The sequence below is a fragment of the Theropithecus gelada genome, chromosome 20, assembly GCF_003255815.1.
Source record: "Theropithecus gelada isolate Dixy chromosome 20, Tgel_1.0, whole genome shotgun sequence".
NCBI lineage: Eukaryota > Metazoa > Chordata > Mammalia > Primates > Cercopithecidae > Theropithecus > Theropithecus gelada.
This window is the reverse complement of record NC_037688.1, coordinates 19,276,546-19,420,724: the sequence shown is the minus strand read 5'-3', so window position 1 is coordinate 19,420,724 and position 144,179 is coordinate 19,276,546.

Below are 144,179 nucleotides of genomic sequence, written 5' to 3'. Positions count from 1 at the left end.
CAGTACATCTATCTCATAGGTTCATTTGAACACAAAATGAAACAATACACCTAAGTTCCATGGTCTCGTGTCTCCTGCATATATACGTCATACATGAGCATTCCATTTTCTGTAATTTTGAAAGGACTAGAACAGTCCTTTTTTTTTTTTTTTTTTTTTTTTACAGTGTTCCTGTGGAGATCAAACGTGAAAGATAGATAGTCCTATCTTATTCTCAGATATTTGAATTACTGTCTCCTTGAGAAGTGGACTGACCAGGTTGGCAAGGACTCTGCCAAAAGCAAAGCCTGCTTCCCAGAGCTATAGGTGATGATAAACTCTTGGGAATGTGAGGAATTGAGTCAGATGGAAAATGAGTGAGTTATAGAAGGGAGCACAGTTAAGAAGCAGGCATAAAAGCCTTTGGATAAATCCAAAGATGGGAGGATAAATAAATGAGAGTGGGAAACTGTGGACAAAGGCCTTTGTTAAAAGCAGACTTTTAAGATACAAGTAATCTCGTCATGACTTCTATGATACAAATGAACTGACTGTGTTGAAAATGCTAGAGAGGAAAATACTTACTGAAAAGAAATATATTTACTGAAAAGAAATATAATTAAAGAAAGTAGTGAATAGTTAAATAAAGTTATATAGTAACTAGTTTGAAAATCATAACTCTCTGTGGCAGTCAAATGCCACATATGGAAGCCATAATTTCCCAAACACCCATAGTTCAAAGGCTCAGGCATATTTTATGGCTGACAGTCTCAACTGAAGCACATTCTCCAGAATTTCTAGAATCTACTGGTAAATACATTACCTATGTAGCAGCCTCTATGCATTCTTCAGAGCCGAGTAGAAAAGAAAGAGGAAAGAAATCATTGGCAAATTTCCAAATACAGCATTTGGGGCTTCTCTATCCGCTGCTATCTTTCCCCCCTTTTAATTGCCCTGAATCGTTCTTCGTAAGTCATATAGTTGGTTTTTTTCTATTTGAGAGACCATTTCCAGTCAGATTTGTAGTACATCCTTTTCTATAGAATATTATTTTATCACAGACATATTATCATAAAAGATATACACGAAATGTTACTTCTCGCTTTCCCTTCCATCTCCCCACTTTTTAAAATTTTTTTAAAGATATATATGGGATGCATGGATGAAGCCAATCTCAGGAAGGCTCTTAAGAAGACAACTTCTTCGTGTAGTAGAGAATAATAGTCCATATTAATTTACCAAACACTATATTCCTAATAAAATATCTTATCACCTCTCTTTGTGTAAAACATTTAGAAGGATTCTAAAACATTATAAGGAGATTCCATAATGTATTTACCGGAAGCAATAGAACTACGTAACCTATTCATAGTTTAGTCAGTGAGTTCTTAAGCCATATACCACAAGCTCTTTAGTTCAAGTGAAACCTTAGATTTTGATATCTAGAACATTGCATCCAGTACATTCCGTGGGTCCTAGTTTCCCAATGAATAAATAAATATTTATTCCACTGAAATAAAGTAAATATTTATCCCACTCAATAAATAAATAATCACATGAATTAAATATATAGATTTTGGAATCACAATTGGGTTATAATTCAAGTACTATTTCCAGCAGATTTTGTGACCTTGAACAGATTAATTAACCTCCTTTAAGCCTTAGAGTCTTCATCTGTGTATGTCAAGAAAATAGTTTTTAGATATTATATATAGAAAAAGAAAGAAAATATTCGTCATTTCCTCCTTTCTTTTTCCACGATCTAGGTACAAGAATAGTTCTCTATTTATGGCTTGTGGGAGGAATGGGACAAGAAGGAAAGCAGGAAGCTCTTCAAGTCAGCTGTCTTTGGTTTTCCAAAGCTTAGCCTATCGGGGAGATTATGCTTTTGGCTCTGAGACTAAAAAAGAAGATAGTTATTTTTAGTAGAAAAAAATGAATTTAATAAGGAGTTTAATAAGAATTTGAAGAATTTACCAAATTTTTAGACTAACAACCTAACTCCTACCCTCCTACCCCAGGGTGAGGGATAAGGATGTGAATGGGTAGCTAGAGATGAAAAGATCATAGAGGAAAAAAAATTAAAGTCTCCAGAGAGATTAATGGGTATGAATTTACCATGTGTGTAGGGACAACTAGGAAAATCTCAGCAGTGTTTTATCAGGAATTGGAACTAAATCTAATTCCACAGATGGTTCAGCTATTCCCAAACAATCATAGCAAACTGTTCTTTAGAATGGTGACGTTTGACCTCAGGAACCAGCATCTCTTCCATCATCTCCAATACAGCAAGAACAGTTCTACCTTGGGATTTTGGAAGAGAGGTTTGCCTATGTGAACTTGGTCGTCCATAGACTGACTAAGGTCCCGGTGCACTAATACATCCCAAATATGTCTTTGGCTGTTGGTCACAGGGGGAGGAGGAAGAAAAATCTTCATCTGTGAGTGAGTTAGTGCTATAGGAGTAGCGTCGCTTCAGTCCAGTTTAAGAGCCACACTGAGTTGGTGCAGTGGTTGAATATCACTTCTTTGTGACCAGCAGTCTCAATATGCACATGAGAATAGGAATATCAGCTTAATTAAAATTACTATTAGGATTAAATTATATTGAGAGATAGAAAAAATACCTATAGAGATGAGCCAACATTTAGAAGTCATGGCTGGATAAGTGCCTGACACAGAGTATCTGTTTAATGCATGCCATTTCCTTTATTTAATACATTATCACCCTATTGCTTATTACCATCACTATCGTCATCTCCATCATCATCATCCTCAGCATCACAGATAATAACACTGAGGCTTTCAAAGGAGGAAAATACCTTTCCAATAGCACACAGCATGTCAGAATGCATTTAATAAAGTGCTAAGTGGTGAGAATAAAAAGCCCTATACTGATGTATCAGGATACCTAGGCTTAGTTGTGCTGTGGTTGATTGCTTGAGAAGCTACAAAGTCTAGCCTAACATTTGTGTATCCTCCCACATTGAAAAATAAGACACACCTCCTGAATACAATCAGTTGTGCTTTATATTTGTTGTTTATTCTTATGATTATCAGAACTGATTATATTCAGCTGTCATATCTGATGAATACCAACATCTGCTACTCTGCATTTAATTTTGCTAAAGGAAAAAGCTCATCTGCATGCCAGAGTGTCAGAAATGAGAGTACTGAATATATGCCTCTCGAAGGCAAAGCTGACCCTTTTCTCTCTCTCTAGAACCTTTTTGTTTGTATATCCAACCTGTGATGGGCAATGGGTCAGCTTGGGACTCTCGTAAATTTAATCAACTGGATGGTACCAATTCTCACAAGGAAACTGGGATAAATACCAAGTACTTCTCAGCTAAATCTAAATTATCTATATTAGGGGCTATATAGCCAGAGTCAGCACTGATTATTCATGCTCACCCAGATCTTTTGGAACATATTTCACATGCTTTCAAGTCCTACATGTGTCTTTCAGTGAGGAAAAAACACATATTTTAACATTCCCAGATTCTCTTGCAGCTAAACTGGCAATATATCATTCAGACTCTACAGACCAGTCATGCTGGCATTAGCCATTAATTTGCAGTCAGTAAGCAGACATAATAAGGGTGGTGGCAGAGGCAGCTTGATTTTATCAGTGGTATTGGTGGAAGCTTCCAGACTGCTATAGAGACTCATGGTTATTAGAGATGACAGCATCTCCATGAAAGTTTAAATCTAAAGTTGTTCTTGTTACCTTGGCTTATAGCAAATGCTTAAACAGCCTTCCCAAATAGTCTGTGTGATACTCAACAGTTATATTAAGTGTTTCCCCATTTGCATGCTAGATTGTTCTGTCTGCAAAAAAGAGTTCTAAAATATGCAATGGAGTAGTCATAGAAGATCTGTCAACTAGGACTTTTGAGTTGAATTCTCTGCATTTGCAAGAGGGCGAGGTACTGATTATGGACTACAGGTATTGGGGGAAAAAGAGAAAGATGAAAGAGAGACAGAGAGAGAGAAGGAGAAAGAGAGAGAATTGTATCTGTAATAAAAACACGAGAAAAGAATGACCTTTCTTTTGCTGAATCCAGAAATTCCACCTATGTCACAGGAATTAATACCTCTACATCTTTCAGCTATTCTTATACTCTCAATACTGCAGTTACAAGGCCCCCAATTGAACAGAGATTATCTGTATTCTCATAGTTTCATAATCTCAGCAAAAGAGAACTTAATCTGCCCAGAATTTCTAACAATCATCCAAAATTGTGTTCCTTTGGTCTCACTAGTTTCACATGCCCACCTCTCAACTAATTCAATGTGGCCAGGAGGATGGAAGGATCTGATTAGTCAGACATGAAGCACAGTTTCACACAAACCACATGGATTAAAGATAGAGAAGTAGTTGTTCCCTGAGCAAAATCAGGATTCTATTCTTAGAAAGAGAGGTAAGGCTGAGCAGATGCAAACATTTGATTGATTCTAGGTGTATCTGCTTCCATCTTGCAACAGTCATAATGTAACCAGCAGAGGACCTGATATCTTTGATCTTATTCTCCAAAATGGTCCCTTTTCAACAATTGTTGAGACACTATTTTAGCCAGATGCTTTTAAATCTGTGATTAAAAAAATAAAAAGACACCAGAAAAACATACATTGAAAGCAAGACAGTAGGTCAAGTGCGGAGTCTCACACTTGTAATCCCAGCACTTTGGGAGGCCGAGGTGGGTGGATCAACTGAGGTTGGGAGTTCGCGACAGCCTGACCAACATGGTGGAACCACGTCTCCACTAAAAATAAAAAAATTAGCTCGGTGTGGTGGTGCATGCCTGTAATCCCACCTACTCGGGAGCCTGAGGCAGGAGAATCGCTTGAACACAGGAGGTGGAGGTTGCAGTGAGCTGAGATCATGCCATTGCACTCCAGCCTGAGCGACAAGAGCAAAACTCTGTCTCAAAAAAATAAAAAAAATTAAAAAACAAGGGAAGAAAAAAAAAAAGAAAGAAAGCAAGACAGTAAGCCACATAGAGAAGTTGATCAAAGAATGACATTTGCTACAGGATAGCTATCCTAACATGCAGCAATAGTAGCTCCCTCCCTCAGCACCAAACCATGCTCTTCAGATGTTACAATGAGAACCAAACCATGCCCTTCCTTCTCTTGTCTTATCAAAGCATCATAAATCCCTTCCTCTTCACATGAAAATAAGCACCTGTGGAAACAACGCTGATTAGTAGGAACAGATCTGTTTAAAAATAAATGCAATTAGTGCTAATTACCTTCCCCTTAGGCTCACAATCTTACAGATTATTATTATTATTATTATTAATTTTTAAATCACAGCCAGAATGGAGAGAGAGGTCAAATTTACTCTAGAGGTCTTTGTGTCTAGAAGTTGAACCATGACTTTATTAAACATGTGTATCTATACAAATACCCTCACATTTGTACATTTGCATTTAATAACCTACACGTATGTTTCAATCAGATATCTTAATTATTCAGAAGGAGAGGAGCTGCTCCAGGTAATCCAGCTAACTTATGACACCGTAACACTTACTCTAATTTACGCTTTACAAACAAGCCTAAATATATGCTCCCCTGAGCTAAAACAGTCATTCAGCCTGTGCTCACTGTGGAACTTAAGGTAACATTTTATTTCTGAGGTTAGAAATTATGTCTAATATATGCAATGTTTCTCTTTTGTAATGCTAATTAAAACAAAGACTGAAAGAGACAACCAATTCAGGTTATTTATGGTGAACTATCTGTATTGCCCTTGGTTTTCATCAAAACAAAATACCAAACTGCCTTTTGTTTGCACAGAGGGCTACATATTTTTCTTCCGTCTTTATATGTAACATTTTAAAAGAGAAATATTTGAACGTGACGTTAATTGAATGCTAATGGTAAGGTTTATTTTCTTGCTATTGTGTTGTTTGAGTTCCTTACATATTTTGGATATTAACTCCTTATTAGATATACATTTTGCAAATATCTTCTCCCATTTCATAGATTATGTCTTGGTTCTGTTGATTGTTTCCTTTGCTGTATAGAAGCTTTTTAGTTTGATGTAATCACATCATCTACTTTTACTTTTGTGGCCTGAAATTTGGAGTCATATGCAAAAAAGGAAAAAAAAGGAATCATTGTCCAGACCTATATCATGGCACATTCCTTCTGTTTTCTTCTAGTAGTTTTAGAGTTTCAGGCTTATGTTTAAGTTCTTCATATATTTTGAGTTGATTTTTGCATATGGTATAAGATAAAGGTCAAATTTCATGCTCTTGCTTGTGGGCGTCCAGTTTTTCCAACACCATTTATTGAAGAGACTGTCCTTTCCACATTGTGTGTTGGAGGAATATTTGTAAACTGATTAAAAAATGGGCGAAAGACTTGAATAGATATTTTTCTGATGAAGACATGCAAATGGCCAACTATTCAGTTTTAGGTATTTAATTAGATGACTGCAAGAAGTTGGTGGTTGTCACTTTTCCCAAACAATAAAAAGATAGGCAGTTGAAACAAACAAATAAGTAAGCAAACAAACAAAACCTGAAAATATTGTCAAGTTTAATCTAACACCTTATAGATATTTGTACATCACAGTAATTTAGATATTCACTAACATGTTAAATGATAAACCTAAATGTCTTCCTACTTTATGCTTACAATGAAGCCTTACCTTTCTTAGCATGTTATAACAGAAACAGCCCCAGCTTGGGAGGACAAAGATGCTGGCCATGGTACTTTCACCTATTTTGTGAGTTCAGGCAAATCAGTGAAACCTACTGAAACAAAATTGGGTAGGATTCTGTGTTCGAAATACCTCCTTTATATGAAAATTTAGTAATTATTAACATGTCATTGTCACCATCTTCTCATAAAGCATGGATATACAAAAGATTTCCTCCTAGGTTGCTCCAGAGAGTCTGACTTTAAACAGTGTCACAAAAGGAAGTACTAGGGCTTCTGACCACTCACATTAAAGAAGGCACCCATTTTCCTCCTGAAGAAGGGAGTAGAATGAAGTAACTTTTCCTCCTGTCATTGTTACATAGAGCCAAAAAGGAACAGCTTCCACAGAGGGAAACCTGAGCGCTCAGAAGAAGCAGCAAATAATGATTGTGCTCTACCTGCTGCACAGCGAAGGGGAAATAGTTTCATAGCATTTTGATCAAAAATACATTCTGCTTGAAGGCAACTTATATGTAGACATTTATTTTAGCCTTTGCTTATATTTATTCAAACTAATCTCCCATGATACCTCAATGATTACGATACAAACTGGGGAAATCTATGGATTTGACCAGTGATATTCTAGGAACCTAAAGTATACCATGCCCATTAAAACTCTGATAATTGATTTTCAGTTATCAGAGATATCCTAAATGATTACCAGGTCAATAAGATCAATAGGGATAGAAGTATTAGAGGTAGTGGTGATAATGGTAGCTGTAAAATTAGTATTAGTAACTAGTAGTAGTAGTAGCAACAGCTAACATCCATGGGGGAGCAGATACTTAAGTTGTACCAGGCACTAAATTGAGTATTTTACGTGAATAATTTCATTTCTTTTTTATACTTTCTCTATTACATAGATACCACCATGCCCATTTAACAGATATGGCAGATGAATCTTAAAGGTGTTACAAACTTTTCCAAGATTGCACAGCTAGTAAGACATGCAACCAATACATAAACTTTCAAATGGGGTAGAGAAGATTTTCTCATTGCAAAGGGGGACGGACAGTGGATCAGGAAGAGTGAGGCAAAAAGTGTAACCAATTCACCAAGGTCAACCGGCACTAAAAAAATACTGCTTGAGTCAATTCTGGGAGAATAAAAATGAATTGGGTGGCTTTCCCTCACCTAAGTTTAGGTATGCACTGTTCATGGTGTGGACAGGCTGGAGACAGCTAGAAAGAGTCAATATAAAGCAGATTAAAAGCTAAGCACCCTAGCAGTCACTTGTACAGAAAAAATACCAATGTGTGGGAGAAAGACAAGGTTTAGTACTTGCACAATGAAATGAGAGTACTGATTGGTCCAAAACAGAGATTATTCTCTTAGTAACAAATTATTTAATAGATATTTGTAGGAATCTTCCCAGATTATAGCGATTCACCATTGTTTCTTAGCAACTTCCTTCATCCTATTGGGTGAGTCCCTTTTGCCATATTGTGTATTAAATCTCCACACCCAAGCTCCAGACACAATTCATGGGTTCACCCCAGATGAAAATTAAATCTCTAACTAGAAATTTGGAGTTGGGGCTATAAGATATTTATCACAGTTTGGTTACTTGCAGACAGCAAAAACTCAGATGGTCAGATGGTCTATTTGGGATTCTATTTCTTGTGGACTGAATAGCAGAGAGTCAGGCCAAAGACTGAGAAGCAAATGGGTTCTTTCATGAAGAGAAGCATAGTAGGAGTTGGAGAAAATTCCACATGATTTATAGTTTCTACTTTCTATCTTGTCTACATTCCTGACTGTAAATTTTATACTTTAATAATAATATATGCATTTTTAAAAAATAGCCAATTTTAGTTTCTGTAACTTGAAAATAAAAACTCGATTTAACACAATTGATTAAACCACAAGGCACCTTTAAATTTGTTATTATTATCACTTTGAGGAATAAGCTAAGGCTTTCCAAAAATACTTTCTCATTCTTCATAAGAGTATAAGGTAGGGAACCCTGCCAAGTCTTATAATAGGCAGACATCTGGACTAGGTAAATTTTAAATAACTATGAAAGATTATATTCCAGAGCTTCATCAGATTAGTTTTATTCCTTTCAATGTACTACTTTACAAAAATATAGAACGTGCTGTATTTCATATTATTAAATGTCTTACATCTTCTTACTTTACTGAATAAGAATACATTAAGAATGTGTAATTTTAAAATTCAACTAAGAAGAAGAAAGAGCAGTTGACACAATCTATCACCTTACCCAAGTATAAAATTTGGTTTTAATTACACTAATTAGGAAATAGACTCTAAAAACTGTGCATAATTTTTAACAGGCTAGCAACATAACTTTTTATGTTTCATAATTAGTTACAGATCTGTGAAATTCCCCATTGGTACCCTTGCTAATTTATAAACCTCATACTTATAAACTTGTGTTAGCTGTTTTAAAAAAAGAAAAAGAAAAAAACAAAACACACACACACACACACACGCACACACACACGATTGACTTTCTTTGTATAATACATAGAGATTGGAGGATGAGTGTCCAATACAGACTCTGCCTGGTTGTAGTCACTCTGTAATGCAGTAGAGTCCTGAAAACAGTCATCTGCTATTTGAGAATAATGTCATCTATGCTGTCAGTGCTTTTCATTGATACATAATATTTTACATATTTATGGGGTACATACGAGTGTTACAGGCATAGAATGTGTAATGATCAAGTCAGGGATTTGGAGTATCCATCACTTTGAGTACTTATCATTTCTATATGTTGGTATCATTTCAAGTCCTGTCTTCTAGTTATTTTGATATATACAAAATATTGTTGCTAAGTCTTAGTGTCCTATTATTCTATCAAACATTAGAAGTTATTTCTTCTATCTAACTGTATGCTTGTACCCATTCACCAGCTTCTCCTTATCACACCCCTCACAACCACCCACCCTCACCAGTCTCTGGTATCTATTGTTCTATTCTCTAAGTCCATGAGATCACTTATTTTAGCTCCCAAATATGAGTGAGAGCAAGTGGTATTTGATATTGACTTAAATCCAGTAGTATTACCAGTCTTGATTATGCCACCATGTGAGACTTTGATTCTGATCAACCATGCTTTTTGTTGAAACCATCGTCTCACTATTGATGGAGATATGACCAATAAATGTATCTAAATAATTAAAACTAAAACAGTAAAAATTAAACAAATCTCTATTTATTTATCCATTATGTCAAAATCACAGATAATATCCGTAGCTATATCTCCACAGCATATTTATTTCAGCTGATTTTGATGGTATCTTTGAGATGGGTTGAAAATTATGAAGGTTATCAGACAACCACTGGAATTCACCTTAGGGCAGGGTTCTCAATCCACTAGAGAGTCAATTTTGTCCCCAAGGGAAGATTCGGAAGTTTTTTCAAGACATTTTTTGTTCTTGTAACCAGGGTGGAGGAATGCAACTGGCATATAGGGATGCTGCTGAGTGTGATGCATTACACAGGATAGTCCCAAACAACAAGGACCTCTTCTGCCTTAAAACTTCAACAATTCTGAAGTTGCAGAAATTCCACTATCGGGACACTTTATATACCCTAAATAGGTAGTTTCTGTTGTTTTGTCTGATGACTAAGATGCATGGTCCTTATCTTGCAACAGCTTACTGGAAAACACGAATAGGAAACTGCATAACGGTTTTAAATATCAGCAACTTGGAGACACAAGGCCATTCCAAATTAAATATATTATTTTTTGACTGAGTTGCTTCTCTCATGGTCAGGCCTTTGTAATACATCCCAGAATGAAAAACAGCAAGTTTTTTTTTTTTCTTAAAATTTAATGATAACTATTGAAATAAAGTGAGAACAGTTAGTATCAATCTATAAATCATGTAATGTTTTTAATAGAATGTCATAGATCTGTCTCAAGGTACTTAACAGACTCTTGTTAATTAGATATTATGAGATCTCTTAGATGTAAGAAAAATAGGTAGTTGTACTCCAATTTCGCATATGGAAATTAGGTGTCTCGTGTGAGTAAATAGCCAGGACACTGAACTACTTCTGCAAATGGAGTAATTTAATTGTGTAACACTCGAAGTGTCATGGCCCCATGCAAGGAAGCCCAATTTTCATTTCAGTCCTCGAGCAAAAACTGACTCTGCCCATTAAAGGGTGAAACTATAAAGCTTCCCAGGAGACAATGTGGCAGAAAATGCTGATTGCGACGGGAAAGATGACATGGGGAGACAAATATTTCAGAACACAACATAGCTGCAGCACAGTGAGGCTCTTCCTGGCTTTTTAAGTAAAATGAGAAACTAGCATTTGACAAAGAATACGGGAAGGAAGCAAAGTTACCATGGTAATCAATAGGTAATGACTATATTTAAAGGAAACTTTATGCTGATATTGGTCACTTCCTTGTTAAGTACACCACTTGGAAATAATCTTCAGCCTCTGCTAAAGCTCAGAAAATGTAAGAAAAGAATACCGTAGAATACAGAGGGAAAAAGTATAAGCAAGTCTTTTAAAAATGATGAATGGGCCAATAAGAGACACAGTTATTCTCCTTATTCCCATGAGCATTGTTCTGATTCAAATTTTTGTCATCTCTTACCAAAATTTATGAATATGCCCCTAAATTGTCTATCAGTTTTCAGGATTACTTCCTCCCCTCCACCTCTCTCTCTTTTACTCTCTCTCTCTCAAACACACATAGACACACACACGCACACACACATACACACACTCAAAATTTTACATTGGATGCAATTATGGAAAGATGGCAAAAAGAACCAAAAATTAATAATAGTTCCTATAAATTCACCATCCTAATAAAGTATGCATGTTTCTGTTCTTCAAATTCCTTTCAAAGTACCTATTTAACAATATGGATATAATTTTTATTTCTAATTTATTTAATTCTTGTTTTATTAGTATTGTATTCTCTTATTATATAATAATATTTCTATTGGCTTTATGATCTCCATTATTATAGTTTTCATGGCTATATAATTTTCAATACAGTTAAATTTATCACAAATTTACTGCTCTAAAGAATGTTCCAAGGAAATCTTGCTAATTGCATTTTCCCTTCATTTTCTTACATGAAGATGTTCATTACAGTGTTACTTATTCTAGACCATTCGGATGTTTCTAAAAGTTCTCCAATAGATTGCTAGTCAACATATGCAACTTATTATTTTCTTAGCTTCATAAACATAACCAAATTGCTCTCAAGAAGATGCTGTGGTGGTTAAGACAGTATACTGGTGATATATGATGATATGTTTTAGAATATCTTCATTTGTCCTTAGTGTTTCCTTGATTGCTAATTTCATTAATAAAATGATGCATTTTCACCTTGTGAAACTGGAGTTTGTTGTTGTTGTTGTTCTTTTTTTTAACTTTTAACTAAGTTCAAGGTACATGTCAGTTTTGTTATATACACAAACTCTGTTTTAACAATGGTTTGATGTACAGATTATTTTGTTTACCCAGGTAATAAGCATAGTACCCAACAGGTGGTTTTTTTATCCTCTCCCTCTTCTCACCTTTTACCCTCATGTAGGACATGGTATCTGTTGTTTTCTTCTTTGTGTCCATTAGTTCCCACTTATAAATGAGGACATGTTGTATTTGGTTTTCTGTTTCTGCATTACTTTGCTTAGGATAATGACGTCTAGCTCCATCCATGTTGCTGCAAATGACATGATCTTGTTCTTTTGTTGTGACTGCACAGTATTCCATGGTGTGTATGTACCACATTCTCTTTATCCAGTCTACCATTGATGGACATCTAGGTTAATTCCATGTCTTTGCTATTGTGAATAGTGCTGCAATTAACATGTGAGTGCTTGCATTATTATGGTAGAATAATTTATATTCCTTTGGTTATATATCCAATCATGAAATTGTTGAGTTGAGTGGTAATTCTGCTTTCAGTTCTTTGAGAAATTGCCAGACTGATTTCCACAATGGCAAAACTACTTTACATTCCCACCAGTAGCATATAAATGTTCCCTTCTCTCTGCAACCACACCAGGGTCTGTTATTTTCTGACTACTTAATAGTAGCCGTTCTGACTGGTGTGAAATGGTATCTCATTGTGGTTTTGATTTGCATTTATCTAATTATTAGTAATGTTGAGCATTTTCTCATATGCTTGTTGGCTATGTATATCTCTTCTTTTGAAAAGTGTCTGCTCTTGTCCTTTTCTTTCTTTTTAATGGGGTTGTTTATTTCTCACAAATTTGTTTAAGTTCCTTATAGATTGGAACTTTGTGGATCTTAGGCCTTTGTCATATACATAGTTTGCAAATATATTCTCCCATTTTGTAGGTTGTCTGTCTACTCTGTTGATAGTTTCTTTGTTTTGCAGAAGCTCTTTAGTTTAAGTCCCATTTGTCAATTTTTATTTTTGTTGCACTTGATGTTTGCATCTTAATCATGAAATCTTTGCCAGGTCCTATTTCCAGAATTGTATTACCTAGGTTATATTCCTGAGTTTTTATAGTTTTAGGTTTTACATTTACATCTTTAATTTATCTTGAGTTGATATTTGTATATGGTGTAAGGAAGTAAGGAACGGGTCCAGTTTCAGTCTTCAGCATATGGCTAGCCAGTTATCCTAGCACTATTTACTGACTAATGAGTCCTTTTCTCTTAGCTTGTATTCATTGGCTTTGTCAAATATCAGATGGGTGTGGGTATGCAGCTTTATTTCTAGATTCTCTATTCTTTTTTCATTGGTCTATGCATCTGTTTCTGTACCAGTTCCATGCTGTTTTAGTTATTGCAGACTTGTAGTATAGTTTGAGTTCAGGTGTTGTATATCCCCTGGCTTTGTCATTTTTGCTTAGAAATGGCTTGGCTATCTGGGCTCTTTTTGGTTCCGTATGAATTTTTTAAAGTTTTTTTGCTAATTCCGTAATGAATATTATTGGTAGTTTGATAGAATAGCATGGAATCTGTAAATTGCATTGTGCAGTATGGGCATTTTAACAATACTGATTCTTCACATCCATGAGCATGTAATGTTTTTCCATTTGTTCATGTTGTCTCTGATTTCTTTGAGCAGTGTTTTGTAGTTCTCATTGTAGAGGTCATTCACCTCCTTAGTTAGCTGTATTCCTAGGTAATTTGTTCTTTTAACCTTTTTTAGTTTTAATATTTGTGGGTACATAATAGGTATAGTAGGTATATATGTTTGTGAGGTGCATGGAATGTTTGGATACAGGGATGTGATGCATAATAATCACAGCATGGAAAATGGGTACCCATCCCTTAGCATTCATCCTTTGTGTTACAAACAATCCAATTGTACTCTTAGTTATTTTTAAATGTCCAATTAAATTAGTATTGACTATAGTCACCCTGTGGTTCTATCAAATACTAGATCTTATTCATTCTTTTTGCTTTTTTGTACCCATTGACCTTTCCCACCTCCACCTCCCTAACCCCGGCCATTACCTTTTCCAGCCTCAGGTAGACATCCTTCTACTCTCTATCCCTACGAGTTAAATTGTTTTGATTTTTAGATCCTACAACTAAGTGAAAACATGTGATTTTGTTTTTCTGTGCCTGGATTATTACATTGGAGTTTTGCATAGTGAGACTGATCCTTAAATTTATCTCAGAAAGGCACATCTTTGAGTATTTCAGCATGTACTTTGCACAGTGTTATTGTGCCTGATTATTCATCAATGCACAGCTGAGGATCAGTTTTATTCAAGACTCAGTGCTGAACACAAATAGAGGGGAAAAATGTGGCCTCTGTCTTTCACCTGATTGTAACTGTTAAGGAAAGCAAGTTTTGTGTTCACCTCACTATGATGAATGTGAAACATGATAAATGACAAAAATAGGGTAAAACAGGGAAGACTCCAGGAAGTATGGCATTTCAGCTGGACTTTGAATAATATGGGATAAGAAGGGAGGACAGGCAAGCAGAGAATGGAAACAAATCTACAAAGATAGAAAACACAGAAAAGTGACTTCTAATGGTCGAAGAAGCTGTGGGTATCCTCAGAAATTTAGTTTATGTATGTATTTATTTTTGAGTGGTTCAAAAACTTTCAGGAGATTTTCACACCCATCACCACAACACCACCCGGTTTTAAAAAAATAATGTAGGTTTGGAATGCTGAGTACAAGAAGGTGAAATTAGGAGTGTGTGGTTCTGCTTTACCTTAGGAAAACTGGGAATTTACAACGATAAGTATACATTTACAAATTAGCAGGAATAGGATTCTCTAACATACCCAGCATTTTGAATTATAATCTTCATTTACTGTAATATAAATTTTTGAAGGGATAGGTTGAAACTCTTGTATTGAGAGAAATAATGGGTTTATGATGCATGATTATTATATTTTTTTATTTAGGAGTATTTTACTTTTTTTTTCCCAATGTAGATCTTTGGAGATAGAACGGGAACCCATGTCCTGAGAAGCAAATATATGAAGAGAAAATTAAAAACTAAACTCAAATAATTAAATAACTTTTTAAAGATTTTATAACTATTTAGTTGCAGAGCTGAAACATCCCTGGAAATTTGCCTCTTCGTTCCATTTTTTTCTTTTAACAAAGGGTAAAATTACTTGTAGTTTAGAGGTTGAGAATGTGGGGGATTAGTGCATTTAAAGCTCACTTTTATGCCACTTCCTCAACTTCCCCTTTTCTCAGATTTTTTTAAGTTTTATTTTTAATTGACAAATAATAATTATGTATACTGATGGGGTATAATGTGATATTTCAGTACACATATACATTGTGAAATGATCAACTCAGGCTAAATCGTGTATCCATCACCCTAAATAGTTCTCATTTGTTTGTGGTGAGAACAGTTGAAATCTTCTTTTTAAGCTATTTTAACATATAGAGCACATATATTTCCCAAGATGGCATCTTGGAGGCTTTCAGCATGGCTCAGCCACGTGGAAATAGCAAGGTAGTGCTTAAAAATCAACTCTCTGAGCCTTAATTCAAGAAGGAAAATGGGAATCCACTATAATCCTGAAGGACATCCCAGATCCCAGGGAGCAGAATGCTGGCAAACAGCCACTGTGATGGCATCCATCTGATAAAAGTGAGTGAAGCTCCAGTGCTTAAAAGCACAGCGCCTCCCTCTGTGACCCACCTTTCCACTGGGGATCAGAGCAATTCAGGCTGAGGAAGAACGCCTGGTTTCTCCCAATCCCTGGAGCTAATTGAGGAGAGTCTTGGAGATGCATGGAAAGAAAGACACAGGAAACAGCTGTGTCTCTTCCAGGCCCAGGACTGAGAGCAGGACACCATTTTCAATCCAGGTGCATGCGAAGACAATCATTCTTAGGCTACGCAGCAGAATGCCTGGACAGGCATGTTAGTCTCAGGCCAGAAATTGGAGTGCCTGCTCTGGAGTGAAGGGGAGGCCTCTACTGTCAGAACTGTGGAAAGCACCTCAGCAGTTGGTCCTGGAATTGTACTCTCCCCTCTTAAAGGCCTGGGTCAGGAGGATAACTGCTACAGCTGTAGTTTTTCCTCAGCAGCAAGACCCGCAACCACCACCAGCTCGGCAACCTGGAATTAATCTGCATGTGCCATTGCTGGGTTGCCCCATTCTGCTCTGTTGAGATTGTGGGGCATCAGGGCCTGGTCCACTTCATGCCTAGGCAGAAATCCAGGCAGCTGGAGCATCCACTGACCGGAACCAGCAGCCTGAGCTGCCCCACCCGTCCTGTGCATAGACCTTGTTGCAGGAGGAACCCTCTCCACTCCACATTTAGGCACATCTCCAGGTATCTGGAGGACCCACTTCCCTTGATTAAGAATGTAGGCTGCCTCCAACTACTTGCAGAGAGCTCAGGGACAAGGAGATTTCTCAGCTCCACAACTAGGCACACCACTGAGTGCACTGTGGCCACTCACTGGATTCTCCCTCAGTTCTGGTGTTTCTCCAGCCGTCAAGGATCTGTAGGTAAATCTGCCTGGCTTGGCCCTGCCCTTTCTAGTCTCTGTCCCCTATGGGGCTGAGGAGGAAGCTCAGACCACAGTGTATTCCATGTATCAGCCCATTGTCTGGGGCAACAGAGAGCTTCTTCCAGTAAACAAGGATCAAGTATATACCAAGCCACGCTGACAACAGGTGGCTCTCACCTATAAGTGCCGTCTGCTGGTTGTAGGTTCAGCTGTAGAACCCAATATAAAACCTGCCAAAAGAAGTGCGTAGGGCTACAGAAGAAAAGCCAAATGATGCCACTCAGCATTCTGTATACTCATACCACCTAGGGAGAGGAGATAAGGAAAAGGGAAAGGAAAAAAATAATAATATTATAGAAAAAGAAAGAGGAAGAAAAATATCCTACCCACATGAAAATAATTAGAAAAAAATAGAAGTGTCAGCATCTTCACATGAGAAGAAATTAGTGCAAGAATTCTGGCACATGAAAAATCTGAATGTAGTGACACCCCCAATGTATTGCCCTAGCTCTCCAGCAATGGTGCCTAAGTAAAATGGAAACTCAAAAATGACAGATAAAGCATTCAAAACATGGACTGCAATAAAGCTTGATGAGATCCAAGACGAGGTTGAATATCAACATTAAAAAAACTTCTAAAGCAATCCAGAACATGAAGGAAGAGATAAGCATCTTAAAATTAAATCAGAGCTTCTAGAGTTGAAAAACTCACTTAAAAATGTCAGAACACAATTGAAAGCTGTATCAATAGATTGAACCAGGCAGAATAAAGAATTTCAGGTATTGAAGACTGGTTTTTCTAACTAAACCAGTTAGACAAAAATAAAGAAAAAAAAAGAACAAAGTCTTCAAAAAATATGGGATTACATAAAGTGATAAAACCTATAAATAATTAGCATTCCTGAGAGAGAAGGGAAAAAGTAAATAACCTGGAAACATGTTTAAGGTAATAATTTAAGAAAACATTTCTAATATTGTTAGAGATATAGACATCCACATACAGGATATCAAGAAAATATCTGCAAGATACTATACAAAATGAATATCACCAAGGCATATAGTCACCAGAATGTCCAAGGTCAATTCTGAAAAAAAAAAGGCCAGACGAGGTACAAAGGGAACCCCATTAGGCTAACAATGGACTTCTCAAAGAAATCTTATAAGCCAAGAGAGATTGGGGGCCTATTTTCAGCAATCTTAAAGAAAAAATATCTTTTTTTTTTTTTTTTTTTTTTTTTGAGACGGAGTCTCGCGCTGTGTCACCCAGGCTGGAGTGCAGTGGCGCGATCTCGGCTCACTGCAAGCTCCGCCTCCCAGGTTCACGCCATTCTCCTGCCTCAGCCTCCGAGTAGCTGGGACTACAGGCGCCTGCCACCACGCCCGGCTAGTTTTTTTTTTTTTGTATTTTTACTTAACCAAGAATTTCAAACCCCACCAAACTAAGCTTCAGAAGCAAAGGAGAAATAAATGCTTTTCAAGGCAAACAAGTGCTAATGGAATTTGTTACCACCTGATGAGCCTTACAAGACATACTTAAGGGATTTCTAAACATGGAAACAAAAGAACAATATACGCCACTATAAAAACACATGTAGCCCACAGATCCTATAAAGCAGCCACACAATAGAAAATACAAAGCAACCAGCTAACAACTCCACAATTGGATCAAAATCTCACATGTCAATACTAACCTTGAATACACATTATTTAAAAGCACTACTTAAAAGGCAGAGAGTGGTGAGTTGGATTCAAAAACAGATCCATCAGTCTGCTGTTTCTGAGAGATCTGTCTCACACGTAAGAAAACACATAACACACATAGGCTCCAAGTAAAGGGCTGGAGAAGGATCTACCATGCAAACAGAAAATTTAAAAAAAAGGACACAGGTCCACTATTTTCATATCAAGCCAAACAGACTTTAAATCAATAACAGTACAAAAGGACAAAGAAGGGCGTTACACCATGAGAAAGGGTTCAATTCTACAAGAATACTTAACTATCTTAAATGTATACACATCCAACATTGGAGCACCCAGATTTATAAAACAAATACTTCTAGACGTACCAAAAGATTTAGACAACCACGTAATAAGAATGAGGGACTTCAATACCCCACTGACAGCAGTAGACAATTTATCGAGGCAGCAAACTAACAAAGAAATTCTGGGCCGGGCGCGGTGGCTCAAGCCTGTAATCCCAGCACTTTGGGAGGCCGAGACGGGCGGATCACGAGGTCGGGAGATCGAGACCATCCTGGCTAACACGGTGAAACCCCGTCTCTACTAAAAAAATACAAAAAACTAGCCGGGCGAGGTAGCGGGCGCCTGTAGTCCCAGCTACTCGGGAGGCTGAGGCAGGAGAATGGCGTGAACCCGGGAGGCGGAGCTTGCAGTGAGCTGAGATCCGGCCACTGCACTCCAGCCTGGGCGACAGAGCAAGACTCCGTCTCAAAAAAAAAAAAAAAAAAAAAAAAAAAAAAGAAATTCTGGGCTTAAACTTGATACTTAAACAATTTGACCTAACAGACATCTACACAATACTCACAGAATATCCAGTCTTCTCATCTGCACAGAGCATACACCTAGACCAACCGTGTGCATGACCGTAAAGCAAGTCTTAATAAATCCAAAAGAAACACGAAATCATACCAATCATACTGTCACATCACAGTGAAATGAAAGTAGAAATCAATACCAAGAAGATCTCTCAAAGCCAAACAATTACAAGGAAGTTAAACTACATGCCCCTGAATGACTACTGCATAAAGAATGAAATTAAGGCAAAAAATTTTAAAATTTGTTGAAACAAATGAAATTAGAGACACAGCATACTAAAGTCTCTGAGATACAGCTAAAGCAGTGTTAAGAAAGTTTATAGTGCTGAATACCTAACTCAAAAAGCTAGGAAGATCTCCAATTAGCAATCTAACATTATATCTAAAGGGATTAGGAAAACAAGAACAAACTAACCCCAAAGTTAGCAGAAGAAAAAAAAAACGAAAATCAGAGTGAAACCGAATGAAATTGAGACCAAAACCTTCATACAAAGTATTAATGAAAATAAAAGTTGGTTCCTTGAAAGTATAAACATCACTAGACTGCCACCTAGATTAACCAAAAAAAAAAAAAAAAAGAGAGAGAGAGAGAGAAGTTGCAAATTACCACAATCAGAAACAACAATGGTGACATTACAACCACTCCCACAGAAATATAAAAGACTTTCAGAGACTATTATGAAGACCTTTATGCACACATACCAGAAAATATAGAGGAAATGAATAAATTCCTGGTAACGCAATCTCCTAAGTTTGAGTCAGCAAGCAATTGAAACACTGAACATATCAATATTACATTTTGAAATTAAATCAGTAATCAAAAACTTACCAACCGAAAAACAAGTCCCAGAACAGATGGACTCACAGTAAAATTCTACCAGTTGTACAAAGAAGAGCTGGTACCAATTCTACTGAAACTCTTCCAAAGAGTTGAGGAGTAGAGACTCCCTCCTAAATAATCCTGCAAAACCAGCATCACTCTACTACTAAAACCTGGGAAAAACACAATGAAGAAAACAAACTACAGGCCAAAATTTCTGATGAATAGAGACACACAAATCTTTAACATAATGCTAGCAAACCAAATCTAATGCCGTATCAAAAGTTAGCTCACCATGATCAAGTAGGCCTCATTCTGGAATGCAAAGTTGATTCAATATATGTAAATCAATAAATGTGATTTACCACATAATCAGAATGTATACTCCTAGATACAGAAAAAACTTTCAATAAAATCCAACATCCTTTCATGATAAAACCATCAAGGAATTAGGCATCAAAGGAATATAATTCAAAATAATAAGAACCATCTATGACAAGGTCATAGCCAATGTCACATTGAATGAGCAAAAACTGGAAGCATTCCTCTTGATAACTGTAACAAGACAAGGATGCCCACTCTCACCACTCCTATTCAGTGTAGCACTGGAAATCTTAGCCAGAGCAAGTAAACAAGATAAAAAAAGTTAAAGGCATCCAAATTTGAAGAAAGGAAATCAAACTATTTATCTTTGAAGATGATATGATTTGATATCTGGAAAACCTCTTAGTCTCTCCCCAAAAGCTACTAGATCTGATGAACAACATCTGCAAAATTTCAGGATACAATATCTTTTCTATACATAAAAAAATGTCCGAACAGAGAGCCAAATCAAGAACACAATATCATTTACAATAACCACAAGAAATAAAATAACTAGAAATACATCAAACCATCAAGGTGAAATAATATCTACAAAGAGAACTACAAACTACTGAAAGATATCATAGATGACACAAACAAATAGAAAAACATTCTATGTTAATGGATTGTAAGAATCAATATCATTAAAATGGTTATACTGCAATCTACATATTTAATGTATTTCTTTAAAGTTACTGATGTCATTTTTCACTGAACTAGAAAAAAACTATTCTAAAGCTCATATAGAATCAAAAAAGAGCCCAAATAACCAGAACTATCCTAAGCAAAAAGAACAAAGCTGGTAGCATCACATTACCTTACTTCAAACTATACTGACCTTCAAACTGTAAGGCTTCAGTAACTAGAACTGCATGGTACTGGCACAAAAACAGACATATAGACCAATGAAACAGAATAGAAAACCCAGAAATAAAGGCATACTTCTATAGCGATCTGATTTTCAACAAAGTCAACACAACTAAGCAAAGGAGAAAAGACTCTCTATTTAATAAAAGCTGCTGAGATAGCTGGCTAGCCATATGCAGAAGAATAAAACTGGACCCCTACTTTTTCCCATATATAAAAATTAACTGAAGATGTGTTAAATATTTAAACGTAAGACATTGAGATATAAGAATCTTGGACAAAAACCCAGGAAACACTATTCTGGACATTGGCCTTTGGAAAGAATTTATGACTAAGTCCTCAAAAGCAATTGCAACAAAAACAAAAATTGAAAAGTGGGACCTAATTATACTAAAGAGCTTCTTCACAGCAAAATAAACTATCAGATTGGGCACAGTGGCTCATGCCTGTAACACTTTGGGAGGCTGAGGCAGTTGGATCACTTGATGCCAGGAGTTGGTAATCAGCCTGGCCAAAGTGGTGAAACCCCTTGTCTACAAAAAATACAAACATTAGCGAGGCATAGTGGTGCACACCTGTAATCCCAGCTACTCGAGAGGCTGAGGCGTGAGAATCGCTTGAACCCGGCAGGTGGAGGTTACAGTAACCTAGATTGCACTACTGCACTCCAGCCTGGGCAATAGAGTAAAACCAGGTCTCAAAAAACGAAAACAAAACAAAACAAAAAAGAAGAGAAACTATCAGCAGAGTAAACAGACAACCTACAGAATGGGAGAAAATATTCATAAACTATGCATCTGACAAAGATCTAATTTCCAGAATCTATAAGGAACTTAAACAATTGAACAAGCAAATGCAAACAACCCATTAAAAAAAATGGCCAAAAGACATGAACAGACACTTCTCTAAATAAGACATACAAGTTCCAATAAACATGAAAAAATGTTCCATGCCAATAATCAGATAAATGCAAATGAAAACCACTATGAGATACCATATCGCAACAGTCAGAATGACTATTATTCAAAAGTCAAAAAACAACAGTTGCTGGCAAGGCTGCAGAGAAAAGAGAATACCTATACACTGTTGGTAGGAATGTAAATTAGTTCAGCCAAGCAGTGTGGAGATTTCTCAAAGAACTTAAAACAGAACTACCGTCCATCTCAGTAATCCCATTATTGGGTATATGTCCAAATGAAAACACATTTTTCTATCAATAAGGCACATGCACTTGAATGTTCTTTGTAGTACTATTCACAATAACAAAGACATTGAATGAATCTAGTTGCCCACCAATGGTGGATTGGATAGACAACGTGGTACATATATATCATGGAATACTATGCAGTCATAAAAACGAAAGTATCAGATTCTCTGCCCTGAAAGGATGGAGGTGAAGACCATTTTCCTAAGTTAATTAATGCCAGAAGATACTGCATAGTCTCACTTACACGTGTGAGCTAAGCATTCGGTACTCATGGACATAAAGATGGGAATGATAGAAACTGGGGACTACTGAAGGTAGAAGGGAGAGAGGGAGAAAAGGATTAAAAACTATTGGATTCTATGCTCACTTCCTGGGTGATGGGATCATTTGTACCCCAAACCTCAGCATCACGCAATATACCCAAGTAATAAATCTGGACATGTACCCACTGAATGTAAAATAAAAGATGGAAAAAAAATATATACAACTCATCTGCCATGTCTTCCATCTTCAATCCCTTTTCCTTGCCTCTCTTCCTATTCTTCTGTTGTCTGCCACTTCTCTGTTTTCTTCTCTTTCTTTTCTCCCTCTCTTCCCCTCCCCCTTTCTCATTTCCTTCCTTCCTTTTCTTTCTTTCTTCCCTCCTTTTCTTTTTTTCTTTCTTTCTTCCTTCCTTTTCTCTTTCTTTCTTTCTTTCCTTCCTTCCTTCTTTCTTTCTTTTTCTCTCTCTCTCTTTCTTTTTCTTTCTTTCTTTCTTTCTCTCTCTCTCTCTTTCTTTCTTTCTTTCTTCTTTCTTTCCTTCTTTCCTTCCTTCCTTCTTTCTTTCTTTCTTTCTTTCTTTCTTTCTTTCTTTCTTTCTTTCTTTCTTTCTTTCTTTCTTTCTTTCTTTCTTTCTCTTTCTCTTTCTCTCCTTTCTTGCTTTCATCCTTCTTTCTTTCTGCAGTGTCAATAAATTTCCTTTTAAATTTTTATTCTTATTATTGCTGTACAAACACTTTACATGAAATCTACCCTCTTAAATTTTTAAGTGTACCAATACAGTATTCTGAACTATAGGCAAAATATTGTTCAGTAGATCTGTAGAACTTATTCATCATACTTAGCTGAAACTTTATACTTATTGCTTATTGATTCCACGTTTGCTCCTCCCCCACAATCCCTGACAATCACTATTCCATTCTCTAAGACTAAGGGTTTTACTCTTTTAGATATGTTGGATAAGTGAAATCATGTGGTATTTTCCTTCTGTAACTGACTTATTTCACTTAGCATAATATCCACAAGATCCATCTACATTGTCACATAAATCAGAATTTCCTTCTTTTTAAAGGTTGAAAAAATATTCCATTGTATATATATTTCACATTTTCTTTATCCACTCCTCCATCGATGAGCATGTAGGGATAAATAAACCTATAGTAATTAAAACAGTATGGTACTAGCCTGTATATATACATCTGTTTTCTTAAATTGCATTTGACCTTTATTTCTCTTCTCTTTCCAACCATCATGCTATGTGACAATTGATTAATGACCTTAAGAAAGATTTCCTATTGTATAATATCCATCCCAGAACATACACTTCTTCTTCATTTATAAGATTCCCTGAAACTGACATCTTTTTTTTAGTTTAGATGTGGAATATATTCTAGGTATTATTTTTTTTAAACCAAATAACTGACATGGTAAAAGAGAAAAGAGAGCTAATATGTTACCAAAGAGTGTAATGCATGCACAATTACTAATTCTAAGGGTTTCAAATATAATGAAGAGAAGTTGTCTCTTGACAATGTAATGATGCAGAGTAGAGTGAGTTTGGGGAATTATTATATGAAAATGGAAAATTAGTGTTTTACAAAAAATATTCTTTGATCCTGATTATTATTCAACTCTACGATGAATTTATAAGGTCTTTATCAGCCTGGGATTTCCAAAAGTATACGTTTTGTTGATCTTCAAAGAATTTTAGCTTTTACACTGATATCTGTCAGTATCTGGAATAGGACGTAAAAGCTTCTTTGGTATTTAGTTTATGATTTCAGCTCTGCTTCCCTCTCATTTCTTTTTAAAATTTTATCAAGGGAGAAAACAGCTACTCTAAATCCTTTGAAAGACACATTGTTCAAAAAGTCTATAAGAATTCATTTGAAAATGTTGGTAGAAAAACCATAATCTTTTTGCCACTTTTAAGGATGCTGGTGATAGATGAGTAAGTGAATTGTACTTAGATTCCCCCAAAGCAAAGACCAAGCAAGATGGTTTCATGTCACACTGTGATAGGGAAGTGATTGATACTTCTGGACACACTCTGATAAGATAAGCACAGGGTCCTCAGGTGCCACATATGAGCTGGGTATACTAAGATTAAATGTTTAACACTGTAGGAACTGGAGTAGCTCTACAACTGTCATGTCATTAAGGTCCAGATAGAGTGGTCATCTTGCCCCCACTTTCTTGGGCCTTTTCTAGTTTAGCACTGGATGTTCCATGTCCTAAAATTACTCTCAGTTCTGGGCAAATCAAGACAGTTGGCTATATTATCTCCACACCAGATACAAAGTAAAGCATCATGTAGAATTGTGAAATGATGTGAAAATCAAAAGATTCCCTTATATGTACTCAAATTTATATCTTTAATAAACAGCTTATATGAACATGCTTTGCAACTCTTATAATAATACAGTGTCCACAGGTTATCATCTCAGTTTTATGAATGAGAGAATGTATATGCTTATGGCCCAGGTGCCATAGTCTATAAGGAGATCCTGATCTTAAACTTAAGAACCTTGGACCCCACGGAAAAAAATATATCTGTCTTCTTTGACAAGATATATGGAAGTACAAGGGAGACCAAGTCAACTGTGTGGTCTCTTTTGTGAGGAAAAAAGAAACAAACACACGCACAAACAAACAAACTGGCATTTTAGGTCTGGAACTTAAATGGAACATTCTGGGCATCTTGAAGTTTAAGGTTTCATTCCCTGATGATAAGGACAGGGAACAAGTGAGAGGTTTTAATCAGTAACACCACAAGCCCAATTACTCTTACTGTCCAAGCCTAAAATTTATAGGAGAATAAAGACTCTCTAATACCAAGGATACCTGCCCATCCTGGGAGAGGCTATGAACATGACTGAGGAATGATGCATTGTGGAAAAGAGAGAGAGAAATGAAAGTTTAGAAGGAAAAAAAAATATTGCATAATGGTTAAAAGCACAAACAGAAATAGGTTCAAGTTCCTGTTAGGCCACTCAGTAAGTCTGTGATATTGTGCATATTTCTTGAATCATTTGAGTTTCCATGTTTTTATTTTTGTATATATTCAAATTTGAAATTATACATAATGATAATACCTGAAATGGCTTCTCTGAGGATTTATCAAAATGATTATAAAATATTTAGCTAAATGCCTGGCCTTTGGTAGTGCTCAAGAATATTGAACAGTGGTTCTTCTTGTTGAGTTAAAATAGATCACAAAGTTTTGCTTAAAATTTGATGTAAAGATATATGTAAATGTGTGTATACATGTGCATATAAAAATTTTAAAGACTGTAAAAATGTTATAAGTTTTTATGGATGGACTATGCATTTTATTTCCCTTTGAGAAAGAGCGAGAGTAGTAGAAGCAAATGAACAGTTCTTTTGAAGAAACAGTATTTTTTAAACAATTGAACGCTCTAAACGATAGCAGATAGGAGGACGCTGTGATGAAGCTTGTGTGATTCAGAGGTATTTTCTTTTGAAGGTAGTTCATAAATTCTTAGTGTGAGTTCAATTAATATTTACATATTTATTTTAATTGAGAATTTATCTATTTATTCAGCTTTAGGCAAAGTCAAGCAAAAAGATGGTGTGATTTTTGATGGTTATCTGTTCATACGGCCCAAAGGGATCTAATTTGCTTGATCAGCCCTCGGATTTCAATGACTGCTGCTCCTGCTTCCCATTTGGCCATGCTCAAAACAATTTCCCTTTGGAATCTCAATTTCCTGTCCTACAAACATGTAAGGATTAGATTAAATGGGTTTCACAGACTCAGCTATGCCATATTGTTTTGTTTTTATATTTTTGTGTAGCAACACATTTCAAATTTTCTCATTTATGCCATCCAAGAGAGGAACAGGGAAGTGACTCTGGGGAGGAATGGAAGCAAAGAAAATAAAAAAGGTCCCATAAATCATCAAAGACAGACTGCAATGCTAATAGACATTGTTATGCTCTGGACAACAGAACTGCATTTATGGAGGCAGGATTTGAACTTCTGCACTTCGCTGAAACATCAACTTCAAATCCCTAGTTCATAGAGATTCTTCCTATTCTACTTGAACATTCTAAAACCGTGTTAAGCCCCAAGGAAATGGGATTGCCGCTGAGGGGCAGAGGTGCAGAGGGTCTACATGTACAGAGAAATAAAGCTGACTTGGCCAAGGTGGAAGATGTTGATGTGGGAAGGATTTATTGAAATTTTGGACTTAAGTTATTTTCACAATGTCATGCAAGGTCAGCCTTTCATTTCTTCAAGCCAAAGCATAACAGAGGCAGAAAATGGGGATGGAGAAGAAGACAAAGAATGAGAAGATTGAAGACCCAGGTTATTGGAGTAATGCCGATAGCACATCACATCAGAGGTTTCTTGCTGTTCTATACATAATACTTTTATTTATTTGTTATTCCATTCATTTGACAAACATTTACTGAGCATGTTAAAGACATTGTGCTAAGCGTTAAAGATACACATACCAGGAAATACCTTGAAAATCGGTAAAAGAAGCAAAAAAAGCCAGCAAGTATTAATACACTGATATGTTATGAAAAGCAAGACTAATAAAGAATTTAGAATTTGGAAAATAAAGGGGTGTTGAGGTGAATAAAAGCTTTTGCCCAAAAGTTGTTATGCAGTTTTAAAAGAGAGAAAAAAATCTGTGATATATGATATAGAAGTGGAGGAACCAATAGTCAACCCAGGCCATTTGTTCCAGGATTTGTGTTCTCAGCCATTCTGCTGGACTTCTTTATCTCCATCAGTGTCTGTCAGTTAGAGAATGATGATATTAACAATAGCTAAAAAGTATTGAAAACCAACATGTACACTCACTCTGAATTATCAGATTTAGTCCTTATACCATTTATGATGTAGGCACCATTTTTAATTTTACAAAAGAGAAAACAAATTGAGAAAGATTAAATAACTTGCCCAAGGGTCATGAAGCTGGAAGTCACAAATCTAGGTTCTCAGAAAAATTCTGAATAACTTTTGGAATTATGAGGTTTGTTTGTTTGTTTCTTTTTGAAACAGGGTCTCATTTTGTCACCCAGGCTGACACAGTGGCACAATCTGTTACAGCTCATTGCAGCCTCAACCTCCTGGACTCAAGAGATGATCCCACCTCAGGCCCTCAAGTAGCTGGGATTACAGGCACGTGTCACCACGCCCAGCTAGGTTTTTTTTCTTTCTTTCTTTCTTTCTTTTTTGGAGAGACAGCATCTTGTCGTGTTGCCTAAGTCTTGAAATTCCTGAGCTCAAGTGATCTGCCTGCTTCCACCTCCCAAAATGCTGGAATTACAGGTGTGAGCCCCCCTGTACCCAACCAGTTAATTATGATTTTAATCATCAACTTATATTTTGCCACTGGCATGGCACATAAGCTATTCTTCCCTCATAATCTCTGCCTTCTTCCCACATACTAATTGTATGTTTGTTGAATATTTCAAATTTGAGCCAACATGATTATAGAAATTGTAATACAACTTGGCAGTATTTTATCCTATATATAGTCAATTAATCATGCTATTTTTTAATGAAAAGTACGTTTTGTTCTGACTTTTATTTTCCAATAAAGCATTCCATGAAAGGAAAATTTGCAAACTATTGACATATGTAGTATGATTCCTCTAGCTTTGAATTGGGACCACGAGAGGGTTGACACAGTCCATTGGAGAGGGGTGAGGAATAGGCAGGCTTTTATTGTGAATCCATAGTTAGAAATACATGAATAAAGCAGTTTCACGTACCCTACTCCACGCATCACTATAACCCCAACATCCACCCCAGATGCTCCTGAACGTCTCTCATGAAGAGTCTCCTTATACTCATGGTGCAATGTTCAGTTTCTTTCTTATCCATATACCTAAAAATGCTATAAGGGCAAAGGCTGTATCCGATTTATTTGTAGCCGTATCTCCAACATTTACACAGAGTATGATATTCCTAAAATATGTTTTAAAACTAACCACATCTCACTGCCTTCACATCATCATTTCTCATCAGATCTCTGTCTTTGTCCTTACCTTCCAATCATCTCAGTTATGTAGAATCCAGAGTGAATTTTTTGAAGCATAAAACACATTGTGCCACCCTCTTAAAAGCCTCTAGAGACTTCCATGTGCACTTGGCATAAATCCACGCTCTATAACTTGGCAGGCATAGATCACCCCCGTTCTCTTCACCTTTATATCCTACACTGTTGCCTTTGTTTCACAATTGTCCAGCCACGTTGATTCCTCAAACAGACCAAGTCCATCCTCATCACAGAACATTTGACCATGATGATGGTCTTGCAATATTTTATTTTTCCTTGAATAATCCACAGGATCCAGTCCCACTTATCATCCAGAACTTGGAGTAAATTTCACCTCACGAGAGAGGTCTTTTCTGACAACCCTTTATAAAGTTATTCCTCTCTATCCCTTTACTCGTTGGCTCATTTGATCTTATTCATATTGTACATATTATATTACCTAAGCAAATAAGATAATTTTTGATGAGTAGAATTTCATTTCACTAGAATAGTGAGAGCAGAAAATCTGACTATCTGATAAGCAGCGGGAATTCAAGGGTTAATAATGACTAGCAAATAGTAAATATTTAAGTCTTAGTGGAATTACTGAAGTATGAATGTAAGTATATCCTAAAAGGTATGCTTATGTGTAGATTCATCAATGAAGAGAATCAGATGAATAATTTGTAACGAACATTGGGTAATGTTGGCTTCGTTCACCTCATATGCCTTATTGAGTGGATGGACATTATTACCTCTTCGTCCACTCAATGGGCAGGCTCCGTGTAGGCCTGTAATACCAATAAGGCTAATTATGTTATTTTCTTAAAACTGTAGATGTGGAGGGAGACACACAGTTGCAGAAAGCAATTAGAAATAACTATCTGATGGCTTTGAGAGCAGCAGAAACTCATGGACTAAGATTCCTTCAGCTAGCCAGTGTCTTCTTTCAGATGGCCTACCTGTTCAATGTGTGTCTTCTGGTTGTAAAAGTTCATCAGGGTTGGTTTCCATGATGAACAACTAATGTATGTATGTGGGAGGGATAGGACATAAAGAGCTCCAGGTGAAGAAGAGTCATTGAAGTACCAGGAAAGTTGAGTTGAAGGAGCAGGCAGATTGTTGAAATTTAATCAGTGGTGTTCAAATGATTCTAGCAGATGTTTAGACAGTTTGAGTGTGATCTGCGCTTTTGTGGGCAAATTGATTGTATTTAAGAGGGAGTGAGAGCTAGAGAGTGGGAGGCATGGCAGTGGCCTATAGTCAGTGTGCCAGATGTACTATACATTTTTTTTAAAGCAGTAAGAAAAAAAAGATACTTAAAGAAAAAAAGGAAATGTCTTTTTAAAGTTTCTAGTGACCTTATACCGTTTTGTGTCACTCTGACATTTTAAATTTTGCTTCTGAGCAAATTTCTCCCCAGGTATTCTATTTATATTTTAAACAGCCAAAGTATGCAAATATCTCTATTTTGCTTCTCTAATAATGTATGCCACACAATTCAACAAGATTTCTTGGGACTCTTCCTAAATTTCTTCTGTTGTCTTTCATATGTGTATGTTTTCCAAAAGTCTGTCCATAATTTGGGTCAATTGACTATTTACACAGAATATCTCTCTTTCTCAGATGGGGATTTGTTACAAACACAGCCCAGTTAGAACAAATGCAATTTCATTACACTGGATAATTACACTTTTGGATATAATTGTGCCCATTGGGATCTCATGAAAACCTAAAGTAAAGAAAATATTAAAAGGCTATGAATCACCTTTTATTAATTGAGAGGATGATTTTAATAGACAAAATTTCTATAATAAAAAAAGTTTGCTTGTATTATATATCTATAAAACAATGGTTTTCTTTCTCTCTTTGTTTTATCCCCTTATATTCTTATTCGGTGTTTAATTACTGCCTGGTGTTTTAAGCCCATTAAAGCTTTAATATTGGCAGGCAATTATAATTTATATATATGCATGTATGCATACACACACACAGACACACACACACACACACACATACATGTCTCTCTCGGTAATTGTAACAGGAGAGATTACTGACCTTCAACATCAAGCATAACTAACAAGTCTGCTGTATCGCTAAGTCCACCACAGGAAAGCTATGGTCATGAGGCTAAATAGTATTTTGAGGAAAAAAAGCGTAGTCGATAAGCCAATTCTTCTCTCTCCACTGAGTTTATCTCCAAATAAACTCAGAGTCTTAAATTTTTATCTCAACTTATTCTTATTACTTATTAACATTAGTAATAGTAGGTATAATATATTTTTAATAATAAGTAATATTTATGGGGGTCAGGCCTTGTCTGAGTTATTTACATACAATAACTTTTTAATCCTCACAACTATGTGCAAAGACATTACTATTTTCCTCATTTTATAGATACAAAAACTGAAGCGAAAAAAAGAAAAGCAGTTTGCACGGTTATGAAAGTACTGATGTCCCAGGTGGTACTTAGAACTGAGGTAGTCTAACCTCAAAGCCCGCTTAATTACTATGTATCACTGCCTTTATTAAATAAATAGCTAATTTGTTATTATTACTTCAATAGTTTTTGGGGAACAGGTGGTGTCTGGCTACATGAATAAGTTATTTAGTGGTGATTTCTGATCATTGGCCACAGTGATGAGTGTATTATACTTACATGATTGACAGGCAGCGGAAACCTGGGAAGCAAGTTAGTATACCCTACTTAATCATGCTGTTTCAAATCTCAGGCTGACTTTCCGCACACAGCAGCTTCTCGTGGTTCTCACGACCAGAACAGTAATCCTGAAAGTTATAAATAGGTTGTTTGGTCAAAATATTGACAACCTAATTGAAAAATATATATCCTACTGTTTCGCTGGTTGCTAGCCAGTGAAATGAGACAGAAACCCGAAGGAATCACAGAGGGCTTCATATGACCTGCCACTTTGACTTATGTAACTGCATTACCCCGAGAATGAAAGACCTCGTTTATTTTTAGTTTCTTATTTTTTTCCCATCAACTTGGTCTATGAGGCAACTGTAAACAACAAATGTTGAGAGGACAAAAAAAGTTGTTAAAAACTTTCCGGGCTTAAGTCTTCATCTGTGTTCTCTTAAAGAGACAGGGGACAGAATCCCTAATGCATCTTTATGCCGTACCAGATCCTCATAGTAGAGCAGTGCACATTTCTATAGATGGAAATAAGCTATATCAACTGCTGGGGAACAAAATTGATATTGCCTAATGAGGTTGGAGTTTGGGAAGTGTCCTTTACACAATCCTGATTGAATAATGATTAATCATCTACATTTATGTACATTACAAAAGTAGAATCAGTTGACTATTTCGTTCTGTGATCATAAAATATATATTGAACATTATTTTGAGCCAGGTACTGGGTGAAATTCAAACCTGAAAAAGTGATAGAAATTAATATTTAATGAATACCTATAAGACCTTGGTACTCAAAGTGGGGTTCATGGGTGAGCAGCATAGACCCATTACTTAATTTCACTAAGCCGTAGTTTTCTCTTATTAATTGAGGATAAATCATATTGACTTCACAGTCTTTCGCTGAGACAAATAAAAACACAATATCTCTAGTAAATCACGTAATTCAACATTTGTCAATTTTTAATTCATGCCTAACTAACCCTAAGACTTTATTTACCACACCAAACACTGTATCTTAAATTAAAAAGTTTGAAGTCATTTGGGGAATGTCTTTCAATCCTGTCTCAAAACTGCTTGCACTTATTATCTCGTAATAAAGACAACTAAAATATTTGTTCTTCTGTTTTTAAATTAATGGTCCCTCAGTTTTTAGAGGAAAATAATATGCTTAATTAAAATAAACAAAATAAACTAAAGACAAATAAAAGCACTACCTTTTAAGGAGCTTCCTTGGAAGTCTCATCTGGCAACTCCTGTGTGCATTATTCTGTCCAGAACATAGTTACATGCTCCTGCCTAATTGAATGAGGGAGAAGAGATGCAAAGCCACAGAATATTTGGTAAGTACTTTTGCCACATTAAGACAAAAGTTTCCAATTTTTTTAGTAAATAAAAATATTATTGTGTATCTCTTACTGCAATGAAAAGATCATAACTAAAATAAAAAATGCATGAAGTATTGAAACATGAGATCTTCTGAGTAGAAATTGTGTTTCCTAACAGAAATAGGTATTCTTTAAAAAGAGAAATTTTTCTGAAAAGAGTATCATTCACCCTGTCCCTTCATCCTATATAAAATGTGGATGTAATACTCGGTAACACATCATCCTTCTCTTTTATCTTGAGCCAACTAGAGTGAGGAAAATTTCAAATATCTTGCAGAAATGCTGATCCTGACATCACTGGGTTGCAGTACTAACAATAGCTGCTAGCACTGCAGAATGCATGTTGTAAAAGCTATAGGACCCTATTTAAGCTACCAGTTCTTTGAAATTAAAATCATTTCTAATGCCTAATGGATCCACTTAATCAATAGGGCTGCATTTTATCCCAAAGAATTTATTTCAGAAACAAGTTCCAGTCTCTACGATACACATGTTGTTTGTTTAATCTTTTCTTTTCTTTGAGGCCTCGCAGTGAAAATGGCTATCACTCTCCCTGTTGATCATCTCAAAAAGCCCAAATAAGTAAAACAACTGATTAACGGTTTGTCAATTGCAACCTAAAAAGTTAAACAGGGCATCTTCAAAGTATCAGAGGAGACCATTAAACAGGTTGCCGAATCTTAGAGCCTGATACAAGCAAGGCCTATGTGAGTGAGCATCAAGTCCAGTGGTTCCCAAACCTAGTTACACATTGAGTATCCTAAGGAGAGAGTGAGAGGGGTGTGTAGTGGAAGACTGATTCTCTGGCTTTTCTCCAAAGCAACACAATCTGTGATGAAAAGAGATGGGTGGAAGGAAGTCTGATAGAATAAGATACACATTTATTTTTATCTAAATCCTTTCAGCTGGGTCTGTGGTTTCTCAGGTTAGTCCATGATGGAGGGACGAAGGCCCATGTAAGGGAACTGACCATCTTTGAGGTCATCAACATTGAACCAACTAATGACAGAATCAACATTATAATCCTGTCTCCTGGATACCCATCCCAAATTCATTCCAGGGATGACCTGCCTGGTGAGTCTTTTGGGGATTTTATTTTATTTTTTCTGGTTCCTTATCTTTGAGACAACTGAAAACTGAATATTTGAAAACCCTTGCGTACGTCCTATGATCATTTTATATGCACAAACTGAGACCCATGCTTCTATCCACCCATAAATAGAAACAATGGGAAGGAGGGAAAATGGTAAGAACCACGATGTGAATTGCAAACATCATTAATTTGTTTTTAGGTGAGAAAACTAAGGCTCAGTTTGTTCCAAAAAAATTCACAAAGCTCAAAAACAGCACAGCTAGGATTAGACATATTCTGAATGCCTTCAACATCCATGTGCTTTATCAATGTCGCGTAGCTACTAATGAAGTGCAAGGCTTGCTGTACACACAGTGAAGAAATAAAGGATGATTGAAGCTGGGATATGAAATCCAAAACAACCCTGATATACTTTATTGGAGATTGCTGAAAACTGACTGACTCCTAAGTGTCAAAGCTAGATTTTGAAACCAGTTTTGTCCAAATAAAAATCCTGCACTGTTTTCCTTAAAATAATATTTGCACTGAGCTTGCTAAAAACTAGAAAAAGCAGGACCCCCATATTGCTGCTGTTTTCAGGGTCTCTAATTCAGTTTCTCTCTCCAGTTCTTCTCCCAGCTATATTCCACGAGCCTCCCAACTACATGGAATTTATGTCAAATTCAGAAAGATGAGAAAAGACAACATTCCTTAGAGTACTGATTTCATGTTCTTTCCAAATAAAATGATCAAATGTAAATTTCCGTACAGAATAAGTGTGCCGGCGCAGAAACAAGACAGGCCTATCAATTAAGTGAAGTGCATTCCTAAGTCTCATTCTGCCTGTGTTATATAATATAGTCCCCTCCAATCCTGTATGGAATCATAGAATTATTAGATGGATAAATCTTGGTTTCCCAACACTCAAGGAGAAATATAGATTTGGGTTCTCTTAGAGGGGATGTGACTTATCCAAGTAACTCAACAGCACCTCTTACTCTGGCTTGAATAATAAAACACCTCCTCACTGGACTTTCTGTTTCTGTGCTTGATCTCATAAAACTCTCTTCACATTAGCAAGAGATCAACGAAGTCTATCGAATTAGACCATTTTCTTCAAAACTTCTGTTGCTTTTAAAAATTATTTTTAAAATGCAATCCAGCCTCCTTGCATATCTTATAATATAGGACAATTTTGACCTTGAAGGCTTCGTTGACCTCACCTCTACTACCTCCCTTGCTTCCTTATGCTCTAGCACTGACATCTCTTATTCAACACACCCATCTGGTCCTATCCCAGAGCCCTTCACTTTCTGTTTTTGCATCCAGGAAAGTTCTTCTGGATATCTCCATGACTTTATCTTCAAACTCAGGTCTCTGCTTCCAAGTTCCTGCCTGAGACAGGCTCTCCCTACCCACCTCATATTCCTCTTCTTTTTAGAATTCTGGTAAATTACATATAACATAGCATTTGCCGTCTCACCCATCTTTAAGCACACAGTTTAGCAGTGTTAAGTATATTCACGTTCTTGTGCAACAGATCTCCAGGACTGTTTCATCTTACAAAACTGAAACTCTAGACTCATTAAACAACACCCCCCAATTCTCTCTCTTCCCATCTTCTGATAACCACCATTTAATCACTTTCTGTTTCTGTGAGTTGACTGCTCTGGAAATCTCCAGAAATCTGTAGGTGAAGTGATGCAGTATTTTTCTTCCAGTGACTGTCTTATTTCGCTTAGTGTAATGTCTTTAAGGTTCACCGGTGTTGTAGAGGTTTCAAAATACCCTTCTGTTTTTAAGGCTGAATACTATTCTACAGTATGTGTATACCACATCATTTTACCCATTCATTCATTTTGATGGACATTTGAGTTGTTTCCACCTTTTGGCTACTGTAAATAATGCTCTGTGAACATGGTTGTGCAAATATCTATTTAAGACCCTGCTTTCACATCTTTTGGATATGTACCAGGAAGCGGAATTGCTAAATCATGTGGTAATATTATTTTTAATTTTTTGAGGAATTACCATGATGTTTTCCATAGAAGCAGTGCCATTTTACATTCCCACCAACAGTGCACTAGGGCTCCAATTTCTCCACATCTCCATAACACTTGTTATTTTGTGGGTTTTGTTGTTGTTGTTGTTTACACTAGCCATTCCAATGATAATGGAATCTATTCAGATGTGACATGTCAAAGTGGTTTAGATCTGCATTTCCCTGATGGTTAGTGATGTTGAGCATCTTTTCATGTTTTTTGACGATTTGCATATCTTCCTTGGAGAAATGTCTATTCAAGTCCTTTGCCTATGTTTAAATTGAGTTATATGTTCTGCTGTTGTTGTTGTTGAGTTGTGGGAGTTCTTTATATATTCTGGTTCTTAACCTTTTGTCAAGTATTTGATTTAGAAACTTTTGTTTTTATTATGTAGTTTGCCTTCTTACTGCATTGACTGTATTTTTGATGACCAGAAGTTTTTAGCTTTGATGTTGTTCATTTTTTTCTGTTTTAACTTTCATTGCTCATGTTTTTGGTACCATCTTCAAGAAATCATTGCCAATTTAATGCTATAAAGTTTTCCCATATGATTTCTTCTAAGACTTTGATAGTTGTAGGTCCTGCATTTAAATCTGTGATCCATTTTTGGCTCATTTTTTTGTGTGGGGTACAGTAAGGGTCCAATTTTACTCTTTGGCCTACTAATATAGAGTTTTCCCAAGAGCATTTGTTTAAAAGACTGTCCTTTCCCAACTTACTAGTCTTGACACCCTTATTAAAAATTATCTGACCATATATGTGAGGATTTACTTTTGGGATCTGTATTCTATTTTGTTGGTCTATTTGTCTGCTTCTTCTTTTTAAAAAAATCCTGTTATCTTAAGTAACTTCTTCATAGTAATTATGATTGTTATTTTTAATCAGAAACCTACTTTTTCTGATTGCTTCAGAAAATATACTCATAGTTAAAAAATAAAAAGAAATACAAGTCATCTCTAAATTCAACTACCCATGACTATAACTAATATTATTTTCTGGTCATGTCTTCACTTTTGTTTACTTTTTTACAAAAGAACTTTATTATAAGATTAGATTATTAATTTTATAATCTTAATATGTGTGTTTAAATATATAATATATCCTATCTATATATAGTATAATCTTCACATATATGTGTGTACGTGCATGTGTGTGTGTGTGTGTGTGTGTACATATATATGTGTGTGGGTGTATATATGCGGGGGGGAGGAAGAGAGAAAGAGAGAGCGTATTCCTAATCTGAAAATCCAAAATCAAAATCTGAAGTATTTTGAGCTCTGACACAAAATTGAAAGGAAATTATTAAATAATCATTAGAGTATTTCACATTTTGGATTTTGGGATTAGGGATCCTGAACTGATAAGTATCATGCAGATATTCTGAAATTAATTAAAGTTCAAAACTTGGAACACTTTCTGTCCAAAGTATTTCAGATAAGGGATACTCAACACACACACACACACACAAACACACACACACACACAGTATAACACACACAGCACAACACACACACAGAGAGCTTATAACTATACTACAGCATTATAGTATAATATATCAAATATACTACCTTAAGCTCTATTTTACATTTTCATTTCTCATGCCATTCCGTATTTTCACATAACTGAGTTTTCAAATATAGTTTTTTAAAAAATGCTGTGTCTAGTTTTGTAAAGGTTCTTTACAGTGTTATAACTATTATAATTATTGACATAATAAACACCATTGTACATACATGTTGATTAAAATATATGATGTTCACCTTAGGATAAATTTGCTAGGAACAGAATTAGAATTACTAGGTCAAGATATATAAGCATTTGGTAGACATTTGATTCATGTTTCTCACATATTTGGAGAAGGGCTCTACCAATTTACACTCCCACTAACAGGATGTAAAATAAATACTTCCACTTTAAAGACACAGTAGTAACAGCGTTATGTGCAAAGCTGAAAAAATAAAAATAAACAGTTGCTAATTTGAGAGCTGACTAAATGTCCTTCTAGTCTATTCTGACTCACTGGAATATTTGCCTTTTGCTTTCTGTAAACTGGCTTTATTACCTGTAATAATGGGGAAAATGTGGTGCTAGGAGACTTCTCAAAAGCTAGAACATCAGCTCTGTTCTGTGCTTTGTTGTAATTAATAGACACAGCTTCTAAAGAAAACACTGGGTTTCTGCCACATCATGTCCTGGAGACAGTAATGACTGAAACTCTGTCAATGGAGGGTGTGATCCATCCTCTTGGAACAGACACAGCTACAGAGGGACTGATTCTGAGGCCATTTTGAGAACTTAAAGAATACCTGGGAATTACTGATGATTTTCTTCAGCAATTTAGCAGTTTGGCTTTTGTATTTCTAGCACACTTTCAAATGTTGTTCTAAAATTTCCTACGGCATTATAAAAGGAATTAAAAACCAACTGCAGACAAGTCCGTGATATTACGATATAACATATCTCATAATGTCTATAATAATAATTTCTGGCTCTTTGACTACTCTCTTGGTGGTCATAATGCCTTATACAGTAGCTGGTTGTCAGCTAAGACAATGAAACCTCTGTTCACTCATCTAGACTCCAAAACTACCAGTCGATTTTCCACAGATTTTATTCTTAACCAACCTAAGCCTCAGTTTTTTTTTTCATCTGTACAATAGGGAAAGCAATACATTTTGTGCTGGAAAAAATGTCCAGAGTGTGATGGATACTTTTACCTTTGTTATCTCCCAAATGTGTTATTTTTATTTCTTTCATTTTCCAGTCATTGTGTGCTCTGACTAAACATAGATTATGTTAAGTTCAAATTATAAAGAGCTTTCGATTTTACAAATTGTGGCGTTCTCTAATATTTGGAGACTTCCGTATATACAGTAATATTAGTGATATAAAACATTAAGTTTTCTTTCCCTCAGGCTTGGAGTAAAAAATTCATGAAGAAGCATTAGAGGATTAGCAGGAAAGAGAGGTCACTCATGGTTCTCTTTTCCCAATCAACTCTTCTTGTCCCTCTTTAAGAGCTGCATTTATTCCCTAGTTGTATTGTTTTATTGTCATTATAAGATCTGCCTTCTATAAAACCACAGACAGGACTGATTTAAGCTATTGTTGGTCTGGAACTTCACTGTGACCAAGTCATATAATTCATAAGAAAAAGATAGATAAGCAAAATACAGGAAAATGACAATGCATCCCCAATACTGGCCATGGTCATAGCCTTCACTATTTTTAATTTCCCTATTGAATCAAATGTTTTACTTCCTTTAGTAGCTGTCTGTTTGCCCTACTTTTGTCCAGATCTCTTCTTCAAGTTTCTCTCCCAACCATCTCTTTTCTCTGACCACAATTAATTATTTAAAGCTTATTTTTCTTTGCAATATTTTTCATTCTCCTTCTGAGAATATTGTTTCATTTTTTTTCATGTAAAACATTTTAGTTCTTTCCTGATTTATTTTTGTAGCATTATCCACCATTTGCTGCCAGTGAAACAAAAGATTTTTTTTGGCAGCAACCATTCATGGGAAAGGGAATAGAAACAAAAGATGATTTGCAAAATGGAGAGGAGGACAATGGTGGTTGTAGTGGTGCTACTAGTTCTGGTGGTGACCAGGAAATTATAATGATTATGTAACTGAAAAATACATCTAAAGAATTCAAATATTTAAAAAATTATTTAAAGTTGGTAGTTTTGGGAGCAGTAATAAACAAAAATGTAAAAGACCTTGAGCCAATTGTTTATAATATATGTACATCTTATGTAAGACAGACATAGCTCTGTAATAGAGGAAGTCTTGCATTAGGTCTGAGATAATTTGGTTTCTAAGCTCACTTCTGCCCCTCACAGGTTGTATACACTTGAACAAACCGTGTTTATCTATGTGGACCTCTATTTCTCTATCTATAAATATGAATATGGAATTGTGTTGAGAAATCTCAAATTGAGTTCCCCAAAGTCACAGGAAGTGCTGCAATAAATTAGATCATCACTTTTTTCTGGGGTTGCAGGGAGGGGCATAGTTCTATGGAAAATCCCATAAACTGTTCAACTCTTCAATAGAAGCAGCAATAATCTTTAAATTAACTACTACACTAGATATCTTTCTAACTCTGAGTCTATGGTCCTGCGTTTTCCATACTAAACCTCATTACAGTTAGCAGCTGATGTTCATAGCAGCCTTAGGAAATAGAGAAAATAATTTCTGGTTGGTTATGCTTTGTTTTGTTTTTTAACTACTAATATGTATTTCATGTTTCTAATATCTGCATAACTTACATGTCAGCCAGAGTCTTCTGACCCTTTTCAGTGGGTCAGATCATGAAAACCCCCTCTTTTAATCCTTGCATAAAATCAAAGCCCTACAGTAGGTATGTTTTAGCAAACAACTTTGGGGAAGACAATAAGGATGGTTAGCCAGCTCCTTTTCTGGATTATTCTGCCTCCATGCCAGCCTCTGTGCATGCTGTCTCTATTCTGAAAACTATCAAAATAATTCAATTTCCCAGATACCTTAAAATGCCCCTTTTACAGAAAGCATTGTGTAGTGTAATAGATATTATGGAATATGGCAGAATGGACTTCTACTATGATTTTTAGAAATAGAACATAATAGGAAATTGGATTATATCACAACAAAACAACTTCAGCATGAACAAGGATATGGCCTTAAAAATAAAATTTGATTACAACAACACGAAAGCATTTAAACTATTTTCAGTTGTAATCATCCACCTTCATATCACCTCAAGATGTTCACCCTCTTTTCCCATTTCTCTTCTACCCTCACTCCTGCATGAATTGACACGGAGTTACTCGAGTCCTCTTAATAAAGAGCAATAATTCACTTCTGCACACTTTCTGCTATAATTGGCTCCAGGCCCACCTTCATATGTTCCAAATCCAGCAGCATAAAATAGTTTTTCATTTCACAAGATTCACCTCCCTAGAAAACAAACTGACTGAAAATAATCACGTTGTCTTTACTTTATGTATTTTTAGCCTAACTTCTTTGGGGAAGGCCCATATATGATGATCTCTATAATCACATGAATTACATGATTATTAATTCATATGGGTCATGCTTCCAGTATGTAGAATTTTGTACTACTCATTATTTAAACGTTTTGTTCAAGTAGTTTTCCAAAGGTGTTTTGCCCTTCCATGCCCCAATGTTTCTTTTAATAACTCTCTTCCCTGGTCTCAAATGATTCAGTATTTTAAGTGGGCATTCAAACACTGTGTGAAATCCATTTGTAAAACCTTTATTAAGTTTAACAGCAAAATCTCATAAGTTTGCCTTGGTTAATCTATCAATTTAAGGCTCATTAAGATAAGGAATGACAAAGCTGGAAGCAAATGCCTCTCTTTTCTTTGAAAATACTTATAAAACCAAGTACTCAGCTGTTTTCTCATTGTATGCGGCTTTGGAAATGTCAGGCTAGTTTGAACTGTCAAACATCAAAAATACTGCTGAAACCGCAATGGAAACAATGACTATCTAGGGAAAATGCAGTAAACTGTAGTACCCAAGAGGCTGATTTTCCCAAAGGAAGAGAGGTACATTTTAAAAGGGCAAAGTTAGAGAACCACCTTCCTCCATGTGAGGTCTACAGAAGGTTTCTCTGTTGGGGAGCTGCGTGATGAGGACCACAGTTGTCTTATAATGACCTCCCCTCCCTGACCCCCAAGGGGATCCCTATTTCCACTCTATTCTGCTGATTTCTGCCAATTGTTTTTTCCCTGAAAAACCTCAGGAAGTCTCTCTTTGTCTTTCCCCCATATCTTCAGTTTCCCTTGTGTGAAGAGGTGCCCTGGCATAGTGCAAAGAAGATGGACACCTCAGTGAAACAGGATGTTCTGAAGGTTGGATGCAGTTCTACCAAAGGAACCTCAGAATAATTACCCAGATGTTTTAGGTATCTTAGAATCTTAGACAGCAAAGCCTGAGTAAAGGACTTAGTTCCCACTGTGGATAGCTGGAGCTCAATCCTACAGATGGCTTCTGAAGTACCACGTAGAAAGCATCACTTTGAAGGATAAGAGATAGGAGACATTTGTTTATCATTTCCATTCTCCATTGGTAGAAGTTGGCCACTAGGTATGTCAATTCCTTTACATGTTTGTGCTGTTCAATAAATCAACTAAGCAAGCTCCCGAGCATGTGCAAAAAGATCTGAAGTAGAAAATCTGAGAGATATGGCAGAAATTTCAGATGCAGTACTCTTGAAATGCATGGGAACTGCCTGCCGTGGCTGCAGGTGAAACCAAAAGTTGATCGGCGCGATTCATATAGGTCACTAAGTGTGAGTTCTACAGAATATTTTGATACTATATTCATTGTAAAGATAGTGAGAAAACCTATATCACTATAAGAATTATAAATGTTTGTTGTCAAATGTTTCACACAATGAAATGGAGGTTGCTCAGTAAAAAAATCTTGTTAATGTGCTAAGGTTGAAATTTTGAGCATGACATTTAAATTCCTCTGCTGGCTAACATCAGTTGCTTTTCATCTCTTATCTCTTGCTAGTCTTTTTACTATCATCTTTGTTCTAGCCAATTAATCTATTAAAAGCCCAGGGTCTTTCTCCTTGACAATACTCGTGGGTCAAGTCTCTTTCTAATCTAAAAGCTCTGGAAAGCATGGAACCCGTGTGAGGGGAAGACAGAGTGGACAGTTACAAATAGCTGTATTTCATAAAGTGATACTCGGAATTTCTGTCTATTTTATAACCTTATTTTTGTTCCAAACACTTAGAAATCTCATTCTGTTAACATCAAACTATTTATATAGTACCCATCAAGGTTATCAATATGCTAATGCTTGAGAAACTGAATGATTATTTTTCAGTCTCTGCTTATAAGAATAGTTGTCTGAATTTGATGTAGTTGGTTACACCTATTTCTTTAAACGTTCCAGGCTTCACTTCATTTTCTATCATTCTTTTTATTTCTGTCTTACTACTGTGTTACCTTTTAGATCTCTCTCCCTTGCTTTAAATATTAGTGTTACCTGGGATTTTACCCTTGGCTTTCTGATCTTTGCTGGAAGTCATTTCGTAGATACAAAGGGAAAGATAATCTGACCAGCAGAAAATTAGCAGATTTTATTTTAAACTGCCACATGCTCACAACAATGCATGGACTGTTCAAACTTGTCATCTACAAGCTGAATTAACTGAGAAATATGTTTTATTTCACTGATACACTTTTCTAGAGGCAATGAAATATATCACTAAATAATCCAAATTTTCTGTTTCTCCTGAAACATTAGACAACTTGGCAGAACTAGCCACCACCCCTGCATACAACTGGCTGTGTCTGAGTGACAGCCTTCTATGGTTAGACTAGCAAGCTCCTAAAACACCTACACATATTCACTTTTCCACCCACTTATGCTTTCCCCCTGTCCCTTGCCACCCTCTCCAAACTTTAAATGGGAAGGTAAAGAGTAGAAAGCAAGACAGCCTTCTATTAAATTTATCTTCAGTCCATTATCCTATCTATCATTTTCTTCACTGTCAAAGTTGAGATTGTTAATTAGTCCTTCTTCTTGAAGTTATGAATATCTTTAGATTCTTTGACTTCGTATTTTCTTCCTCGTTTTCCATTTAACAACGAAAATGCTTCTTCTTAACCTTCTTCCCTTGCCTCTACCCTGATTCAAGATCCTTAAATGTTGACAGTTCTGTTTCCTTTTTAAATGAAAACCCTTCTCTTACTCTGTGTCTTTCTTTCTCATATGTAGCTAACATTTGAAGAGAAAGCATGGGTGAACGTAGCTGTGGGTCTGGGCTAATATATTATGTATCCTAATCTTTTTTGTGCTAAAAAGTAAAATATTTGGAAATCATCTTACTCTTCTGAGCCTTTGCAAATGTGGAACTGATGCGTTGAACTAGATTGTCAGGAAGGGCAATTTTGGATACATAGTGCTAATTATTCTATCTTAATAACTGGCAGAGGCAAAGTTCTCAACGTAAGAGGGTCTTCCAATTAAAGTCCAACCAAATGTATCGTTCCCTTTACTGTGCTTCTGACAACCTTCTGTAACTTTACAGTTAAGTTCCTAATAGCCTTCTTTTAGAGTAAATTGACAGTTCAGTTGATTTTGAAAAATACTTACATTCTAGGAAATATGACTGGGCTGATATACTTTCTAAAATATTTCTTTTCCCCATGTATGCCTGAGGGAAATTATCTTAGAAGTGAAATAGAGGTCTCCAAGGAATCAGAGCTAAATCCTAAATGTTGAACTGTAGCAAGCATTTTTTAACAGAGCTAACAACTGCCTATTTCTTCTTGGCTGCCCCAAAGGGTCAATCCCAGTATCTGTGCCTGGATCCAACAACACTGACCCTCCCTGCCTTTCAACTGTCATTTTAGAATACTCTAATGCTTCTGAGAGGACGGCAGTAGAAATGGCCCTCCGGAGGTTAACGTAATGCTTACGACATACTTGATACAATATTGAACACCAATAAAAAAAACAGGTACATGTACATTTACTGTTTATTCATCTGCACTCCCATCAATACCTATGGGGTTTATACCTTTAGTCTTGTTGTAACCGATGACTGTTTAGGTCTATTGGCAAGTTGCATAACTTTGGTTCCCAGAATTTAATGGTATTCACCCTCCAGTGTTTGGGAGGACCCAGTGCAAGCATTGGCCCAGGTTTAACGACATAGATCAACTGTGGAAACTGGGTACCTTATCTAAGTTATTTGGGGCTTAGGTTCTTCAGGAGACAAAATTAAGCATTTGGAAAAGATGATCTTTCATTCTACTCTGGTCTTTCTTTTAGCATTCTATGATTTTAGCATATTATTTCAGGAGGTTCTCTCCTGGCGTGTAAGGAAGATTCATGCCTGCTTTTCCTATTAATCCTGAAGTTCTGTGATTTATTCCCTCAAGTTTTACGAAGTAATTACTTGCAAGAGCTCTTTCTTGTATGAACTGTAATAAAAATGACTTAAGAAAAACGGTTAGTCTTTGCATAAAATTAAGCAGAAATTAAATTAAAAGGCAGGACATCTGTTCATTTCACATCAAGCCTGTGAGGATGTTCCCAGGGAGCCGCAGATATTGTAATGATAAGAAAAATGGGGAAAATTTGATTTCAATAAGCCACCTTTTCTGTCTTCATGCCACAGATCTCCCCATTCTCTGTTTTCCGCATGATCTGAGCCAAAACTTTGCCAATTGGGACGTAGGACGTACCATTGGCTGATGAATCAATTGGTTCAAGAGGCATTTTTTTTTCTCCCTCAAAACAGGCTTATCCAAGAAAATAGAGAGACATGGGTGTCTATGTAATATAAATATAATACAAACTATTGTTTATTAAGAATTGTGCAGCCTGGCCAACATGGTGAAACTCTGTCTCTACTAAAAATACAACAATTAGCTGGGCATGGTGGCGTGCACCTGTAATCCCAGCTACTCAGGAGGCTGAGGCAGGAGAATCACTCGAGCCCAGGAGGCAGAGGTTGCCATGAGCCAAGATCATGCCACTGCACTCCAGTCTGGGCGACAGAGTGAGACCCTGTCTTAAAAAAAATAAAAAGAATTGTAACGATTGGCATTATCATTTATATTCATTATTTTAGTAAATCCTGAGAAGAAACCAGGACATACTGAAATAAAGTCAGAGGGCTGGCTTGAACAGTGGAGTAGATCTTTATAGAAGGCTATCAAAAGACTGTGTAAGAAATATGAGGCAACAGAATCTAAAGCTTATTAATTACCCATCACACAGCAAGTGACGTAGAAGGTGTCTTTTACCTAAGTTTTCTATCTAAGTCTCTGACATTCTTATATGAGGTGTAGTATTACGTATCCCTCTTTTATCTATTAGAAATGTAAAATTCAGAGAAGTTAGTTAATTAGCTCAAGATCACATGCTAATGTAGCTCAAATGGGGTTAAGAGGCTGGGCGTGGTGACTCACGTCTATAATTCCAGCATTTTGCGAGGCAGAGGCAGGAGGATTGCTTGAAGCCAAGAGTTCAAGACCAGCCTGGGCAACATAGGGAGACTTCATCTTCACAAAAAAGGGGGGAAAAAACCCCAAAAACTTAGCTAGAACAGGTGGCACACTTGTGGTATCAGCTCCTCCAGAGGCTGGGGTGGGAGGATTGCTTGAACCCAGGAGTTTGAGGCTGCGGTGAGCTGTGATTACACCACTGCATTCCAGCCTGGGTGACAGAAAGAGATCCTGTCTCTAAAATAGAAGAAAAATAAATAAAATGAAAGGGATTTAGAGGTGATAATTAACTATATCTCTTGCCTTTTCAGCTTCAAAAATGATAGATAATACACATAGAACTCACATTGTTTTCCATGGGGTAGGGGGAGTGAATGAATATTACTTCTCGGGGACATGAGGACATTGGGAGAGTTATTTTTAATGAGCTGGATACAGAAACACTTGCCCTCATGACCACACTATATAATTTCTAAGATAGACAAAAAAGGGATAGTGATCGGAGAATATTCTTGAAACTGATGTAATTTGGAAGGAAGTGAAGATAAATGTGAAACTGCCATTATATTTTAAATAAGTAATTTGATGTGACATAATTATAAAGCAGTTTAGTTTTCTTACAGCTTTCTTCGTCAGACTATTTTCGTCTGGGTCAGGAAACCAATCACGGAGAAGGAGGCAGTGTTTCTGAAGAGAACATAAGCCAATTTTACAGATTAACAAAGATTTGAGAATTTCATTCCCTTCCACTAATGTACTCTGAAAATTAAAGATGGGTACACCAAAGAACTAAAATGGCAAAGAGAAAACGAGAAAGAAAGGGGTGGGTGGGGAGAGAGAAAGAGAGAGAGAGAGAGAGAGAAGAATGGCTTCAGGAAAGAGAAGTTTTCCTGCTAAGAACCCCGAGAATTCAGGTAATGAGTTGGCAATGGACACGGTTAAAGGATTAATAAAAAAGCATCTGCCGGGGACAGGTGGCAGCCCAGCAGAAAGGGAAACAAATGCTTTTGGTGTCAGAAAAATAAAATGTAACTGAAAACACTATTTATTTCACTCTTTCGTTTTTTAAAAAACAACTTGGTGTATACGAATTACAATATTTCAATTTTCTGCAAGAATTGGAATTATGCAAGGCTTTAACCACCATGAGTTATCCTCATATAAAAGTTTGTTAACAAAAGAGATGTCATCACAAGCATAGATGCATAACCTGATTCTACATATAGTAGGCATTCCTAAAAGTTTGGGGAGGAAAAATGTCACATTAAAAAAGAAATTTGCAGAAAACATGACCAGAAGAAATTGAACAAAATGTGCTGGGAGAAGTTTCACCTCATGGGTGAACTATGAGATGAGGTGAACTATGACAGAGAAATTTCCTTTAAAGAAACACGCTGTCCATTGAGACTCTAATGTCAACAGTATTTCTGCCATTCGCCAGCACGGAAGTGAGCTCTTTCTGTTCTCCTCATAGTTCCACTGGGGAATTGTCACCCAAGGGAAGTGCCCATTAGGATCTTCTCATTCCCTTTTCCTCATAATATCCTCTTCAAGTAAAATTTTTGTTGGAAATTTAGCAATTCTATTACTTTAATTATTAGTTAGTTTATTTATTTTTTATTTTATTATTTTAATGTTTTGTTTCATGAGGTGTAAAAGATGATAAATGGATATATAAATGAATAAATGGAAACCATTTGAACTGTAAAGGTAGGGGGTTCTCTGTAGAGAAGCACTGACAATGTAAATTATAAATTTTTACACTAGCATCTATACCCTCAAAGATAGGGGGTTCTATTGCCACAGGCCACGCTGTGATGAAAAATCCCACAGATGCCAAGCTCTGTGAGCAGTAGTCTTGGACTCCAGCTCCACCGAAGTTGCAGCAAAAGGAATTGATTTCATTCATTTCGTGGCTCCATAGTATTTTGCAGCATATATGTGCCACATTTTCTCAATGTGCTCACGTTCCCATGAAAGAATATTCACTCCCTCAACCCCATTGAAGACAATGTGATTTCTATGCCTACTCTCTATTGTTTCTGAAGCTGAAAAGGCAAATGTAAAAACCAAAACCAAATGTAAAACAATGGCAGTCCTGGGATTAAGTGAGAGCTACTTTGAGGGGGTTAAGTGATAGCTATCTTGAGGGTCTTGTAGCTTTGGTAAATTTTGGTTTGCTGAGGTTTGTCCTACCTTTTAATGTTGGCCCAAGATAAATGTGTGCAAGCTTCTAAGTAACTCTGGGAGATCCCGGAAGCACTTTCCAATGTGCTTTCTGTTTACTTTTCTCTTCTATTTTTCATTACCCTCTTGTATCTGACTATAACAGTGGACAGGAAAAGATAACCAAACAGACTTATTTACAGCTTCTATTGGGGCATCTGCACTTGTGGCATTGTTGCTGCTTCCACCTGAAATTCTCTCACATGCACTGGGGGTCTTGCGTGTGCATTACCCTTGGACTCAAGAGTAAATGTTTGGGAGTGGCAGACCTTCATAGATAAAATTGAAATAGCTTTGATTTCATTAAGCTATTAGGTCTAAAAAATTATACTTTTGACAGCCCATTAACAGATTGTAAAAGAAGATGTTCCCCAAGTTTGTCACAGAGCATCTTAAGGCCTTGATATCCAGAGCAACAGAAACTCATTCTGTTTCAGAACAATGTGGCATCTGAAAACCAAGGCTACTTATTCTACGTTAACCTTGCCTTCTTTGGTTTCTTTTTATAATATTTTATATTATTTTGGATTCAGGGGGTACATGTTTGTGACATGGCTGTATCGCATACTGGTGGGAATTGAGCTTCTAGTGTACTATTTACTGAAACAGTGAACACTGTACCCAGTGGGTAATTTTTGAATCCCCTACTGTCCCCCCTTTGAATGTCCCTAGTGTCTATTGTTGCCATCTTTACATCCATGTGTACCCATGTATTAGCTCCCACTTATAAGTGAGAACATGTGGTATTCGATTTCCTGTTTCTGAGTTACTTATCTTAGGTTAATGGACCCCAGTTCCATCAAAGTTGCAGGAAAGAAAACGATTTCATTCTTTTTTTGGGTTCATAGTATTTCACAATGTATATATACCACATTTTCTTTATCCATTCAACTGTTGATGGACACTCAGGTTGGGTCCATGTCTTTGCGATTGTAAATAATGCTGTGATAAACATACAAGTACAGGTTTCTTTTTTATATAATGCTTTCTTTTCCTTTGGGATTGCTGGGTTGAATGTTTTTTTAGTTACTTCAGAAATCTCTGTACTGTTTTCCATAGAGGTGGAACTAATTTACATTCCCACTAACAATGAATAAGTTTTCCCTTTTTTCCACATCCATGACAATATCTGTTGCTTTTTGACTTTTTAGTAATAGCCATTCTAACTGATGTGAGATGATATTTCACTACAATTTTAATTTGCATTTCTGATGAATATTGATGAACATTTTTTCATGTGTTTGTTTGCTACTTGTATTTCATCTTTTGAGAAATGTCTGTTCATGTTCTTTGCCCAGTTTTTAATGGGGTTGTTTGTTTCTTTGCTTAGAATAATGAGTTCAGTCTCCAGAAGCAACTTGATTCATTATGTAAATTAAAAGGTGGGCAGGTCTGTCATACCTCTGTCTCATTCAGGTTTATAAAAGATTCAAAAATATCTAGGCACTGTGGCAGCTCAAACAATCACATTTTTCCAGATTCTCTATCAAGAGATATGGTATAAATAAATGGAGGAAGAGATACATGGTGGTTAGTAATGGAGATTCTATAGTAGATAGACGTATTAGTGTTTCCAGCATTATCTATGGAAAGGACACGTGGATATGGGCTCAAACATACCTACCTGCTTGACCAACATGAAGATGAAAATGCAATGCTCACATATCAATAGCAACACGAAATGGTGACATCTCTGAGATAATGCCCTTTGTTCTGATTCCACTCTTGCCAAGCTATTCTCTAGTGACTATTTACAGCCCTTCTCCATCCACAAACACACTCATGCACACCAGATATAGATGATTATAATGACCAGGAAAATAGCAATTAGCATTTTAATTAGAAACATAAGTTCCAAACAGATTATAAAGTACACATTTGGTTTAATACATATTTGCATATACATATATTAATATACTCTATAAAGAAATTTTTAAAAGTGTTATACCCGTTGTTTATACACATATTCATCAAGAAAGAGAGACAGAGTGAGGGCAAGAGAGAATGAGAGTGAGAGACAGAAACTTGAAAGCATAAAAAGTCACAGAAAAGCAAAAAATACATCATCCCACTATCCAGAGGTAAGCAATGCAAATTGTTGGTTTATATTATTTGTGCTCATACAGTCTTATAACTTCTTGCTTTTATTTCCAATTTGTAACATATTAGAAGCATTTCCTATCTTAAAAGTTTCTTCTAAAATATAATATAAAGAAACTATTGAAAATCTTGCTACAGCATAAGATATTTAATTCATTTCCTATTGACAAACTTGTACCAGAAAATAAATTTGTTTCTTTGGGTTTAATAATTGTGAATTTTGAAGGTTGGCTGTTAAACTTTTCTAGTCCTACTATGCTGAAGAAGAGATTTTTGATGGTAGCACTGGAATGCGCCCCCTACAGAAGATCCTAGGAGCAACGAGTCAACCACCCTTTGTATTCCTTTTACTTTTGAAACCACTGCATTGAATAACTAATTCAAAACATAATTTTTGTCAGCCAGTTATGTGATAAGTGATCTTCTAGATGTAAAGAATGCAACAACAAATAACACAGACTTTGGAGTCTCTACCTTCTTGGAACTTGTACATTAGTGGGAGGATTGGTTTTTATAAGAAGTAAAATAGTTTGAGTTAACCGGAGAGAACGCAAAACTACATGGAAGTCTACGCATTGAAATGTATAAACATGATAGTTCTTCCACGTGGAAGTCATTTTTGTGTTTCCTTGATAAACTAGGAAGCAAATCATTAGCTGATAATAAAGATTAGGGAGATCAGACTCACTTTGAATCACTTGGCTTCTTTCTTCCAATCCTCTTCTTTTGTTCAGGCTCTCTCAAGCCACCCTGAGTGGGATGCACAACAGGCCTTACGTGTCCTATTCCTGTTGGAGCTATGAGAGATATGAGCTCCTCACCAGCTTGCAAGCCACGCACAAATTTGCTCAGGAAAAGTTGATGGGATTATACCGCAGTCAACTATGAAACTTTTAACATGAACTCATATTTTTTTTCCAGCCAGAATTGCCTAATCCTTTTTAAATGTTCTTCACAGAAGCAATCAGATCTAGAATTCATATCTTTAGAAAAGCAAGATCCTCTCTCTTTCTTTTCTTTTCTCAAAGCAATCCAGGTGCCTAAGAAGCATTCTTGCAATAGTCAGCCGGCTAAGCCATATAAAACTGAACCATTATTACTCGTGTCTTTGTATGCATTTTAACCTTTAAGTGGAGATACTATCATTTTAATTAAAGATGACGTTTCTTCAGCATTCATTTCAAAAAGAGACTGCAAAGTCCCATTCTACAATAGAAACTAAATCCTTAGTCCAAAAGTAAAACAAAGTGTATGCATGAAGGCAGGCAGGGTTGGGAAGGTTTCAAAATTTGATGGTGGGAGATTGGTGGTATTGGCAGGTATAAAAATGAGATACCTCCAGAACTATGAAAATTATACAAGCCAAACTTCCTTTATGTTGCAAAAAATAAGATATAGGAAAAGCTAAAATTTCAAAGCTATGTGAGGAGTAAAATGTACCAGACAGAGAATCTTGGTCCACTTTTTCTTTTTCAAATGTCTGTACTATATGAGTTACTTAATATGCCCATTTTACAGATACCATGTATAGATACTGAGATCCTCCATCCACACAATCACACTGTATTGGAAAATTATATCATATCATATCATATATTTATTTATACATATATGATATGATGAGTTTCACAATGTTAGCACTATTAACATTTTGATCTGGATAATTATTTGTTGTGGGAGGCTATCCTGTGTATCATAGAACGTTTAGCTGCATTTCTGGCCTCTACATGCAGGATGTCAGTAGTACCATCCTCCAAATTGCATCTAACAAAAATGTCTTCAGATATTGGCAAACCTCCTATGTCCTGGTGCCTGGTGCCAACTTCTCGTCCTACTAAGAGTATTTCATAGAAATAGTAAGAGTCAGACGTTTCCCCACTTTTCAATAAAATGCGTGTGTGACTACATACAAAACCATACTGACAAAATTCTTCCTCTTTTACCCTCATTCATTTTACTTACTTTGCGGCTCATCTTCTATGGACACATTATTGAGTTCATTTGGCTCTACTGAGGAAAGCAACTGATGTATCTCAGTCCTCTGTAAAAAAAAAATCCTAAGATTAAAGTGGATCTATCATATATAAATGTCACACTTTGCTTAAGGAACGTAGGCTCTAAAATTGTATAGTACATTTCCTGTGGTATCTGAATGCTATTGTATTTGAATAACTTAGTGATTTTTCATAGATTGCCTTTAGCGAAAGGGTGGATTGAAACTAAACATTCCAGTGTGTTTAATAATTCTATTGACATGGATAAGTTTTGTTTGTTTGTTTGTTTGTTTTTGGTTTGTTTTATGTTTTTTTGAGACAGGGTCTTGCTCTGTTGCCCGGGCTCCAGTGCAGTGGAACCATCAGTGCTCATTGGAGCCTCAAGCTCCTGTGCTCAGGCAATCCTCCAACCTCAACCTCACTGTTCCTGAGTAGCTGGAACTGTAGGTGCACACCACCATGTTAAAATATATATATATATATTTTGTATTTTTAGTAGAGACAGGGTTTTGCCATGTTGTCCAGGCTGGTCTGGAACTCCTGGGCTAGTGATCCTCCTACCTTGGCCTCCCAAAGTGCTGGAATTACAGGCATGAGCCACCGCACCTGGCCAACATGGGAGAGTTTTGAAATTGGTGTATTATATCATGTACTAATCTTCTGCCTGATTGTTTAATGTAAATCTCTCCCTCAAAGATTCACTAGCTATTGGACACAATGCTGCCTTAGGGCCCACAGGCAGGGCCTGTATGTGGAGCATTGTGTCTTCATGCTTTAAAGTATCTTCCTGAAAAATTTTTACAATCTCCTCTGTTGCATGGGAGCCCCCAGGCCTAACAGTGAAACCACCGTGAATTTGATTAATTAATTCAAAATATAATGGGTGGATTGCCTTGAGGCTCAACCAGAACCCATATTGACTCCAGTGCTCAGGGTCTCATATAGTTCAGAGAGGGCCCTATCTGAGTACGTAATGCAACTGAACACAGACATCTTCAAATATTTGCCTTCATTTCTCCTATGACTCTTTTGTGAAATACAAATATTATCTAGAGAGGACAATTATTGACCTAAAAACATGTTAACAGATGTATGTAATCATGAACATATATTAGCTGATAAATAAACTGGTTGTTCTTTATCTAAGGAACATTGCAGGTGTTCAAGGTGTTTTTGATGCCCCCTAAACTAATTTGTGTATGTGTCCATATGTGACTTATTCTTGGGAAAGTGTCAATCATTTTTCTCAGATTCTGAATGAAGAACACAGTTTCCATAATAGCCTTAGGAAAAAAAATTGGATTTGGGAAATGTAGGCTCACCTTAAGCAATCTATATATACTTACATGCCGCCCTTACAAAGTTATTTATCTTCCAGGAATTTTTGGTGGCTGCCAAATTTCTTTGCAAAAGTTTTTAAGTTTTATGGATAATTTTAAATCACATGAAGGCTCTGCATGTTCAAAGAAAGTCAAGACAGTTTAGGGTTGCAATGATATATTTTTTATCTTGTTTAAACCTTAAAAAAATGTTAGTCTGATCTCTCCTTCAGAAACATCCCTGGTCTCCTTGTCTGTTTCTGAAAATATCTCAGTTTGCTATAGGAGGCCTTATAGAAAGCAAGAGATTCCCTGGCATATCTTTTTGTAACCTATTGCATTTTGTGCATCATTTTTGCTATACATATGAAAGATCTTACTAAGTCAGTTAATGTTTGCTTTCCTAGACATCAAATGTGAACACATCATTAAGGGAGGTTAAATTAAAGTTTTCTATTCCAGGCCTGGTTCAGTGGCTCACTCCTGTAATCCAGCACTTTGAGAGGCCGAGGCAGGTGGATCACCTGAGGTCAAGAGTTCGAGACCAGCCTGGCCAACATGGTGAAATCCCATCTCTACTAAAAATACAAAAATGTAGCTGAGTGTGGTGGCACACACCTGTAATCCTAGCTACTCGGAAGGTTGAGGCGGGAGAATCGCTTGAACCCGAGAGGTGGAAGTTGCAGTGAGCCGAGATTGTGCCATTGCACTTCAGCGTGGGTGATAAGAGTGAAACTCTGTCTAAAAAAAAAAAATTTTTTTTTCTATTCCAGACATTTTGTGGCAATCGAGTATTTATACTACTGAATCCATGATTTTTTTCAGTATACTTATTTTGTAAAATATATGACTTATAGAGAATTCATAACATACATTTCATATTCCATTAGTGCTGCATTACTAAATCTAAGATTTTATTAACCCATTTTTAATAAAGCAGAATTCTCTTTCTAATCCTATAGACTACCTGTGGTCTTACAGTATTTGTAATACATTGTAGTTAAGGTAGGCACCTGATTTTAAAAATGCGAATCTCAATAGAAAACTAATGTTTATAAAACATTAACAACACGACCAACAAAATTCTGATTCGCACTTAATAGTAATTCTGTGCTAGAGGTACATGCAATCCATTTTAAAGGTGATAAAACGAAAGTTCAGAGAAACACCCAACTTAATTCTAAGTATAGAAGCAAAACCCCAATCAGTATGTCACCAGAGCACGTACTCTTTCCTAGGATATTTTCGAATATTTCAAAAGGGGGATGAAAATAATAAAAAGGGTCTTGTTGGGGAAATAAAGGTCAGGAACCACAGGACCATCTGGCTGTGGTCTTCCAAACCCATGGAGTTTATTAAATAATAATTGACTACAAATTTATTATTAATCAAAGGCATATATAGCCCACAAGTCATAACCCTTTTTGTTTCCATGAGCAAACAAAAGTTACCAGGCTGAGTTCAAATAAGACTATGCATATTAACAAAAATAGGAGGATGCTTTGGTTTGGACAGGAATTTCCGCATTACATCTATGATTTTTAAGAGATATTTGAAATTTATGTTTTAAAATAGACTAAAATCTCTCATTGTTATTTTTGTGTACTTTTTAGAAATTCAAGAATTTAATTTAAAACCAATACTTGGTTTGCTTTCTATTTATTTGACTAAATGCATTTTATTTTCACTAAATACCACAAAGCAAATTAAAGGCAGAGGTAGGATTAGAACCTGTCTCTTGTCCTTCAGACTAGTATTCTCATGATTACTTTCTCCTTTTCATAAACCAAGTACTAACCAACATTAAATTTATTTTATTCCTTTCATCTCACTTTTATTATGTATATATGAATGTATGTATTTTCACAATCAGTCACAATAAGTGTAAAATCTAAGGGAAGAAGACAGAGTGATAAAGAAAAAGAGGAAACTAGCAAAACAACTCTTAGATATTTGTTTTGACCCATTTTGATTAAGACAGTTTAAGTTAGATGTTCTTCTCTAATGAATTCAGAGAAGGTTATTTACTAATCCCATAAAGTTATGGAGGAATAGAACAGAAAGGAAGAGAGGGTGAGAGACGTATTGGCTTGTACAACACAACAGCTAAGAAACAGTTCACTGCTGACATAGCTGGATGCTGGTTCTCTTATAACATTTTCAGAGTTCTGCATCTCCATCTGTTTCTTGATGCTGCTTTCTTCTGTGCAGACTTTATTCTCAAGCAGGACTTACTCATGCATTTTGAAAGATAACAAAAGTAGTATCAGGTTTAAGTGAGTCACGAAAATTGCCATTGCACGATTTACTAGATTGAGTACTTTGAAATGACTGTGATAAGTAGTAATGTTTAAACTAATAGTTGTGGAAAGAGAGGTTACTGTGTGGATTCAAGCCAAATCACTCATTTACAGCTGCAACCAGGAAACCAGGTGATAATAAATATAAAATATAAAATAATATAATATTTTGTATTATATAATTATTTTATATTATATATATTATATATTATATATTATATATATTTTATATTACATTATATATAATTTATATATTATATATAATATTATATATATGCATGGAGAAGAGTTAATTCATTAAAGTTGGGGAAACAGGGCAAATATCTTTCCCTTACAATATTCCATAGGAAAAACCATTGAGATTATATAGGGCCATTTGATAAAAATCTCCACCATAATAGTGTCTTTCTATAGTTACCCATATTTTACATAAGGTTAACACTGCCTGCTAAATGTGTAGTCTGCATATTTTATATTCTTAAGCGTATGAAACATATCATGCATGTCTTTCTCTTTTCTCTTCTCTTCTCTTCTTTCTCCTCTTCTTTTCTCCTCTCCTCTCCTCTCTTCTTTTCTCTTTCTCTTTCTCTGTTCTTTTTTCTTTTCTTTTCTTTTCCTTTCCTTTCTTTTCCTTTCTTTTCTTTTCTCTTTTCTTTTTTTTCCTTTCCTTTCCTTTCCTTTCCTTTCCTTTCCTTTCCTTTCCTTTCCTTTCCTTTCCTTTCCTTTCTTTTCTTTTCTTTTCCTTTCTTTTCTTTTCTTTTCTTTTCTTTTCCTTTCCTTTCCTTTCCTTTCCTTTCCTTTCCTTTCCTTTCTTTTCTTTTCTCTTTTTTTTCTTGCTCTGTCACCCAGGCTGGAGTGCAGTGGTGTGATCTCGGCTCACTGCAACCTCCACATCCCAGGTTCAAGTGATTCTCCTGCTTCAGTCTCCCAGGTAGCTGGGACTACAGGTGCACACTACCATGCCCAGCTAATTTTTGTATTTTTAATAGAGACAGGGTTTCGCTATGTGGGCCAGGCTGGTCTCAAACTCTTGACCTCAGTTGATCTGCCCACCTCGACCTCCCAAAGTGCTGGGATTATAGGCGTGAGCCACCACGCCCAGCCCCTTTTCTTAATGCAGTAAATGGAAAATTGTTTGGACCTGTTCTTTCAGGTAGTAATAATCACACTGATGATACCCATAATATCATTCCACAAGAGCAACATCCGTAAGTCTTGTATTTACTCTCCAGATTTTCCTTTTCTTTTTATAATGTGTAGTTTAAAGCAAGGAAAATCCACTTATCTAGGTCAAAATCAGTCTTCTACATATGGTTTCTGCAGTACTTGCTTTAAATTCTCTTGGATTAATGGGTAATAAGCAGAGTATAATTCTCTATCCCTAAATCCCTGAAAGAGAAGGGGGTAATAATTTGCATTTTAACTAGTACCACTTTGTACTAAACATCTGGAATGAGAGATAATAAAACCCAGATGATTAATGTACAGATTGCCTTTCCTCAACTTTTCACCATGTCCTTATGTTTACTCACCTGCATCCTTTATGCCTGTGTCCCCATGCATCCAGAGAACACCAGGCTCTTATAGCAGTTTAGTAAGATGTAGTTTCTTCCCTTAAGGAAAGAGACACCAATAAGAAAATCAATGATTATAATGCAAAATATTAAGTGCTTTGATGGAAGAAGTAGAACAAAGGAGAAGGACCTAATCCAGCCACAGGAAGAGTCACACGGTTTCTACAGAAGATACTGGGAGGTCACCCACCATGAACCTCTTGTTCTCCCACACATCTTTCTGCAAACGTCAAAATTACCAGGTCTTGATGGTTCTTTCACTTAGGCAACTTTTCAGGATAGTTTAGGCAGTTGAAAATTCTGAAAATGATAAAACATATTGGAGGAATATACTATGAGATTCTGCAAGGGACCTGGTTTTACTCTATACAGCTAATATGCTTTATAAGTTTATTAAATATGGAAGAAATTTACTCTAAAGATAACATCCAACAATACAAAAATATATGAACTGTGGGAAAGTGAATGATACTTCTCTGAATATAACCTTTGGAAGCACATTAATGTTTTTCACATTCAACAATAACAGTTTTTTGAAAAAAGTAATTACACTGGGTAAACACCCTAAATCCATTGTAAAGTAATCAAATCACGTTTCAGCTGAATGACAAACAACCTTGTTGAAGAGAGAAAGACAAAAAGTAACTTTTGAACACCATATTTACAGAAATGTAAACAAATATTGAACTCTACTTCATGGGTTGACTTTTCACAGTGGTATAGGTTACTGCCATGGTTTGAATGTTTGTGTCCCTCCAAAATTCATGTTGAAACTTAATCTCCATTGTGGCAGTATTAAGAGGTGGGGTCCTTAGGGAAGTCTGTAAGTCATGAACACTCTGCTGTCACAAGTGGAATTAATGCCCTTATAGAAGAGACTTCAGAGAGCTCCCTAGCTCTTACACTCACATCTTTTGCTAAGTGAGGACACAGCATTTATCCCTATCACCCGCCTGTCCTTCCACCATGTGAAAATGCCACAAGAGGCACCATCTATGCAGCAAAGACAGAGCTTTCGCCAGATACAGAATCTGCCAGCACCTGGATCTTGGACTTCCCAGCCTCTGGAACCGTGATAAATAAATTCCTGTTATTTATAAATTACCCAGTCTATGGCAAGTTGTTATAGCAGCTCAAAGGGAATAAGAAGGTACCAATTCTGACATCACTTTATATAAATTCTAAAATTAAACATATTAGTAAATATATCACAGATGTATGCAACTTTCAAATTATTCAGTATAGAAATAATTATGTGTATACATGTGTGTATTCTATGTGCATGAATGTGTATATTCAGAATAAAAATTATAATTGTGTGTAAGCATATGTGTATTAGAAGGGCAAATACAAATTTATTTAAAAATACATAATTTTCTTGGTTGAAATTAAAGGAAGATACTCCCTGCCTCCCTTTTCTTATGAGTATTTGCTTTAGAAAATATGTAAGTTTCTTCTTTGTCTCTTTGAAATGTACATAAATCTTTTTAAAGATAAACACACCTCTTGCAGCTTTATGATCTAGGAATATCTTTCTCAAGGATCTGGAAAGCATTTTTATAAAATATAAGCTGGAGGCATCACGCTACCTGACTTCAAACTATACTACAAGGCTACAGTAACCAAAACAGCATGGTACTGGTACCAAAACAGAGATATAGACCAATGGAACAGAACAGAGCCCTCAGAAATAATACCACACATCTACAACCATCTGATCTTTGACAAACCTGACAAAAACAAGAAATGTGGAAAGGATTCCCTATATAATAAATGGTGCTGGGAAAACTGGTTAGCCATATGTAGAAAGCTGAAACTGGATCCTTTCCTTACACTTTATACAAAAATTAATTCAAGATGGATTAGAGACTTAAATGTTAGACCTAAAACCATAAAAACCCTAGAACAAAACCTAGGAAATACTATTCAGGACATAGGCACGGGCAAGGACTTCATGTTTAAAACACCAAAAGCAATGGCAACAAAAGCCAAAATTGACAAATGGGATCTAATTAAACTAAAGAGCTTCTGCATAGCAAAAGAAACTACCATCAGAGTGAACAGGCAACCTACAGAATAGGAGAAAATTTTTGCAATCTACTCATCTGGCAAAAGGCTAATATCCAGAACCTACAAACAACTCAATCAAATTTACAAGAAAAAAACAAACAAACCCATCAAAAAGTGGACAAAGGGCTAATATCCAGAACCTACAAAGAACTCAAACAATTTTACAAGAAAAAAACAAACAACCCCATCAAAAAGTGAGTGAAGGATATGAACAGACACTCCTCAAAAGAAGACATTTATGCAGCCAACAGACACATGAAAAAATTCTCATCATCACTCGCCATCAGAGAAATGCAAATCAAAACCACAATGAGATACCATCTCACACCAGTTAGAATGGCAATTATTAAAAAGTCAGGAAACAACAGGTGCTGGAGAGGATGTGGAGAAATAGGAACACTTTTACACTGTTGGTGGGATTGTAAACTAGTTCAACCATTATGGAAAACAGTATGGCGATTCCTCAAGGATCTAGAACTAGAAGTACCACATGACCCAGCCATCCCATTACTGGGTATATACCCAAAGGATTATAAATCATGCTGCTATAAAGACACATGCACATGTATGTTCATTGCAGCCCTATTCACAATAGCAAAGACTTGGAATCAACCCAAATGTCCATCAGTGACAGACTGGGTTAAGAAAATGTGGCACATATACACCATGGAATACTATGCAGCCATAAAAAAGGATGAGTTTGTGTCCTTTGTAGGGACATGGATGCAGCTGGAAACCACCATTCTTAGCAAACTACCACAAGAACAGAAAACCAAACACCGCATGTTCTCACTCATAGGTGGGAACTGAACAATGAGATCACTTGGACTCGGGAAGGGGAACATCATACACCGGGGCCTATGATGGGGAGGAGGACAGGGGGAGGGATTGAATTGGGAGTTACACCTGATGTAAATGATGAGTTGATGGGTGCTGACGAGTTGATGGGTGCAGCACACCAACATGGCACAAGTATACATATGTAACAAACCTGCACGTTGTGCACATGTACCCTAGAACTTAAAGTATAATTTAAAAAAATAAAAGAAAAAAAGAAAATGTGCCACATATACACCATGGAATACTATGCAGCCATAAAAAGGATGAGTTCATGTCCTTTGTAGGGACATGGATGAAGCTGGAAACCATCATTCTCAGCAAACTATCCCAAGAACAGAAAATCAAACACTGCATGTTCTCACTCATACGTGGGAATTGAACAATGAGAACCCTTGAACACAGGAAGGGGAACATCACACACCAGGGCCTTCATGGGGTGGCGGGAGGGGGGAGAGATAGCATTAGGAGATATACCTAATGTAAATGTCAAGTTAATGGGTGTAGCACACCAACATGGCACATGTATACATATGTAGCAAACCTGCACGTTGTGCACATGTACCCTAGAACTTAAAGTATAATAAAAAAATGTAATCATCAAGAAAGATAGTGTTTTTATCTCCTAATTTCTGTGGTAGAGTAGGAATCTAACTTTAGTGGTCCCTTCACTCCCAGTTGTAAAATTATCTCTTATATGGGAAGTTTATTTTTTCTTTGGGTAAAACCAGTTAGTTAACACAGACAGTCACCCCAATTACTAAGTGAATTTAGGATGAACTATATGTAACAATCAGTGCTGTCAAGCTCTTGTTTGAAGACTAGGTATTGTTTACCTTGAGAACAAGTAAGCAATGAATTGTGTCTGCATGGGTACATAAAAGGGTGGGATTTCTTTCAGACTAGGCAATCTTTTAGTAGATTGCCGTGATGCACGACATATTCTAGTTAAACACTTATTCAACAATACAGTTGTTTTCTTTCTTTTAAAGAAAAATGTGGAGGATTATCTATGTTACACGTCCCTCTTTGTGGCACACCCTACTGTGTGTGCAGATTCCATCTGACTATTCACATCAACTTGTGGGAACTGAAGCTTGAGTAATCAGCATGACTAGACAGTCATTAGGAAGATTGTTTTATTGGATGAAATCAGATTGCATCAATTGGTGTTATTAATACATATATTTAAAAAGGGTTGTGAGAAAGCAGGTGCAATGAGTGAGGCAAAACCTCTCTTAGAAAAGCAGAAACAATGAGACAGAGAACAAGAAAGTTGGATTTTCTTGACCTACATCATGATCCAATGTAAACTTGGAATGGTACGGTGTCATTTACTAGACACTAGACCTGCAATCAATGCTTGGTTCTAGTAGACTGCTATCTGTGATGTGTTCTGTATGATGAATCAAGCACACTTGGTTAGGCAGAACAATGAGGTCAAGTTGTTATAACACTGCAAATCACATCAGATAACCTTATTTTATCTTTCTTATTTTATTTTATTGTACTTTAAATTCTGGGATACATGTGCTGAACCTGCAGGTTTGTTCCACAGGTATACATGTGCCATGGTGGTTTGCTCCACCTATCAACCCCTCATCTAGGGTTTTGGTTTTTTTTGAGATGGAGTCTCACTCTGTCGCCAGGCTGGAGTGCAGTGGCACTATCTCGGCTCACTGCAACCTCTGACTCCCTGGTTCGAGTGGTTCTCCTCCCTCAGCCTCCTGAGTAGCTGGGATTACAGGCATGTGCCACCACTCCTAGGTAATTTTTGTATTTTTAGTACAGATGGGGTTTCACCATGTTGGCCAGGATGGTCTCGATCTCCTGACCTCTGGACCACTCGCCTCAGCCTCCCAAAGTGCTGGGATTACAGGCATGAGCCACTGCACCTGGCCCCATCATCTAGGTTTTAAGCCCCACATGCATTAGGTATCTGTCCTAACGCTCTCCCTCATCTTTCCCCTGCAACCCTGCAACAAGTCCCAGTGTGTGATGTTCCCCTCCCTGTGTCCATGTGTTCTCATTGTTCAACTCCCACTTACGAGTGAGAACATGTGGTGTTTATTTTTCTGTTCCTATGTTAGTTTGCTGAAGATAATGGTTTCCAGTTTCATCCATGTCTCCGCAAAAGGACTTAAACTCATTCTTTTTTTATGGGTGAATAGTATTCCATGGTGGATATGTGCCATATTTTCTTTATCCAGTCTATCACTGGTGAGTATTTTGGCAGGTGCCAAGTCTTTGCTGTTGTAAATAGTGCTGCAATAAACATAACCTTATTTTACATTTTGGCTTCAGGTGTATGCAGTCCTGACATGTAAGCACATTACAGAAGAGAAAGCAATATGAAAAGTAAGTAACCTAATGAAGTCCAGCATATCTTGTACTGTGCTTGGTCCGTAAATAATATTAATACTTTATTATGTAGTTAACTAGTACAATAAAGCAGAAAATGATTATATAATTATCTATGTAAGAAAGAGTACAGACACTAGCAAAATATTGCTAAACCTCTTAAGATTTCCACAAGATGGGATACAAAAAATACATATGTTTTAGATTAGGAAGCAAATTCAGAAATGCTAAGTGACTTGCCTAAGATTATATACAAACGATGGATGAAGTTGGATTTAAATTCGAATCTGTTTCAATAAAAGAAAATGTCTTAATGACATTTCATATATCCATATTGGACTCTGTCACCATTTATGTGTCACGGGGTTTATGTGTTCTATGCAACCTGGATGGAGCCCCTTCTCCTTTTCAAGTGGTTAACCAGCATAGCCTTAATGTATTTGATTGCTATACATAATTGTCCTTTTTTTAAAGTAGAATTTTTGCTCTTTAAATGAGATGAATGTATTTTCTAATCTCACAAATATATCTGTGAAAGACACTCGCAGATAGCTGTGGCATCTGTCATTAATTTGTAATGTTAGGGCTTAGAAGGCTTTATAATGCATGAAGCTTGATGAGAGGTATTTATATGAGGAAGCTGAGAATAAGTACAGTTGCCCCTGCGTATTCACGAGAGATTGGATCCAGGACTCCTGCAGATATCAAAACCTATGGATCCTCAAGTCCCTTATATAAAACGGCATATTATCTGTATATCATATATACATATCTTCCTGAGTACTTTAAATCATCCCTAAATTATTTATAAATACCTAATGGAATGTAAATGCTTTGTAAGTAGTTCTTATACTTTGTTTTTCTTTGTATTATTTTGATTGTTATAGCTATTTTTATCGTTTTTTATTTTAATGTTTTTGGTCTGCATTTGGTTGAGCTAATGGATGTGGAACTCACAGATAGCATAAGATAGCTATAGCTCATTTTTAAAAAATTACATTTAGAATCTAGTATTTAATAAATAATTGATATATACCAGTCCCCAATAAAGTGCTGCACACCTTTTATCTCACAATATTTTAAAAATACCTTCTGACTGGGTTATTTTGACATTACAACAACTATTTTACATGTGATACCAGCATTATACTATTACTAGTGGAAGGCCAAATGTCATGTTTAGTAATCACATGTGTGTACACATTTATGTAAACACACACACATGCTGATAAACATGAGAGTGCAGAAGAACATAGCATGCTGTTTTTTAACATAGATTCGAGATATGTCTTGAGAAGCAAAGAGGATGGGAATTGTCCTTCTGATATTCAACTGATTCTTATGTTCTCCAAAGACGTGGGAAATCTGACATGTATTTTGAGCCACTCTCCATGGCCTCCATCAATGATTGATTGTGAACAGAACTACATCTCTTTGAAATAAGATTTTAGTCCTCCTCTTTCCACATCAGAACAATTTTTCTTCTATTTTTTTTTTTCTATTCATCTTAGTTCCATTAAGTGAAATACTGGTCGAATGGGTAGAATGTGTTAATAAAGAACTGATTATTCTTCTAATGCCCATCAGTGATAGACTAGATAAAGAAAATGTGGTACATATACACCAAGGAATACTAAGCAGCCATAAAAAAGAATGAGATCATGTCCTTCTCAGGGATATGAGGGGAGTTACAGGCCATTATCCTTAACAAACTAACCCTGGAACAGAAAAGCAAATACTGCCGGTTCTCACTAACAAATGGGAGCTCAAAGTTGAGGACACATGGACACCTAGAGGGGAACAACACGTGCTGTGGCCTATCAGAGCATGAGGTTGGGAGAAGGGAGTGAATCAGAAAAAATAATAAATCAGTACTAGGCTTAATACCTGGGTGATTAAATAATCTGTACAACAAACCCCCATAACACACGTTTACCTATGTAACAAACCTGCACATGTACCCCTGAACTTAAAATAAAAGTTTTTTCAAGTATTTGATCAAAAAAAAAGAAAGAAAGAATTGATAAGATATTTGTCGAAACTTCAACAAACCAAATCTAGATCTTTCTAATCAGGGGTCATAATCACAGTTGTGCTGAAAAAGGTCATTAATAATACAGCTCAAAGATAAGAAAAACACTTTTTTTTTTTCATTTGTATTACTCTAGCTTGTTATGTGTATCCCCGAAAATCGAGTGTGGATCATCGGGGTGGGGGTGGAAATTGTTGTCTCCCTGAATGCATGTAAGGACTTTTAAAATCAATGAGATCACTTGGACACAGGAAGGGGAACATCACACACCGGGTCCTATTGTGGGGAGGGGGGAGGGATAGCATTAGGAGATATACCTAATGTAAATGACGAGTTGATGGGTGCAGCGCACCAACACGGCACATGTATACATATGTAACAAACCTGCACGTTGTGCACATGTACCCTAGAACTTAAAGTATAAAAAAAAAATAAAAAAATTTATTTATTTACATGTCTTGGTCCATGTGTTAGATTTCATCCATTCAGCCCTCCAATTCCAGAAACAATCTTCACTCATCTTTCCCTTGTTGTATGCCCCTGAAGGCTAACTTCAATGCAGTGCATCACCGGGTTCTCCCATGCTCTAAATTGTGGTTGAGATAGATCGATGCAAGCTGTGTGAGCAAGCACCGTATGAAAATGGAAGGTAATAGGAGAGTGGAGTTTTTAATTTATTCCCCAGATGGCTTTTCTGCTATAATACCTTAATTTGGCTATTTCCTTCTGCTGATGGCCATAACTAGAATGACCCTCTCCAATCTGCTTCTGTCAGCATTCTGATAAATATTCTTTCTTTCTGCTCCATCAAGCCTAGAGGAGATAGTATCTTTCCAATGTTACATGCTCTAAAGCATGGTACCATCCTTTATTATTTTTTTTTAATGCTACTTGGAGCCTTTAAAAATAGCCTCTTCTTATGTTCTTCTCATGTTATCTAATTTGAGTGTGCCATCTTTTTGTATCAAGACCATGCCTGATAGACTCAAACTCATTGACACAAATACAAAATCCAAAAGTCCTTCTTGGGGAGATTGCAGTCTAGTGACGGTGTAACTGTGAATGAATTTTATTTCCAGCTCTTTCTGCAGCAATTAGCCCAGTGCCAACCAGGTACCAATTACATGTTAAATACATACTGAATAAGTAGATGAATCATGAATGAGTAAATGGATTAATAAATTAATAAATAAATAGAATCATCATCTATATATTCCACTTCTATTAATGAAGGCTCTGTTCTGCTATTATTTCTTATAATCCATAAACCCAACTGCCTGTAAAATACAGGTTCTGGAAAATGTGCCTCCTAATCTATGCTGTTTTTGCTATTTTTCCTTCCTAGTAGTTAAGGAACACATCCTTTTCATTGAGGCTTCTGAATAATCTGATTTATTGTCTTCAGACACTTGTTGTAGATGAAAATCTTTCAATATAATTAAAATTAGGTTGCTTTCAATTACTGCTATAAACTTCCAACTGGATAATGATTTGTTTTCTTTTTTTGATATTTTCATATTCTAACAAGTATAATTTGTTGTTGATGCTAGACTATATTATTAATATTCTTATAGTTGGTTACATAAATATGATTTTAGTATTGGTTTATAGGTCAAATTGAAATCAAAGTTATGTTATGATACTTCCTTAGGAATAAAATGTTCTAACATATGGGTCTATGTACAAATATAATTCTTTCTGAAATAATATGTACAGTCATTTAAATAATTAGAGTAAGAAAACTGCTGTGAGACTCTACAATATAGCAGTTAAAGTAGGGAATATCTGAATTTAGTATCTCCATATGTGGCTACTTATATTTGTGTGACTTAATAGCTCCTCACCCCAGATTTCATATGCATCAAATGGGAATAGCAACAGCTGCTCCTAAGTTATTGTTGTAAAGGCTAACTGAGTTAAGTTACTCAGCTAATATTTATTGAAAAGTTTCTTAGTTGCAAACACTGTATCATCATTAGTATTGTTGGTATTGTTGTCATTGTTTAAAATTCACAATGTCAAATGCCTTTTTAAAAATTTTTACATTTGTTGACATTTGAAATCTGTAATTTTAATGTATTGTTTTAAATCCATGAAAAAAGTTTGTACTAGTTTTGTCTCATTCATCGAATGGGATGGGAATCCAGTAAATTTAACAAACATGCAATCAGCTCTTTTGTCTTTTCTTTTGAGACAAAGTCTCGCTCTGTCACCCAGCCTGGGATTATAGGTGCCTGCAACCACCCCCGGCTAGTTTTTGTATTTTTAGTGGAGATGGAGTTTTACCATGTTGGCCAGACTGCTCTCGAACTCCTGACCTCAAGTGATCCGCCCACCTTGGCCTCCCAAATTTCTGGGATGACAGGTGTGAGCCACTGTGCCCGGCAAACAAGAAGCTCTTAATTACAAAAAGAAGGATCTGGTGAGAGCATTATAGTTAGTATCCTCAGCATCAAACACAGTGCTTGGAATATGGAGTATATATAGTGTTTCAAACTATTAAAAATATAGTTTATATATTAATTAATTAATTAATCAGATATCACTGTAGAATAATTGTTTGTTGTGTAATGTACCTTTTATAAATTTTGTTTTGAATATTATAAACATAATCTTGCAATTCAGAAATATTTAATTTTAGCATTTTAATTATTATATAAGAAGAAAGAAAATTCCCCTTCACATTCTCATCCTACTTTTCACTGTTAAATCTTCTAAGTTATATAAAACCTACCTACTGTAATTATTCTGAGTTACACAAACAGAGGAAGAATCTGAAGTTCAAAGACATTGGATGAGTTGTACATGATCAGATAACTAGTAAATGGAATCAGACGCTTAGCCCAAATAATTTAATTTAACAGGGTGCTTTTTAAGACATCATCCTATACAATTTTTATCCTTTTTAGGTTTTATAAGTATGAAATTATCTTTATTTGTCAGTGCATCTAGATATATATTATTTTTATAGGCCATTTAGTGCACTATTGTTTAATGTACCATATTTTGTTTAAATAGTAGAAAACTTTAAAACAATCTAAATGTTCATCTATAGATAAAATTACAAACAATGCCACAATAAATATTCATATACATTTAGTGTCACAGATGAAAAAATATGTTTATAAAATAAATATGTTTCTGCAGTATTGCTACTATAAATGCTGTGTGCTCTTAAAACTTGGCAAATACTCCTCAAATGCTCTCTGAAAAGATTGTGTAAAGATGTATTATCAGCAATGATATATTAGTATTTATATTTCAGTTTATCTGCTTTAATAGTTGGTATTAAATTACCATTTTCTAACATGTTAGTTGGTCTTATTTGTATTCATAAATTTATTTTAAAATCCCATTGAAATACTGATTTAGTAATTTCATCAATACAGTATGGTTCACAACAGAAAAAAAGTCCTGTTATTTATCAAGAAAAATAAAATTTGAGAACTATTTTCAAATAAAAGAATTTGGAACTATTTCTTAGGAAGAAAATCTTTGAGAGCTTCCCCTGACCTGTTTACGGTCTGTAATTTTTCTCACTAGTAGAGCAAGAAGCAAGCAAATATCACTTAAACACCCCTTTTCAAATAAAATAGCCTAAAGTGGAAACAAATGAAGTTCCCTTTCAGACAGATGCAAGCTGTCCGCCCAGAATATGACCTTTCCTCTGAACTTTCTTCTCATGCTACCTCAGAGGGTGACATACGAAAGAATAAGGATTCTGAACAAGAGTGGCGGGGAGCAGGGGTCAGATTCACATATCTAAGCCAGAAAGACACCAGACAGCCTCTTTACAACTAGAAAATGCCAGCTTCTAGCCATGCATTTAAATTGCAATTATGAAAAGAAAATACCTGGAAGCTACATTGTTATCTAACTACGTCACAGAACTCCCTTATGCTTTATGCCAGAGATGTACCTTATGAAGTGTGGAGGCAATTTATAAGAGAGCAGTTGTCACACATTGATTTGCTGAGGAGTTGATTTGACTATATTGACTCTTTGAATTACCTAAGACTGCCTGCTGAATTACATTATCCACCTAGTTCTGAAAAAGAGGAAAAATGCATCTAATAAAATGGAATATCACCATCTGCTACAACCAGTTATGTTTCCTTTCTAATTTATTTTAAACTTCTTCAAATTTGGAAAGAAAAACATACAGATGTGCTTCAGGGCTATTTTGTTTGTTTGTTTGTTTTCCTTTGGCAGGGGAGTAGAAAACATAAACAATTTCTGATTGAGTGCAATGCTGCAAGACATTCGTCGTCAAACCAAGTAACATGTAAAAATGAAGACAGAAGTCTGACTTTTGTGCACTGGCTCTGGAGTAGGATATAGAAAAATCAAAATTGGACACCTGTTGTGGGCTAATACTAGAGGAGTAGAAGCCAAAATGCCCTTTTATGTTGGACTGACTTTGACAGTTCTTGAATCTCACTTTGCCCTTCAACTCTCTTAGTGTCAGATTGAAACAATTTCAAGAACTGAAGTGTGGTAAGTACTGGGTCAAAGTCAAGAACAAGGGCCAAAATCAAGCACAGAGGGAAAGTCCTACATTTTTCCACTTTAGGAAACCAAACCACCAATGAGGCAAATGATCATAAGCCAGGTTTAGAGCAACAGAACCGCCTCACTGATCTGACGTCCAGCACAGCTTTTTCAGCTTTAACATCTCTGATAAAACTGAAATCAGAGATTAAACTATTGTCAGATCTCAGCCACTTGGTATAAATACCTTGTCTGCTGGGTATCCATCTCCTTTGTACTCTTCTTTTGCCTTCCCACATGGTCTAACACACTGTTATAAAAGGTAGGCGTCAAAAGAGAGAAAAAGACACACATTGAAGCAATAAAAATATTGATGCTATTTTACTGTTTTTGAAGTTGCTATAAGTTTATTTTGTCAGGTACTGTGCTAAGTAGCTAACTATGACAATATGTGAACTACCAGATAATGACCCTTTTTAAAATCTAGCCCCAAATACCTATGGACTGTGTATCCACGGGCCAAATTCAGTTCTCCTTTTCTACAAAATGGAAATGTAAGTCTACTCCATTGGAAATCATTGTGTGAACTTTAAAAGGTAATAATACTACAAAAAGTTGATACAGAAGGAGCTTCCAACATTCTAGGCAATGAGCTAAACTCTAAACTGACGTTTTAAATTGTAATAATTACTCAGTGAGACAGATGTTATCATCTGCTTTATTTTATAAGAAATGGGAGTTCAAGGAGTTTCAAGTTACAATGAAAACAAATGATTAAGATAGTAAGGAAACCCAACCCAAACATTAATCCTAAAACTAGAACCCTAATCTTGGACAATATGTTTATCAGCTCAACTTTCAGTATATTTGATTGATTTTTGCAAATAATAGTTATACGCATCTTTGGGATGGTATTCCCTGGCCAATGTCTTGTTATTGCCATTGGACAAGAAGAGGTGGAGAAAATACCATGCTAATTCTCAAAAACACTCTTCTTAAATTTTCTTTTTGCAAGTTTCAAAATATTTAATGTTTTCCATATTATCACTAATTATATTAATAGATATGTAGAAACAGAGTATTAATAGGTATATGGAAACAATGTAATGGTTTCATATAGTATTAATGTACTAATGGATGTGCCAAGCTATTATTGTCATTCACGTTGATAGGGCATTTTGTCTTTAATGGCTTGAGTGTTCATCTCCTTGAGAAGTTTTAAAATCTATGCTGGTGTTTTAATATAAGCACTTCCTGTTGACTTGATATTTCACAATTAAAGGGAAAATGCTCTGTGACTAATGTGTTTAAAAGGTGGCAATCACCGTTTTGTTGAATATAGTAAGTCACAAGTTTGAGGCATCTGTGTTTGCTGACTTGCAGTTGTCAAAGTCAATTAGTATTTAATTAGAGAGTATGTCTTGATCTGTAATTTGGAAAAGCCTTAACTATGTTGGATGAGTTGAGGAACTATAATTGTTGAAGTTAATAGTCTATTTTTACTTTTTAGGTAAAACAAGTATTGCAGAAGAAGTTTTGGAAGACTAGAAAGGGACAAACACAGAAGCAGAGAGAGACAAAGACAAAAAGAGATAAATCATTACTAAATTGGTTAAATGTGGTCTCATTTTGCAGTTTCTAACAGCCAATCCTACAAGTATAAGAATGTTTCCCTCAGGCTATCCTCTATCAAAATATGCCCATGGATTTAGTTTGTTTGCATTGACTCTATCAGTCATATTGCATATTAATAATTATAAATATATATTGGTTAAATCTAATGTAATATTAACCATAATAAAATGATGAATATATTATCTCCCTTTCTCCCCACCTCTGTCTCTCTCTGCCTCTTTTTCTCTGTCTCTCTCTCTCTCTCAATTGAGTTCTGTCTTCAAGAAGAAATTATCTCTATTTCAAGAGGAAAAATCTGCACTTGAGCTTGTTTTATGAACCAAAATTTCTTTTAAAAATTTATACAAGCACCATCTATGTTGTTTTAGAATATTGATATCAAATATTTATACACAGCTTGAAATAATATTTGGATAAACTAGATCCAAGTTTGATACACATAAACTATAGAAAGTATCCAAAAAATGAAAGCAAAAACATGTTGGAAATAAGTCTCTCTAAACCATCTATAACTTGCTGTAAAACAATTTTCTATTATAGTTAACTTTCAATAATTCTCTCATGAAACTAGCAAGTTTATAAAACATTGTGGGCTGAATATCTAATAGATACATAACTATCAACATTATCTGTAGCATAAAATATTTTCCCAAGCGGTAGCAAATGTTAAAATTAGTGTTATTATCATCACAGATGCTTAAAACACTCTCCATGAACCGTAGAAGCACCTACCTCTTCTTGCATTGCCAGTTCAGATCTATCTGCACTGTTGATCATTGTGATATTCTTTCCAACAATTTAAGCTTAACCAAAACATTTTAAGGTATAGCGCTGTGTCCAAACCAAATTTTAGAGAATCTCAGTTTGGGGATGCTCTAACAAAAATACCATACGTTGGGTCACTTAAACAACAGATATTTATTTCTCACAATTCTGGATGTTGGATCATTCAATACTAAGATACTGGTAGATTCAGTTCTTGGTTAGAGTCTGCTTCCTGGCTTATAGATGGTCAAGTTCTCACTGGACCCTCACATGGGAGAAAGGAAGCTCTGGTATTTCTCCATCTTCTTTTAAGAGTACTAATCTCATCATGGGGGTTTCACCTTCATCATCTTATCTGAGCCTAATTATCTCCCAATGGCTCCACCTCCTAATACCGTCCCACTGGCATTTAGGACTTCAACATACAGATTTCGAAGGGACACATTTAATTCATTAACAGAAGTATTAATATTTGGTATTTCCTTGTATTCTTGTATTCAATAGGTGTGTGATTTTCAATAATGGGGAATGGAGGAGTTTAGTATGTTAAATGACACACAACAGTTGAGTCTCTGGACTCAGGACTTTGTTCAAAGTAGCAAGTAATCAGACTTCCCGTTGGAGTTGAGGAAGAGAACTTCTGTGTCTTTGTCTGATGTAGACAGACACTTGGCAAGGGCTTCATGTTATCAGAAACAGTTTCAAAAGTGGATGTCTATACCAGACATCTGGTCTAATAATTGGAAATTCTTGGGAGTCACAATATGACAAGTCATTCAATTATCAATGTCTGATTGTTGAATGGCACTTAGTTAGGTTCTAGGGACACAGAGATAGATACCTAAAAGTATGCTTCTGAAGACCGAAAATTCTGGTTGAGGAAATAAATGAGAAAACCAACAATTTGTAAACACTGCTGTCACCAAGTTAATAGTAAATTAAGAGCAAAGACTCTAAAGTATGCTGTAGATTCTAAAGAAAATAAGATTTTACTATCTTCATGCTTACTTGTCTTGACCATGAGCAGTGAAATATTCAGGAAAGATAATCTACACTAGATCAACAGAGAGTATTTAATATTCAATCCTCTCTACAAAGGAATTAGAAAGGTGGAAAGGATAAAATGAATCAATGAGACAACCAAGAGATTAACACCAACAGGCAGCCACTATTATCTTTACAGCTTGTGGGGACAAAAAGAGAAGGTGAAGTGACCCGAGTTGAGTAGCAGAAGACATTTGGCATCGATGCGACAATGGAGAAAGGGGCTGGTCTGTAGGCAATTGAAGGATTGCAGTCACTTCTGAAGGATATTCTACTCAGCATAGAGGAAGAGAGAAGCTATGCAGGCTTTTTGCCTTGCCTGACACTCCAAACTCCTGTCAGTGCCTTCCACTGTGCAGAACTAATTGGAAATCAATTGACAAGGGCATCTAGCAAATGTAGTTCTCAAGGCACCCTCTCCGTACACCCCAGGACAGAAAGTGCATGACAAGTATCAGAGAGCAAATATAAAAAATGACTATGACTTGTGCAAGTAAATTATTGTAGATTTTGAATTCTGCTAAAAGTCATCCAAAGCCTTTTCACAACATTTACACTAAAATATAAACCCCTTACCTTGACCAAAACAAAATTATATGTATTTCATGTTGCATATATATCCCCAGTGTCTTCTCAGTACTTTTCCCTACACTTACTGGGCTTCAGACTTTATTCTCTTGTTAACTGGTTTTTGCTTAAGACCTATTATCTCCTCCTTCCTCCTGGAATGGAATTTCCCCTAACACTGCTTGGTTGATGTCTTCTTATCATTAAGATCTTGCTTTAAATTATATCCCCTATAGAATTCTTCTTGGGCCACCTGGTCTAGAGTAGTCCCCTATTCACTCAGTCACTCTTTGTCACTTCAATATATTTCAATTATGTGAATGCCTATTTTACCATTGGATATCAAACACCAAATTATAAAGTGATATTTAAAAAATGTAAAAACAAGAAAACCTGTCTGTTCCTAATAAAATATAAATTCCAAGCAGGCAGAGACCTCACTTTTCTTACTCAGTATGAAAAGAATGTCTCTCCCATAGTTGCTCCTCAAACTCTATTTTTAAATAACTGAAAGAATCAATGCGGCTATGAGAAATATCAACCTTGCTTTGCAGATGAAGAAATTGATGTTCAAAGAATTTAAATACAATGAAATATGCAGACTTGTATAGTAGCTACTTTTTAAGTGCAGATCCTAAAATAAAGAATTATGCAGTCAGAAGAAATTTTATTCTCTCTTCATGCCAAGGAAAAAGAGAAAAATAGATACATATGTATAAATCTGTCATGCTTTCCAGAGGGATTGTGGAGAAACACATCTTTAAGCATTTGAAAAATCCCTCAATAAAAACATATTATATAAGAGTACTTTAGAGGAGGATTCTATTATTTAATTATAGATTTATTAATCAGAGACAATTATTTGATTCATTTTATTGTTAAGATTTACTAGAATCATGCTGATCATTGTGATTTAATAATGATAGGGATTTATTTATTTATGTTGGGTATTTACATTGTAAGTGGATGTGCGGCATGATGCATGGTTACTTTTGAATATTTACCAACTGCCAGGTTGAAAAAGTTCTCGTAGTCCTTTGGATATGGAATCCCATTATTCTTTTACATCGCCACTTTTCATCTTTGGCTTTCCTTCTTTCACTAGTCTCCTCAGTGTTTTACACAGAAAAGATCTGTATTCATTTGATTTTTGCATGAAAGTCCATATTATTTTCATTTGACAAGAAATATTTATACTTTCATACTAGAGATTGCAGGTAACATGATAGAACACTGATGTTAAAAATTAGAGGATTCTGCAAGATTGCACCACTGCACTCCAGCCTGGGTGACAGAGCAAGACCCTGTCTCAAAGAAAAAAAAAAAAAAAAAAAAAAAAGACTTAGGGCTATGGCATCAGATGAACTGAGTTAGAAATCTAGCTTTTAGTCTTCTTAGAATTATAGCTTTGGGAACTGTGCATAGTCTTTCTAAGTTTAATCTTCTCATCTCTACTTTTGTCTTAGTGCTGATGTGGGGATTAACTGAAAAAACGGTATTTAAAACTCTTCAAAGAGAACCTGTCACTTAACAATAACAAAACCATAACAGCAACAACAAAAATAGCAATACTATCTTGCTTTTTAATTTTTCTAAGGAACACATAACTGCTGCACCCATCAACCCGTCACCTACATTAGGTATTTCTCCTAATGTTATCCTTCCCCTAGCCCCCTATTCCCCGAAAGGCCACAGTGTGTGATATTCCCCTCCCTGTGTCCATGTGTTTTCCTCGTTCAACTCCCATTTATGAGTGAGAACATGCGGTGTTTGGTTTTCTGTTCTTGTGCTAATTTTCTGAGAATGGTGGTTTCCAGCTTCGTCCATGTCCCTGCAAAGGACATGAACTCATCTTTTTTATGGCTGCATAGTATTCCATGATGTATATGTGCCACATTTTCTTTATCCAGTCTATCACTGATGGGCATTTGGATGGGAATTCCAAGTCTTTGCTATTGCAAATAGTGCTGCAATAAACATACGTGTGGATGTGTCTTTATAGTAGAATGATTGATAATTCTTTGGGTATATTCCCAGTAATGGGATTGCTGGGTCAAATGGTATTTCTGGTTCTAGATCCTTGAGAAATCACAACACTGTCTTCCACAATAGTTGAACTAATTTATACACCCACCAAGAGTGTAAAAACGTTCCTATTTCTCCACATCTTCTCCAGCATCTGTTGTTTCCTGACTTTTTAATGATCGTAGTTCCAACTGGCGTGAGATGGTATTGTGGTTTTCATTTGCATTTCTCTAATGACCAGTGATGATAAGGTTTTTATCATATGTTTGTTTTCTAGTTCCTTGAGATGTAAAGTTTGGTTATTTCAGTTTTTCAAAAATACAAGTAAAAGGCTTTTCACTGTAAACTTCCCCCTTAGTTATAATTTTGCCTCACGCCTGAAGTTTTAATATGTTGTATATTTATTTTCATTGGTCTCAAGATAGTTTCTAATTCCTAAACTCTCCTTTCATGTCTATTACCCATTGGCTGTTCAGGAGTGCATTGTTTCATTTCCACATTTGTTAATTTTTCAGATGTCCTTGTCATTAATTTCTATTTTCATGCCATTGCATTTGAAAAATATATGTGGTGTGATTTCAACCTTCTTAAATTTCTTAAGATTTGTTGTATGACCAAACAGGTGAAGACTGTTCAATGTACACTTGAGGAGGAAGTGTATTCTGCTGCTGTTGGGTACAATGTTCTGTATTTGTCTGTTAGGTCTATTTGGTCTAAAGTGTTGTCCAAAGATTCTATGTCCTTAATATTGATCTTCTCTTTTGATGCTGTTATCTTGCATTTGATTTAGTCTTCATTTAATTTTTTTTTTTTTTAACAATGAGCCATGAAAATTTCTGTGGAGATAAGCGCTACTGTTTGATGACTAACCCAAGGAGCTTTCTACAGATTGGAAATGATCACTCCCTGCTACCAGCAGGAAGCACTACAATGTCCCACGTTTTTCCTCACTTCACCTAAGTGAGAGAGGTTGTACCCGAATGCAACTTTGCATGGGATAGCAAAGGATTTCAAATGTTAGTAGCTGCTCATTTCCTATGCTTCCCTACGGGCCTAACATCCATTCTCAGACTAGTTGATACCCACGCTAAAAGTATTTCTCGTTGAATATCGTTTTTCTCATTGTTGGTTCATAATAAAAAAGACCAGCAACAAGGCATAATTCTCTGCTAGATCCCAGCCCAACACTGCTTTCAGCAGCAGCCTGACATAGGTCCGATTCTCTAAGAATGGAGAGAATGTAGGGCCACTGCCCCTTCTATTCCATTGCCAATGAGTCCCAGACTAAACCAAGAGACACAGACATTTTTTTTTTAATGTAAAGAACTTGGAGTGAAGATGAAAATATAAAATAATCCACTTTTCTGAGAAATGTTTCAAATAAATATATTAAAATACGGGTTTAGTATATTTTTATTATTCAAAAGTGCCTTACAATAAGGAGTATCTATTAATAAGGAATAATAATCATGCTGTTATTTATCATCTGTTTTTAATTTATTTGCATTTTTAGCTAATGGCACAATAGAAATCTTTGTGCATAACTTTTGTAACCTTTTCAAATTGGTCTAGGAATATGAATGGTCTGAAGGTTTTTTCCTTTATTTCACATAATTTTATTGTAGCTTTTTATACTAAAGAAACGTAGAACCCTTCTGCAAAGCAATTTAATTTTATTTCCCCTTGTAGAACTAGTATATTCCTGTATCTGTGTTCTTGGAATTTCACCAGCATGAAAAAGAGAGCTATGATATCATTTTAATATGAATTAACATTTTCTTATGTCCTTTAGAAAATGAGTCTTTTTACTTATTGCACTTTAAAAATAATGTTTGCTATGGTTAAAAATAGTAAATAATTTGGAAAAATAGATACATATATAAGGAGAAAAATATGAATTATTCATAATACAATTTTTAGAGATTCTTAACAGCTTAATAGACATTTTATCTCAGTTTATGTGCATTTTGTTATCAAGTATTGCACAATTAAATTTATTTATATATTTATAAAATATTTTTAATATGTGTGAAAATATGTTTTAAATTTTACCTGACATAATAATTGTACATATTTATGGGGTATAATGTGACATTTCCTTACATATACGCATTGTGTAATGATCAAATCAGAATAATTGGGATATCCATCACCTCAAACATTTATCTTTGCTTTGTAGTGAAAACATTCAAAATCCTCTCTTCTAGCTATTTTGACATATTTGACGCATCATTGTTAATTATAGTCACCCTATTGTGCAATAAGACACCTGGAACTAATTCCTCCTATGTAATTGTAACTTTAGATGTGTTGGGCAATCTATCAGTCTATTCCCATTTCTCCCTTTCTGTGCCTCTCACCACTCTCTGGTAATTATTGTTCTATTCTCTACTTCTTTGAGGTCAACTTTTTAGAATCCACACAAGGGTAAAAAAGACATTTTTCTTTCTGTGTATGGCTTATTTCACTTAAGGTCTTCCTGGCTCATCCATATTGTCACAAATGACAAAATTTCATCATTTTTCATGGATTAATAGTATTCCATTATGTATATATATTACATTTTCTTTATCTACTCATCCATTAATAGACACTTAGGTTGATTCCATATTTGGCTATTGTGAATAGTCCTTGATTAAACATGGAAGTGCAGATATCTCTTCCACATGCTGATTTCATTTCCTTTGGATATTTACTCAGTAGTGGCATTGATAGAACATATGGTGGTACTATTTTAATTTTTCAAGGAACTTTTATACTATTTTTCATAATGATTGTACTAATTTACATTTGCAACAACAGGATGTAAAGGTTCCTTTTTCTTCACATCTTCACCAACACTTCTTACCTTTTGTCTTTTTGATAATAGCCATTCTAACTGGACTAAGGTAATATCTCATAGTGGGTTTGATTTGTGTTTCCCTAATGATTAGTGATGTTGGCCGTTTTTTTATACATCTGTTTGCCATATGTATGTCTTCTTTTGAGAAACATTTATTGAGGTGATTTGCCATTTTTCATTTTCTTGTTGGTTTTTTTTTAATGTTGCTCTTGAATTCTTAGTGTTTCTTATGTATTCTGGGATTTAATCCCTTGGCAGATGTACAATTTGTAAATATTTTCTCCTGTTCTGTAGGTTGTCTTTTCACTCTGTTGATTTTTTCTTTTGCTAAAACATGCTTTTTAATTTGATATCATTCTGTCTATTTTTGTTTTAGTTGCCTGTGCTTTTGAAGTCATATCCAAAAAGTGATTACCCTTTCTAATGTCAAGAATTTTCCCCATGTTTTCTTCTAGTAATTTCATAGCTTTAGGTCTTACATTTATCTTTTAATACATTTTGAGTTTATTTTTATACATTGTGAATGGAATATTTGATTGTTCTGCATGTGGACCTCCACTTTTCTCAGCACTGTTTATTGAAGATACTGCCCTTTCCTTAATGTTGTTATTAGCAAGTTTTTAAAAAATCAGTCAGCTGTAAATACATGGGTTTATTTCTGGGCTTTCAATTCTGTTTCATTGGTCTATGTGTCAGTTTTTATGCCAATACCACAGCATTTTTGTTACTATAGCTTTGTAGTATATTTTGAGGTTGGGTAATATGATGCCTCCAGTTTTTTGGGTTTTTGTTCCCAATGTTTTTTTTTTGTTTGTTTGTTTGTTTTTTTTTTTGCTATTTCGGTTCTTTCGTGACTTTAGACAAATTTTAGATTTTTTTTTAATTTCTGAGAAGATTGACATTTGTATTTTAGTAGGGATTGCATTTAATCTGTAGGTCACATTGGTTTCTGTTTGATTTTTTTTTCTGAAAAGATTGACATTTGTATTTTCATAGGGATTGCATTGAATCTGTAGGGCACTTTGGGTAGTATGGACATTTAAACAATATTAACTCTTTTAATTCATGGACGTGTGATATCTTCCATTTATTTGTGTCCTCTTCAATTTATTTCATTGATGTTTTATAGTTTTCAAAAAAGATACCTCTTACCTTCTTGGTTAAATTTATTCCTAGGTAGATTTTTGTGTGTGTAGCTGTAGTAAATAGAATTATTTCCTTGATCTATTTTTCAGTTAGTTAACTACTAGCATATGGAAATGCTTCTGATTTTTATATGTTGTCTTTGTGGTCCTACAACTTTACTGAATTTGTTTATTAGTTTGAATATTTTTGTGAAATCTTTATGGTTTTCTGTGTATATGATTATGTCACCTGCAAACAGGAATAGTTTGACTTTCTCCTTTCCAAGTTGGATACCTTTTATTTTGATTGCAAGTGATGAAAAGAGGCACCCTTGTCTTGCTCCAGACCTTAGGGTGAAAGTTTTCAAATTTCCCCCATTCCATATCATATTAGCTATGGATTTTTCATATCTGGATTTTATTGTGTTGATGTATGTACCCTCTATACTTAATTTGTTGAGAGTTTTTTCATAAAAAGATATTGAATATTGTCAAATGCCTTTCTTGCATTTGACAATATTCTTTTTGCACTTAATTCTGTTAACAGAATTCCTCTTTTTCAATATGGATGCCTTTTCTTTCTTTCTCTTATCTGATTTACTTAGCTAGGACTTCCAGTACTATCTTGAAAAGCAGTGGTGAAAGTGGGCATCCTGGTCGGGCAAAGTGGCTCATACCTATAATCCCAGCACTTTGGGAGGCAGAGGCAGGGGTATCACTTGAGCTCAGGAGTTCAAGACCAGCCCGGGCAACATGAGGCTTGCAAATACCATCATGAGGCTTGCAAATTCTATTTTATATTCCATTATCTTAACCTTGTAACTACTGACAATCACCCCATCTCTACCAAAAGTATAAAAAATTAGCCAGGTGGCACCTGTGGTCCCAGCTATTGGGAAGCTGAGGTGTGAGGATTGCTTGAGCCCCGGAGGCAAAGGTTGCAGTAAGCCGAGTTGGTGCCACTGCACTCCAGCCTCGGTGACAGAGATTCCTTCTAAAAAATAAAAATAAAATAAAAATAAAATAAACCCTTATTGTGTTCCAGATCTTAGAGGAAAGTCTTTCAGTTTTTCCTCCATTTAATATAATATTAGTTGTGGTTCTGTTGCATATGGCTTTTATTATGTTGATGTATGTTCATTCTATACACAGTTTATTGAGGATTTTTATCATGAAGGGATATTAAATTTTATTTAGTGTTTTTTCAGCATCAATTGAAACAATCATACAGTTTTTATCATTTATTCTGTTGACATTATGTATCACATTGATTGATTTGCATATTTTGAACCATCCTTGTATCCCAGGGATTATAAATTTTACTTGGCCATGACAAATGATCTTTCTAATATATTGCTGAATTCAGTTTGCTAGTATTTTGTTGAAGATTTTTGCATCAATATTCATCAGAGATAATGGTCTTTAGTTTTCTTTTTTTGGATGTGTCTGTATGATTTTGATATCAAGGCAATACTGACCTCACACAATGAATATGGAAGTTTCCCCCCACCTCTATTTTTCAGAGTAGTTTGAGTGGGATTGGTATTAATTTTCTTTAAATGTTTGGTAGAATTCAGCAGTGAAGCCACTGAGTCCTGCCCTTTTCTTTACTGAGAAACTTTTTGTTATGGCTTTGATTTCATCATTTGTTATCGTCTGTTCATGTGTTTTGAACTTCTTCCTGGTTCAATCTCAGTAGGTTGTACGTGTCTACAAATTTGTCCACTTCTTTCAGGTTTCCCAATATATTATCATAAAGGTGTTTACAGTATCCTCTAATGATCCTTTTAATTGCTGGAGTATCAGTTGTAATGTCTACTTTTTCATATACAGTTTTATTTATTTGTATCTTCTCTCTCTTTTTCTTTGTCTGGCTGAAGGTTTGTCAATTGTGTTTAACTTTTCAAAAAACCAACTTTTTATTTCATTGATCTTTTGTATTGTTTTCTTCATTTCTATTTCATTTATTTTTGCTCTGATCTTTATGATTTCTTTTCATAGTTATTTAAGATGCATCATTAGATTGTTTATTCTAAGTTTTTTTCTGTTTTTGATACAGACACTTATAGCTATGAACTTCTTTCTGAGTACTGCTTTTGCTGTATCCCATAGTATAGTATGTTGTTTTTCCATTATTATTTGTTTCAAGACATTTTTCAGTTTTCTCTTGAATTTCTTTATTGACTCACTGGTCATTGAAGAGCATGTTGTTTAATTTTCATGTGTTTGTACAGCTATTAAAGTTCCTCTTGTTATTAATTTCTAGTTGTATTTCACTGTGGTCAAAGCAGATGCTTAATATTATTTCAATATTTTTGAATGTTTTAAGACCTCGTTTTTTGTTCTTTTTTAATTGTCTCCTCTGACTATATATTTTCAAATAGCTTGTGATTAAGCTCACTAATTCTTTCTTCTGCTGAATCAATTCTGCTATTAAAAGACTTTGATGTATTCTTCGGCATGCTAATTACATTTTTCAGTTCCAAAATTTCGGCTGGATTCTTTTTCATTATTTCAATCTCTTTGTTAAATTTATCTGATAGAATTCTGAATTCCTTTTCTGTGTTATCCGAATTTCTTTGAGTTTCCTCAAAACAGCTATTTTGAATTCTCTATCTGAAAGTCATATATCTCTATTTCTCCAGGATTAGTCCCTGGTGCCTTATGTAGTTCATGTGGTAATATCATGTTTTCTTCGATGGTATTGATGCCTGTAGATGTTTGTCAGTGTCTAGTCATTGAAGAGTTAGGTTTTTATTTTAGTCTTCGGTCTGGGCTGATTTGCACTCATCCTTCTTGGAAAGGATTTCTCGATATTCAAAAGGACTTGAGTGTTATGAGTTAAGGTGTACCTGCTTTGGGGGGCACCCCAAGCCAAGAAACTCTGTGGTTCTTGTGGACTTGCAGAGTTACCACCTTGATATTCTTGGACAAGTTCTGGTAGAATTCTTTGGATTTCCAGGCAGAAACTCTTATTCTCTTCCCTTTCTTTATCTCGAACAACGGAGGATCTCTCTGTTTTGAGCCAACTAAAACTGGGGGTAGAGTGACACAAGTACCTCAGGGGCTAACACTGCTATGACTGTGTGGGCTCAAACTTGAAGCCAGCACAGCACTGGGTCTTGACCAAAGCCTGCTGTAACCACTCTCTGGCTGCTGCTTATGTTTGCTTAAGGTCCTGGGGCTTTGCAGTCATCGGGTGGCAAAGCCAACCAAGTCTGTGTCCTGCCTTTCAGGGCACTGAGTTCCTCCAGGCCTGGGGTGGGTCCAGAGGTGTTGTCTGGGAGTCACCGACTAGGGTAAAAATCCTTAGAAGTCTACCTGCAACCTGGTATTCTATTGTACTGTGGTTGAGCTGGCACTCATACAAGAAGACACAGTCTTTCCCACGCTTTCTTCACCTTTCCAAAGGCAGAGTGCCTCACCCCATGGCCACTGCCACCACAGACCGCTGGGTGTTCTGCCATACTATCGCTGATATTCCATTAGGGCCCAGGGTCTCTTCAGTCAGCTTGAGGGGGGATGTTGCCTGGCCTGAGACACACTTTTCAGGGCAATGGGTTGCCTTCTGGCCTAGGGCGGGTCCAGAGATGCTGTCCAAGAAACAAGTCCTGGAATCGGGACCCCAAGAGCCTTTTTGGTACTCTATCCACCTGTGGCTGTACTGGTACCTAAGGTTCAAGACAAAGTCTCCTCTACTTTTTCCTCTACTTCTCTCAAGCAGAAGAAGTTTTTCCCTGTAGCCACCCAGCTGGTGTTGTGTGGAGTCTAACCTGAAGCCAGCAATTCTCAGAGGCTCATGCAAGGCCCTTGGTATAGTACCTTGATATTGCTGCTGGTTATTCAGGGCCCAAGAGCTCTTTAGTTAGCAGATTATGAATGGGTTCTTTCAAGACCGGGTCCTTTCCTTCAAAGCAGCTGGTTTCCTTCTGACCCACGGTGTGTCAGGAAATGTCTGGGAGCTAGGGCCTAGAAGAACAGGGAGGTTGGAGGGGAGTCTCAGGATTCTGAATGGTGCCCTATCCTGCTGTGGCAAAGCTGGTATCCAAGACAGAAGAAAAAGTCTTTCCAAGTCTTCCCTCCCCTCTCTTCAAGTGGAAAGAAGAGTTCTATTCTGGAGTCCTGAGCTCTGCAGCCTGAAACTAGGGAAGGGGTGATGTCAGCCCTTCCTTAGCTGCCTTAGCTGGTGTCAGAGTAGGCCACATGCTCCACTCAGTCCACTGTCTCTGGGCCCAGTAAGACTTGCCTCTAAGTTACAGTCCTTAGGGCCTAGAATGTCTTTTAAGTTTATTTAGAGCATAAAGCACTTAATCCCAACTTAAGTTCCAACTGCTGCAATTGGTGATTAACTTCTGGCTATGGTTAGTTTGAATGCTACCTCCATGGGTGTGTGTCAGCTGAGTTTCATCTGGTTCTCCTTTTTGCTCTAACAGGACAGCTGTGAGTTCAATGCCTCACAATTGCTGTGATCTCCCGTCCCCAGCACCCAGAGACACTCTCTGCACAGCACCATCACTGCCAGAGGATGGGGAAGGGATGGCTTTGGCGATCCAAGACTGTTTTTTTCTAGCTCTTCCATGTTTCTTTCAATGATATGACGTTAAAACCAGTAACTAGGACAGCTCGCCTGATTTCTGATTGTTATGAAGGTACTTTTTTCGGTGTAGATAGTTGTTAAATTGGTGTCCTTGCTAGGGAGATGATTGGTGGAGCCCTCTATTCTGCCAATTTGCCTCCCACTCCCAGTGTAATACTTTTAAATTGTAAACCCTAGCATGTTAGTTATATATTCAAAACTCTCTAATGGGTGTTTATTTTGTCACAATAAAATCCAAAATAAGCCACAAGATCAACCAGTTCTGTCCCTAGTTCCCGGGATAACAGCATTTCTTATAACTCTGCATTAATGCCTCTATATTAATCTTATGGCTCTTCTCAGTATTCTTCTTACCATCGATTCTGACTCAAAAAACATGTGCTTGCTGTTTATACTTTTAAAAGAATTATTTCTTGCTCATGTATTCACATATCGTATTCTGTCACTTTCTTAAGATTTCAGCTAAAATTTCATTTTACCAACTAGTTACATAGCTTATGAAACATTTGTGTCATGGTACACTATGTATTTCTTGAAAAGAGTAAAGCATATCTCTGTATAATCCAAGGGTAAAAAAGAGTATATGGTTTTATGTTATAACCTTTATTTATTCTGTAAAAAGGTGAAGTTACAAATTTTATTAGCTTGTACAGATATACAAATGACTCTGGAGAAATTAATCTTAAAAATGTCAGTATTTTTATTATAAGGCTAGGCATCAGACAGAGGGGGGTAATGGTGAGATAAAAGCATTTGGCTTCATTAATTTTGAAAAATCAAACTATAATCAAATATCACCTCATCAAATATCTTTTATGTTCATCTGGAATAATGTACAATGTAATCATCCTGAATAATGTGAAATCCTGTAGGATTTGTTCAATGCGTACATTTTATTTATTATATTGATTGCCAATTAACAGACAGTGAACAAACATTAAAATAATTCTTACTCTTCACTTGTATGTGGGCTTCGGGAAGATTGAATCGTTGTCTATTTTGTTATCTGCCATATTTTTATGCCCAAAATAATGCTTAGAATATAATAAACTCCGAATTATAAAAAAAAATTGAACAAACAAATGGAGTATACTGATACTTCATTAAGTTATCATGAATATTAAATAAGCTAACATATATGAAATTGTGTGACACAAAACATTTGATCAATAAATGTTAAAAACTTACTCTTCCCCTTGTGAAGTACGAATCCTTGAACTATCTTGTGATGACAAGCATAGTCATAAGTCCTAATAGTAGCAAAAAAAGGATTAGGCTGAACATGTTCAATACACTTTCTGACTCATAGATATCAAGGTATAATAGGCCGGATAATTTCAAGTCAGGCATATTTTCCAGGTCTCATCTTTGAATCTCTCTAACAAGTCATATTACTTTAATCACAAAAACGTTCTGCCCTGGACTACATGATATCTTGTTCTTTTACCAAAAGTATTTCTATTTCTCAACCTATGAAATCTATTTAAACTCTACCCTTTGCTTAGATTTGAAATTTAGGCCAGGATAGGAATGGAAGATAGTCTCCAAAGATGGCCAACCACAATCCTCCCATCCATACATGGGCATGGCTCTCCTCCCTTCAAGAGATGAATTTATGTCTGGTCTTAGAACTTGTTTGGTCAATAGAACGTGACCAAAGTGACATCATGCCAGTTCTGGGATTAGGCCACAAGAACTGAGTTTTTGCTGTCTTGGAACCCAACCACCATGTAAAGAAACTAAGGTTTCTCTACTGAATGATGAGAAGCCGTGTGGAAACAGAAGTCACATAAACAAAAAGTCATGGCTTCCCAGCTGGCTACCAGCAACCATGTCCCAGACAATTGAGTAAAGTCATCTTGAATGTCTCAGCCCAGCAGAGTCATTCCAAATAGAGTGTTAATTAGTGAAGGACTGCCCAGCTAAATCCAGTCAACCTATAGAATTGTGAGAAACAATAAAACATCATTATTTAAAATCATTAAATATGGTTTATTATACAGCAATATTTCATTTAACATAGTGGGGCTGTTTGTATTCTCACGGTGCCCCTGGGTCAGATACAGGATGCAGGCGAGATTGAGGGTAGAAGCTTTTCACATATGGAAGCATAGACCCTGACTGCCATTTTCTTCATTCGACCTCCTGCTTGTTGGGGGAAATAACCCTCAGATTTTGTATAATGTAGAGAATATTTACCGAAATGCACTGTGGCAGTTCAACTGATATAATTCATGGTGTCATCTTCTCTTTTTTCAAAATTCACACTTTACTAAGTAGGCTTTATTTGACATCTGCATTATGAAAATTAAATGATGAAATGTTAATGACCTTTATTATTTTGCATGGAGCTGCTCTCATCAGCTTATCTCAGGTTTTCAAAAGGTCATCACCAGTTGTACTGTGGGTTCATTTAATAATGTATTCATATTTTCCTTTTTAGGCCAAGAAATTATCCACAAATCAAAACACATAAACATTATAAAAATAGAATTTACAACTCTTTGAAACAACTCCAGTGGGATGGGTGTGCTATTTTATTTGTTTATTTATTTATTAGCAATAACTACATGAGATTAATGTAATGAGTATAAAATGCTACCTCTTTTGATGCACAAGCCATGTTGAATAGTATAGTATGGTGTGTGGTTGCGGTTAAGGTAGAACCACTGGACTAAAGCTTAGGCAGCCTGGATTTGAGTGCAACTGCTAGCATTGATTGTATGACTGGAAAGAAACCCCTGGGCCTGTTTCAGTTGAAGTTCCTTGTCTACAAATGGAAATCAAATTCCTTTCCTAACTTGACAATTGTGTTGCTGTGAAAATCAATTGCAATACTGTTCAAAATGTTTATGAACTGTAAAGTCCTTTATTCCAAAACTTTCTCAAACCCAATGAATATTTTCTGTCCAATTGAAGTTTCTCCAATCCCTTTTAGTCTTTTAAATAGAAACATTTTATGGGGCTGTAGGGGTGTGTGTGTGGTGATGAGATCGAACAGAGCTGTGATTGAGCCCATCACTACCAATTACTAGTTCGGTGATCTTGGCTGTCACTCTTCTACTCTGAGTCAAGATGATTTTCAACTGTAATACAGGGCAATTTTATGATTGTGGTAGGATTTAACTGGCATGAAACATCATGCAGGTTATTCTCCATTTCCCCTAAATATATACAGTAGATTCTCTGCCCTTTCTTTCACTACTCCATGTACCAGCAGACTGACCTGTACAATTGCATAGTATGTGCCTCCTGTGCCCTTTACTTCTTGTTGAGTCCAGTAATGCAAAGCACCTACAGGACATGGTAGAGAAGGAGGAAAGGGAGGTCAGATTATTTTTCACTGGCAGTGTTTGAGTTCATCTGAGGCTAAGACTCCTGAAGGGCAGCATCTATTCATCACTCTAGCTCACATTGGCCTCCAATACCTGCAACCTTTGTTCTCCAATCTCAGGGGTGTTAAAGACTTCTCACCATGGCAGCCCTTTCATGTCTTACCATCCCTTGTTCGTTCCTCCAAATGTTTAAATTCCTTCAGCTTTTGTAAACAGTTCTTGCTTTATTTTTAGATAAGCCCTTTTGAGTGTTCCATCTGTTTTCTTGACAGGACCTTTAAAGCTTCCAGGCTTAGCCTGGTGCCTATCACATATTATTCTCTAAAAGTGGTTAACATATATAATTATCATTGTGATGAATTTGGTTAAAGAATTTTGTGACCGTATGAACCTGCCTTTGTAATTCTTTTCTTTTTAACATGTCTTTCGTTTACTTTTTGGGGACCCTCAGATATCTTAAATAATTTAGAAAAAGAAAAACCAAATTTGTAGAACACAACTGTGTAAGGAGGAAATCAAAGGAGAGTGTCTGTCTTCAAGGAAAGAGATGGAGATGTTGACTCTATGACATCCAAAATTATTGGTGCGAGAGATTTGTAAACACATATTGCTTTTTTAAAAAACGTACATTAAAATAGTTTCATCAAAACCCAACTTCTCCATGCGTTCATACAAACTCTAGATTGGGGATCTGAACAGACACATGTCATGAGCCTAACTCTGTCTACTCATACTCAGATCCAATGTGCATGTTTGGTGAGGATTACTACTCATGTTTCTGTTTGACTCTATAGTTAATATTAAAGTGCCTTACAATTCTTTGCACTTTTTAAAAAATTGCCCTAAATTATCCCAATGTTTCTTTAAAATACTAACTGTCTTCCCAATGCCCCATATTCACTAGGCAGATATAAGATACATAGTACATGGGTGATGAAGTGATAGAAAGCTGGTTATCCAGGTAAAGTGGTTTATTTTCTCTCTGAATATTTTAAAATGTATTTCAGTTCAAACGGCTTTCTATCATAACTCTATTAAGAAAGAAATAAACCTTCTATCTCTGTTAAGATTTTTTCCAGGCTACCATACTGCTGTTGCCATGGGTAATTCAGTCAATGTTTTCTTTATAGGATATAATTTTTACTATCTTCACTCCCCACCTGACCCCCAATCTTACCCCAAATGCCCCCAAAACATTTGTATTTGACCGCCCCTCCAGCCCATATCTTGGCTCTTTTCTTTTTGTTTGCATCTGAAATGGAGCAGACATCTTGTTTACCAGAGACTGTAGAAAAGTGAATTCACTTATTGATTGACATTATCAAGCAAGCAGACAGACACTGTAGCAGGTAAAATTGCTTTTTTTTGTGTTGTTGTCTGCCAAACTTTAGCAGAGAAAGTGATGTGCTTTTGCCAGGCAGGGCTACTATACAATCAGGTAATGGGTCTTAAAAATGCTGCTAACGTTAATGGTGTAAGATCAATAATATTACTACCACAGGTAAAATGCTATTACATATATTATTAAGACATTGCTCAAAATGGAGTGACTCAAAGGACTTTGAGAATGCATGAGTAATTGCTGTATCATTTTAACAATAAAATGCTAATGGAAGTTTTGTCATACAACATACTGTGTGCATGTTTTTGCAAGATTTCAGAGTGATTTCGCATTAATGCATGATACAGACCCCCAGTTGCTCATCACAGTCTTATCTTCCTACAAAATATGAGCTAATTCAGAAGGCAGAAAATGCTATTATTTCTCTTCTTATGCATTCATTTTTTTCCAAAATAGCTCATGAAATGAAAGCCAAACAACATTAAGTACTCCTTATCACTCTTAATTTGTCTAAAAATTTACATTATAAATTAAATAATGCTGATCTTGATACCTTCTTTTTATCAGGGCATAATATCAAATGTTAATTCTAGATTAACAATTGCCAATTGCCACAAAAAATACCTTTATTTACTAATTGATTCCAAAGATAAATGATCATCTTTTTTTTCAGGGCGATTAGTAAAACATGAGCTAAACTACTTCAGTGTATTAAAAGAATGTGAAGAATGTAATTTAAAGGCTATTATTTAGATTAACTTGGTCCCTACATATTATATTTAGAAAGCATGGCCATATTGATAAGTAAAAAGCTAGATAGATGGTTAGAGAGTTGGAAAGGTCTAAGGAAATATCCATGAATTTAAGTCATGTAGTTCTCTTTCTCTACCTCTTTATATACCTCCTTTCTCATTTTACCTGCTTTAAATACTAACTTTTTTTTGTCAATTAAAAATTTGTCTTATTTAAGGAAAAGGTAAAAGCAAAGAAGAAAAGAAGAAAGAGAGAGCAAAAAAGAAGAGGGAAAAACGGAGGAAAGAAAGAAAGAAAGAAGGAAGAAGGAAGGGAAAGAGAAAGAAGGAAAATAGAGAAAGAAAGAGAAAAAGAAAGAAAGAAAGAGAAGAAAGAGAGAAAGAAAGAAAGAAGACAGAAAGAAAGAAAGAGAAAGAAAGAAAGAAAGAAAGAAAGAAAGAAAGAAAGAAAGAAAGAAAGAAAGAAAGAAAGAAAGAAAGAAAGAAAAAGAAAAAAGAGAAAGAAAGAAAGAAAAACAAAGCCAGACAAGCAGTTTACAATAAAGGGAAAAAATTCACTTAGCCATCAATATAGAAACATGGGCCAGATATTGGTGAGAGGGTCTTATGGGCATTCAGGAAGAATCTTTTCACCCTAACTTATATTCAATTCTATTTCTAGCTCAAGCAACTTGAGCACAGTATTCCTGGTATCAATTTTAGCTTATGCAAAATACAGCTGTCTAATTGCTAACTGAGAGAAGAAAATATATTTTTTTCCTCAAATTTCTGATGATTTCTATTGGTTTCTAATCCTGTCACATCTTTATTTAAAAGTGCATCCCTTTTGTCTTTCTAATAACTGGATGAATTTGTTATTGAAATAGATTCCTATTATTTGAGTATTCTAAATTATGGAGCTTACAATACAAAATAATACACTGCTGGTTGGTAGAAATGGAAAATAATTTTCATTTTTTTAGGGTCTCATTTTATTAAAGATCAATGAAGACGTGTGTCTGTTCTGACTAAACGTCAGACAAAAGCATGAAAAGATGTATTACTTTTTGCAGCAGGCATAGCCAGCTTCTTAATTTGATGGGGGCTCCTTCAGGACTTGGCTTCAGAATTGATGGGTTGTCCCAGGCAACCCAATCTTATGTAAGGTACACTTCAATCTTATATAAGGTAAAAACTCGAGTAAATTACTGAAGGCCTAACCCACAGAAGTGGAAACAGATAGTGTCAGGTGCAAAGAGGTAAACCAGATTACAAAGTTCCAGATTTGGGGATGGGACAGCGAGAAAGGATGGGTAAAGCCAGAGAGGGAGAAATGGCCCATCAATCTGTAAGTTAAAGTAGCCTGGGAGAAGAGATGACCAGCTGAAGGGACAATGGCTATCAGGATGTCATATGCCCATTGATGTGAAATTTGTGGCTGCTGAAGTAGATCATCCTTGGAGGCATTTAGAGATAGAGATGAGAATTAGGAACTGTATTCTCATGTTTGTTTGCATTTATATTTGTTTCTGTATTTACATACACGATATTATACACATATAATTCTTTCTGGAAATAGATAGAACAAAAACACAACCAAAATAAGAATAGTCTACATAGCTTAGTCATTATCAAAGACGGAGGGAGAATTCACATAGTAGAAAAAAACAGTTAAGAATGGTGGCTTGGATTTAGAAGCTATTACCTTGAAGCCACTGGCTGGCAAAGCCAAAAGGAACACAAGGTGGTACACAAGGCTTTTGTCATAAAATAAAGGAAATAAATCAGGTCACCAAGACAAACTGTTACAGCATGAATTATGTTAAAACATGGGTTAAATGATGAAAAACACCTTATCAAACTATATATGCTTAACGGTTTTAAAATACCATGCATGGGTATTGGGATGTGCTCAATATATTAATAATTAATATCAATGATTTTTATGGTCTAGGGTCTTTGTGTAAACTGTTCCATTTAATTTTCAAATTAAGTCTATGACATAGTTTTAAATAAGTACCCATTTTTAAGTGAAGCAAAGCACTTTAACTTCTGTCATCTTCTGCCTAAGAGTGCAGAGTTGAAATGTGAAACTAGCATGGTTGACACGAACACACAATGACTTTACACTGCACTTTACGTGTTCAATATAAAAAGTATTTCACTTTACTGGTATGCAGAAAGCTGATTTAAATTGCTGGACATTATTTAGCCAATTCAATGAGTAGATTCAGTTGGATCAGTTCAAAGACCAAGGAATCGCCTATACTTGTTTTAAAAACACAATAGTGCTTTTATGTTTTAAAATAATAACTTTATATGCATGATTCAACTTTAATGTATTGTATAAATTAATACACATAGCTTATTTCTGGAAAACAATTCAGGATACTATCTGGAGAATGAATATCTTTTCTTCTCTGCACTCCACATGGGGCCATTTTGGAACCAACAATGCATTTAAGTGTTTGCAATTATTAAGTGTGTCCAGGGACAATTGCTGTTTCACACAATTGTTCTCTTTATACTATCTTCTAAATGTTGCTAGTCTCATTCCTTTCATTCTTTTTTGTAATTGATTGCTAAATTTTACTATTAGATAATTTAAATTCATGATTCCATTGATAACTTTATAGTTGTTAAACGTTTTTAAAGCAACCTTTCAGTTTTGGTAGATGGACCCTGGATTTGAACATTTTTGTTAATAATTATGAAATTTATACCCAGAATACAAGAATGATGCTTGGGAGATTTCCTGTTATTGTAAAGTAAATAGCATTGAACGAACTCTGAGGATTGATCAAGTGAAACAGTTCTCCAGTGATTAAAGCATCAATGAAGATAATTCTCAATTCTTTCTCTGATGGGTAAAAAGGAGAGCAAAAATAATTACATTAAAAAGAGTGATTCTAAGCATTAATTACTTTCCACATCTAAGTAGGTTTGTATCTGACGGGGAGGAGACTATCAGCCATTGTTTTCTTTTTAAAGCAGGAATCTGATCATGTAACTCCTTTGCTTAAAATCTTTTAATGACTTGCCATTTCACCAAAGATAATGTTGAAAATACATACCTTATAAAATTTGGCCTATTTGAACCTCTGCATACCTCTCTACACTCTACACTGATGCTCTCTCTGCTTTCTAGTTTCTGAGTCCTTCAGGCCCTATTCACAAGCACACTTTTTCCAGGGAAAGTATTTGTATTAATATTGCCTCTGCTTGGAAAGCATTGGCCTTCTGTTCTCAATAAATTCGTTTATTTATCTTCTCACAGGGAAACCAAACCATTCTTGACCATTCGCATAATGCCAGAATTCCTCATTGTAAATCTCAGAGTACTATGCATACCACATGTGCAGTAATTAGAGTTGTAACTTTACATTTACATGGGTGACTATTTGATTAAAGTATGCCTCTGCCAATAGACTGTGGGCTTAAGTGGAAACAAAGATCATGTCTATCTGTACTCACCAATGTGTTCCAGTAATTATAAAATGGAACATGGTGTGTGGTTTTTATTCAAAAGATTAATATGTATATATGAATGAATGAACACAGAGTAAGCTTCGGAACATTCAAAGAATATTGTATAATGAATATAATCTGTTTTAATTGAAGGTTGATGCAACGTGTATGCTTTTGGGACATACACAATCTTGTTAAAGTTAGCCCTCTCCAATTAAACTGGTCTCATTTATATAGTGTGCATAAGAACATATGGGACAATTTTGTTGATTAAAGGAGTTAATTTTGTCATAGTGCTTCAATCAAATTTAGCTAATTGATGAAGTGCTGTGAACCAGTAATTTACTGATTCATTAATCTAACAAATATTTATTGAGCACATATTATAGTGTAACAGGCTCTCTGCTATGGGTCTGAAAACAACTCTTCAGAAGAACTATTCCCTGCCTTTACAAATGTTTTTGATCATATACGAACTGTAATATCACCACTTGCCACTAAAAGACTTAATAAATCCACAATGAGCCACATTGATATCATAATGCAAATAGTAACAGTTTAGATTAACATATATAAAGGCATGTTGCATATTATGCTTGTGTTTAATGTTGAAACTATTGTCATATTCTAACTTTTGGCATTCTGAGCCTTTTTAACTAAGTTAAAATACGCACATTTGAGTGTGTTACTCTAACTCCAAAATTTCATTTTTGGATGACTCCTATTAGAAGTTTATTTAGAAAGAACAGTGCTTTTTTTTTTAATTTTTTAAAAATTTTACTTTAAGTTCTGGGACACGTGCAGAATGTGCAGGTTTGTTACATAGCTATACATGTGCCATGGTGGTTTGCTGCATCTATCAACCCGTCATCTAGGTTTTAAGCTACACATCCATTAGGTATTCGTCCTAATGCTGTCCTGCCCCTTGCCCCAAGGACATGAATGAAATTGGAAGCCATCATTCTCAGCAAACTAAAACAGGAACAGAAAATCAAATACTGCATGTTCTCACTCATAGGTGGGAGTTGAACAATGCGAACACATGGGCACAGGGAGGAGAACAGTGCTTTACTTACTGTTTCTCTTGATTGAGGAACTATACCTTGATTCAGTGATCATTCACTAAAAGAACTGAAAGATTGAGTAATGTGAATGATTTCCAACAGGCTACCGAAAAATAGAGTGACACCCATTTTTTAAGTGAAGCAAAGCATTTTAACTTCTGTCGTCTTCTGCCTAAGAGTGTAGAAGACTGTTACTCTAAAAATAGAGTGACAATAGATTTAGAGTACACAAATGACAAACGACACATAGATTGGCAAATGTTCAGCTTGGAATCTAAAGTGGTTTATTTGCCTATAAGATGATTTGTATAGTAGGAGAGAGAGTCTACATGCTGAGAGGGTCACTGAATTTGTAACCCATTATATAAGTTAAACATTGCCCCTTTAGATGCAGATTAATTAAATGATTAATTCTTCTCATTTCATTTTTGTAGATGTAAAATGATTGTGCCATGAATCTTACACTATACTTTTGGAACAATATCTATATCTATATCTATATCATCTATATCTATATCTAATCAGGCAAAGTACAAAGTGATATCTGAGTCTTTGAACACAGCATTTAAAATGAGATCAAGAAAAGGAAATAATGGCTATTCAATTAATTGTTCCAGACACTTGATGTATGCAGATCCACTGGAAAACATTATAAATGCATATATTTTTATTTTATTGTTAAGGAAATTAAGAACTCAAATATAATAAGTAACTTGCATAAATAGCATGGTTATTAAACTGTAAAACTAATAATTTGTTTATAATCTGCTCCTTTGTATTAGAATGACACTTCCATGGAGGCAGAAACCCTGTTTAAATCACTAATAAATTGAGGAGGACATCAGCGAGATGTTCTAGTCCTCATTCTCTCACAGAAACACTTATTTAATAATTATACGTGAACCAAATGCTTTTATGAAATATCCATAATCCAGTTTAGAAGTTTCAACATCCCATATGAGTATAAAACTGAAAACAGCAGCATTCATGTGAATAAGAATAATAATTTCACTTTACCTACTTCAGCTCATTCCCCAAGCTGGCAAAAACTGAGAGCTGAGAGAGATCACCTTGACCCATGACTTCTCCCCCAGGGGAAAACCAGTTTAGAGAATGTGTGCAACATCCGCAGCTTTTTGGTGCACCAGATTCTGTCTTGACTCACATGGAGCACTGATGGAGCTGCCACGTTCAGATTCCTAGGAATAGCTAAGAACAAAGAGGAGAGACAGGTGGCTTCTTCAGGCCTGCATGACTTGATAAGATTGGGAGAAAGTGCACAACTCAAGGCTTTTCCCTGGAAGGGGTGGTGGGGAAAGGTGTTCTGCAGTGCAATAGACCAAGAGGGAGCAAGAGATTATGGGCTCCTGGAAAAAAAATAAAGAAAAAGAAAGAAATCAATATTTCTAATTAGGAATATACACAGACAAGTTCAGGCAAGACACACCTATAGAATGGAGATGAGAGGCTCTGAAAATTTCTAGATTGATTGGTGAAGGTCTTTTCTGGACAAAGTCAGTTAGTAAAGATTGACAGAAAACTTTTTTTAAGAAAAAAATGCACCGATACTGACATGAAGCTACAGAAACACAAAGAATCAGGGAGACGTGACTAAACCAAATGAACAAAATGAATTTCCGATATCTGACCCTAAAGAAAGGGAAATCTATAATTCAACTGATAAAAAGACTTAAACCTGATGAATCACAAGATAAATCAACGAGACAACTAAACCAAATTAGGAACACTATACATGAACAAAATGAGAATATCAGCAAAGATATAGAACCTATAGGTAAAGAGCCAGGTTGGGAATGGTTTCTCATGCCTGTAATCCCAGAATTTTTGAGAAGGCAAGGCCAGAGGATTTGTTAAGGCCACAATTTTGAGACCAGCCAAGGAAATACAGTGAGACCGCTGTCTGTACCAAAAAAATAAAAAGTACATATATATACACACATATATACATATATACACACATATACATATATAATACATATGTATAGTATGTATATTATATAAAATATATGCATGGTATGCATATTATATATTATCTTATATATATTATATATTATATAATGTTATATATGATATATTTATGTATCATATATAATATGTATGTCTTAAGAGCCAAACAGAAATTCTGGAGCTAAAGAATGCAATAACTGAACTCTAAAATTTGCTAGATTTCAAAAGTACACATGAACAATTAGTGAAGTCAAAGAAAGGTCATTTAAAATTATCCAGTTAGGGATGCAAAAACAAAAAATTTTAAAATGTAAAGGAGACTTAAATGATTATGAGATACCACCAAATTAAAAAAAATATGCATTATGGATGTTTCAAAAGGAGACAATAGAGGAAGATGTAGAAAACATTTTTAAATGATGACTGGAAACTTCTGAAATCTGGAAGGAAAATGGACATCCAGATTCATGAAGCATACGGGACCCTAAATGGGATGAAGACAAATAAATCTACACTGAGAAACATTACAATCAAATTGTCAAATACAAAGACAAAAAGAGAAATGAAACAACTTGTCGCGTACAACAGAGCCCCTACAAACTCTCAGCTTACTTCTCAGCAGAAACCTTGCAAGACAGAAGAGAGAGGGATGACATATTCCAAGTGTAGGAATAAAAAGAAACCATCCACCAAGTATACTATACCGGACAAATCTGTCCTTCAAAAATGAAAGAGAAAGAAAGACTTTTTTTCTGAAGATGTAGCTCTGTTGTTGGTTGGGTAGGGCACTTTGGCTTTGATTCTGGGTGTGTGCAGTAGTGTAGTCTCTGTATGATTTCTTTCACTGTAAACAGCATCGGTGGTGACTGTGGTTTCCTCTGTAGCTTAAGGTGCAGTTTTTAGTGGCGGCTGCAGTAAAATGTTGTTGGGGACAGGGATTTCAGTTGAGACAGTCCTTAGGCTCCAGTGGTAGCAGAAGTGGGCTGAGCATGCCTGTCTTTGTGTCCCATGCAGTATATGCTGGCACCAGAGTTAGTGGGTCCAGGTGGGCCAACACTTGGGCCTTCAGGCATCTTGCTTGTGCCAGCAGAGGCAGCAGTAGGTTTGTTTAGTTGCTGACTCCTCAGATGACTTGGCAGCTGGTGTGGAGCCGGTGATCACAGTAGCAGTGGTTGAACAATCACCTGGCTCCCAGGCAGTCTACACTGGTATTGATGGTGTTTGCAGTGGGCTGAACAGGCTCATCCTCAGGTCTGCAGGTAGTACATACAGGTGGGTATCAGTTGTCTTGGGAGCTGCAGGTTGGATGAGCTGGTACTTAGGCTCCTGAATGAGTGCTCAAGTGCCAATTGTGGTGAACGGTTCAAGGCAAAGGCAATCCCCTAACCCCCGGATCACATAACCAGGCACTGAAGCAGGTATGGAGCTGGGCCCCCTGTTGTTGCATGCAGGTGCTGGTTGTTGTAGGCAGGGGAAGGGAAATCCTCAAGAATGCACCAGTAGAAGCAGCAATGGTTGCACTACAGCACTGCTGCAGGGAGGACAGGAATATTTTCAGAGACAGAAACCATATATGGGCAGTTGAAGAGCATGTGCTTTTGTCCCAGGTGGTGATTGCAAGTGGGTAGCATTTCCTCAGGGCTCTTATATATGGGTGACAGTCCTGTTACTGGGGGCAGTGTGGTGGGTAACTACCAATGGCTCATGCTTTGACCCTGGTGTCAGCAGCCAGCAATGGCACCTAGTTTGGGGTGAATAAGGTCACTGAGCTCCAGGGATGTGGATATGCAAGGGTTGTTGGGCTTCAGGGCATGATATAATCTGGTGGCCCACTGGGATCTCAAAATGACTCCTTACTATATGATGGGGTAGGAGGGACCCATTGTGTTTCCTCTCTGCAGCAGTGCCATCATGTGGTCCCCAGGCAGCTGTGTATGCTCCTCTCAGGGCCCATGTTGGCCAAGGCATTTGCCAGTGGCTCAGATTCCAAGAGTTTACAGTGGGAATGTAAATGCTGAGGGTCTCACTTACCTTTACCCCACATTAGGGAGTCTCTCAAGATTCCCAGCCAATTTCAGCTGGTAGAGCCGCCGACCTGGCTTCCTTCCTTATCTTAGGCATTTCCTATCACTTCTCTGTTAAATACAGCACTCTTTCTTAGATGATCACTTTGAATTGTGATTACCTATTCACTGCTTCTGTTCTCTTTTTAGGACGAGGTACGAGTTGCCGTTAGTTAACCATCTTGGCTACCTTCTGTTTTTCTTTTTTTGTATTTTTTAAAAACCATATCTGTCAGTTAAACCAAAGTTGTTTTTCTAATTTTATAATTTGCAACTGTGTGAGTCTACCTGGAAAAAAATTTGGTCTTTCTACCTCTTCCTTATGTTTTTACTTTCTTCCACCTATAGATCTCATTATGCTTATGCCAGAGTCACATTGATTAAAAAATCCAGAAAAAAGGACAAATCTCACTGTGCTTTTCCCAGTGTTTAAGCAATGTCATGTGGTAGTGGTTTCTTCCTACATTCTAAATAGACCTTTTGAGCATCAGAGTTATAATTATCTGTTCTGTAATGGGCCCTATTGCTGGTCTTTAGACCTATTACATTCATGTGTAGTTTGTTTTCCAAGTCAGGAATGTAATAACAAAAAAAGTTAATCTAGATCAGGAAAGTAGGCTGGAGGAGATATAATCGGAAGCAAATCAAGCGAAGGTCCTGTAATAATTGGAGCATTTTTAAACAGTAAGACTATGTAATTAATAGTGGAGATCAATATAAACCAATATGGGTACACTAAGTGAAAGTCACTTTATACTAATTTTGCTAAATCATTTTCTACAGCGTTGCTCTAATTAGCTCCTATAAGGGTATCACTGGATATTATCAGGTAAATCAGCTTGTTAAATCCAGGAGCAAAGATGATTTGTGAGCTTGACATGTGCTGTGTTTGACAGAGTTGGATTAATATGCTTAAGGCAGACAGCAGGCATTTAGTGAATATGGTGAAGGATTATTTGAAACACTATAGGGGTATATCACTTATCTTTTTGTGTTAATACTGTTTAAATAACATGCGATGTGCTTGCTTTAGCAGCACCTATAGGAAAACTGAATAACGTGTTGAATTTAGATTATCTTATGTGCCAGGCACTGTACTAACCATTGGTTGAATGCATGGGCTCAGAATAACGGAAGAAATAGATTCGCTTTATCAGTGGCATGGTTCACATTCTGTTCCCAGATCTTTATGGTTTTTCTAGCAATGCCTTAGCTCTCATGGGAGTTAAGACTGAGACCCAGAGGCGGGGCTCCCGATTCTACGCTCTTCACCTTTCCAGGGCACTTAATTTTATCAATTTCATATAAAACTTGAAGTTAAATTACGTGGCCCTTAAAATGTTCAAAAAAGAACTGCACAAATAATCAAAAAAATTGAGATGTGAAATGTTAATATTGTGAACCCTGGAGGTTAAATCGCAATGATGGTTTGATGCATAAAGCAATTTCCTTCCAAATATTTGTTAAGGTAAGTATTTCCATTGTTTTAGATGGAAATTTGGAGGCTCAGAGCCAGTTAACGACTTGACTGAGGGCACAAGTTATATGGCACAGACAGCCTCAGGGCTCTTTCTACTCACCAGGAGAATTTGAAAATTACTAAAAAATCTCTCTTTTGAGATCTACAAGCCTGAACGCCTTTAACAACAACATAGGCTGAGATCAGATGGTCTTAATGCAAAGCAATCTAAAAGGGCATTTATGCCAATCTGTTTTTCAAGTGAAGAGTGTGAAGATTAATATAACTTAGAACACCTACAACAAATGTCTGAAATGATGCTTAATAACGTGTGCTTTTGAGTCAGAAGAGCTTGAATTTTTATTTTATTTTTTATAAATTTCATTAATGAAAAAAATTACTTCTCTTCCTGAGCCTCAATTTCCTCACCTATCATATCTAAGCCGTAACTACCTTATAAGGCTGTTGTTAATGTTAAAACTTAACTAATAGATAGCGGATTACTAGACTAGATGTCAGTTTTGTGATATCTACTTCAACTTTTGCTAACAGTTGATAATTTAGAAGCAATGTAGGAGTCTAACAGTACAGAAACATTTATGCATGTTATTATTCATTTTCCATATCTTCAAGATCTATCATGTCATCATGATAGATATTCTATATAAAAAAAATTCCAAAAACACAGTTTTATATCCATAATATAAAAAATAGGCAAAAATTAACCTTGGATCTATGGCCTCTATTAGAGTCCAGTAACATCAATCTGAGGTGGCTCAGATTTTTTTTTATTATAGTTTAAGTTCTGGGATACATGTCAGAACGTGCAGGTTTGTTACATAGGTATACACGTGCTATGGTGGTTTGCGACACCCATCAATCCATCATCTACATTAGGTATTTCTCCTAATGCTATTCCTCCTCTAGCCCCCTGCCCTCTGACAGGCCCCAGTGTGTGATGTTCCCCTCCCTGTGTCTGTGTGTTCTCATTTTTCAACTCCCACATATGAGTGAGAACATGTGGTGTTTGGTTTTCTGTTCCCGTGTTAGTTTGCTGAGAGTGATGGTTTCCAGCGTCATCCATGTCCCTGCAAAGGACATGAACTCATCCTTTTTATGGTTGCATAGTATTCCATGGCTTATATATGCCTTGTTTTCTTTATCCAGTCTGTTATTGATGGGCATTTGGATTGATTCCAAGTCTTTGCTATTGTGAATAGTGCTGCCATAAACACACATGTGCATGTTCTTCATAGTGGAATGATTGATAAGCCTTTGGGTATATACCAAGTAATGGGATTGCTGGGTCAAATGGTATTTCTGGTTCTAGAACCTTGAGGAATCGCCACACTGTCTTCCACAACGGTTGAACTAATTTACACTCCCACCAACAGTGTAAAAACTTTCCTATTTCTCCACATCCTCTCCAGCATCAGTTGTTTCTTGACATTTTAATGATTGCCATTCTAACTGGCAAGAGATGGTATCTCATAGTGGTTTTGATTTGCATTTCTCCAATGACCAGTGATTATGAAATTTTATTTCATATGTTTGTTGGCCGCAAAAATGTCTTCTTTTGAAAAGTGTCTGTTCATATCCTTTACCCACTTTTTGATAGGGTTGTTTGTTTTCTTCTTGTAAATTTGTTAAGTTCTTTGTAGGTTCTGGATATTAGTCCTTTGTTAGATGGATAGATTGCAAAAATTTTCTCCCATTCTGTAGGTTGTCTGTTCACTCTGATGACAGTTTCTTTTGCTGTGCAGAAGCTCTTTAGTTTAATTAGATAACGTTTGTCAATTTTGGCTTTTGTTGCCATTGTTTTTGATGTTTTAGTCATGAAGTCTTTGCCCAAGCCTATGTCCTGAATGGCATTTCCTAGGTTTTCTTCTAGGGTTTTTATGGCTTTAGGTTTAAGTTTAAGTCTTTAATCCATCTTGAGTTAATTTTTGTATAAGGTATAAGGAAGGGATCCAGTTTCATCTTTTGGCATATGGCTAGCCAGTTTTCCCAATGCCATTTATTAAATAGGAAATCCTTTCCCCATTGTTTGCTTTTGTCAGGTTTGTCAAAGATCAGACGGTTGTAGATGTGTGGTGCTATTTCTGAGGCCTCTGTTTTGTTCCATTGGTCTACATATCTGTTTTGGCACCAGTAACATGCTGTTTTGGTTACTGTAGCCTTGTAGTGTAGTTTGAAGTCAGGTAGTGTGATGCCTCCAGCTTTGTTCCTTTTATTTAGGATTGTCTTGGCTATACAGGCTCTTTGTTTGGATCCATATGAAATTTAATGTAGTTTTCTTGGCCAGAGCAAATAACAGGATCAAGCCCAGAATCTGCATAGGAAGGCACAATACCAAAGTATGGCTGCACAGAGGATACAATGAGAGAATTTGTGACCATATTTTCAAACAAACCTTCAGGTAGAAAAGTTAATAATAATATTTATTTTATAGAAATTTGAGGATTAAGCAAAATAAACTCATAAAATGATGACAAGGGCAGGACATAATTTGGGGCCAACACTTATTAAACCCTTTTACTTAAGCTAATGTTGATAAGAAGACACTGAAAACATTTTAATGAAAAAGAGAAGACAAGTAGGATAGAATTACGTTAACATGTTTAAATAATCACTCGTGGCCAGGCGCAGTGGCTCACCCTTGTAATCCCAGCACTTTGGGAGGCCGAGGTGGGTGGATCACAAAGTCAGGAGTTTGAGACCATGCTGTCCACCATAGTGAAACATTGTCTCTACTAAAAATACAAAAATTAGCCAGTCATGGTGGCATGTACCTGTAGTCCCAGTTACTTGGGAGGCTAAGGCAGAAGAATAGCTTGAACCTAGGAGGCAGAGGTTGTGGTGAGCCGAGATCACACCACTGCACTCTGGCCTGGGCAACAGAGCAAGACTCTGTCTCAAAATAAATAAATAAATAAATAAATAAATAAATAAATAAATAAAAATAAAATCACCTGTAAATGTCATAACCTTCCAATTTTCTAGTTTTGGCGCCTGAAAGTATTCAAAGTAAAGAACTGAGTTTTAAATCAACTTTACAAAATAAAGGCTATATGTATGGAAACATACATGCTTGCTTTAATATGAATTATCCTATTATTAAGACTATGGTGAAGGTCTGGAATGGAGACTGAGAACATATTTAAAAACTCTAGAACTTATTTTTCCTTCTTAGATGTAACTTTAAGACAAATTAGAAAGTGACTTTGTTTACTGAGGACTACAACAAGGAAACCACATTTATTCAGAAGAAAGAGGAGATAATTTACAAAAGGAGGAACAGTTAAGACAAGTTGTATCAGACAAATATGATCTCCTGTCTATTCCTTCTTGATCTATTTTACCCCTCCTCATCTAAGAAGCTACTTGGAAGCAAATGAATGGATTGGAAGTAGAATAAAGACTAATTCCTTGGTATTACTATCCAAGTGAGTTAGGAAAACGAGAATAATTTCTTATGAAAAAATAGGAAAAATGAGATTATTCCATAAGACTCAGGTGCCTTTTATCTTCAAATTTGGAGAAAAAGCAATAGAAGGGAGGCTTTTGCTAGTTACTTAACCATACATGAATAAAGTTACTGTGTTTCAATTTTCCTTCTAGAAACTTGACAGATATGGTCAAATGCCAATATACAGCACTCTTTTCTAAACATGAGGCATCAAATTAAATATAAGTCCCCAGTCTGCAATGATAAGATATTAGCATCTGACTCAAACCTACAAAAACTGACCCATTGCCATGACCGATCTCACTATGTAACGCAGTTCATATGTTATAGATGCATAGATTAAGTTCTGAATTTCTTATTTTGAAAAGCTTATATGATCAACCCAGTGGTCTGCTTTCTCACGGCACTTTCCCAAACTCATTTCTCCTTAAGTTATACGTACTGAACTGATGTTCTAAAGTTTTCTTACCTTTTCTAAGGAATTAAATCAATTCTCTCTTTTAATGTTAACTGAATGAATTTTCTCTCAACAATGAAATGGCTAATCACACAGAACTCACTTGTAATCTCCTAATAATGAATCTTTTTTATTATGCCCTAGCTCTGAGACATATTTTCTTTGAGAAAAAAGAAACAAAACAGTATATGATTTTTGTACTTTAAAAATTCTATTGGGCTTAATAGGAAAGCCCTTGGTGGTGGTAGTGAGGGGGATTTGATGCCAGAAACAACTAAAATCATAATGTAGAATTCTTTATTAATTCCTATATGGGAAATAATATTTTCTGTATTATTTAGGAATCATAGGTCTTGCTATGCATTATACAATACCTAAAAAATATTTCCCTATGCAGCGCTCCATTAAAATTAATGATGCACGAAAGTAGTCTCATGAAATTATGTGCTCATATTCTCCTAAAAAGCAATGGCAATTGTGGTCATGTTTACCAGGCAGTTTCTAGGATATAAGTTAAGATACTATATCTGTGGGGGATTTATTCAGTGAAGGTCTCTACACTATACCAGGATGCCAAAATTACTTTTTCGTACATTAATTTTTCTCTTTATATCAACAAGTACCCTCCTTTTAACATGACATAAGCATGCCTTACACCAATCTATAAACCCATAAAATAATTTAAAAAGCACATTTCAAACTGTTAATGAATGTTTGACCCTTATTCACAGAATTAGTACGGATCCACATCAGTGGATAACAACAAAAAAGACTCCTAACACTCCACTGCAGTATGAGACATTTTATCTCTCTTATGTACAGAAAAATATGAAATAGAATTCGAATGATTGGCTTATGTCACTAATGCCTCAAGAATTCATGTCTGCATTCTCACCACTTATTAAATTAGTGATCTTGTGGAGGGGTAAGAGAGATTAATTAGTTGCTGTCCACAGAAATAGATTTTAGTCTTAAGTTTCTAATATGAGATTTAGTGATTTATAAACATTTTTTGGAAACGTGGGCGTCTGGAAAAATCTATAAAGTCATCCTCCAGGACAAAGTGAAAACATGAAGGAGGAAAGGAAACTAATGAAATCATCTCTTCTGATCATTAAACTTAAAAAGGAAAAAGGAAATGATGCAACAACAACAAAAATAATGTCTTTCCTACAAAAAAACTATTTAATTTGGTTCGATGTTACACGGTGAAACTCCGTCTCTACTAAAAATACAAAACAAAAACAAAAAAAAATTAGTCGGCAGTGGCCACGGGCGCCTGTAGTCCCAGCTGCTCAGGCGGCTGAGGCAGGAGGATGGCGTAAACCCGGGAGGCGGAGCTTGTAGTGAGTCAAGATGGCGCCACTGCACTCCCGCCTGGGCGACAGAACGAGACTCCGTCTCAAAAAAAACAAAAACAAAAACAAAACAAACAAACAAACAAAAAAGCCGTTCCCACCAGGTTCTAATGACCAGTTGTGATTACAACAATTCAAATCAGAACAGCGTATATTATTTACAACCCACTGTGTACCAGTCTACGTTAGTCAGTGAGAGTAACAAGAAGATGAGGTATTTCCTCCCTCATTAAGTAAATCACATTCTCATACAAAGGCGTGCTTAGAGCAGTGTTCCCAAAGCCTTGTTCCATTACTATTCCAGGACATGCATGTTTTATATTTGGTGTAACTAGTAATAATAACTGTAACTCAAGAGGAATTCCAAATAAAATCAGCATCCATGAATTCAACCAACCTTGGATCAAAAATATACAAAATACAAAATAAAAATGACAATACAACAATAAAAATAATACCCACAATAATACAGTATAACAATTATTTATGTAGCATTCACATTGTATTTAGGTTTTATAAGTAATCTAGAAATAGTGTAAAGCAGGGGTCCCCAATCCCTGGGCCAAGGACCAGTACCCACCTGTTAGGAACCAAGCTGCACAGCAGGAGGTACGGGGCTGGTGAATGAGTGAAGCTTCATCTGTATTTACAGTCACTCCCCATCACTCACGTTACCACCTCAGCTCCACCTCCTGTCAGATCAGCGGCAGCGTTAGAGTCTCATAGGAGCACTAACCCTATTACGAACTGCACATGTAAGGGATCTAGATTGCACACCCCTTATGAGAATTTAATGTCTGATGATCTGTCACTGTCTCCCATCTGCCCCAGACGGGACCATCTAGTTGCAGGAAAACAAGCTCAGGATTCCCACTGATTCTACATTATGGTGAGTTGTATAATTATTTCATTATATATTAAAACGTAGTAATAATAAAAATAAAGCGAAATCATCTACTGCCACCTGGGCCGAGAAACTGGTCATTGGTGCCAAAATGGCTGGTTTAAAGTATACAGTGGAATGTGCATAGGTTATGTGCAAATACTATGCCATTTTATATAAGGAACTTAAGCATACAAATACACATATTGTTATCTGCGGGGAATCCTAGAAATAGAACCCAGTGAATATAGAGAAACAACTGTATTCTGATTATACTTCATGGATTTCAGATAAGTCTAGATGGTGACTAAGAAAGGCATTCAGATTAATAAACACTAATCAGTTTTCTTTTGTTCCTCTACCATAAAATGGAGATAACTACTACCTCATAATGTTATTTACATGAACGATATTAACATATACTATGGACCAAGCACTATGCTAGGCTCTAAAATGCACTAGTTATATAAAAGTAATATGGTTTCCGCCTCTCAAGATTATAGTTACAGAGTGTCCCTTGGTAAGTGACAAATATTTTACACACAAATAGACTTTGCTTCTTTTGTCTGCTTCTTCTTAGAGAATGGGGGTTTCACCTGAATTAAACAAAAAATTGTATGCCTCATTCTCCTTGTAGATACCTAGAGAATAACCTATTATATATTATATATGCTAGTCTTTTTTATATAATGCTTTATACCTTGCCTCATATTCCTTTTGACTTTTGGAATGATAAAAATTGATTTATGTCAAGTGGATCAGACCTCTAGTGTGGGCTTGGAATCAGTGAATAAATTGGTCATCTACTCTTTCCATGTAGCACAGGCCAGCTTGAAGCATGCTGACCCCTGGCCTTTCTCTAACTACTCATGTGAAGCCAGGAAGAGACAAGGAAAAGGAACAGGTGAGACAGGGTAGAGCCAGGTCAAATGCAAGAGCATGTCATTCTGTTCAACTCTTATCATCTTATTGCAGTATTCTGGCCATTACCACCCTGTTTTGACCCAGCCACAGTATGCCACTGGCCCTGATCACCAGCTGCCTCGGTCTTTAAAAGCCCGGGCCTAACACCTGGCTCCCTAACACAAATATTTAGGAAGTAGAGGCTAAGATAAATTATCTTCAGAGGAAATTTCAGGCTTCCCACCTTAGCTTAAGAGTCTGGTCTTCTCATACACATAAAGATCCTCAGCCAACAGTTGCTGAAATCACATTCTTCATCTCCAAAATCCTTGCTGTCTGGGCTCAGAAATCTAATTTTAAAGTGACTTAAGGGATTTTGATAATGAGTTGAGATTTGTTACTATATTTTTAATTAAAAAATAATTTCAAAGGATTTATGCTGAGTGAAAGAAGCCAATCTAAAGAGGTTACATAATGGGGAAAAAAAATATATATATATATATTCCATTCATTTACAAAATTAACTTAGGCCAGCATCTTTTTTAACTGCTTCCTTTAGTGAGGTTTCTTGTATATATTTAGTTCACTAGATATTTTTGTCAAATTTTACATTTTATTCTACAGTTCTCTAACCTTGTAAATAATTATTTTAAATTTGTATATATCAATGATCATGCTTTGTGATGTTAAGTTCTACAGGTTTTGATGAAAGCATATGTATTTTCGTCTTGAAATAACAAAATTATAGCGATGGAGAAGCAATGAATGATTTCCAGGGGCTGTGAATGCAGGAGGGGAGTGTGTGTGCCTAAAAAAGGGTAGCAAGAAGGCTGGTGAGTGTGATGGAAGAGTTGCATGTCTGGATTGTGCTGGTAGTTGCAGGAATCAACACATGCAATCAAATTCTGTAGAAATACACACCCAGACATGCAAGTGCATGTAAAACTGTTCAAATCTGAATAAATTTTTTGGATTATAAGACTATAAAATTCCTGGTTTAGATATTGTACTACAGCATTGCAAGATGTGTCCCCTAGGCAAAGGGTACCTAAGACCTCTCTGTGTATTTTCTCAAATCTTTCTGTGAGTCAATAATTATTTCAAAACAAAAAAATATACAAAAACAACACAAGACATAAATTGCCCATTTTAAAAAGAGAGAAAAAACAAAGAACTAAGCAAAAATAAATTCTATCTGTTATCGGTAATTTATTTGACTAGGTAACCAACTTAAATGATGACTACATACAATGTCCATATTTGGCATAAACTATATATATATACACACACATTTATACATATATATATACACACACACACACACACACACCCCTATTCAGGCTATAATTTTGAAATTCCACAGTGCTGTTGACATATAGTAGAATTCGTTTATTCAAGTCACAGTCTGTTAATAACTATTCAAGTTGTACTAATGCTACAGAATAAAATTCTATGGAAATAAAAGTGTGCAATTTATGACCCAGTCTTAGACAGACGGTCTGAATGATTATTCCCAAAAGGTTTAGCTCTCTGACAAGATCAATTGCTTTAGCAAATATATGTGGTGTTTCACACCTAACTCAGCTCTACTGCGCAGAAATGATAATGGAAAAACCATCCAATATTGAATATATCCCATGCTTGCCCCCATGATAAATGAATCTCAGCGTTCAATGATGGGGGTCTCTTCTCTGAATTCAGGAGGATAAAGAAAGCTTAATTAATGGCACAAGAGGTGTGAAAATATTGCTGTGTGACAGAAAGCACATGGAGTTTTCAACTGTGCAACCAAAGAATTGGCAGGGTTTTCCCATGCCCACTGCCAGCAGTTCTTTTCCTCTGTTCCTCCACATTTTGCCAGCTGGAAAGCGCAGGCTATGCTATCTTTCTGCTTTCCCCAAGCGGTGAAACTGGCTGTACTGTTAGCCACCCATACAAATTCACACAAATGAACCTCGCCTGGGTTCCAAAGGATTAATAATGCAGTGTGTTGAGAATGGTTAAAAGCAATCTATAGAACTGAATCAATAGGAACTTGTTATTAATTTACTTAAACATCTTTCACTTGGTGGTTTGCTCACCTGAAAAGCCAACCTACTCAGCTGTCCTAAAGAAGAGGTTCATGATAGTAGCAGTTTTACTACTTGGTGTTAAATTATCAATCATTTCTCTCATAGAATGTTAATTTTCCTTCAATATTCCATGCAGTGATTTACCTCTTTCTTCTTGAAATGGTTTCTTATTTATGCTTAGTGGCACGAGACTTTCTGGAATACATCTACTTTCATGAACTCTCTTAATCTCTCTGCCTGTCTTTATAAAATTGTTTTATTTTACAATACTTTTAGATTTACGGAAAGATGAAGAGTTCCCATGTGCTTACAATTCCCAGTTCCAACTGTAAGTAATATTTGCAATAATATACCATATTTGTCACAATTAATGAGTCAACAGTGATACATTATTATTAAATACTTTTTTCAGATCTATAAATTTTTACCTAATTTCCTTTTTTTTATTCCAGGATCTTATCCAGAATATGCCATTAAATTTAGTTATCAAGTCTTCTTAGGTTTCTCTTGGATGTGACAGTTTTGTAGTTTTCTCTTGTTTTTGAAAACTTTGACAGTTTAAGGAGTACTGATCAAGTATTTTTAATAATAGAAAGCCCCTTAATTGAAATTTTTCAGACGTTTTTCTCATGATAACACAGTGGTTATGGGTTTTGGAGAGGAAAACCATAAAAGTAAAGTACATTCTCTTCACATCATGTCAAGGATACATTCTACCACTTATCACTATTAATATTAACCTTGATCACCTGACTGAGGTAGTGTTTACCACATTTCTCCCCTGTAAAGTTAATCTCTTCCCCCACTTTTCTGTATTATATTCTTCAGAATAAATGTACTACGCACAGTCCAAACTGAAGGAGCAGAAATTGTGCTCCATCTCCCCAGTGGTGGCACATCTACATACGTTGTTTGAAATTATTTTTCACAGCAGATTTTTCTCTTTTCCTCTATATTTTTATTCAGTCTCTTATTTGTATTAGTGTATTCTAAAGATATTTATTTTTTTACCTATAGATACATACACATATGTTTACATATATATATAGTATACTTTTGTTATAGATATTTAATATTTTAACTTACATATTGTTGGATTATAATCCAATAGTAATATATATATAATCCACACACACACACACACACACACACATATATATATATTTGTTTGTTTTTGTTTTTCTCGAATTGTTCCAGGTTTGGCTGTTGAGAGCTCTTTCAGTTGGCTCCTGTGTTCCTTTGACAAAGCCCCATCATTGTTGGCATTTTGGAGTACTCCTTTCTTTCTGGCACTAAAAGAACCTCCAGTCTCATTTGTATATTTCTGGCTCCAGACCTAAAGTAAGACATCTTTTCAAAAGATTTCATTTCTTTATGCAATAATACTATCAGAAAACAAGATCTGTGTGCTAGGTGCACTCATGCTACTGGGGCGTTATTATTTCTAGTCTCTCTCAGCTGACAGAGGAAGGAAATATATGTGTTAATACTGATCTGATAGATACACTTGTGTATAAATAGTTCTCCATGTAGCCATCTGTATCTATAAGCTAAGCATGATGTCTCTAACTCTAACTCATTGCAACATGGACCATGCCAGCCTCCATTTCTTGCATATTTTCAACGTTGTAGTCCAACAGTAAAAAAACTTGGCTCCCACCATCAGACATCAATTTACTTAATTGTTCAATTATAGCATATATGTGTAGTAATTTCAGAATCGTTAACCCCTACTCCAGTGGAAACAGCTATATCAACTCAAGTACAGTGTTCATGCACAGTTCTTCAGTTCCTTTGGCTTTAGTTTTACAGATCCCACTCACTTAAAAATCACTTAGGCCAGCACCTTTTCCAACCATTCACTTTAGTGAGGTTTCACATATATATTTCATTCAATTAGACATTTTTGTCACATTCTGCATTTTACCTTACAATCCTCTGCCTACCTAAATGATTTTTTATACTTTGTATACATCAATGATCACCCTTTGTGATGTAAAGTTCTGTAAGTTTTGATAAAAGCATGGTATCATGTTTTATTATTACAGTACCATATAAAATAGATTCACCACACTACTGATCCCTTGTGCTTCACGAATTCAAAACCCTGCCCAAACCCCTGGCAAGCAGTGCTACGTTTACTGTCTCTAAGGTGCTACTTTTTCTTTAATGTCATATAAATTGAATTTTACAGTGGATAGCCTGTCCAAACTGGCTTCTTTCAAAATAGCAATATGCAATTAAAATTAATCCACATTTTTGTAAGGTTTGATAACTAATTGCTTTTCATAATTGAGTGCTATCTTATTACAAAAATGCACCAAAAGTTGTTTATTGATTCACCTATTGAAAAATATCTTATTGCTTACAGTTTTTGGTGATTAGAAGAAAAAGTCCTATAAATATTTATAAGAAGGTTTTATGTGGACATAACTTTTCAAATAACATGGACAAAGATCTATGAGTGTGATTGTTGGACTGTACAAAAAACCATACTTAATTTTGCAGGAAAGTTTCAAACTATGCCCACCGTTGCCATGCCATTTTGCATTCTTACCATCAATGAGTGAGAGTTCCCATTGTTCATATCCTCAAAAGCATTGGTACTGCCATTTGAATAAAGATAGCCACTCTAATAGGTGTGCTATAACATGTCATTTTTTAAAATTTGCATTTCTCTAATGAGCTATGATGCTGAAAGTCTTTTCATGTGCTTATTTGTCATCTTTATATTTTCTTTGGTGAGGTGCTTCTTCAGATGTTTCCCAACTTTTAAATTGGGTGTTTGTTTTCTTATTGTTGAGTTTTAAAAGTTTGTTGTATTCATTAGGGCCCTTAACATTTTAAACATAGATATTTAAAATTTCTTCTCTGATATCTACAACAACCATATTATATCTGGGCATGATTCTGTTGATGGCTTTGTCTCTTCAGACTGTTTTCTCTTGCCCTTGGCATGTCTTTGAATATTTTTGTTGAAAACTGACGTATTATATGCAGTAATAAGAACTAAGGAACACAGGCTTCTAGTGTTTTTGTCTTCATCTAGCTAAGAGCTGAGACAAGTATGACATTTGCTATAACTGTAGGTTCCAAAGCCTTCACATTCCTCTAATGATGTTTTTTGTGTTTCCTATTTACTCTGCGCTCTCCTAAATACCCCTACTCAGAGAAAAAATCTATTTCTTGCAGCTCTTTCATCTGCAATCAACTCCTAATGTACTGGGTCTCTGTTGTTGTGGTTGTAAGGTGACAAAGATGGGAAACATGTAATTGTCAAATTAAATCTCCATCTTTTAGTGGAACTGTTTTTCAGCTGTGACCTTAGCAAGTATCTCAACAATGATACAATTTCTTTTCTCCCATGCACTCCCTCGCTGTAGCATTTCCCATTTACTCTGTTGATGTTCTTACCCCTTTTGACTATGTTTTTCTTTTATCTCTTTGGCCAGATAGAAAAGGTAGTGGGTGATGAAATAGACAAATTGAATTTCCTCTATCTTGGATAAGGTTGTGGCAAAAGTACCTCCTGACCTCCTGGGCAATAGACCTTTAATATAAAGAAGGATCTGGGCATATTCATAATTTCTCTTCTTCTTCCCACCTTCCACTCCTCCACCTCTCATTGTTGAAACCGTGAGAGGGACCTTTCTCAGGTTTTTTTCATTGTGAGAAGCTGAGGAGGGTCCTGGAGGTAAAATCTACAGAAGGGTGGAACTCAAGACTGTAGCCTCAGGAGGTTCTCATCCACAGGCTAATCCGCACTCACCCTACAAAAATTCATCAAAATTACCATTAAATTGTACATCCTAGTTTATGGCTTCAGTGAGCTCTGCCCAAAGTAAGCAGATCTCAACTGTTTCTCTGGACCCACCTCTATCTCCAGAGTTAGAGTTGGCAATTTGCCTTGCAAACTCAGATCTCTGAAGGGTGCAAGAAAAATTGTTGATTTTTAGTTTCTCTTGTAAGGATAGGAGTAATACATACTGAGTTTTTGGTAGATCTTGTTGAATCTGAAGCTAGAATCCCAGTTATAGTCTGACTTTTCTACTCTACTCTGTCGAGTAGGTTATCATGCATCCTATCCATTCTAATAGCTTTACTTGACTAAACTGCCCAACTGACTCCTCATTCTATATCTTTATTATTTTTCCACCATGTGTTCCAGTTTCTGATTATATGTTTAAAGGTTACACATAAAAGAAATCTTACAGACATTTTAAAGTCTAATGTCAAAACTAGGTTAATCTCTTTGACTTCTTAAAATTATTGTTCTTTCCAACTTTATAATTTTTATTAAACAGAATGTATTTTGTTCCTGTGACCTATGTTCTGATCTTCGGCATCGTCATCGGATTTGTAACATAGAGAAAGGCCAGATTTACAAACAAGTCATGTAAACCCATATTATTGTTGCGACAATAATCTACAGGTTATTATGAGTCCCCTATTTCTATTTCGAAATTTCTATTTTAACGTCCCATGATCTCTAGTGTTTAACTTGCAATAGCCCCTAATTAGCCTATCACTTCTATTTCTATGGCTTTCATTGTCTCTTTATTCCAGTCTGTTTTCAGACAACTTGTGTGTCCATGGAGACCACCGATGATTTAAATTAGAAGAGTGAGTGCTCAGATTTTAAGTTGAAGAGTGAGTGGTCAGAGCTTGAAAGTCAAAACTAGCGTTTCATTATTCAGAATTTCAATTTTTAAAGAAAATCTCCTTCCCTTTGCTGCCCTTCAAGGCTCTCATAACCCTAGGCACTTGACTCATATAAAACAAATTGTTTGATTATTCCATTCTTTCCGTCCTCCATCTCTTTTTACATGTCTTTGTGCTTCACTTGATCTACATCTATTTTCCACCCATAGGCACACACCCTACCTTTCTTTACAAGCAAGTTCAAATGGCTCCCTACATGAGGACATTTCTGAGCATCCATTGAAGAAAATAATTTCTACATCTTCATATTTGTATATGCCTTAAAGCACATACTACTTTGTAAGCATTTCAGTTACTAATCTTTCTTCTCCTTAGGAAATCTCCTTGAGCGTAGGGATTAGATGTTTCACAGATCTGTGTGATACAAAGATCTGTCTCATATACTTGTAGCATCTTGAGTGCTAGCAAAGTTCCTTGCACATTATATATACTCAAAACAATTTTGAAGGATATATAAATTGTAGAATAAAATTTCACTTTTCCAAATTTAAAACTAAATTTGAAATTATATATGACAATCATTAAATATTGCATTTGAAATAAAGAAACAATAATGAGAACAGAAACAAAATAAAACAAAACCCAGAGAATCTCCAATTGCCAAATTGCCTTCTAAATGTGCTAATGGTGACCACGTGTCTTCATACAGAATCAAATGTTTGAGGATCTAAATTATAGAATTTACATTTGTAGCAGCAGTATTGCAGAAGAGAAAGAAAAATTATATATATTATTACTGGAAATACATATATATATATATATCCATAAACTGCAAAAATATCTTTCAAAATCATCAAAGACTATCTCTCATTATGAAAAGCACATGCAATTCTGATAATTCTTGGAGGACAGTAGCAATCTTACGAATATCCTACCATGACTAAGACAATGCTCTGTGATTTTTCTCTTTAACTTGTCTCAACAACATTGACTTTAGGAGGGAATGTCAGTGAGGTGAGGACTCTTCCTTGTCCATTCTTCAACACAGAAGTCATAAACATTTGTGGCAATATTCTCAAATAAATTTAAGGAGCTGCAGAGCCTTAATGTAGAGTCAGTTTTGAGTTCTATTTATTCGAGCAAGGTTAATAAAACTTGAAGATACTCATGGGTTTATTAAATGAACACTTATAAGTAAGGCAACTGATTATTTTCAGTGAACCAGTCCATAGCTTTGAGGTTAGCACATGTCTTAAAACTTTTTATCCTGGTAAAATAAAATAGACTAATGAAATACAGTTAAGGAATAAAAATGGCATAATCTATACAAACTCCTCTTTTTTAATGGAATTCTTCACATATAATTCAGTCCTAAAATTGTACAGAAGTTAATTAGCTTGTCAAATGAATAAATGATTTTTTCTAAAAGAAATATATCCATATCAAACATTTTTCATGTTTAAAAAATCGTATCTGCAAAATACAACCTTAATATTAAAAAATTAGGCAATCTTTCATAGAACAGAACCTTATAAAAGTTATATATGAAGGGCTCTCAAGGCACATCAGAAGCATCTGAAGCGAGAAGTTGTGGGAACTATGGTATAAGTGGTTACAAGAATAAACAAAGTTGAATATTCCTGTCCCTATGACTTAGGTATAAGAGATGACTTCTAGCTCAATGCAGGGAGTATCGAAGCCTGCCAAGGCGAATGCAGATATATGAGCCATTGTGAAATTGCACTCATATATTTCTCCATGCCTGTGATTATTTGCTGATTTACTGTGGTCAAACTCCGGTGCTCATTCATTTAATCACAAGGCCCTTCACAACATAATTTAAGGTGATCACTCATGAGAATCTTGGTTGTGCCAGGAGGCTGAGGAACCACAGTGAGTTAGTGCTTTTGCAGATTCCTTGAGGAGCAGTGAATTTTACTCCTCAAATGGGTCCATCATAAAAATGAGGGTGGTAGCCATGCATGCTTGCAGGTTTCCAAACACTGAGACACATTTTGGCAGAATAGATAGGATTTCTTCCCAAGATGCTCCTGGAACTAGACTCAGCAGGTTCAATGAAAACTAAGACTAGAAAGGTTCTGTGGCCAGACTATTACCAGAGGCTATCCTTCTGCCCATGTCAAGTGGCTTTATGCATCATATTCATCTGTACACAACCACGTTTTAAGAAGGATTTAAAATAGATTCACATTCCGAAAGAAAAACCCCAACTATCTGTGAGGTTAAATGGGAAACTCATTATATATACTCAAAGCAATTTTGAAGAATATATAAATTGTAGAATAAATTGTAGAATAAAATGAGCGCCATTACACTCCAGCCTGGGCAACAAGAACGAAACTCCGTCTCAAAAAAAAAGAAAGAAAGAAAAACCATACCCAAGAAGAAAGAACGAAATGTGCTTAGGAAATACGGAACATTATTTGGGACTTTGTAAGAGTAAGTAAAAGAAGCCACAACTTATTTTCTCCAGCTTAATGGGCCATCAACTCATTAAATGAGATAAGATATGTAAAATTATTTAATGCTCAATAATTGTTATTTTATGATAACCTCCATATTTTTATCTTTTGCAAACATGTTTAATCATTCTGATTTGATTGCACACAGCATAAAACATATACTCGCCAGCTGTGGTTTAGCTCCACCTCCCTCTTCACCATCAAGCATCTCCCTTCTCTGTCTTCTCGTTTTACATTGCATTTCTTTATATCTCTACAACACATTCACTTTTTTCTAATTTAGCGTCTTCACATTTTCTCCGCTTTCAGCCTAGAGCAGCCTATCACCCCAGTTGTTTTCTTTGCTTAGTTAACTGCTATTTATACCTCTAATCTGAATTCATAGGGCACTTTCTTCAGGAAGTTTTCCCTGAACCTCAAAATTTTACCACATTCTTCATGCACTTCTTCACATCAATATGCCAGTAATTATGAAATAAGTAATTATTACATTATTATATATGTTTTTTCCTTGCTGGCTCTATAAGAAAAGATAAAATTGTGTTTTGTTTATCATTATATGTTTAGAGTCATCATAATAACTGACATAGTGGTTGCTTTGTAAACATTTGTTGCATTAATGCATGACTAAAAATAGAGGTAGGTTAACTAGTTAGCAAGAGTGCTCTAAAACAATTCTAAGCCCTGACTAGAGAGATCTAACCTCATAAATTCTCAAGGCTGTTAGAGGGCTCTAAAGGCAATATTAAAAAACAAAAGCCTTCTATTTTGATAGAACAATTTCCCACTGTGACAATATTTAAGAGACATTTTTGCATGGTAAGTGCCACTCAGAAGCTTTCACTTTAGCTTCATTGAAAATAATCTTGGTTCCCTGATAGGTACTTTTTCTAGCATTTTCAATATTTGACACCTTTACGGGCATCTGCCTATATTTTGTCAGTTCTGCTTGTCAATTTGCAGACCAATTTTTGATATATTCCATACATTTTACCTCCATTAATATTTTTCAAGTGAAATGTCTCCTTCTTATTTGCGATGACTTTGACTTCTCATTTACTCTTTCAATATTCTTGCATAAATGCTCAGAGAAATCTATATTTTCTATTTGAAAATATATTTTATCCATTTAGATAAAAATACCTTTCTATATCTTCCAAAGAAAGCACCACATTTCTTTGTATTCTGCTTTTGATTTTTTTTTTTTTTAGTCTGAAATATTTTTTTGCCAAAAGCACTACAAAGATCAATTTATTTTGCTGAGGGAGTGGCAAAGACATTCTTAACCCTTCTGTGGTCTGTCTTTGCTGAAATGTAACTGCACAACTATTTCATCATATGTTAGAAAGGCTGTGTTTGCCCTACGTGGGGAACTCTCCAAAAGCAATGCATTCCAGTTCACAGATTTTAGATTCATTTTCCTCATGAGAGTGAATAGTCAGGATCTACATGTAAAACATATCTACTTGAAAGTGGGAAAACAGTTGAAAAACTACCTAGAAACCAGATTGTGTGGACACAACCTCAGGCTTCCTCAAGTTGTCTTCGCTGTACTGACTGGATTCTGTGTATAATTACAAATAAAATTTTAATAGTGTTTTCCCTTGGCCATGTTCACTGGGAAACATTATTTCCTTGATGATTCTGGGTTTTTGAAATGAATTCGTGTCAAGTTATCCTACTGGCTGCTGACTAGTATTAAAAGCATTGCAGAAAATTATTAAGGTACTTTAGGACAAAGTTAACTTATTTTCATTATAGATGATGTCAAAAAATAAATATACCTTTATTTAAAAATATAAAACAAAAAGAGAAAATGGAAATCACTCATAATCATGAATCTATCAATACTAATTATGTCAAAATAACTACTTTTCTAAAGAACAAAGTAAATTGCTCTTTTCTCTCACAGAACAAGCCGTATGTGGTTTTACAATTTCTTTTTTTAGATAATTTTATCTTGTGAGCCTTTCCCTATGTGGAATATCTTACAGAATTATGAAATAAAAATATGCTGATCTGCCCCAAAATATCTTCAAATTCAATGTCCCTATCCCTCACCTACCTCTGCATTATTTTCATTTAACATAATTATTTATTAAATTTAGGAGATTTTCCCTCATTATCTTTATATTCACTAGAATTCTATGAAACAAAATTATCCTTATTATCAGCATTTTTTCTCCACAATTATTAAAATAAATGGCATACAAAAGATAATTTGCAGACATTGCAGAACAAGTTTCTGTAAAAGCAAAGACTAACATTCAACATTTGTCAAGAGAGGAGGGTTTCAGTATGTAATAAATACAAGTAGTTACAGCTTTATAGTTTTCAAGAACATTTCTAGAGGTTTAAATAAGCATTGCCCATATAAGTGACATAAATTTCTAAATTTCTTAGTGCCTCTGTATAAAAAAAGTAGCAGATAAAATTAATTTTAATAATATTTTAACTTAATGCACTAAAAATTCTGTTATTTCAGCATATAGTTAATATCAAAAAATATTAATGAAACTTTTTTGTACTAAGTCTTTGAATACTGTTGTGTATTTTACCTTTATAACACATCTCAATTTGAACTAGCCACAATTCAAGTGCTCAGTAGCCACATGTTGCTAGTGGCTACCATATTAGACAGTGTACATATACATTTTCTTGTGTGGAAGAAACAATTTAATGGAACAAATCTGCTTCCATCTCAAAAGTAAAATTTGAAGTTTGAGAAATCAAACATTTTCTGGTGTCTTCACAGTTTTCTTCTAAGAAATAGTTCTTTCTTAATATCTAATTTTAATTGTCATCTATACCAAATGAAAGCAATACTCTAAGCTCAGTTTCATAATATTTGATACAAGTAATTTATATTTAATATATAAAACTCTGATGTAGTTTTTTGTTTGCCTATAATATTACTCTTTAGATATTTATAATATTTTATAGTTATTAATAATGTAGATCGCTGCCTGATTTAGCAAATATTTTGTATTACTAAAACCATACAGCTCTGTGGAAGGCCAAAATAAAATCCTAAAATGTTAAGTTCAAAGACAATCTAGAATCACCATGGAATTAAAAAAGATATGTTTAGATCTTCAATAAAAACTAGCCTGTCGGAAACAAATATCACTAAATGTCAGTGATTGTCTATGATTATCTTGCTAGGACTTGAAAAGTTAAAGATTGAAAATGAAGACGGAAGAAAGGTGATGGTTCTTTTTTTAAATGGGGGAGAAAGAAACAATTTGAAAACAATTCTAAAAATAGTAAACTATATAATATGTTAATTGGCTTGTGCTTATTGACTTCAATAGCTTGGCACACACTTATCTAATTCTTAAATTTTCTTTATCATTCTTCTTATTTATAAATTATGATTGCTTCTGTCTCACTGACAGGAAAGTTTGTGAAGCAGTATATCTAATGACATATTTATTCTTAATCGTTACAAAACTATCTACGTTTCTCTGAGCTTATTTCCTTCTCTATGAAGTAGGAAGATCATATTCTTAAATTCATCATTTTTTAATGTACATAACCTGAATCTTTACTTATTTACTAAGCATCTATTAGCATCTTGATTAAGGATTAAACTAAATTAAAAATGTCCCACCGGTAGCCCCTTTTTAACTTATATTATTTCCTAAAATGTATGAGACATTTGCCATTATCTCTATCTCCACTTGAGTTTAACTAAAAGGGAAATCATGACACTTGCTCCTGATACAGTGCAAGGTGCTATTTGGGATGAGGATTTAATGAGAAGGTGCAACAGAAAACTCTTTTAGACATGCATAATGCTGTGCAAAGGTGAGATTTATCTTTGTAAAAAATATGTTCTGCCGTTTGAATACCCAGAAAAAGCACCTACCCTTCTGCCTTTGTCCTCAGTTTGCTTTCCACTGGGCACTGTGAAATAGGAAGCAATGCATATCTTTCACCCAAAGAGAACAGTGAGAAAGTGACTCTATATTCCCTGGATGAGTTTTACATTTTACAGTAGCTGACACTAAACAACTTGGCTATACCACATGTCTTCTCAAACCGATCAGCACTAAGGTCTGATTATTCAAAAATATTCTTCGGTTGCCAAAATACCAAGTCACTTTATGTCTTTCTGGGAAATAAAAATGTATGCAAGAAATTTTACATTTTTAAAGTAGAAGCGAACTTCCTTTTAGACAGCTACATTGGCCAGTCTCAAGAGAGACTTTTCAGCTTGGAAATGGTGGCTCAACCATGTTCTTTACTGAAGTTGTGTCTATTTGCAAACCCCCTTTTTTTTCTTTATTATTATTATTATTATTATTATTATTATACTTTAAGTTCTAGGGTACCTGTGCATAACGTGCAGGTTTGTTACATATGTATACTTGTGCCATGTTGGTGTGCTGCACCCATCAACTTGTCAGCACCCATCAACTCGTCATTTACATCAGGTATAACTCCCAATGCAATCCCTCCCCCCTCCCCCCTCCCCATGATAGGCCCTGGTGTGTGATGTTCCCCTTCCCGAGTCCAAGTGATCTCATTGTTCAGTTCCCACCTATGAGTGAGAACATGCGGTGTTTGGTTTTCTGTTCTTTTGATAGTTTGCTAAGAATGATGGTTTCCAGTTGCATCCATGTCCCTACAAAGGACACAAACTCATCCTTTTTTATGGCTGCATAGTATTCCATGGTGTATATGTGCCACATTTTCTTAATCCAGTCTGTCACTGATGGACATTTGGGTTGATTCCAAGTCTTTAGGCTACAGTAACCAAAACAGCATGGTACTGGTACCAAAACAGAGATATAGACCAATGGAGCAGAACAGAGTCCTCAGAAATAATACCACACATCTACAGCCATCTGATCTTTGACAAACCTGAGAGAAACAAGAAATGGGGAAAGGATTCCCTATTTAATAAATGGTGCTGGGAAAATTGGCTAGCCATAAGTAGAAAGCTGAAACTGGATCCTTTCCTTACTCCTTATACGAAAATTAATTCAAGATGGATTAGAGACTTAAATGTTAGACCTAATACCATAAAAACCCTAGAGGAAAACCTAGGTAGTACCATTCAGGACACAGGCATGGGCAAAGACTTCATGTCTAAAACACCAAAAGCAACGGCAACAAAAGCCAAAATTGACAAATGGGATCTAATTAAACTAAAGAGCTTCTGCACAGCAAAAGAAACTACCATCAGAGTGAACAGGCAACCTACAGAATGGGAGAAAATTTTTGCAATCTACTCATCTGACAAAGGGCTAATATCCAGAACCTACAAAGAACTCAAACAAATTTACAAGAAAAAAACAAACAACCCCTTTTTTTTTCATACTGTCTCCGTGTGCAGAAAAAACAGTGGGAACCCGAACACTCATCTGTATACATTTACAGTATTCAGTCAATTTGCATTAATAAAGATTTAAAACTAGCAAATTAATTTGTGAGGTGACTTGTGAGTGAAAGTCTTTAAACATTCTCTGGAGAGCTATTGTGAAATCATTGAATACAAGGACTGTATTTAGAACGTGTGTTGAGTCTCTGAATGTTCAACAGCAGTAATAGGTCTATTTGTGAAGTAAGGACTGCCTCTTTGTGGAATTCCACTGGGAGGAGAAATGAAAAGGTACCTGAATAATAATGCCATATCTCAATGGTAGGTCAAAGCGTGGCTCTAGCATGGTCTTCATGGTGAAAGGTCTCTTCATTTATTCTTTCAATAAATGTTTACTGTGCCTCTATTATGTGCCTGCCTATCTTCTTTGATCTGGGAAAGCAACAAAATCAAAAAAAATATATCATGTCCTTTTCCCTATAGAATTTATGTTCCAAGAAGTATGCAAATAAAGAAAACAATTTTCAAGAGTGACAATTGCAAAGAAAGAAATAAACCAGGTGATGCAATGGAGTAGTAAGAGAGACTTCACATTTTTGATCGAGTTGTCAAGTAAAACTGTCCTGAGAAATCCAAATGTTGTAAAGAAACCAGGCAACCAAATGAGAAGCTCCTGGGAAGAGTGTTACCATCAGGCCACCCATGAATTAACTGAGGTGAGGAAGCAGTTTGTGTATTTGATGATCAGATGATAGATAGTCATTTTAGGCATGACTTAGAGTTTGAATTTTAAATAACAATTCAAGAGAAGGTGATTAAACATTATTTTCAGAAAAAAATGATTTTATTCATATCCTTCTATCTGCTCTGTGTTGAATGGTTTATGGAAAGGCAAGGGTAGGAGAGGAAGATCAATAAGGTGACTATTATAGGGGTTCAGATTGGTGACAGTGGTCGTGTGGCCTGGAATAGTAACAATGAAAGTGGAGAAGAAGGCTGGGTACGGTGGATCATGTCTGTAATCCCAGCACTTTGGGAGGCTGAGACAGGCGGATCACCTGAGGTCAGGAGTTTGAAACCAGCCTGGCCAACATGGTGAAACCCCATCTCTACTAAAAATGCAAAAATTAGCTGGATGCGGTGGCATGCACCTGTAATCCCAGCTACTCAGTAGGCTGAGGCAGGAGTATCACTTGAACTCGGGAGGCGGAGGTTGCACTGAGCTGAGATCGCCCCATTGCACTCCAGCCTGGGCAACAGAGCGAGACTCTGTCAGGAAAGAAAGAAAGAGAGAAAGAGAGAAAGAGAGAAAGACAGAGAGAAAGAGAGAAAGAGAGGAAGAAAGAAAGAAAGAAAGAAAGAAAGAAAGAAAGAAAGAAAGAAAGAAAGAAAGAAAGAAAGAAAGAAAGAAAGAAAGAAAGAAAGAAAGAGAAGAAAGAAAGAAAAGAAAGAAAGAAAAGAAAGAAAAGAAAGAAAAAGAAAAGAAAGAAAGAAAGAAAGAAAGAAAGAAAGAAAGAAAGAAAGAAAGAAAGAGAAGGAAGGAAGGAAGGAGAGGAAGGAAGGAAGAAAGGAAGGAAGGAGAGAGAAAGAAAGAGGAGAAGAACAGATTATTTCAAAATATGGTTTAGGAATAGGATGTGGGAAGGTGAAGAAAGGAAGAAATGAGAGTAATTATCAGGTATTATGATGAATAATTATGATTTGAGTAATTCAATAAGTGGTGATAGCATTTATTAAGTAAGGACTGAGGGAAGAAGATACTTGAAGAAACAAAAATCAAATACTTCTTTAGACATATTGATTTTGAGATAACCATTTTATGTTCCACTTCCTACTGGATAGCTACATTTAGAGCTCAGGAAAGAAGGTATCCAGCAGAAATATAAGAGCTGGACATGAGTCTTGTTCATTAGAGAACAATGTTTTTTTGGTAATCAGTGTTACCAACTGCTGCTAGCAGTGTGGGTAGAATTCAGTATATGAGTTCTGAGTGACTGAAAATAAAGGCTGAACTATTTACGAGCAATAAAAGCTTTTAGTGCAGTATGAGTCTGGTAGTTTCCTATGCACTGTACTTAAAATGAGATAGTATCTCTCCTCTCAACAATTTATCTACTAAAATCTACATGCAGGCAGGGACCACATTTCTATCATATACTGATGACATGCCAAAATCTGGTTCAGGACCTGAGACATCACAGTTACTCAGCAGGTATTCAGGGAATAAATTATGTGAACATGGGCTAAGCTCAGACAGTGATGTTTATATCATAGTTTTTCCTTTTCCTGGAGAAAAATGTTGACTCGAAAAGTAGTGAAACTAACCAGTATTTGTCATCCTCCTTTTCCTCTTATGTCTAAGATTATTTGAAGGAACACCGAAGAATCTGTAAAATAAATAAATAAGAGGGCTACTGCTGGTCGCCAACTAGTATTGCCAAAAGCTATTCTCGTGGCCTGGTGAGCTACATGTTTCCTGAACACTCCTAGGATGAGAACAGCTGGCTAGATTTGTGCTTTTTTCAGGATGCCCCTCTTCAAAAGAAGAACTCCCAGATATTGTTGGCTTCTGCCAAAAGACCCCTGGATATTTCAGTTTTCTCTGTGATTGGTCTTTAGAAAACAAAGTTAAAGATGGATTTTTTGTTTGTTTGTTTTTGTTTTTTGCTTTTATACTGGTTCCCTCAAAACAATGTTTGCTTAATGCAACGGCACTGACTAGTTTCAGAAAACATTGGAAAGTCTCTTTTCATTCTAGTTTATGGGCTTGTTTTATATGTATATTATCATACTGCATTTTTCAGCCAAAAAAAAAGCATCCCCCAAATTGATCAACAGTCACATTATTCACCCATGTGCAACTGGTTTTTTGCTCTTTCCAAAGATTATGAAGTTAACTACTCATCATTAGAGAGGGTGTCTATTTTAAAAGGTCATAGACTCAAAAGGCAGCTGCACAGATCCCTACCACGTGCAATTTGTTCAACTATAAAGGGGTGAGGTTTGCACATCAGGGATGTTCAATGGTCATTCAGTGTTAATGTAAATTTCCAGAGCCCCTAAGAACTTACCTTGGGCTATCAGCTGTGTCTGCCTTTAACTGTCATCTAGAAGAGACTGACAGTTTTCAGAAGCAGTCTCAAACATCTTTTGAGAGAAATATTGAAATAAGTATGCATCAACTAGTGAGATTACTTGAGGTAATGAGCACATTTTGAATATACTCATTCTGGAGTTTTATTTTATAAGGGCGCTTATTTTGTTATTCATTTATTTTTTCACTTAAAATATTTATTGAGTTCTTAGTAAATGCAGGCACTAAGCAAGGAGAATGTTGAGAACTCCAATATTTACAGCACCTTCTTTGCTGCAACTCCCACTCTGAATATAATAGAATATGCTCATTATTCCCCCTTCCTTAAAAGAACAAGTTGTGTTTCTATTATTACTATTAGCAGTAGAAGCTTACATAAAGAGTGCATTAAAAATCACACCCAAATACAACTGCTGACAGTCTGTGACAATCTAATTGCATTTCTGCCATCCCAAAGAAGCTATTTGTTGTCACTTATAATGACGCCATAAATTAACAATCAACTGGAAAGAGACAGTTTTAAATACAACCTCTTCACAATTTAAAGCAGGTCTTTGGTACTAAACACATTATCAGGATCGCTAAGTGTTCCTAGAAAGCAAATGTATTTCTCCTTCTCACTTTATACCACATGCTGTGAACAAGAGGGGAATTGCAAGGCAGCCTGGGCTCCGCAGAAGCACCAACAGTGGGAAAGTGGTGGGTGGCATGATTTGCACTCTCTCAGCGTTGCTGATCGCCCCCTCTGTATCTGAAGTGGAAGAGGAAGCCTGGGAAGAGTTATAAAAGGAGCAGCTCAAAAATTATTCTTTTGCACCTTTTAAGTAATACGCTAAAGGGCTGTGGCTAAGAACATGGACTTCTGAAAGTGTGTCAGTTTGACTCCAATCTGTCACTTTCTAGAGCTGCATGGTTCAATCGGAAAATCAGTAGTCATGTATGGATATTTAAATTTAAATTAATTAAAATTAAACAAAATTTATAGGAGTGAGTTTCACAGTCATGCTCGTTATATTTCCAGTGCTCAGATACAGAATATTTCCATCATCACAGAAAGTTCCATTGAACAAATGCTGTTCTGCAGTAATCATTTTCATTTCCATGGCTAACATTCTACCTAGTTCAACCCATCTTCATGACCCACATTTGCTAGATCAGTAATATTTCTTCTTCTACATTTACCTTTCTATGATTTCTACCTGACTTAGAAGTCACTGTCATCATTTTGGAAGTTAAATCAAAGCCAAGATGGGAGGATCATTTGAAGTCAAGAGTTGGAAGCTGCAGTGAGCCATGATCATCCTACGGTACTCCAGCCTAGGTGGCAAAGTGAGACGAAAGGAAGAGAGAAGAAAGAAAGAAAGAGAGAGAGAGAGAGAGAGAGAGAGAGAGAGAGGGAGGGAGGGAGGGAGGAAGGAAGGAAGGAAGGAAGGAAGGAAGGAAGGAAGGAAGGAAGGAAGGAAGGAAAGAGAGAGAGAGAGGGAGGGAGGGAGGGAGGGAAGGAAGGAGGAAGGAAAGGAAGGAAGGAAGGGAAAGAAAGAAAGGAAAGAAGGAAGGAAGGGAAGAAAGAAAGAGGGAGGGAGGGAGGGAAGGAAGGAAGGAGGGAAGGAAGGAAGGAAGGGAAAGAAAGAAAGGAAAGAAGGAAGGAAGGAAAGAAAAAAGAAAGAAAGAAGGAAAGAAAGAAAGAAAGAAGGAAAGAAAGGAAGGAAGGAGGGAGGGAGGGAAGGAGGGAAGGAAGGAAGGAAGGGAAGAAAGAAAGAAAAAGAAAGGAAAGAAGGAAGGAAAGAAAGGAAGGAAGGAAGGAAGGAAGGAAAAGAAAGAAACAAAGAGAAAGAAAGAAAAGAAAGAAAGAAAGAAAGGAAGGAGGGAGGGAAGGAGGGAAGGAAGGAAGGAAGGAAGGAAGGAAGGAAGGAAGGAAGGAAGGAAGGAAGGGAGGGAGGGAGGGAGGAAGGAAGGAAGACATTTAAATCCGACCCTGATATCTTCCTCTATAGTTTCTCTTTATATTAGAGTAAAATCCAGGTTCATTATTGTGGTCTCCAAACTATATATATGAGTTCATAACATCATATTCTATCATTCCACATCTCACCCTCACTCCCTCTTCCCCTTTACTACTTTCAAGTCACCGTGGCTTCATCCTGGTCTTTGAATGCTGCAAGGATGGTCTTCTTTGGAAGTTTTGGTCTAGATCTTTTCATCCTTGGAAATCTACTTCCCCTTTAACATCACATGACTTACTTCTGTTCAGTAAAATTTCAAATTAAGTTTAGTTTCTCCTGGAAGACCTTGAATGACCACTTGCTTATATTCTATCATTTCAATTTCTTTTTACAGACTTTACCGTTACCATTAATTTTGATTTCTCACTTTTTTTGTTTATTGTTTGTCTTTATCCACTGTGATATGATCGCTGCAAATGCAGGGATCTTGTATCTTTTGTTCTATGCTGAACCCTCAGTGCCTAGCAAATTGTTTGACACAGATGAGTGTTCAATACATATTTGAAATGGCATAATACAAAAGATAAAATTGAGCACACTATTGTCATCCACAGAGACACTGCAAATTTTAGATTGATTAGCTTAATCTTCACATTTTCCCTCTGAAGAATGTCCTAATAATACCTTTATTTTCCAGATGAAGAAAGTGCTTAAGCAACATTTAGTGCCATTTATAATTTTAATAAATGGCAGTGCATAATGATTTTTCTGAACCCTCTTGCCAATGTTGCTTTTGGAAACTTTGTGAAACATAAAATGTGGCAATTGTTAAAGAAGCAGAAATGACATGAACATTAGAAGTAACCTTATTAACATCTCCTTCATCTCCTTGCAGTGAATTACCCACACCTGGCTTCTGCCTCATATGTTCCATACAAAATTATATCTACATGGTTCCTGCTGTCACTTACCTGCCTCAGGTAAGATCTGGGTTCAACAATCCAAGTCTAGCTACATTAATATTGAAGCCTATTCACAAGAAAAAGTTAAATGTTGAGGTTCAAATCAAAATATCAAGTCAACAATTCTATAGGGATAACAACATGAAGTGAGAAATTGGACTAAATTATTAAGACTCTCTGCTTGTAAATTTTTAATTCTACCTGATTTTGCAGAAGTGCTATGCTCATTAGATCAGTATTAAGTATGTTACTTCAACTCTCTGAGCTACTGAACACTTCAGGTGCATTAGTTTGTATGCACAACTATGAGGTAACTAAGCTGAATACATAAACCCCAAGACACATCTAAATATTTACAATAGCAAAAATACCCTATGTTTGACTATTTACATACATGAGACAGCAAGGAGACCCCAGGAAGTCTTACTAAGGATAAAACATAAATATATTGAGGATTAATAGTCTATGGATCTAATGTTCATCTACATGATACAAAGTCCCCCTCATCCAAATTGCTAAATGTTGATTTTGTGCATGGAAGAGGTTGATCTGGACACTGCTTAATTTGGCTAAACAAGCCTCCTTCCTCAAGAAGTGTACAGTCTTAAAGGGAAATGACAAATCCATTGGTCCATCCAAATATAACTGGAAAGAGGTTGGAATTGACTATATTTCAGGGAAGCTAAAGATGGATTGGGATGGCTAGTTGAACACAGATTTCAGTTCTGGTGCTTTCTTTCCCAGAAGAGTATTGACTATATAAGATCACCATGACAATGCCTCAAACTTTGTGACAGATAAAAGGCCCAGAGACGGGAAGTCTCAAGGATGATGAGAAACACAATCAGGAAAAGGAATTAAGGAACTGGTGGTTGAGTGTCTCTTTATAGAAATATATAAATGCATCAAATCATCATAGATGAATGGAACATTATATCCAGAAGAGCCTTTGTATACCAGTAAACCATTTCTATTTAAGAGTGTCAGAAAGCAGAAGTGTCTGCCCCAAAAATATTAGATGGTAAATCTTCAATCAGATCCATGTCTCATGAATGCTAGTCCAGAGTTGTTTTTTTTTTTTTTTTTTTGTAAGTATTATTCTTATTGCAAAATTGAAGCAAATTTGTATGAGGCCGAGTACAATGCCTGTAAACCCAACACTTTGAGAGGCCGAGGTGGGCAGATTACTTGAGGCCAAGATTTCGAGACCAGCCTGACCAACATGGCGAAACCCGTTATCTCCTAAAAATACAAAAAATTAGCTGGCCGTGGTGGCACATGCCTGTAATCCCAGCTACTCGGGAGGCTGAGGCAGGCGAACCACTTGAACTCAGGAGGCGGAGGTTGCAGTGAGGCAAGATTGTGCCACTGCACTCCAGCCTGGGGGACAGAGTGAGATTCTGCCTAAAAACAAAGAAGAAAGAAAGAGAGAAAGAGAAAGAGAGAAAGAGAAGAGAAGAGAAGAGAAAAGAAAAGAAATGAAAAAGAAATCTATATGAGATAGAATTCAAATGCAGAAAAGAACTCTATTTTTTCAGTGAGGCATCAGAATTTTAAAGAAAATAACTACCTAATTACTAAAGCAGGTCACTAAACGAAGGTGAAAAAAATGACCATGATAGCACATTTTCTTGGGTTGACATTTATACCATCCTGAATAGAGTGAAGAAACTGGACTTTATTTCATTTCTTTTAATTTCTAGAGTCTCTCTTCTTGGTGCTGCACTCTTGTGATTCTATATTTGGCCTAACAGCCTGATGTCTCCCTACACACATACCCTTAATCCCACAATCTGCTCATCATTTCCCAAATATATCATAGCCTTTTCCACTTCTCTGCTTTGCTCAGGCAAAGCCTCCTGTTTGGATTTTTCATTCTCATACTTATGGTTACTGTGAGCCTTGAAGATAAGTAAGATTTCAACATTTTGAGAATTACAAGAGAGCAGTATTTTGTGTCCCACAACATTAAAATTAGTCACCCTTCCTCTATTTCCACAGCAGTATAACAGTTCTGTTGTTGTATTTCATTAACTTACTCAACAGTTATTGACTGTCTACTATGCAGTAGGTTAGTATGTTAGTAAGTCTATTGTACCAGTCAATAACCTATTTTACCCATAGGAGCTTATGGGCTTCTTAAGGTCATGGGGCACATCTTACTTATATTTGCATTGCTCACAGCTTCTAATATCATTCAATAAACATATTAGAAACTTAATGTTTATTGAATAGACAAAACATGATCCATCAGCTTCAAAATGATTCTTGAGCTTGAAGGAACCCAAGGGTACCTCTTGACAAGAAATGAACAGCTTAAATTTACTACAAACTATGACCAAAACACATGCTTTATTTTCAGAAATATTAAATCTGTGTCACACATTTGGGAAAATCTCAGGCATCAGGAAAGCGACTCACTGTTTGACTTCTCCCCTAGAAGTTTAAGCAAAGGCAAATTGATTTGACTACCTGGCCAAATCTGAGCATTCCTGCAGGGGAGGGAGAGTGAAGGTCTTTGGGAAGATTTTGATCAGTATGAGAGTCTCCTCAGGAAGGGAGACAGGGAGGGATAGTGTTTGCAAGGTAGTTTATGGATGGATGGGCAGCCAAATGGCTTGATGGCATAAGAGGAAATAGCTCTTAAGGCCACCCTCCCGCAGAATACACTTTCCCATCCATATGACAGGACTGGGCTACTTTCCAGTAGTTTGGTTTACCAGACTGTATGTCTGCTGATGCATGAATGACAAAGATAAAGCTAAGACTGAAATTACATTAATATATACATTTAATTACACATATAGTTGTAGATTGGTATAGCTATATCTATATATATGGATATAGATAATATCGATATTGACTTGTTCTCTGTAGACAAGTCATCAGTGTACATTGGAGTGTGTGGTTCTCAATATGGATATCAAACGAAAAACTGACATTTAAAGTTTATAAAATGAACACTGTAAGGAAGCATCTTTTATGATTGTCATGAAAATTCTAGGAACTTATTGTAACAGGCATCCACTGAGGTGAGTTTAATTGTCTTTTTTCATTTCTCTCCCCAAATAATGTTTGAAACTAAGTAAGTCCTCTAAAAATAATTTGCTCATCTTCAGGTGTTTCAAACTTTTTTAGAGAATGAAAATTATACTTTATAGTGATCATTACCCTTTATTATAAAAATGTAGTATATTCTCTTATATGGAAGAGTTGAGTGGCATGTGGCCACTCAACTCCTTACTGAATGCAAGTCACACATGCCCACACACTTATACAGACACACGCAAACACACACACACACACATAAATATACCCATACCATGCACATCATATTTTTAGTGTTTTAAATTTTACTTGAGGTATTTACTGTATATATATCATATATATATATTTATGTTTTTATATTTATTTTAATTATTTATTATGTATAATATACCCAATATATTTTTAAATGTATATTATTTCAAAAATATTTTTAAACAATTTATTTTATTTGCCAAAATATGTCTCTAGGTAACTTATCCTTATTTACCTTAATAGCTCACTTTCTAATTTCATTTAAAATAAGTTAATGTTATCTTTCACAAGATAACGCATAAAATGTAACAGACACCTCCTAACTCTTCCTCAAATTATGTTTCTTTTTGTCTCTGGATTACACTCCAATGTACTATGAAAGTAAAGTTCATCAAATACTATGTAAAATTATATAAAATTCAATATTTGACCATTTTTATTACTTTCAAAGACAAAAATTTCCTATGGTTCAACCTAACACTTACGTGTAGCCATCTATTACATTCAAATATTCGAGTCAGGCTAAATACACTATTGACCCCTAGATGTTCATTTTTTGGTATGAAAGGTGGCTTTGAGCTGGTATATTACCATTGAATAGTCTTAGAAGAACCGTAATATAACATTTACAAGGTCTATTAGCAATGAGAAAAGAGTTGCTTACTCTTTCAAGCTTAGGAAGGCACTTTTTAAATGCTTAATAGTAATTTCAAATGGGGTTTTGAACAAGAATACAAGTTTACCAAGGAGAAAAAGAATAAATGACATTTTAGCCAAGGAAAGCAACATATGCAAACAAATTAAGGCATAAGGTAGCAAGGTGAATTTATAAAATTAAAACCAGTTTCCCTTTTGAGGGTGTGTGTGTGTGTGTGTGTGTGTGTTCAATTTAGAATCATAAAACATGAAGCTTGAGAGATAGTCTAGGATGAGATTTGGAATGTTTTTCATGTCATACAAAATATTTTATTTAGTGTCTCAGAACGGTCTAATTGCCAAAACTCTATGGAGGCTAGACTAAAGATTGAGTTAGAGGAAAAGGGAATCATTAGAGAATTTTCCGTATAGTTTACACTGTTATGATTTCTTTCTTGCTGAACTATCACAGAAGAAGAAAAGAGAAAGTAGTGGGTTTAAGTAATATATGCAACATAAAGTCAACAGAATTCTTTATATATATATATATAGAATGAGTAAGACCTGCCGTAGGGTGACTATGGTCAAGAGTAACTTAATTGCACATTTTAAAATAATTTTAAGAATGTAATTGGATTGTTCGAACTCAAAGGATAAATGCTTCAGGGGATAGAAACTTCATTGTCTGTGATGAGCTTATTTCACGTTGCATGCCTGTATCATGCCTGTAACATGTCATGCACCCACAAAAATTTTAAAAATAATTTTTAAAAATGTTTTTAAATGGTGATGACAGGCCAGGCATGGTGGCTCATGCCTATAATCCCAGCACTTTGGGAGGCTGAGGCAGGAGGATTGCCTGAGTCCAGTAGTTCTAGACTAGTCTGAGCAACATGGTGATACTCCATCTCCATTTTTAAAAAAAGTAAAAAACAAACAAACAAACAAAAAAACCGTGGTGATACCCCATATCTATTTAAAAAAAAGTTAAAAAAAATGGTGCTGCCATTTATTGAAATAAAGATTGCCATGGTTATAAGGAAGCAAGTATATTAGATGTTATCCAGCCCTTCAGCCTCAGCATCCTGGGACACTCAGGATTTATGTGTAAATAGAAACAAGCATTAAATGTCAAAATCATTATTGTTGTGACAATCCTCATTCTTTCCATCCTTAAACTTGTGCATTAGAAGAACATTGATTTTGTGTTCTTATCATCATTTAAGATAAAAATAGTTTTTTTTTTTTTTGGACGTAGAGAATGAGTGGATTCATTAAGGCTGTTAGATGAATTACTGAATATTCAAAGAAATGTGTTGCAAAAATATTTCAGGATCAAGGAACATTGAGATTTAAGGGCAAAAAGATGAACAAAAGTAATATTCAATAGTCACCTCCTATAAATCTAAAACTTTCTCTAGAAAACTTACATAAACTAAAAAAAGTTAAAATAATTGTAGCTATTTTCTATATTAAAACTGTAAGAATCTTTTACAAACTGCTTTTAGATTTCAATTGGCATTTATTGAAATATCTTATATATTAAGGCACCTTGTATCATGGTTGACCGTCTCTAAAGTAGACCAATAATTTCCATCTCATGGTCTTATATTTCTCCTACCCTCAAGTGGGGCCCGGCCTTAGTGACACTTGTGATGAATAGAATTTTCTCACTAATAAGTGTAAGCTGAACAATGAGAACACATGGACACATGCCAGAGAACAAAACACACTGGGGCTTGTTGTTGGGGAGGAGGGGAGGGAGGGCATCAGGAAGAATAGCTAATGGATGCTGGGCTTAGTAGCTTGGTGATGGGTGGATCTGTGCAGCAAACCACATTGGAACACATGTAGCTATGTGACAAACCTGCATATCCTTCACGTGTCCCCTGGAACTTAGAAGCTGAAAAAAACATGTCATAAGTGATTTTTGAGATTGGGTTATATAAAGACTTTTGCTTCTGTCTGGTTTACTCTATGCCTCCACTCTCTCTCACTCTCTGGGTCCTCCTTTTTCTCTTGCATGGTTCACTGTGGTTGACTCCAGCTGCCCTGTTGTCAGTAGCTTTATGGAAAAACAGAATGGGAGACTAGGGCCCCCGTCTAAGAGTCAGCAAGAAAATAGTTTCTTGCCAACAGTCATGTGATTGGGCTTGGGAGCAGATCATCTAGCCCCAGTGTCTAGCTTTAGGTAACTGCTTAACTATAACCTCATGAGAGAGTCTAAGCTAGAAGAAACTAGCTAAGCCACTCCTAGACTTCTGAACCTCAAAAACTATGTAAGATAATAAATGTGTGTAGTTTTAAGCTGCTAATACTGGAATAACTTATTATACAGCTATATATATATAGAGAGAGATATATCTCTATCTATCTATCTATCTATCTATCTATCTATCTATCTATCTATCTAGAGAGAGAGAGAGTCTTACTCTTTTACCAGACTGGAGTGCAGTTGCACAACCTCGGCTCACTGCAACCTCTGATTCCTTGGTTCAAGTGGTTCTCCTGCCTCAGACTCCCAAGTAGCTGAGATTACAGGCACGTGCCACCACGCCCAGCTAATTTTTGTACTTTCAGTAGAGACGGGGTTTCGCCATATTGGCCAGGATGGTCTCAATCTCCTGACATCGTGATCTGCCCGCCTTGGCCTCCCAAAGTGCTGGGATTACAGGCATGAAACACTGCACCCGGCCAATAAATTTTTAATGCACATGTATTAGCTTACCTTATCCTTATAAATGTTCCTTATAGATATTAAGATTTAGATTTTACAGAAGAATTTACTGAGACTCGTAGAGGCAAAACTGTCACTAAGATTTGAACTCTGTTCAGTCTGTCTTCTTCCTAATTCTTTCCATTATACCTCAATGTTTTCTGGGAATTTAGGGCTCTCTAGGACTAATTGTGGTAATTTGCATGTTTATGTAACACCTACTTCCTTGCTTTTATTTCTGACATTTTCTGATCACTCTTGCACAGACAATCCAGTTAAGAGTATGATGCAGCTGTTTCAAGCAACCTGCTGTTTTGGCTGCAGCTGGGAACAACTAACTTTCTCAGCAAGCTCTGATTAGCATTTTGATCTTGACAAGTGCTTTCTTCTCTGAATGCCATGGCAGTAGTGATTGTTGTCACCACCACACCTTAGTCTTCTACTGTACGCAGATTCTGTGGTTTGCCTCTGCTTACTAAAAACACAATCCACTGCTGATATACTCTAAATGTGAGCCATTTCTCCTAAGTTTTAGACATATGAACCCTTTAAGGGAGAAGTAATCCCATGCAAATCATGCTAGATACGGATTTAGAAAATATCTGGGATTGAAATGAAGGTATAGGAGTGGAACTGGCATTTTTTAGTTCCTTTTATGTATTTGGTACTTATGATGTATTAACTTATTTAATACGTACCTAACAAAGTTTAAGGGTGCATGACTGCTATTGGTGGAGAGGGTTGAGAAAAGTTAGTGGAAGTGCTGTGATTCTAAGACTGCCTTTTAAAGTGAATCCTCTTCTCACTGAGTACTAAATCATAGCATTTACTAAGCACTCACCATGTCCAGAATACTTTATCTTCAGTCCTCACATCAACTCTTCAAGATAACATGTAAAGTTTCTCAGTTTGCAAAATAGGATGAGAACTTAGACAAGTGTCCCATAATAATAGGTAATCAGTAGTAAATTTAGAACCTGCAAAATGTTTGTCTGTTTCCTGATTCCAAACATAGAACCTGTTCACTATGCTTACGACTATGATTAATAGTATTTATAATCAGAAAAGGTAAAGTCACAATGGAGAATTTAATAAAAAAGGAAAGAAACCGGAAGAATATTCTAATAAAGTTAAAGGATGGATAGATGAAAGAGAAATAAAGAAAAGAAAGAAAGAAAGAAAGAAAACAAAGAGAAAGGAAAGAAAGAAGGAAAAAGAAAGAAAGAAAGAAAGAACAAAGAGAAAGGAAGGAAGGAGAGAGAGAAAGAGAGAGAAAAGGAAGGAAGGAAAAAAGTAAGAAGGAAGGAAGGAACAAAAGAAGGAAGAAATGATATAAGTAAATAAATTAAATGTTCACGAGTGAATTTAACAAAGAAGTTCCAGAAACTACAAAAACAGAACCTTGCTCTATAAAGGCACAGGTAGTAATAATCACAAATATAAGTGCTCACTATGTACCAGATACTTTGCCCTTAGGGTTGTTGCAAAGACTGTAAGAGACAATCTCTACTAAGTGTTGTCTCTATGGCTGTTTTATATATGAAACATCTAACACTTAGAGAAGCTAAATAGCTTGCCAAAGGCACACGATGAGAAATCAGAGGGACGCAAATGGCAAGTATTCTGACTCTACAGCCATAATCATAATCACTAAACAATACGGCTTATGTTTTAAGGATACGATGGTTTCAATCTTTACATTAAAGCAAATGATATGGGAAAAGATGAGGAACTTTTATTAAAAATAAAGAAGAAGCCTTTATTATGTAATCAAAGTCATGTTCTATGAACAGTACTTCTGAATGCTTTACTGAAAATGAACTCTTTCTTTTCTTCAAATAAAACATGGTAGTAAAATATGATTAATATGACATGCCATTACAAAAGAAGCTTTTGTCATGTAGCTCAGGATGTAATATTTTATTGTAGGTGTATCTGGAATCTCCTAAAATGTCAATAAACTGTGTTATAATACATAAGTACATAAAATAAAATTAAAATAATAAATAAATGCAAGAAATAATGATGGGTTCAAGGTAATTGTGGGTTTTTCCCCTAGATTTCAACTCTTTTACTCACATTCTATACTAAGCCAATCAAATATATTAGTTAATGACAATGTACATAGAGCATACACAGGCAGGATAATTAGAGATTAAAAAATGTAATCTGATCATGTCTTGGAGAGACCATTTTGAAAAGATGTCACGCCGAATCTTTAATTCTGCACTGGATAAAGACAATATTGATTAGACAACTATACCAATGGTTTCTATTTTATTAATTATCTAAATCACAGACATTGATATAACCTTGAGGCTGGGAGTGGGTAGGCCTTAAGATCACAATTTTAAGCCAATGTGGCATGACAGAAAGTATACTGGGATTGAAATAAAAACATATAATTACGAATTGTATAACTCTAATTTAACTATGTATAGGGCCACCATGTGAAATACAGGAATCCCAGTTCGATATTGGATATTTTTGTTTGTTTTTGTTATAACAAAATATCAATATGGTATGGAACACACATACACTAAATTATTATTAATTGTATATCTTAAATTCAAATTTAAATGGGCATTTTCTGCTTTTATTTGCTAAATGTGAGTTTAGGAAAGTTCCCGGACCCAAATGTTTTCAACTGAATAATGTGGATAAAAAATAATATTTTGCCTACTCACAAATTGTTGGTGGGATTAAGTTAGAAAACAAATATAAAAGCCTATCAATTTCAGCCATTTGTATCAGCAGCCATGTTGACAACTTCTGGACTTATTTAAATAAATGTAATATCCCATTTTGTTAAATAATACCTTAGATAATTCTTGCCCTTAACTATGGCATTATTTGTCCAGCTGATGTAATTTTCCACTTAATTTAGATAAATATTTCTACATTGTTCACTTATATATTATTATTAGATGCACCTAAACGGGTAAAAATTGGATTAGAAGGATGCTTACCCTTTATAGATGACAAATACGAACGGGTCTAAGTGGTAGAGGAGAGTCTCAAAGTACTTCTCCCTCTTAAAATAATTTCTTGCATGGGCATGGTGGCTCACGCCTGTAATCCCAGCACTTTGAGAGGCCGAGGCAGATGGATCACCTGAGATCAGGAGTTTGAGACCAGCCTGATCAATATGGTGAAACTCCATTCCTACTAAAAATACACAAATTACCCAGGCGTGGTGGCAGGCACCTGTAATCCCAGCTACTCAGGAGGCTGGTATAGGAGAACTGCTTAAACTCGGGAGGCAGAGATTGCGGTGAGCCGAGATTGCGTCCCTGCACTCTGGACTGAGCAACAGAGTGAGACTTCATTTTTTAAAAAAAAAAAAGTTTCTTGCACAAAAGAGGTACTTTGTAGGGGTTTGTCTTGTGATATTAGTATCAGTGAAAAAACAAACAAATGCATCAATAAGAGATTCAGGAAGAGATATTTGTTCAATGATATAGATACTAACAGTTAACCAGTAAATTCAAACCTATAGGCAAAGTAAAAATGTGTGGTTCCCAATCCTGATGTACAGAATTAACTCATTGTTTCTATTAAAACATAGGCAATAAAAAAAAATTGTGAAGGAGGGGGTTATTTAATCTGAGACCCTGAGTCATCTACACTTAAAAATGATAATGAAAACCTAGCAAACTGCTTACACATCTAGATGAGGGGGTACAAACTCAACACAATTTTGGATGGTGATACAATTGGTTCATATTTACATAAATAGAATCGATAGATGGTGCAGATGTCAGCAAAATAATAAATAGTCTTTGACAGGCATTTCTATTTCAGTTCTCATTGGAATCCTGGGTCTCTTTCCAATTCCAATTTCTAATGGTCAGAGTTAAATCCTATAAAATTATATCAATCTGAACCATTTTGCATAAATTTTAGATTAAATTCTAAAGATTTCTCATGAAAAAAAAATGCTGGTCAATAGACATTTTGAATATGGAAAAGCTGTAAGAGCCAGATTGGTAATAACTGTTTAAGTTAGTTTTCCAGTGGACCTTGCAAAAATGTAAATAATCAAATTTTATTGTTCTTTGATGAGTGGCTGAATGTCTCAAACTTGCTTGTCAGCTGAAATGTATTTTCCAAGTAGGGCAAAAGACCAAAAAAAGTGTTATTCTTTGCTGTAACCATTTGAACATTTTTAAGCATATTTGTAAAACTACAGAGCTAATTCAATAATTTATTGAAATTATCATAAAAGTTCAGCAAATCATGCATTGCTTTCAGATTCTGATATATGCTAGATTTCCTGTTTTTACGAGTCAGCAGCTTTATAACTATAACCATTTGAATTTCAAATGATAAATTTATATCTAGCATAGCCCTAGAATGCATAAAAAATAAGAGGGCACCCTTTAGAGAAATTTAAAAAGAATTGTGCATTTCATAATTTGATATATATAACATAATCCATTATACTCCAGGGCTTATATTGTGCCAGCAAATGTAAAAGGGAATGGAGACTCTTGTCTATGCCCAGCACAAGGTGCAACAACGGAGATGTTTCCTCGAATTATGAACCACTGGCTCCCTGGTATGCAACGCTGTCTAGCTCTATGTGAAGGAGTGCGTATGTAACACACTGAAGGGCTCTGTGGGCTTAATTACTATGCTAGAGTTTGGCAGAATGAGAAAAAAGAGATGCCAAGCAAAGTGAGAAAAAGAACTCTGTAGCCATTTCCACAAGGCTAGAGAATTCATGGAAATATTTATTCCACAGCCCAGGCATAAAGCTGTATTTTCTGTTCTTTGGAATTCCTTCTTTCCATATGTTCCCCCCCCCAACCCATTACCTACTCATATACATTTTTTTCTAAAAATAATTACTATATACGTTCAATTCAAAGGAATTGCCTTTGAATTTTCCCTGCTGAGGTCCAATAATAAAGATTTAAACAGATACTGTTAACGTGATTGTTTTTCAGCTCTGCTAAGTATTGCAATCCTTGACAGCAGAGGCTAACTCTCATTATCATCATATCTCAAGGACTTTTCCAATCACTTGGAAAATAGCAAGGGTCAATAAGCCCAGGACAGTTGTTTATGAGAATTTGAATCCCAGTTACCTACAAACTCTGTGTGTGGTCATTAACCTAAACCCCCTTTGTTTCAGTATCCTTGTATGTAAGAACTTTGTTTAAAATGAGATCTTGTGAGGATCAGAAAAAGAAAAATTATGATGCAAGCACCTAGTACTTTGATCAAAGGTAAGTGCTCATACAGATTGGTGCCCCATTTCCATTCCCTGCCTCTTTTTTCACTTCTCACAAAAGTTATTGTTGTAATTACTATTGTTGTTTTTAAGACTCTAGTTGTACATCACAATAAACCAAAATTTCATGCCTTGAGAGTTTGGGACTTTTAATTTTAGGCCATTAGTTGACGAAAGGATCTTGGATTGAGTTACATAATCTTTAATTCTTTTATACATAATGAATGTGAACCCCAGATGGATGAAGAAATCTAAGGATACACATACATCTCATATAACTTGTCATGTGTATATGAGTAAAGCATGCATATGTGTGAATGCATTTGTATACATTTCCTACATTTACAAAATTTTGCAATAATTTTGTTATGTATATATAAAGAGAAGCCCTTTGTCGGCTCATATTCTATATTATATTTCATTATTAATCAATCACATGAAACATTCTACATAACTAATCTGTGTTTTAATACCAAAGACTGCAGTCAAACAAGTTAGATAATACTTACAAAATGCTTACCAAGGCCGGGCGCAGTGGCTCACGCCTGTAATCCCAGCACTTTGGGAGGTCGAGTAGGGCGGATCACGAGGTCAGGAGATCGAGACCACGGTGAAACCTCGTCTCTACCAAAAATACAAAAAATTAGCCGGGCGCGGCAGCGGGCGCCTGTAGTCCCAGCTACTCGGGAGGCTGAGGCAGGAGAATGGCGTGAACCCGGGAGGCGGAGCTTGCAGTCAGCCTAGATGAAGCCACTGCACTCCAGCCTGGGTGACAGAGCGAGACTCAGTCTCAAAAAAAAAAAAAACAAAAAACAAAAAAACAAAAAATTCTTAAGAATTAATTGGCATCTAATGGTGAGTTGCTACATTGAGTCTTTGCTTTTATTCTTTCCTTGTTAAAAAGCAGCAAAATGAACAAAAAATATACATTCTGGCCGGGTGTGGTGGCTCATGCCTGTAATCCCAGCACTTTGGGAGGCTGAGGCGGGCAGATCCCGAGATCAGGAGATCAAGACCATCCTGGCTAACACGGTGAAACCCTGTCTCTACTAAAAATACAAAAAATTAGCCGGACGTGGTGGTGGGCGTCTGTAGTCCGAGCTACTCGGGAGGCTAAGGCAGGAGAACGGCGTAAACCCGGGAGGCGCAGCTTGCAGTGAGCCGAGATCACACCAGGGCACTCCAGCCTGGGTGACAGAGTGAGACTCTGTCTCAAGAAAACAAACAAACAAACAAACAAAATATATATATACACACACACACACACACACACTCTAAGAAAACACAAAAATATCTTCAGAAATGGCTGCACTTATAACTAAACTGAATTGAAAAGCAAGGGTAGACCCTGACATTTTGTCTGTGCAGGCACCAGTAATTTGGAATCTATGTGAGGTTGAAGCACCACACAGTCTGTTCAGGGTTAAGGCAGCCTGTGTGAGGAGGCATATTTCTCTCTACTTCTGTTTTGTTGTGGTGGTTGCTTTACTCCATTTTTCTTAGGTTGGAAACCACTCATCCCTCCATAAAATTAAAAAGAAACACACCAAGCATAATCATTGACATGGAAAGGAATATTTTCCTAAATTCTGGAGCGTTTGAGTGAAGAGGAAAGAATCACAGTGTCTATGGATGCTGGAGGGAAAGAAGTGTTTCCACCTCAGTGCAAGCACAAAGTTGATGAAGATAAATTGTTGAAGAGTAGCCAAATATAGACAGGTTGCTGTGATGCCACTCAAATCTAAGTACTCACCATTTGCAGCCCCCAGAATGTGCCAAAAATTTCATCTCCTCCTCCACCAAGTTTTTTTTCCCCCCCCCATATGCAGCTTAGGTTCCATAAGGTGAGATGATTAGCATTTGAAACTATCAACAACTTTTAAAAATGCAACCGAAAAACACTGGGTTTACCTAGGAGGAGTCTTGCTTCACAGTTTGGAAGCATAAATAGGTCTAGCTGACTTAGATCACCTGATACCTCCCCTTAAAAAAAAAAGTCTCTGATACCAATGTGCTTATGCCTTTAGGCAAACACACTAAGCACATTTGGGAATCTGCTGCCAAGGCCTCCCCATCTGCTGTGGCAGTCACTGGCTAGCCTGAAGATCCCACTGCCTCTTGGGCATCTCATGGGGCTGTCTGCTGGAGACCTCCGTTCCAGAACTGTCAGCTGGTGAGGCACTCTGCGGCCACCTTTGACCTCTGTCCCTAATCCCCTCTGACACATTCCAGGCTGTCGCACCGGATCATCCTCTCTGGTTCATTGCACAGTATTGCAGCCAACAATCGGCATGTCCTTTTTCCCATCTGTGTGTTCCAGTTTAGGCCGGGTCAGGAGAGATGTCACTGTTTCTCTTCCTCACTCCTGACAGTTTTCTGATTTTCAGCATTTAACTTTATAAAAACTAACTTGCAAAGACCTGAAGTGAAGTGACAAACATATTAGGAAATTCAACATTGTCAGAATATGTGTGTGTGTTTATTGGTTTAGAAGGGCGCTGGAATACCCTTTTAAACACAACCTCCCTCTATTTCATCTACCCACCTTTTCCACCTTCCTGAGCATTACAAATTGTTGTTGCTATTATCATTATCTGTTTTTCAAGGCTCATTTCCAATGCCACCTGCTTGGAAAAACTCTCCCCAGTTGCCCCACAGCAAGTAAAGATCAATCATTCCTATGTCATCGTGAAACATTTTAGCTCTATATGTCTCCTTTATGTCATTCTTGCAAATAAATACAAGGATTTACTACTCACAGTATTCTCTGTTTTAGATATGCCATCCCATACTGGTTGTGTATTAGTAAACAAATAGTCTGATTGAATACTTAGGTGAAGGGACTCATATGAGAATACACAGTTAAGACAGATGAGTGTAAGGAAATAAAGCAGCTATGAAAAAGAGAATAATTAGTGAAAATAATCAAGGACAGTTACGTGAATGGAGGGCAATAATTCAAGCACAAATAGGCCCAAGTTTCAATCCTCTTTCCCACAGTTGCTAAATACTGAATCTTGAGCAGAGTGTTCAGTGTATTTGACCCCATCTATACTCATCATCAAAATGGTAATAAGAGTATTACCATTTTGCACCAGCATGCCCATTGTGGGGATTAATTGCCATAATTAAATGAGATCATGAACGTCAAGCACTTAGCACCACAGCTAATACTTAAATAGTACATGCTTCATCCATGCTGGAGAGAGAGAATCACACCAAAATACAAGTCGAAATGAAGACTATCAATAATTTTGGTGCAAAATAGATAGCCGTAGACACATTGATGAAATCAATAGCACTGCCACCTGCAAGTCCAAAATGGATAAAATTGAGTGGCGAAAGAAATTAATAGTAATGAAATAACCTTCCCTTTCAAACTTCAGTGGCTCCATCTTTTATGTCATTACCCTGAATGAAAGACCTCACCTCCATACCACAGGATTGTGTGTGTGTGTGTGTGTGTGTGTGTGTGTGTACACATGTGCATGTGCAGTAGTAAGGGAGTGGTAAAAATGGGGAGGTGGTGGAATGTGCTCTACATGATGCTGTGATAAATGTAGCATAAAGAGATTTTCTACCATTTTATTAGCTCTTTCTTTCTTGTAATTTGGAATTCTTTGCCTGATAAACAGCTACATTTTCTTTCAAGCTTATTTTCAGATGAAGAAGAAGCTGGTGAAATTGTAGTATTTTGTTGGCAGAAAAGAAGGTAGTCCTCAAAGCCACTCAGTTTCCCAGAGCAAATTGGATTCACAATGTTAGAACTGGGAGGGGAGAAAAAATTCTGACTTTATTATGATCCAGGTTTTTTCTCAAGTGTGGTGGCCAAGGAAATATGGGTCAAGTATCTGGTCTACTTTTTCAAGAAATTCTGACAAATAGGTTTATTTCTTTTTGCAAAATGATGATCTCAGCAGTGAAGAAATGTGGAATTCCCTCTCTTCTTTCTGTCTTTTTTATTCTATTCAACGTGATTCAATGCAGGGATTTTAAACCTATCTGTACTCAACCCAATTTTCATAATAAAATCTAATAGTACAAGGGAAAATATGTTTGCGAGAAGCATTTTGTGAATTTAAAGACTGAATAACCCACAATATTAAAAAGGAGGAAGTGGGGCTTAAGAGGACAACTCTGGCATCAAACAAATGGGCATCCTTTGTATCCAGCTGTCACTTCTGACCAAGTCATCCAAAGTCTTGGTATCACAGTATTCTTACCTGTAAAAAGAGACTACTAATACCACGTAAAGTTGGTCTGAGGTTTTGGCGATATAATATATTATGATATCTGGTTCTGAGGCAGAACTAGACATGTTTTAATATCTTGAATTTTTTTGTCTTAATGCTTCCTATCAGAATCAGAGCCAAACACCCATTTTGTAGGAAGCTGAGGAACAGAAATGCAGTAGTAAGAAGAGTGAGAAAGAATGTGAAACAATGAATCAGAAAACCTAGCATTCCAACAGAGGAAAACAGGTTGGTATCATCTGTTGCATATTACAAAGAAGTGGAACTGGACAATGATTTTAAGGCAGAAAACTACATAACATCCGGAGACATTTTCTAGGAAAGGTAAACGGTAAAACAGAATGAAATGAGAGCTTGGTATCATGAAGATGAAGACTAGTATGGTTAAAACTTTGAAACGGAGAACTGCATTGATTCCAGAAAAAAAACAAAAACAAAACCAAAAAAACCCACAGTTTTAAAAGCAGCTACAGTGGGAATAACCACCTGATAAGTTTTAGGGTCATCTACTGTTAGTTTGTAAGATTCATCTGTGTTCTACACAGGCCAAATAGGCATGAGGAATTGATGTGGCAGGAGTCTTCACGTTTTCTTTATTTATTTACTTTTTTCTTTGTGTGTGTGGGGGCTCTAATCTCTGCATTCCTTCCAGAAAGTCATGTTTGCTTTTGCTTTAATATTAAGATAGAGAAAAGATAGTTCTAGAGACTTCAACTTGCCCTTTCCTACTATAATATCTTGCATTTCAGAGACATCAGTGTGGAGAATTAGCCAGTTGCATTTTGACTATGCATTTCAGAACTGAGGAAACCCCAAGTTTTTTCATATATGAATAGGCAAAATTATGCAATTATTTTGATTGGTATGCTGCTGTCCCCTGAGTCATACTTTGTGTGCAAACCCTTAGGGCCTGATAGAAATTGAGACTATTTATATGTTTGGAAGCAAGGCGAGGTGGTTAAGTAGCGATTTTGAGGAGGAGCCAGAGTCCCCTGCAGGAAAATTACCATATTTCTTTAGAAAATGCTGTACTAAATTTCTTAGGGGAACACTAACCAAAACTTGGGGTCAAAGTCCTTAGTTTCTTTAAAATTGTACATCATTCCCCATACCAGTGTTGAAGGTATCAGACTGTGACGATCAATGCCATAACCTTAACATGAGACTCCATAATATTGTAATTTTAATTTATCTTGTAAATTTAATCCTCAAAGGATTATAATTTGGGTTTA